This window comes from Watersipora subatra, chromosome 4 (genome assembly GCF_963576615.1).
Source record: "Watersipora subatra chromosome 4, tzWatSuba1.1, whole genome shotgun sequence".
Classification (NCBI taxonomy): Eukaryota; Metazoa; Bryozoa; class Gymnolaemata; order Cheilostomatida; family Watersiporidae; genus Watersipora; species Watersipora subatra.
In genome coordinates this window covers 49,149,416-49,293,594 of record NC_088711.1, presented here as the reverse complement: position 1 = coordinate 49,293,594, position 144,179 = coordinate 49,149,416, and the positions used below count along the sequence as shown (strand labels likewise).

The following is a 144,179-nucleotide window of genomic DNA, read 5'->3' as shown; positions in this document are numbered from 1 at the left end:
CCCGATGTGCTGACTGCATCAATCCTTGGTCAGCCGAAGGTTTATACCGTGACTTTAGAAAGTCGAACTCCAGCCATGGAGTGTCATTTTCATGATTAAGTTTGTAAGAGATGTTTCTGCTTCCTCTTACAAACTTTATCACGCGAACTTCACTGAGAATTGGACGGCCAGCTGCTTGCAGCTTAGGTTGCGATTGGTGGTTCCTGTAGTTAACAAACTGAGTAACCTCAGGCACTGTAACCTTAACTGAGGCTGCTGCCACACACTTTGTGAAGTCATCAAAGTCGTAAACATTTACACCCTTCTTCAATATTATGCTGCCTCTTTACCTCATCTGTCCTCCTACACTTTGGTGTGGTGCCAATATCATTTTTGTTTCCTAAAACATAAACCATAAATTAGTTATTGTCACTGGAATATACTAAAATATGACAAGATAAATATGCTATAATCATATTAATATAGGAACAAGTTTATCGCACAAAATTCACTCGTGGTGGATGGATCACAATGGTGAAATAGGCATACCTGTTGCTGCTGCTGGAGCTCTGATATCAAGTGGTCCGGCTTCTCCATCCATTTGGATATGAGGAAATATATATTAAAAGAAGTACTTAGTTGTAAAGTTGAATATATCTGTGAGTTGTAAAGTTGAATATATCTGTGAACTCTTGCTGTTGGTTGACTAGCACCCACTGGTGAAATTAGTCTGCCAGCAAAACTTATATCACACAACTTCAGACAGTGTGATAGGATTCCATGAACTCAGAATATATTACCATTCTGCAAATCCTATCCATGAAGCTTCACAGTCTAGTCATTAACAAGAAGGCAAACTTTTAGCGACAATAATTGCAAACAATTGATGGCATAATGTTGTTGATTGTCTTTGTCTGCAGGTTGGACATCAATTGAATAGCATATTATGCAGACAAAGCCCTGTATTAGCTGATATAGGGTTATGTCCGCAGTTTATATTTTATTAGTCGGAGATATAGGGTTTATGAAGTGTAAAAAATGGCTTTCATGTGGAAATTTTTGAGAAATTTTTTTTTCCAGATTACATTGAGCAAGGAAAATGAGTTTGAGACTAAAAAGTCAATTTTAAAAAATTGAAGAGATATAGGGTTATGTCAACATAGGGCAGTATAGTTTTAGCATTAAAAATCTTTGGGTAAGGGAGGCGAATATGTTTTTTTATTTTGTCATTACTTGGGTAATGGAGGCATGTGGATATTGTTTATTATATTTTGTTATGTTAAAATATATCTTTCAGGCTTGTGAAGTCAGTTTAAGTATTCCTTATATACTTTGGGCATACAATGTTTATGGTACACAATCTTGATTTTGGCCTGTTTGTCACAAATCTCCCTCAGTATAAAATGACGCAAAAAGTATGAAACAGCATAGAGTCAGTCTTATTAATATGTAAAACTTGCCCGTGATATATATTTTTTTAGGTTTGTGAAAGTTGACGGAAAAGAAATGGAAGAGAATCGTGACTATATCAAACAGGTGAGTATGTCTACAGATACACTGCTCATTGAGTGTGAACAAATACTTTCTTGGTTTAGGTTATAACGTCTCTACTGTTTAGTTGAGCTGTAATTAATGTTTTATATCTTCATCTATTTTTCAGATAAGAAGGCTGTGCAGGACACCTAGAAGTAATGTGTTACATCAACTAGTGCAGTGGGAGAAACAATATTCCATTTTGAGAAGAGACATTCCCCTTACAAATTCTCATGCGCTGGTATTTATTTTAGCCAGTAACTGCTGTTTGTGTGTGATTAATATTTAAGTATTTATGATGCCTAGTCAAAGGAAACCTTTATGTAATAAAACTAAGAATGTAAACTAAAGGCCTTAAAACTTGAATTTGTATGATTTTAAGCAATGAGAAACGAAATATTGGTAGGCCTACATCACAAGCAGTCGGTAGTCAAGAACCCAATGTGTAAGTTACTATTTTCATTGTGAATGTTTGTGCCTAGCTAATTGTCAATTTTCTCTGGCTTCAGAGCTGCATATATAGATGACTCCGATTATCTATATAGTTTGAGTAACCTTTAGCTTGTTTCAGTTGAGTATTATCCATGTAGTGTTGTACCATCCTGTAGCATATACTAAGCACACAGTTTGCTGTTTGAGCACTTTTGACAGAGTCCACGGATAAATACTGTGGAGCAAATTTATTTGACGCTCATGGATATAGTTTGTCCTAGTGCGGGGCAAGGTTTTCATGATCACAAGGATAACGGTTTGTCTTTTCAAGCTCGGGTTTGGGTTCTCCATGTACGGTAGTGAAAGTTACTATACCTGAGTAAGTTGGGTAGTCAGATTCTTGCCCAGCGCAGCACTGGTTTGTCGTTGTCCCCATGGTCTCTGAGCTGCGCTGATGAGAAGTCAAACTCCGAAACAGTACTGTCCGCAGATTAAGTATTACACTCCCTTTGATTGCGTTGGTTGAGCACTCTCCCATGTGATGGTGTACTATCTAAGGTATATACCATATTTGCTGTTTGAGCACTATGGGATGTAGTTTCTGAGCTGCGCTGATGAGGAGTCATACTCTGAAAAATTTACTGCCCACTAATTGAGTGATTGGGATCATTATATATATATATATATATATAGCTTTAGTAATACTTTCTATGAGGAATGCCCAATCTTTTTTCCTCCAACCTAGTTGCTATTACTCACGCAATGCACTGTAAAGAGTGTGGTGAAATGACCAGTAATATATAAACCACTTTTTGGTTTTAGCAGTCAAGTTGTGAGAAATGAGGTTGCACGTAATAGTGAATTGCTGAATAATGGGGATTATGTGAAACAAACAAGATGTATTGCAGCTAAGGATTCTATTGAAACCCATGTATGGTAGGTATTATGGCAGTTAATAACTGTTTTCAGAATTGTCCTACCTATAAACCTATTTTACATACTTTTAGTTTACAGTAGGAAACCGGGTTACCTGCATATGACAAAAAGTTGTATATAGTTAAATACTTCCCCATTCAAAGTACAATTTGTGTGGCATGTATGGAGTGTTCTTTCCATGATTTTTTTAAAATTAATACTCGAGAAAAATTAACTGCACAAAAGTGTGTTTCGGATTCACCCAAAGTTAGCCTGCATTTTAGTGTAAAACTATTAAACTACCCAAAAGTTGTACAGTGCACCCTCGACATACGATTACCCTAATATACGATTTTTTCACCTTACGAAGTCAAACATTGCGTTATCTTCACCTCGCTATACGAATTTTATTTCACCATACGAAGTTGAAAAAAGTTTCGCCCGAGTTAAAATTTGGCCGTCGGTGTGCTCATAACACACGTCGAAATAAAAAAGACACCGAAATATAGTTTGCCGAAAACATTCTTAGAACGTTTAGAAGAGACACGCTGATCGACTTCTCTCATATCCGCGTGGAAAATTTCGTGTAAAATGCACAAGCGAAAGCAAATATTTATTTGTAGCGTTATTATAGCTTTTGCTATAAACTTTTAAGTCAGCATACGTATATAAGTACAAGTATCTACATTTAATTCGTTATCTATGGAATCTGAGACCGATACAAACGTTACAAAACGAAGGAAAATTGATTTCTATGTCAACAAAGTTGGATGTCGTAAATAAGAAGAAGGGACCCGTATTATCAACATTGTCAAGGAATATGATCGCAACCAATCAGCATTTGCAATTATTATTAAAACAAGAACTCCATTAAAGCAAGCACAAGAAAGAGCTTTCGATTGAAGATTTGAATGAGCTAGGTCATGCACGCGATCAGCATACAAAAGGAGCAACCATTTAGTAAAGGCGAGGATGTTGAAGATACAGAAAACCCCACATGCGCAGAAATATTTTAAGTGTTTAATTTACCGATGTGGACTGGTACATTAAAACAATGCATGTATAATATATATTATTTATCTCTTGTGTGGCATGTTTTTCATATTTTATTCATTTTATTTGTTTCCTTTTGGTTTTATGTTTTATTCTCTTGTTTAACCATGTCTTTGCATATGGGCTTGTTATCTTCTACGTGAATACAATTCATCGTATGTATGTAACTCATACAACTAGCTACTCAGGATAGTTGAAGCATCCACATTACTTTCTGAAACTTGCTAAAGCCCTGTCCCCCCTAGGGTATAAATACGTACAAACTTTGTATGTATGGTTACATTGATTCTTGTGCACATTTCATACAAGATAAACTACTGTACCACATTCTCTGGATCCTTTTACAAGTGCTAGCTAGCAATTCTTTGCATTGCACCATCAATTTTTTTGTAAAAAAGGTAGAAGAATTGGACAGGAATGGACAACTTCTTTTAGCCTACTAAAAAATTCCAATTCATTACGTTTTAAATTTATTTTCAAGTGTACAGCACCATAATTAGCATTGATACGCTTTTGCTTCATCTCTGCTTTACTCGCTACATGTACCAGCTAAAGCCACGTTACTCCAAAGGTATGTACGTCCAGTATAGAAAATAAAATTTTATTTTTCTTTTCGGTAGCCATTAAATGGTCAAGTGTGCAAGGGGCCTTATTGATTTAGGTTGAAAAAGGTTTTAAACAGATAGGCTAAAGTTTATAGTGAAAGTGAAGATAGGAACTGCTGAAGGATAAAATTTCGTGATAAAAAGTTGATACATACTAAAACTTAGTTTTAAGTGTAGGTTTAGCGAGCTAAACTTACTTGAAGTGAATTCAAAGTTTATGTTATGCGTACCTTTTGAAGGCAAGAACTTACCGTACGATCTGCATTTGGTACACACATTATAATTTTGCGTTGTATTGCAGATCATAACCATTCAAATACACTAAATACAATACAGTTACTGTAGGTAACTATAATTACTAAAGTTAACATACTATTTTGTTGCTAATTGTCAATATGTACACATTTTTATAAAAAAATCGACGATTTTTACCAGGGAGTGTTTGCATTGTTTAATTACAATGGTCTCTATACCCCGATATACAAATTTTTCACCATACGATGCCAACCCTGGAACAAATTAACATCGTATCTCGGGGGTGCACTGTATTACATCTTTCTCCTTAATAGTATTGTTTGCATTTGATGTTACCAAAATGGTACCCTCCTTGCAACTTATCAAGACAAAACACGCAAGTTATATTTATGTATTGTATGCAATGTATATATAATAGTAGTGAAATATTTGTTTCATTATCTTTCAATTATGAAGCTTTTTATTAAAGTGGGACTGCAAGGTAGGCATATGGAATAGGTTGCGCGCCATCTATGGAGAAATAATAATATGTCCTTGTAAAACATTTGTTTGCAAAGTAGTTATTTTCTTCCGTCTCTTTGGCCTAACATTGTGAAGACAAGTAAAAGCATTTTTTTGTTTTATTTGATAATATAGTGAGACTAGTGAGATGGCTGATGAGACTATATCATATAGATCAGCCTTATCTGTGCATGACTGCATCACAGTTTTTGAGAGGATGCTAGTCTTACCCGAATTTGATGGTGAAAATTACAAATTAAAGGTATGTTTGCATGTAAACGCATGTAACTTTTTTGTTGGATTAGAGCTTTTACCTGTATGTTTACAGGGATTCGGTCATTTTCAGTTCATAAGAGGGTGTTAATACTAAATTTTTGGTATACTTTTCCAACACTACAACCCATAAAACAACCTGTATTAAGTTGTAATAAAAGCATTCAACCCTGTAGAAATGCATGTATTTCCTTTATTCTGTGTAATATAGGTGTAATGTGTTTAGGAACATGAGTTCAGAGTCATCATAAATATCCGTGGTTCATACTATTCCTCTTACAATGAACAAGTGCAGCAGTTGATGCTGTCCAGAGATGTTATCAGCACATGGAGCACTGTTTATGAGTATAAACAGATAGATGTGCTCAATACTAACTTATTAGAAGGATTAAGTAAGTATCTTTGTTATTTAACATAACATGTACTCAACTAACATATTCGACTAATTTAACATAACATGTACTCAACTAACATATTCAACTAATTTAACATAACGTGTACTCAACTAACATATTCGACTAATTTAACATAACATGTACTCAACTAACATATTCGACTAATATGGATTGCTTTATGGGAACCGTGATGCTGGCATTAATCTAAATGAGATATAATGATTATGCAAAATCAGGTTTTCAAAAAGTACTAATATTCCTTCTTATAAATTCCATGTGCGTAGAGAATTAGTTTAGCAGAAATTATAATGACTAGAGAGAATTTCCTATTATAAAATTCGCGAAAATCTTCTTTCACATTTCTCACCATTTGCATTCACTTGTGCTTATGTATTTGAGGCTATTGAGGTAGAATTCACATTCACATTTCATTCTGTATTCTATGATATTTGTATGCAATGTACTTGTAGATGATTGAAATGGAGAAATATATTCAGATGCTGCGGTGGATATAATATAAATGCATACGAACATCCAAAAACTATCAACACTCAAGTTGCAGAGCAGCAGAACGCAACGCTTGAAGCTAAAATCTTCTATAAGCTATCAGTATGAAGACAATTTCTTTCTTAGCTTACAAGCATTCTTATCCTTCCGTAACATAATCCATTCACTTCAACTACGAGAGGCACTTACTAACTCTGAGCTTATTATTAAGCAGCTGGTATCTTTCCTAAAATAAACTTTGAATAAGGTGATTACCAGTTGGAATGTATTAGTATTTTAAATGGAAATCTGAAAAGCTATTATTATACTAGATTTTATTTTTCATTTTGCACTTCATCGCGGGGCTTGGTGTTAACCAAATGTATGAACAATTTTACTTAAATCATTAGTTAATGTTTTTTATTTATATTTCTTGGTTTCGCTAGAACTACAAAGCTTAATTACTTTGTATCAGAATTGTCAGTGGCAAAAATTTATTTTTTCTGATTCTCCTTAGAATTTTTATATCGATTCTCAGTTATATACATGAACCAGTGTCTACATATATGCTTAACCAATTCTACTAACGAGTAAGTATAATATTGTTGTAATTTGTAAATAAATAATAATTCATGATATCGGCATGTGTGAAGCGTATAAATTATATATGTCTAAAAAGTATATATGTATAGTGGAAACAATTGTCTTGGAATTAGCTAGGGTACTGGTTTTTATGAGTTCATGCGCCCATCTGTGAAAGCTGTAGTAAGATTGATTTAGCACGGCCACTAGACTAGATGCGTTCGATAGATTTTCTTATTAAGTCATTAACAATCTCGTGTTGTTCTTCTCGGAAGCAAGAGAGAATGTTATATTTTTCCACATAACCTAATATACAATCCTATGGCAATAATGCGGATACAATACACGTGTATATGTGAATGAGGGAAGACAACTACTACAACAAAAGTCAGTACCCGCTTGGCATTTAATTCCCTGCTTAAATCTGTTTTTTATGGAGTTGTCCACATGCCACTATAGGACAACTCCATAAAACCGATTGGCAACCAAAGGTATAAGACATGTTAGACTAGTTCAAATTAGCCTGGGCATGGCTCTCGTCGGGGATTGGGAGAGAGAACCTGGGACACATAGCAACACGCGAGGAAGACAACTCTAAAAGTCGACTTCTGCAGTCGCTAATATCACAATCGTTATTTCCGAAGGAGTATCATGTGACGGTCTTTTTTACGATCTTCGCGAGTATTATGTATTATTTTTTATCTGAATTGACAGCAAACAAAAGCTGGTTGATAAGTTTGAAATGTTGGTTGCATAATAAATCAATCACGGAAGTTATATTATTTTATATGTTTAATTAATTAGGTTTTGATTTGATTATAATCAAAAATTAAATCAATTAAATAAAAGATTTTCACAATAACAATACAAATGAATAGCAATAGAACAACAAAAATAAATCACATGCTGCTAATGAAGAAAAGTTTATCTAGTAAAAAGTAATCTCAGTTTTATTTTACTCACGAGTATTGTGATTACTCGCGACAGTTAAAATGAACAACTCGGACCTAGCACTGCAAAACGGTGCCATCTGAAAGCAAATACTCTTTCCGGAGCCAGTAGGAAAAACTATAAATTAGTCAAAATGTGCGATAATATGTTGTAAAGCTTGAGCCTGTTTTGGTTTCAGCGTGACTATGCCTATCTTTGATAGATGAATTTTGAACCGCTCCATTTTTTATCAGTATATGAAATGAAACTGCAAACGTGAAAACGCAAGAGAATAGTAACCTATGGTTCTTATCGTTTTGTTATCAAACGGGGTATTACATACCTACCCAGCCTATCAAAAACATAGGGCTTTTCACTAGATCAAGTCACGTTACTGTGACGATAGGCTTTTAAACGCGCCACATCTAATACATCGTGAGATCTGAATCTATCAACATGCTTTCATTAGTATCAGTCTGAGCGTCATATGTAACGTATGTCGCTCGTTTTGCAGAAGTTATTTTATCTTTTTTTCGCTATGTGTCCCAGGCTCTCTCTCCCAATCCCCACGAGAGCCATGCCCAGGCTAAGTTCAAATCATGCAAGGAATCATGTAAACCTTGTTGTTAGAGTTGCTTGTCTGCGGGTAGGCAACTCCAACAACATGGGTGATTTGAACTAATGTTAGACATCCATGCAGTAATTCTCTAGTGTGGAAATAGCTTTCTGACCCATCAATTGATGATATATTGGCACATATGGAACAAGTTGTAGATGAGATGCCTGTGACAAGGCAGTGAATAATGACATACAAATGTCTGACTGCATGTTTGTATTTGGAGTTGTCTTTTCAAAAGAATTGTAATTTCTAATATTGCATAGATATATGCTAAACTAACCATTACAAAACTCAGCCAGATTATTAATAAGGTTTCAATATCAAAGTATTCTTATAAGGTTAAAGCAAAACACTGTATGTATAGGTTGTTGATTAAAATGAAGGGAGGACAACTTCTGAAAAGAAACTATCCAGTTGCTGAGACTTGGCCCAATTGCAAAGTTTGTCATCAATTTTTTTGTCTGACAATAGCAATACGGTTTGTTAATAAATAATATCACTTGCGTGATAGATTATTATAATATATTTTCTTAAAACATTGAATTTTGTGATAAAACAATGTAAAAGTAGCAAAATGTATGTATAATGCATATATGTTCGAAAGTTAGAATTGTCCTAGTTATGCAATTATTATAGCAGTGAAATGATATTGGTTAATTAACGATTAATTAAGATGCAGGACTAAAATCTATAAAAATATAGGACATTTACAGCTATAACAAGCTCTCAAGAGTTGTGTGCTCTCATGAGTTCAATTAAATAATGTGTTGAGGATATCAGCAGACAAAAATTGTACAGTGAGTATATCAAATATTAATGTACATAACAATTCTTTGATTTTCTGCAAAGTAAAATTTACATCTAGTTGTTAAGTAATCTTTATGCAATTAGACCAATAATGTATAAAAATACAAGCATACATTTACCTCCATTTGTTATGTAAAAAATTTTCAAATTCTCTTAGAGTATTTCATATATAGATATAGTGCTGCAAATAATCTACTGCTACAATGAACAAAGATTTTTGTAAGGTGGTGGCACAACTCCTTGGGTGGTGTGTGTAATTTATTCAGCTAGCTCATCACTCTAGGAGTGTGAAGACGAGAATTATTTCTGGCCTGTGGACTCCCGCTTTTATAGCTGTATAGCGTAAGTACAACAGTTGTTAAACAAAATGTCACAAAAGTATATGTCACTTTTAGTGCTAAAGAAATTTGGGAAAGATGGGTATATGTAGTATGAATATAGTAGTAAAATTATTTATAGCAACTATAATTTATAATCTGTTTTAGTGGTAGGTGTTTTAAATGATCTCTAATGACTACAGCACAAAAATTTTTGGCACAAGTCCATATAACAACATTTAAATAAATGTTTAGTTAGTACTCACGTTTCGAAAGACAAACACATAAGCAGATAAATCCAGGTGAAATTGCAGCCAAATAATAAGCATCTATTTAGTGAGCACAAAATATTTAATAAATACATTGTATTGTATAAATATTACTTTTCTTTCAGCATAATACAACACAAGTAATTAACACTTAATCTGCAAGTAAATTAGCTTTCCTGCAAAATAGCTACTCTTCCTTCATTAGCTTTGAAGAGAAGCAAGAAAGCAAGATACAAGGTTCCAGTGTAACTTATTACCACATATTTAATATCTCCTATGACTTTTCTTTTTATATGTAAGTATATAATTGTTTATTTAATTCATTGAACGTAATGTATTATTGTCTATTGTATAATTACACACACCTGATTGATATTATTGGTTGTTTGCTATAATTGTATGATTGTGTTCAATAACCATTGTTTCTTTTAGATGAGTAGTATATAGAGAGCAGATCTACACACAAAAGTGACGGATCCAGCGGGGGGATAGAAAAAGGGGGTTGTGAATTAAATTGGCTAGGGGTGTAGATTGAATCGTGTGGAGTTGAATGAGATGTTGGGGTTTGGGGGGAAATTGTGGTGTAGAGTAGGGGGTTGAATTCGAGGGGTTACGGATCCGCTCCTGGCGTAATCGGCGGATTATCTGTGGATGAGTCATCGGATTAGCGGGGGATGAGTCATCCGATTGAACGCGGATTATCGCGGGATTAGTCGGGGGAATCGTCGCGGATTAGTCGGGCGAATCGTCGCCGATTATCGGTGGAATAGTGGGGGTGAATATCTGGGACATCGAGGGCTGGATGGTTTTCCGGAGTGGATCTCGCGGATTATCGAGGAGAGCGAGAGATTACCTAGCGGATGAGTGAGGGGTTTAATATCTGGGACACCGAGGGGTTGATTTTCCGGAGATTGTTATATATTTGGTTGAATGAGAGATAAGTTTTTATTATAAAATATAAACTATAAATGTTACAAAAAATTCAAAATCATTCTGTCATTCGTTTTAAAAAGGAAAGTTTTGGAATACATCTTTCATCAATTTCTGTGTCACATCGAAGAACTAAAATAAGAGTTGATTTTCCCAAAGAATTGAGAAACTGAACAGGAAGTAACAAATCTAATCCTTCATTATTTCCAATATTATCATATATGAAGGTATCTTTAGGTGTAGTAGAATTTGAAATAGGTTGAAGATTACAGATAAAGTCAATATCTTGAAAATTCGATCCTGGAGGACATTGCAACATTGAAAGAGTAGAGTTATATCCACATAATTCTCCTCTGTAGAATAATCTGAAATCAATTAGAATATCGATTGTGGAATTTTGAACTGAATATTCACATTCAGAATATGTTAGAACTTGCTCCGATGAAGCTGACACTATAGGATTAAGGTATAGGTTTTTTCCATCTGCTTCATCTTCATTTAGTAGTTCTTTACACGCAAATCTGTGATTGCCTGGTAATGGATAACCACAATGAATGTAGTCCAATGGAAATATTCTTCCGCATGTTTCATTATTCTTGTGATATAAAGTAGTTTCTTCGAATGGAAGTAGTAATGAAACTTCAAATTCATTGAGTGTTCTGCTTAAGCAGTTATTCGCATCGGTAACATATTAAATTCTTTGATTTCCATTTATTATTCCCGTAAAGCGTAAAATGAGAAATATTATAATGTGCAAATTCATTATAGTCATAGTGTCTTTTTAAAATACTACTCTCTTGACTGAAGTAGGCAAAGAAAATGCATAAAAAAGTATGTCAATATAATATATATAGTTCATTCTTCAAAATTATCTTGAAATACTATACAAAAAAAAAGTTATTCAATTCTATTTGATGAGTCAATCCTTCTTGGATATAAAGTGATTAAATATAAAGAATTATGCAAAGTCTAACTGTGATGATTATCAATTCTTCCCATTGATATGTAGGAGTTCACTGAAGTAACGATTTGTAGCATGTTGATCATTGGCTTCTCCTCTCAAATATGGATAAAGTCTTGTTTCGGTTAATATTATGTTTGAAGGTGTGTTCCAATCAAGTGAGGATAATAATGATAGTTGGACTTTGTCACTCCTTGGTCCGATTTGAGCAGATTCCAAACACGTTCCAATATCGAGTTCGGCAAAAGTCTCATGAAGTTCTTGTCGAGTCAATCCTTCATTTCCATATCGTATTTGCATTATTCTAATACAATATTGACATCCTCGAGCTCCCTCGAAGCATCCACACCGACTTTCTAAATATGTTACGAAACGTTTATAGATATAGAATCCGATAACATAGTAAAAAGTTTCTTCAGTAACTCTTCTGATGAATTTTTTTGTGTTTTTCTTTACAACCACTCTTGATAATTGTCCATCCTTAAGATGAGCTGGAATAAACTCCTCCAGAAATATAACCGACATTGTTTCTGTTTTCTTCGTTTTTTTTTTTTTTGGTTCCTTCACCAACAGAGCTAAATTGAAGAATGGTGGAGAAATCTAGAGGAGTAGACTTAATATCATTCCGAATCTTTTTTTTTATTTTCATCCAACAGATTTTTCATCTATAATTACATCATCAATTTCATGCTCGATTTCCTCTTCCACGCTTTCTCCGATTAATGGAAATTGTGCTATATGAATGAGTCTTCTGAAGAGCAGTTGTTTCGTTTCATCACGTTGAGTAGGATGAGTCATGTAGTGCCGAATTCTATTCCAAAACACGGTTTCAAAAATCGTTTCTTCCATCGTTTTAAAATCGGTCGCGATAAATCTGTTAATCCATTCTAAATCAACCTCTTTTCCAATTTTACCTTCTCGAATGGTAGCTTCAAGATCAACCCATTCAAAGGTCATCTTCAAATCTGAGGGTGTTATCGATATTTCTTTTACACATAATGTTGATTCCAAACATTCCCTGCATTCCAACGCACTGCAGACACAGTTGGACTTTAATCTTTTCAATGACACAACTTTTCTAAAAGCAGCTGTTCCTAGAATGTAGTATAAACATTCCTCGGTAAGATGAGTACGAATTTGTTCATTTTTGTCAAGATGAACCAAGATGTGATCTGGGATTATTTCTGCAACCTCGAATGGAACAAAATCTTTAATCAGAATGTTTTGAGTCATGTTACTATGAGAAAGTCTACATTCGAAATGATTTTACATTGGATAGTATATTGAATTTATATGAGCTTAGTTATATATTATTGATATTGTATATACGAAAAGAAGAGCCAATGAAGAAAATAAAATTTTATAGTAATAATACATCGAGGAGCAAAACTCTACTATCATATATACTTAACAACAAATTCACTTCTAAAAATTATGCTAAAATATATTCTGTGCTCACTCCATCGTTACATACTCTTCTTTTTGAATAAAAATATGTTAATCCAGTTCTAAGTTGAGTGTATGAGAACACTCTATTGTCTTTTTTTACAAAACCTTTGTTTACCCCTTCCTTAGGAGATCTTGAATGTAATACTTTTAAAAAAGTGTCTTTTGTAAAACTATTCGTAGTTTTACTTAATCCTTTACTGCTATGCTTTGTAGAATGAGTTTCATCATTCCAGCAAAAGTAAGTCTTAGAATTTAAGGCTACTATTCCATGTCCTGAAAATTCTACTTTGAATAAACCAGGAGTCCTTATATCATATTGATATACTTCTTTGCAACAATTTTGTAATTCCCACAACTTTGTAGGAACAGATTTACAGAGTTGGAAATCATCCGCGTGTCGATCGCAATACATCCTAGGAAACCATTTTCCATATTCTTTGTAGTATATATCAGCGATCTCTTTTCTAACGATATTATCCATAGGTGCTGAAAGAGCCATGTAGGCACTATCTGTATCTATCGCCACATACTGGAAGTCCTTTCTGTCGAAGTATCTAAAATAAAAAATTTCAATCCTTAATTCTTGTTATCTTAGTATTATAATACTCCCATTTCAAAAATTATCATTCAAATGTTTACCATTATACATATTTTTTCTAAAAGATACAAATGAGATTACTTACCTATCCATGAAGTCATAGTAGAACTCCAACATCCGAAGTTTAGCCAGTTGTAATATGGAGAATCCGATATGTACAGGTATATCCATTTTCATCTGAATAAATATATACAGTCCTATTAGATTCCTTTACATATATTAGCTCAAGTAAATTTTTCATTATGATTCAATTATATCAATAAGATAATAAATATATACTACTAACCGAAGGCTTGTGTTGAGTCAACTCATAGAAGCTATCAACGATTTCCTCCAAAGATTCAAATCTGTGTGATCGTATTCTCAAGGATGCTTCATAATCTCCTTGAATATACTTGACATTTCGATGTTTTAATTTCTCAGTGATTGTTTTCCCGTACGATGAATTTCCAATGAGTTTATTGGTTGTGGCTATCAACTCTTGGTCAGGATCTTTGTCACCAGCTCTTCTAGCATTTGAGACAGATTCTCCAAATGACTGGAAAACTCTTCTAGGGGTGTATTCTATGACTTGATATATTTTGGTTATAATCAATCCATGATTAAGATACCATTTTGCTAAAGTGGTGAGTAGTAAAATTTTTTCTCCAAACATACTCCCCACCAAAGTTCGTTGTTCTTGAGGTAGCATTCCTTCCTTTTCAGCAAATTCTTTCATACTTTCACTAAGATGATTTCTATTCAAAGATGTATTCTTGAAAACGGGGCTCATTTCTGAAAACTTTTCGTATAAGTTTTCAGGAACAGATATATCGCATTCAATGAATCCATATATCTCCCCTTTTATAATCTGCTGAATAATCTCATCCTCGGTGGCAAAGGAATTGGAAGGATAAAACTCTTCGTTGAAGATACTAATAAAGTTCTTAATCTCGGTGTTATCCTCAATCATCTTGTTCCATTCACACTCCCAGATTCTTACTAAACGATATCCAAGTTCTTTAACATATTCTTCCTTCTTTATCGTTTCCTCCAGAACTTCACTCATGGGTCGATTCTTATATGGATGTATACTTATTCCTTTGGTCTTGTTACAGTTATGTCCATGCCAGAAACATCCATGAAATTGAAACACTGTATTCGATTCTTCACAATATCCATCAACAGGAAGATTATGTTGTCCAATTCTAAATTCTTTATCGTTGTTTTCATGTAAGATTTGAATATTGTCCTTCCAAGTCAAAAATTGTAACCATCCATGAGCAGCCATGCTATTTTTTCGAGAATGAGTGTATGCAAATCCATTTTCGAATCGTCTTATTCTAGGGTTTCCAGTAGGCATTTCTTGCATCATACTCCACAAATATAATGCATTTGCATCAACTCCTAGAATAAGTTCACAAAGTTTGGATTCCTTTCCAAATTTTCTTTCTCGAATCAGTGTTTTCTTCGACTCATGAAGTCTGTGAAAAACAATGCTAGGTCCACCTACGATATTGTCCTTGATAGTAAAGTAAATATCTTTATCACTTTCCTTGATCAGACAGACAGGTTGACAAGCTTTGAAATGATGTGATGAGATTGTCTGATGATGAGAACTCATAGGATGAGGAGGCGAATCTGAAAGTTTCAACATCCATTTTACTGCCAATCCAGGAAGTGAAATGGCATCTTTCAACATATCGATTCCCATGGTTCTGTAAACTTCTTTTTGTTTTTCTACAGCTTCAACAAATGGTACTACATCGAGATTGTTGTACCATACTAGAAAATCTTTTAACGTTTTCATCTTCTCTTGTTTCCAAATGTTTAAACAGATTTCATAATCAGCATCCGAAATATGTTCATCTCTCAAAGAACTGTAAAAGCATTCTTTAGCTGGTAGAAACGGTTGTTTCAACTTCTCAAGATCATCCATATATTCATAAGGATAGAATCCTTTTTGTTGAGAGCATTTGAAAGCTTTGAGATACTTTGCATAGGAAAATCCTGGAGCAATGAAGTTGGAAATATCCAAGAATTTGAATCTTCTTGATTGAATACAGCTCATCTTGTTTGTTCTTTTCACTACAAAATCAAAATCTTCGTCTTCTGTGTCTTGAAGACATCGAAGTAGAGGTCCTTTCATCACATTCAGGTCGTAGTTTTGTGAATTAAATCCTAGAATCGGAATACATGAGATGAATTTGTCGAAACGATTAAATAAATGACAAAATTCCTCTCTTGAATGGTATACTCGAGGATTGGAAAATTTGCAGGATTTAAATCTTTCTTCAACTTTTCCTTGCTTTTCAGCTTTTGCCTTCATCAACTGTCTAATGTAGTAAAGTTTTTTTTCAAGGATATCCCGGGCTTCATCAGCAATTTGGGAAATATACTGAACAAAAGAAGATATACAAGAATCAGTATCTCCCTCACTTACAAAACACTTTGGATCCTTAAATCCGGGTACATTTGAACAAACTGATATACTCATCAATTCGTGTCTCGATGTGAATGTAACCGAATTGGAATTTGGTGGAAGGTCGGATTTTGGAAGATAACACTCGATATCATAGGTGATTAAAAAGGGGTAATAAGTATCTTCCTCAGCCACGGATATTCCTATCTCTCGTTTCAGTTGTTCGAAAATTGTAGGTGTTGCCTTAAACTTTCCTCCTTCGAAGATGAAGTTTGTTACTACTTCTTGACTACATTTATGTCTATTGAAATTTCCTCTTTTTGTAAAGCTCACTTCACAGGAAGGACAACTAAACCCTTTAGTATAAGCATTAACATCCTTGATGAAACTGAAATGAGAGTTCTGCAAATCGAGGAAGAGTTCCTTTCCCTCTTTTTGGGACGATGTCCAGATGACTGTTGAGGTTTCATCAGCATTCAGAGAAAATACGGTTATACGGAGGTCAAAACATTTCTCAAGAGAAATTAAGTCTTCTAACTCAATTCCAGGAAAATTATTCATCAGAACTTTGTTGGATGAGGAAGAAGAAATGTGATTCGAGTACTTTTGAAATAGCACCTTCACAAGTTGCTGTTTTGGTCTTTGTCTGGTGCAACTACATCGGTTTGAACACTTACACATTACCTTCAATGCTAAACATCTGAAGAAACAGAGATTGTCTGTGTAAGGAGTGCAGCTACGAGGAATGTTATGCATAGTGATTACATGTCGATTGTTAAGAATGTGAGTCGGAAGATCTGAAGCCATTCCTATTTGCCCCATTCCAATCAATTTATAGAAATAGAATGAAATATTGGTAATTACATTCAATTTCCAAGCTGTATTCGGGCGTTCTTGAATCGCTATAGCAGCAAGATCTTGTCTTGTCAATTCTTCAAAGAAATTCTGTAGTTCCTGTCTTGTTGTAATCAGTTTTGCTTTTTTGAAAATTGTAGCATTATTCGATGAAGCATGAAAATATCTTAATTCTCCTGAAGTTTTATGTTCAAGAATGCATCCCACACTACAATTTAACTTAGCTCTTGTTTGTAACCCATTCCAAGTTGTCAACATCTCGTTCCATATTCTTTCCGAATGGTTTGGAGTTGGAAGTTCTGCTTGAGGAATATTTCCATTCCATAAATTTACGTTTAACGTTTCAACAACTCTTCCTCGTCGTCTTTTTGTTTTCATAGCATTCCAATATCTTCTTATTAACTCATCCCATTCCTCATCATCATTAACAGGAATGATATCCTGATTATCTTGTTCTCTTTCATTTTCGATAGGAACGATGGGCTCGACTCTATCATTAATACCAACTAAATTGTCATCATCAGCGTCCACTTCATTTTCGTTTCTTTCGATTTGATTTGTAGGTTGATCAGATAAATATCTATTTTCTTCGATTTCATTTGTATTTTCTTCTTCTGATACATCTGATTCATCGGATTCATCATCAGCAAGATTTCGAGTAATAGGAGTTACTGTTATCTTAGATCGACTAAGATCTCCTCTTCCAATTTGAGTTGAAGCAGAACGAAATGAAGAATGATGAGAAACAATCTTTACTTTTTCGAAAATGAAAGGGGGATTGGAAACTTGTATAATAATCGAGGCATCATCATCATCATCATATTCGTGATATTGTTCCGAAGAATCATTAGTTGATGTTGTAAACGATTCTGAACTTTCATTCGATTGGAGATGAATGTGTTTAACATGTCTTTTGAGGATTGATTTTTTGTTAAATGAAGTCGAACATTCTAAGCAGATATATTTATTAGCTGAAACGGATGATACACTTCTTTCCCTACTTCTGCTTCTTTCTCTATTATCAATTGAAGTGGAAGGAGCAGAATTTTCCGATGAAATTAAATTATGCTCTCGTGAAAGCTTGAACATCTTTGAGGAAGATTTCCAGCTGCCAAGAATTAAAAATCTCATTTTACTATTCTCTCTACATTTATTCATTCATTAAAAATTTTTTCCACCAATTATTGTAAATCAACTCACCTCATCAGATTTGCTCCAGTCTCCTTCTGAATGGGAAGATGCCGGATACATTTCCTTGATGTATTCAAATTTCGGAGATATATAATCCAGTGAAACAGAGATAATCCAAAGTTCTGAGAGAAGATTATACATAGATATCCAAATTGTAGAATTAATCCAAACTTTTGTGAGATATATAATCCAGTTAGTTCGGAGAAATATAATCCAGTGAAACAGAGATAATCCAAAATTCTGAGAGAAGATTATACATAGATATCCAAATTGTAGAATTAATCCAAACTTTTGTGCGATATATAATCCAGTTAGTTCGGAGAAATATAATCCAAAGTTCTGAGAGAAGATTATACGTAGATATCCAAATTGTAGAATTAATCCAAACTTTTGTGAGATATATAATCCAGTTAGTTCGGAGAAATATAATCCAAAGTTCTGAGAGAAAATTATACGTAGATATCCAAATTGTAGAATTAATCCAAACTTTTGTGAGATATATAATCCAGTTAGGTATAGAAATAGTTCGAAAAAAACTCTCGATAATGGTGAGTCCATCAAACTTGGCTGTATTTATACTAGTCAAGTTCAAGGAGGTGGAACCTGCACAAAAGCTATAAATCACTTCTAATCCAACTTGTCTCACTCAACTTTCGCGAAATTGGATTTCGCGAAAGTGAATTTCGCGAAATTGGATTTCGCGAAATTACACATTATATATTATATAGTCAACTTTCGCGAAATTGAATTCGCGATAATATCGCGATATATATCGCGATATATATCGCGATAATATATATCGCAATAATATCGCGATATATCGCGATAATTATTTCGCGAAATTGGATTTCGCGAAATAATTATCGCGATATATCGCGATATTATTGCGATATATATTATCGCGATATATATCGCGATATTATCGCAAAATTGAATTTCGCGAAATTACACATTATATATATTATATAGTCAACTTTCGCGAAATTGAATCTCGCGATTTTCAATTTCGCGAAAAGTCTTTTGATATTATGGATGATGCAACTAAATTTATCAAAACTCATTAATCATTTGATGAGGAGAATTGTATATAACCAGCAGAATTTTACTAAAACGATATCAGTTCTTCATTCAAACTCAGAGAATTAACACACTACACAACTATGGAGGATAATACTCAATCTGGAGTGATAAAACCTGGATCGAATAGTTCAGTGAAGATGACGAAAAAGAGAATTTCACCTATAAATCTTTCTAACACGACTCCTTCAACGAAGAAGAAGAAATCCAACCAAATCAAAACGAATTTGGAGCAAAGGGTAAAAGATGTGGCAGACAAGTTAAGAACATTAAGTAAGGCTACTTTAATGGAAGCAAAATCACTGCAGAGAATGTCAGATCTTTCAATAGGATTGATTATGGAGGTGACAAAAACGGAAGAAGCTCATTCGATCCATGGAGCGTGCTGTATCATTCACTTCAACTATGTGGAAAATGGGATTAGTAAATCTACTGCTGTATTTGCTCCAAAACGATTTCTGGATGGATCGCTGTCTTATCCAAGTATTATGGTATATCTTGGATTAAAACCTAAGGCTAATGGACAGGGAAGTTACCATGACTTAAGAAGAGTAACAGAAGGAACCTCAACTCCCTCAGACATGAAACGTACTCTAGCCAATCTGAGATCGAAGAAACTTGAAAAACTTATACAACATTTCGAGATTCGTCATCTCAAGGAGTTCAAAGCACCATCTATTTTCCACTATCACAATGTTGGAGCAAGTGAATACAAAGATGGTGAAGGCAATGTGGATGTGGTACCAACTGTAGCATTTTCAACCAAAGTTGATGGAGAGGAAGTTCAAGGAACTTTAACGATGCCTTCGAGATGTGCCCTTTCGTTGAAAGAAAATTGTCCGGGTATCATTATATACAAGGGGCTAGTAACATCTCACAATACTCGCGAATACTACGATGTAGTAGTCATGGGACATGAAGAAGCAAGCAGATTTTACGAGAGTTCGGTACAATGCAAAAAGGATCCTTCTATCTCACTTATTTCCGATGACGATGAGTGATTGATGAACAACTCGATACAAACTTCGTTTTAAAGAATGTACATGAACATTTTCTTATATATATTCAATGTTTCATTTATACTATATTATCTTTATTCTGACTTATCTACTTGTACACTTCGTTTTAAAGAATGTACATGAACATTTTCTTATATATATTCAATGTTTCATTTATACTATATTATCTTTATTGTGACTTATCTACTTGTACATTTCATATATTTCAAGTTAAACATAAACTATTTTATTTTTATTGAAACGAAATGATGATGGAAATAATGAATAATAGCCTACATATAAATATATCTTTTAAAGTGAATAATTTTGTAATAAAACTGATCTTTCATTCAACATATATAAAAAACCGAAAATAAAAATCCTTAAAATTCTTAACCATTCAAGAGCTTCAACATTACAAAAACATCAAATCTTCAAAAAAAAAAAAAACTTTGTACATAAACACTTTCTCATATATATTCAACGTTCTCAAATATATAACATTCTCCACTTTGCACATAAACACTTTCTCATATATATTCCATGTTTCAAATATATAACAATCTCCGGAAAATCAACCCCTCGGTGTCCCAGATATTAACCCCCTCACTCATCCGCTAGGTAATTTCTCGCTCTCCTCGATAATCCGCGAGATCCACTCCGGAAAACCATCCAGCCCTCGATGTCCCAGATATTCACCCCCACTATTCCACCGATAATCGGCGACGATTCGCCCGACTAATCCGCGACGATTCCCCCGACTAATCCCGCGATAATCCGCGTTCAATCGGATGACTCATCCCCCGCTAATCCGATGACTCATCCACAGATAATCCGCCGATTACGCCAGGAGCGGATCCGTAACCCCTCGAATTCAACCCCCTACTCTACACCACAATTTCCCCCCAAACCCCAACATCTCATTCAACTCCACACGATTCAATCTACACCCCTAGCCAATTTAATTCACAACCCCCTTTTTCTATCCCCCCGCTGGATCCGTCACTTTTGTGTGTAGATCTGCTCTCTATATACTACTTAGATGTTATAATTTACTCTTATTATTAACTTATTTAATTGGTCAAATAGCCTATTATGAAAATAATTGTAAGTTTTTTATTAACCGATATATATGAAGATGTAGTTTTAAACTTCGCAATGTGTTTACTTTTATGTATATCATTGTGAATGCTCAATGCTAATTTTATTGTATGCTTTCTAATGCTTTATTGTTAATATGTATGTCTTGTATATTTTTGTTTTGTTTTTACAGAGAACTTTATCTTAATACAATTTGGTCAGTACTAATATCAATATCAATAAGCCTGACCAATAAGATATGCAGGAAGCCTGACCAATACAAATATCCTCTGCTTTGCTGCTATTATATGCATGTAGTCGATCAAACATATGCATAAACAATGTTCAAAATCCAACAGTTTGGTACAATGTTTGTGATAGTATAGCACATAAACTTACTATATGTCTGTAATAGGCTTTTATCACTCTAGCCATAGTCCCACTGTTGTGGACCGCCACAGTCATCCCATTTACCACTGAAATGAATAAAGATCTCACAATTATAAGTAAGGCAAGTAAATAATAGAGTCTAGAAAAAACAATTCTGTCTGCAAAGGGAAATGTATATGATACAATTTTGGTGTACACTATGACATAACCTGTTGTTTTTACTCGCAATTTATAAACCCAAAACCAACAAAACAATTTATAAACTTAACACCAACAAATTTGTACTTACCGTGCCTCTTGTTGGGTGCAACAAAAGGTACTTCTTCAGGCCTCCATGGTAGCTGACTGTCTAAAAAGCCCCATGTTCTTCTTGAGCCTGTAGATCCTACAAACAATAGTAAGTGGCCGTAATATGCGAGCTCAAAATGAAATGCTAATTTTGGCGTATAGATTACACAGGACTTCTTTCCTGACCAGAAAGCAATGAGGTGAAATTTGTTCGAGATATAGACAGCCTTGAGCTGTCTCTGAAAGTGCATAATTTCCATAACCATAGTATCAGTTCTCACACTGGACCTGCAGAAATACTGTAGCTCAACCAAAACTCAGGAACCGATCTTCAGACAATATTACAAAAATCTTGAATGGTTATTCCATGATATACAAAAACGATTAGTAATTCCATGATAAGTAAGGATTAATTAATAAAACGCTTCATAGTTTATGTTGTTTATGTTATTTATTGTTGAAAATATAACTTAGCTGGAAATAAGAATGAATCAAAAAGTTTTGTTTGCTGCCTTATATGCAGACTCTAACGCTTCGCCTCCTATGGTTATGAACTTTACACAGAAAAATAGGAAGACAACATATAATACATAGGATAACTCTCTATAATAGAAGAGCTCAATAATATCCAATAAAATTTCACCCATTATAAAATGCTTTCCACCTAGCAATTTTCAAAATGAGTAATATATTATTCTTGAAATTTGTTTATTAAAAAACCTAGCAGTATTCTAAGAGGCAGACGTAACTCCATGACTTACTACTTTTATTGACAAACGAGCTCACGAGAGCTCGTTTATTGCCTAGTGTCATGACATCAATGTCACAGGTGCTCAACTTCTCAATATTTTGAGACTGAATGCTGCTCAGCTGGTCGCTGCCACTACTTTGGCACTTTGCCACAAGATATGGAGTACCTGTTAATAAAGATGATTGAAGGACATGACATCTAGTTTATCTTTTGTTATTGATTATAGGGCGCCTGCATTAACAACCAGCAAACGTGTTTTTTGGAGTTTACCAGAGAATGCATGCCCAAAAAGTGTTAACTAATATGCGCCATCTTATCAATAATATCAAACAGTGTAGAGTTTGACTAGTTTGTTGTTTTGTTTTCTAGAAATAAAAACGTGCTGATTATTTAAAAGTAAACATACCGACTTTCACCAACTTGTTTCTGAGATGGACCACCACAAGACACTCTAGTCCTTTTTCTGCCAGCTTCTCAGTGAGAAGTTCTCATCCTATATAAGAGAAAATCACGTAATCAATTGAAGGTAGAACATGCTATTAGATTAGTTATCTTAAATCTTGTTATTTATATGCAACCTATTATTTTTACAAACTCAAGTACACAAGCTCTTCTGTTCTCTTTTTTAGAATATTTGCTAACATAATCTTAGTGGCATATTGTGCATTGAGTTAGACCCTGTACCTAAGCAATGTCACTTATATGGCAAATTACCCAGCTAAGAAGTTGCTGCATGCTATTATGGTGAGACCGGTCGCCAGTTAAGAATGACAGCAGAAAATCATATACAATTAAATAGAAAATAAAACATTAGTAAATATTAAATTAAATAATTAAAAACCATCATACATACGCGCTTAAAAAGATTGTTCAAACTTCTTTTATGAGACCTTGTGATTGCTTTGGCCTTTCGTTGGAATTGTTTCTGTAACAAATATGAAGTACACATGTATATGGGCTATGATTTTGTGCAATAAACATAAATACATGTAAATAAAAATAAAGTGATTAACTCATGCACTTATGTACAGGTACATGAAGATTACACTATTAACCAAAACAAGTAAAGGGAAATTATATGCGTTAATTCGCGCTGTTACCTAACGAAAATGAAGTAGTGACCAATTTTACATAGACATTTTGTAATGCGCTCTTCATATTGAATACTTCAACTAAAACATACAGACATCGTATTATTAGGTTTAGAAGCCTGTACTGATACCCAAATCCTGCACAGTACAGGTAATAGATTTGACCCTAATCCTGCACAGTATAGCCATACCATATGCAAGGATTATAGGTTTGTACAGGCACCAGATATGAGCCTAAATATGCACAGTATAGCCATACCATATGCAAGGATTATAGGTTTGTACAGGTACCAGATATGACCATATTCTTGCACAGTATAGCCATACCTTAGGCAAGGATTAGAGGTTTGTCTAGGTAATACCTGACCCTAATCATGCACAGTATAGCCATACAATAAGCAAAGATTGGAGGTTTGTACAGGTACCAGACATGACCCTAATCTTGTACAGTATAGCCATACCTTATGCACGGATTAGATGTTTCTACAGGTACCAGATATGACCCCATTACTGCACAGTATAGCCATATGATAGGCAGGGATTAGAGGTTTTTACAGGTACCAGATATGACCCTAATCCTGCACATTATAGCCGTGCAGTATGCAAGGATCACAGGTTTATACAGGTACCATATAAAAAGCAATATAATTATCCTTTTTTTTAAAAACAACTAGTGCTACTAGTAGTAGACTACCACTCCTACTAGTTCTATTAATAGTAGTAGTAGAATCCATGGCAGGGTGAAAAAAGTACCCTGATCCTTAATGACGTTACAATCAGATAGGCACGAATAAGCATGCAAACTAGATTTAATTTCCTATTTTATCGTCTGTAAAAATGTGTAGAAATCATTTTAAAGTGACAGAAAACCAAAAACTTCATTCCAGCATAAATTACCGAAACTTGTTTGGAGACTGCTTTATAGAAAATTTGAGATTATGCATATATTCTTTTTTCTCCAATTACACTAAAGAACATTATGGATGGAGCTAATTTGAATGGGGCATTGCGCAAGAGCTCGTTGATAATAAACATGCAGTAGGATCTACGCAAGTATCTTAGCAAGGATTAGGGTTCTTTTCTGTTTACTTTTATAGCTTCGTATAGGGGCTACACGACACTGATTTGACTTGTTTTCTTATTTCAAACTGTCGATCTGCCGTTAGGGGAGTCGGTCTAATCGCCCTGTATTTTGTGAGATACTCAAGCTGAAGGATTTTTTATGAAGCTGTCATTATACCTACATGTATATACATACAGACACAGTTACAAGTGTTTAAGATAAACTTCAATGAAATTTTTTATACAAGGGAAACATTCTGTAGTAAAGTTACGTGATCAGACTATGCATTAGTGAGCCTTTAGTATAACACTGTTTGTCAAACGCAGGTTGTTTTCTTTCCTGAGGATTTAGCTTCTCAAGGAATCTTTCAAAGCTATTGATAGCCTGTGTTCCACGCACTTATTTGTCATCTATGAGCGATGAAGTGACCATTATTCCTTATTAATACCGACTTATAAAAAAAACTAAGGTTAGCATAATTAGAAAACTGCTTGCTTTGCTTTTTTTTGGAGGAAAAGCCGAGGCCTTACGGGAGAGTGAAATCATCCGAGACAAGTGACTCAACATTCGTTCGATATACAAAAATGCTGTAGCTGCAAGTTTGCCTAACTTTGTTATACGTAACTGCCATAACTGTAGTTTACTTAGTATCTGAGATTGTTATACAGCAAGGTCAGAGTACGTGCAAACTGTTACACTGATGTTCCTAATCTTGTCTGTCAATTTTCTGTCAATGTTCATTGTTTGTGGCCGTTGATGTGTCGGATCAATTTATTGGGCGAAAAATTATCTTTTTGTAACAAATATTAGTTTGTTAGAATATACCTTGTTGTAGTATTGATCTGCACATGGTTTCTTGTTTTTGCTCCGTTCGTTCTACTCTTGTACTTACAACAACTAATCACCAGTACTACTGAGTCATTGACTAAATACGTAGTACACGATTACAGCCATATTTATATAATCAAACTTGGTAAGATCAGCCAACTTGTAGTAGATCCCACATAGTAGTGTTTACAAGTGCAGTAATCCGCTATCCTAGTGAGAAGCACACCAAAAGCTCACTAGAATACATGCAGAAGACACAACCTACCAGTAGTCTTCTTTCACATTTAGAAAATAAGAACATTGAAGGGATTTTTGAGTTATCTCCCCATGTACACGCACTCTTACGCCTGGCACGGTACATGTATATATACTTGCTAGAGTGCATTTCACGGTGTTATACTGTGTTATTATTATGTATGGTGATTAAACTCTATTTTATTATAAATTCACTATCAGTCTATAGTACTTTATGGGTACATAGTTTGAACACTTTTGATAAGATCATTTCTGGGCACCTAGTCCAGACATTGATTTTAGTTGGTGTTGATTTGTCTTTTACCGATTGTGACTTGCAACTACTTCTTTCAACTTTTTAATATTATTTTTCTCTATGCCCTTCACTTCTATATCACACCTCACTCTAACAATTATCCACCCAAGTCGCATTGACATCGTCTCGCGAAGGCAGATTTGACCTATGCAACAGTGTATCCTTTCACAAAGTTATCATTAATTACGATTGACTTAATTTCACTTTTAAAATTATCTAGTCTATGTAAAAAAACTAATTTAATTGTTAGTTTCATTTGGTTGGTAGGAAGTCTTAAATTGCACATACTATACAAACCCTTTTATTCAAGGAACAAACAATTTGGGAGTTATACTATCGATACCAATAGTTAATTCATAAAGTACAAAAAATGATTGAATAATAAAAAGATGACTAGTGAAGGAGAAAGCCACTTCATAAAATAAGCAATGTTATCCATCCTAGTCAGCACTATCATCTTGGGGAGAAGGGAAGAGTTAGGGGTGGAAGAAGCGGCAGTAAGAGTGGGTGGGGGAGAGAAAAGTATGAACAGAAGAGAGAAAAGGAGAAGCACATAGTAGAACATACAAATCAGAAACGCAAGTACAAGTGGACCCCTGCCATATGACATCAATTATGGGGGTGCACTGTATAGGGTATTTTGTTCATCTCTGAATAGGTAATACTTTCAAGGTCTCATCAAGATACGCAAAGTCTAAAAGTGCTGCCTCAATATAATTTCCTTTATTCCTTCCACGCCTCCACAAAACTCGGGAATAACATCTGTACAAATTATAAATATGTATACACTACATGGCTGAAACCTTGAACAATTAAATTTTGGAGCTGTCATATATTACAGCGTAATAAATAGAAAAAAACAACTATGGACAGAAGCAAGAACAGATAAATAGCAAATAAAAACTACAAACAGTGTTTTTTGATTTTTTACAGTTGGCTGTGGAGATGAGGCTAAGGGTAGAGGGAGGTGAGAGCAGGTGGGTGTTTTATAGTTGCCTTGGTTTGCTGTACTGAGAATAAATGTTTTAGGAGTGTAATTAGAAAGATTTCTTTAAATACACATGAACTGAAAAGTTGTCTTCATACAGGAAACGTAGAACATAATTACCTAAAACTTGAAGTCTTCCTACTTTTTAAGTGATAAATGATAACTCCAACTTATACAACAATGGGAGAAGGTGGCTACAGTTTACAGATGAGAAAAGGAAATGTACTTCGCTAGATTCAAAACAATACCAATAGATTCATAAAAACACAAACAGTAAAATTAAAGTCTACTTTTCCGTCTTATATTTTTATTTTGCTTTTCAAACTAAATGGTCAAAATATGCAACTACTTTTAGTTTTTGGGTCTAGTTTCATCTTTATTTAGTCGAAGCAATTTTTTATGGAAAGATGATTTACAATATAAAAATTTGGTATGTAGACTTTTTTGTAAGTAGAGGTTTTTTAGCTTTTGAGAATGCGCAAGGTAAATAATGGTAATAAACCAAATCCTGAGGCGGAAGTAGAGTTTTGCTGGAAATTTTAGTACAATTAAAAACAAGGCAATTCCCATCATTACAAACCAATTGCTAAGTAAATTTGTGGTAAATTACAGAATGCCAAGTTTTGCATAATAAAAGTATAATACGTGAAGTATAATACATTTTTATAAAAACCACATATGGCAAAAAACTACGTTTTTAAAAAGTTTCAATCGTTTTTTCGCATTTACTTTGAAAAATGGGTGAACAATATCTGTTAGTTAAGTTAATGTCTTTAAGAAAGAAAATGTGGAGAATATATTATCATAGCTTGAATTAGCTCAAGTTTATACACCGATAGAGGTATTAATTTATACAAAATTATTTTCTCGTAAACCATATGTATCTTCCTGCTTTTGCTAGAGAACGAACAGAAAGTGACACTTTTCCACTTTTTATTATTTTACTTTGAGACTGAGGCTAGGTTTGCAGGCAGCTACAAGTATCACTGATGATGACATTAAATTTTTGACTGCGCTTATATGAGTCTTGAGGTTTTCTGCTAAAGATACACTTTGCAATGTTTATTAGTTCAGATGAAATTTACTATAGAGGAGATCGTAAAGGAATTGATGTAGAGGAAGGATGACTGTGCAATGACAACCAGGCTAGGAGTAAATAGTAAAGAGTTGATACAATGATAGCCAAAGTTTCTAAAAAGCATTTGTCTTAAACAAAACAGCTGAAGATACTCTTAAAGTCGGCATTATTTTAAGTTTTTCCTCTCATATTGCCAAGTGATTCCAGTTAATGATCAATTATTCATCATTAACTGATCATTAATTCAATATTGATTCATTATTGATCAATTTGTGAAAATTCAACTGCATTTAGCTGTTTGTACATATAATAATATACTGTCTAATCGATTTTATAGTAAACTTTTGTTTCCATGGCTGAACCAAATTATGAAAAAAGCTTTTGTTACAGAGGAGGTTTCTTGTAACTAAAACCTACACCTTGGAAGTTTTGGTTGTCCAGGAGCCATCATTTTACTTGGTAACAGGTTGATTACAAGCTAATCACAATCTTATTAAACATTTATGGGGTGAAGTTTTTAACGTCTCATGCCGTAGCGTGTTAAAAAACAACACTATGATGTCATTGATTATTCATCAATTGTAGTCTTGTTTAGGATACCAAGTAACTGCTGTATTGGTGTATTGATGGTCTTGTGGAGTTGGTTAAAGGTTGACTTGCAACAAAATTTATATTACAGTTATTTGGTATCAAAAGATTCACCATGTCTTACTCTGTTGTGTTGTAAGTGCCAAATATGTGGAAATGGGATTAAAGGCTTTTAAAATCTCAAAAACGAAAAACCGCCGTAGATTGGAATAACTTTATTTCGAGTACGTAGGCACGAAATTTGGTTATCGTCTTGTCGCATTTGTTCTCACGTGAATTGAAAGGCCAATACAAAGCTCAATATAAAACTTATTGTATTACTAGTTTATAACAAACACTTCGGGTTTTACCGAAGGCCCTGTATCAAATATAGATGCTCGCTACTTTACAGTTTTGTTTTGCCCTAGTCTAATCGGCAAGTCGTAATCTGATCATGTGACCCAATACTTTGCAAATAATTTCTGCGGCACTTTGTGATTATCACAAGTGACCAACAGACTAGACTCGTCATTATTATCAGACAATGATACGTGCTCCTTCAAGCTAAAGCTAAAAAATTAAACAAATTTTTACGGTAAGTTATAAGATATCAGTGCTAATAGTGGCAGCATTACAATGGCGATAAAACAGACGCGTAAGAAAAATAGACATAGTTTTATTGAATGCATGAAGTATATTTGTGAAAATATTTCGACGAATAAGGTTGCAAGAAAAAATGTAAACAGAAACCATCTCTCACAACTACATCACATTTGAGCCGTTTTGGAAAGGGAATCCAAACTACAGCGGTCTCGTGTGGCTGCGATTTTCATTCGTTTTTGAGCTTTTAAGAGCTTGTAATCACCTTTCCACATATTTTGCCCTACAACACAACAGAGTAAGACATGGTGAATCTTTTCATATAAAATAACGGTCATGTGAATTTTGTTCCAAGTCAACCTTGAAGAGACACAAGCTCAGCCAAGATTAGGCCTTTCACGGACCATGCTGCAAATGAATTAAGATAACTTGAAGTTGCTTACACTTGCATTTGCTAGGTAAGCTAACTCCTGTAAAAGCTATTACAACATAATCACTTCCCTTGCAGCAGGTTGATGACTGGTCTGTCATAATTTTATTAATTATTTGTAAAGGGAAATGTTCAGCTTTTTACCCTGTAGCATGGTAAAAACAACATTATCATATCATGGTTGCTCATCATTATAGCCTTGGTTTAGCGACAATGATGTAAAAGTTGTACAAGACCATAAGCTATGTAGATATTAAAACCTTTAGCAGCAGGTCAGACTAAAATGGCTTATGTTTCTTACCTTCACATCTGTTGGATCAGCAATGAGAAGGTAGTAATTCCCTTCACAGTTTGATGTCTGATTCCACTTAGATATAGTCATGAACTGCATGTTAGAGTTTCTAATTCATAGGACTAGATGCTGAGGTGCTGAGTTATAAGAGTTGATAGGAGCAGACAACTAGGAAAATGCTCCAGAATAGCAATTTTTTGAAAACAGGTCCATTGTATTGTACCAAATTATCAATGTTAAAATTAATGTGAAAGGCTAGGCATTTGACTGACGAGAGAAAGCAACTTCTGAAAACATTATGCCAAAAACATTTTTATGCGTTTTCATGCCTTATTGCTGTTAAAAGTTATTGTACAGTGGGATCACTACTCTTGTATTTAAGATGGAGTTTTATTGATAGTGAGAATACATGAGGAGGAAAAAGATATTGATAATGTAAGTTCGTTAGTTGAGATAATTGTAAAGTTTAGCGCTCAAAGCAAGAACGGTAAAAGAAAAATGCATCTCATGATATCGGCTATGGATTTGTGTCATGATGTGGCTTGGTTGCACTCAATGCCCTGCTGTTTTTACTTGCTGTTTGCTATTTTTGCGTCTTGCATCATACTAGTTGATCAGGCTTGCTGGATACATCAAGGGCAGTTTATCTTTAGTAATCATGGCGTTCAGTTGAATAAAGAAATTCAAAATCCCAAATACAATAACCTATGACTTTATAACAATTGGTTAGACATGATGCTTGATTCTAATCAAAGAAAAAAGGCTGATCCAACTGATTTAACTCATGTAGCCCCTGGTTTATATTAAATCTGCAAAAGCTCAAGCTTTATAATGATAAAAACTCGGTTATTATAGTGGAAGTTGGAGTTGCATCCCCATTCTGTAGTAATATTAAACCTGCTTACTAGTATAATCCTTTAGACCAGTTTTAGACTTCACCGTAATTAACAACTATGAACAATTAACATACCTCACCAAGAGCTGTCGATATTACTATATAGTACCATAAATATATAATATGTATAGTGTTAATATATATTATAATAAAAAAGGAATGCAAAAAATTTAAACAAAAGAAAACGCTCTAAAGACTTGTTCGAGTAAACATGGAATACGCATAGGAAACTACAGAGGATATAATAAAGCATGTTTCTGTCACAATTAATGCAGAAGGCTAAACTGAATGTTCAATGATAAACATTATACCCAAAAAATACAGTAGAATCAAAAAGGAAAGATGCAAGCACTGGTAGTGGTATTAAAGTTGCCAATTTTGACGCAAAGGATTACTCATAAAATAGCTACTAGGAAGAAACTTCATTTATGCATTTAAAGATTATAGTATGTAAAAGCTGTATGTCAGGGTGATTTGGTTTATCACAGTGTATTATGTGAAGTATATCCAATGATTTGGTGTAACAGTAAAGCACTTGCTCATGGTCACCTAGTGAGTGGTATACTGAACCAATGCTGATGTAGCCAGTAGCATTAGTAGTATGATTAGCCTCAGCACCATATATGGTTTACGCATATCCAATGACTTGGTGTGATATTCTAGTGCTTGCTCATGGTCATCTAGTGAGTCGTGTACCGAACCTATGTTGCTGTAGCTAGTAGCAATACTAGTATGGTTAGCCTCGGCACCATATATAGCTTTACACATATCCAATGACTTGGTGTGATATTCTAGTGCTTGTACATAGTCACCTAGTGAGTCGTATACTGAACCTATGTTGCCGTAGCTAGTAGCAATAGCAGTATGATTAGTCTCAGCACCATATATAGCTTTACGCATATCTAATGACTTGGTGTGATATTCTAGTGCTTGTACATAGTCACCTAGTGAGTCGTATACTGAACCTATGTTGCCGTAGCTAGTAGCAATATAAGTATGGTTAGTCTCAGCACCATATACAGCTTTACACATATCTAATGACTTGGTGTGATATTCTAGTGCTTGCTCATGGTCACCTAGTGAGTTGTATACTGAACCTATGTTGTTGTAGCAATTAGCAATATCAGTATGGTTAGTCTCAGCACCATATATAGCTTTACGCATATCCAATGTCTTGGTGTAATATTCTAGTGCTTGCTCATGGTCATCTAGTGAGTTGTATACTGAACCGATGTTGCCGTAGCTAGTAGCAATATCAGTATGATTAGTCTCAGCACCATATATAGCTTTACACATATCCAATGACTTGGTGTGATATTCTAGTGCTTGTCCATAGTCACCTTGTGAGTTGTATACTAAACCTATGTTGTTGTAGCTAGTAGCAATATCAGTATGATTAGCCTCAGCACCATATACAGCTTTACGCATATCAAATGACTTGGTGTAATATTCTAGTGCTTGCTCATGGTCACTTAGTGAGTGGTATGTTGAACCTATTTGGTTGTAGCTAGTAGCAATATCAGTATGGTTAGCCTCAGCACCATATACAGCTTTACGCATATCCAATGACTTGGTGTGATATTCTAGTGCTTGTCCATAGTCACCTAGTGAGCAGTATGTTGAACCTATTTTGTTGTAGCTAGAAGCAATATCAGTATGGTTAGCCTCAGCACCATATACAGCTTTACGCATATCCAATGACTTGGTGTGATATTCTAGTGCTTGTCCATAGTCACCTAGTGAGTTGTATACTAAACCTATGTTGCCGTAGCTAGTAGCAATAGCAGTATGATTAGTCTCAGCACCATATATAGCTTTACACATATCCAATGACTTGGTGTGATATTCTAGTGCTTGTCCATTGTCACCTAGTGAGTTGTATACTGAACCTATGTTGTTGTAGCTAGTAGCAATATCAGTATGATTAGCCTCAGCACCATATATAGCTTTAAACATATCCAATGACTTGGTGTGATATTCTAGTGTTTGTACATAGTCACCTAGTGAGTGGTGTACTAAACCTATGTTGTTGTAGCTAGTAGCAATATAAGTATGATTAGCCTCAGCACCATATATAGCTTTAAACATATCCAATGATTTGGTGTGATATTCTAGTGCTTGTCCATAGTCACCTATAGAGTCGTTTACTGAACCTATGCTGCTGTAGTCTACAGCAAGGTCATAATGAACAGTTTCACCGTACAGGGTTTCGTCCATCTTCAATGCTTTTGTATGGTATTCAAATGCCTTCTCATACTCACTCAGACCAAAGTACACTGATCCAATGTTGCTGTATGCCTCTGATGTATCTCTGTTGTCATCAGTCTCCTCGAACAAGTCTCTGCTATCTGATGACTCTATGTCTTTCTCAGCCTGAGACAGATATCAGATGTCTTTATAGGAAATTCATGACCAACCATTGTATACTTTAACGTGTTCTTAGTTTTAGGGACAAGCAGTATAACATAGCTTGTCACCAATATATAGATTTATAACTCCCATGATTGGAGTGCCAAGAACAATACCCACACTAAGTAACTCAACTTAGGCACTTTACCTATACTATATTATTATCTATATATTACGATGATAGCGAGAGAGCTCGCTGTGTGCCACACTCTTCAGCAATATTTATTTATAAAAAAGTCGTGATTTGGTGCTCCATTTGTCTGTCAAAGTAATGGTCACAGGTTGAGATAAAAAATTGCTATAAGCTAGTCTTGAACCCACATCATTCAGATTGTCAAACTGACATTCTAACACATGCGCTGATCAACCATTTTCTGGTGTTCAAGATTAACTGTGCAAATAGTTATTCCATGTGATTTATTGGCTCGCCTGCAGTTCATTGACTCACTCGCAGAAATACGTTTAGGGCACTATTTACAACAATTCTGTCATTTATCTTTAGCGGGAAATTATAAGATTTTTCCACGATTTTATGCTGTTTTGTGAGTGAAGGAAAGTATATGCAACTGGTTCATTTTTGGCACAATGATAACCTAATTTCCTAAATTTATTGCCACCAAGTTTTGGGCAGATCTGATAACACTACGATATGTGATCGCTGTTTTGTATAGGTACAAAGGCAAGTCGTCATGTTAGCCTTTTCATCGTACACATAGAATTAATGACACTTGCAAGCGGCTATAAAACATATTAATAAGCTTATTGTCAGCGCACAGACAAACCATAAAGTTAGTGTATAGTACATGTTATTGATCAATAAAACATACACAGCGATATAGAAGTCTTACAAAAGCGTGGGCAGGTGGCAGCATTTAGCTGCAATAATGTGTTCGCTTTGTCACACATCGAGTAACCATTTGTGTCACCTAAGACATCCTGTTGGTGATAGATTTTCATCAACTCAATAAATATAAAGAGGATTGTTTCATTTTCTTTTGAGTCATTTTGCTTATTGATAATTGAGTTTAAGTAAATTCCTCTATGGTGACAGTGAAGACTCGATTCAATTCAATTATTACTAGTAAGATGCTGCGAGTCATTAAAATTCTAAATTAAGTAAAAGATACTACATAATCGATTCTTTTCAATTCATTAGTGAAGGGAGACTTGCTCAAGCAAGCGTGTTAACTCGATTACCCAGCTCTGGTAGATGTGACAATAATATTTGCATAGTTTAAAAATTTGAATTTTTAAAAATCAACTTTTCCATGAAATATCACTCTTTGCTCAGCTTTCCATAGAGACATTAGCTACAACATCACAGTCGCTATCTGAATAATCAGATTAATGGCTACTTTTACTACTAAATGATTAATCAAGGGTCCATTGGGACAAGATATTTGCAACATCTTATGCACAAAGTCGACACTGGATTTCTTCGCAATGGACATCCATCTTAAAATTACAAGTAGAGGAGTCAACCAATTGGTACTTTTCATATTTCCAGTTTGGATTTGACTGTAATTTTTTTAATGACACATCGAGTGGTGTCCGACATTTCATTCTATACAAACTAAACAATGCTGCTTGTCACTAAAGTGTTGCGCTGAAGAGCTGAAATAAAGAAACACATAACTGCAACTACGTGTCTTTAATCGTTCACCCCAAACATGGACAAACAAAGAAGGCAGCAAGGAGAGTTAACCAGATCATGAAAAACTAATGAAAACTGCTCTGAGAGTATTTGATTTTTTCCACAGTGTTTATCACTCTTCAAGGGTACAAAAATTGGAGCAAAAGTCAACATAGGTTTCTCTCTGTGTTGTTTAAGGTCAACCAAAGACTAACATGAGTTGTCGATAGTCTGTGTTGAAGAGTGGTAGCTACACAACAGATACATAACCGTGAAATATTTAAAGGTCTGTACTATTACTTTATCTTTTTTATTTTACTCGACTCAGTTGCTCAGTAATTTATCATTTACTAATGGACACGTGTTGTTACACGTAAATAAATTTTTTAGCAGTTTTGACTGCTTTGTGCTATCACCACTACTTTTTAGCAATCTTTCAATCACTCAACCTTTCTGAGGCAAATATCTTTCATGAGAAATAGAACTAAAACAAAGTAAAACATTCTAGAAATTGAATTTTAAAAAAGAAATTTAAACCAAAAAAGAAACAACGCCTGAGTTGCCTAATGTTATAAATGAAAAATAATTTTATCAAGATGGAAAGCATTTCAAAAATTCATCTTGAAACTTTAAAATCTTCAAACACATTAGATGTTTAAAGCAGTGTGGAATTTATACCAACAAATAAACACTCACATCTCTAAGTAGTTCTCTAGCTCTTATGTAATCTCCTATTTCTTTACTGCAATGAGCGGCCAACAGCTTCCAAAGGGCATGCTGGCCTTCTTGTGTGAAGATGAAATAATTGAAGAAACGAAATGCTGATTTATACTTTTTTGTGTAGTATAGGAGGAAGGCACAAAGTTCAGCTCGTTTTTGTTGAACAAATTTGCAGTCAAGCAGGTCGCTTGTTTGTGGTGTGGTTTGACTGAGGATCTCCCACAACGCATCATCGCTGTCACTGTCGCTGTCACTGTCGCTGTCGCTGTCACTGTCGCTGTCACTGTCACTGTCTCTGTCACTGTCGCTGTCACTGTCGCTGTCGCTGTCGATGTCACTGTCGCTGTCGCTGTCACTGTCGCTGTCACTGTCGCTGTCACTGTCACTGTCACTGTCGAGCGGTTGGTCTATAGATTTACTGACCGCCTTTTTAGCCGATTCATACTCTCCAGTAAAGTAGAGTATTTCAGCTAGCAACCAATGATTTTCAAAAGAAACTGTTATTTTCTCTGGTAGCAAATATAGGCCAGCGAGTGTCGTTACTTGAAGCATTGTTGCGCTAACAAATTGTTTGATTTGTACAAGTAAGTAGCCCATAAGTACAAACAAGTGTGCGGGAACAGTGTAGTCTGTGTCTTGCCTTCCCTTATGGTACTTGTCAATTTGCACATCATTCCTCTGAGAGCTTGACTTGAGATAAGCAGAGGTTCGTAAGTAAATGGCAGTTGCTAGAAGAATATTTAGGTACTTTTGATTCTCTGTTGACAAGATGCCAAGCTTCTGCATTTCTCTCCATATCTCCCATGACTGTTTAGAGTGTAATTTTAGACACATCTTCATGTTATTTGCTAGTAGAGTCGGGTAACGGAAAATCTTCTCTTTTACTCTGACATTCAGATTATTTGGGGGCTGAAAATTGACGAAGTCTGGCACAAACGAAAACTTTTCAATATCCTTTCGAAAAAATTTAAGACGTTTTTGTTGGACAGCTTTCTTTCCATTCAACACAGACTTTTCATATTGTTCTCTTGCTGAAATAAACTGATTGAAGAGCTGGCTCCTATCGAGGGCTTCACCATTAGAGAGAATGACTACAGTAGAAGAGAGCATGTCTGATTTGTCTGCAAGTTCATCTAATTCTGCCTCGGCTTCTTTTTGGTAGAGATCCATCAAACTGTCAACTGTAAAGGTCAAAGTGCGACCTTTTTTCTTGCCATTACCCGTTGGAATATTTCCAGAATTTTCAGTTATTCCATCTATTCTGTAGCCGGTTGTGAATTGTTTCATCTGACTATCAAGATACTCACTACCTTTGACTTCCTCGATATCAAACCCTTTAAGCGGACTCTCTCCCAAATTCCCTATCCTAAAGTAGGTGTCAACCGCTAATTTTTCAAAGTAGTCTGATTTTTTCTCTACGATGAGGGCATACTCTAAATCAGAGTAAGGAGTTGCTTCTCCTTTGGCAATTGATCCAAGCCCTATCAGTGCAAATTGGCACGGCGGATATTTTCTTCCTTGTTTTAGCATAGCAACACTATCTTGGATAATTATTCTCGACACTTTGATAAGACCACTAGTACACGCCCTACTTGCTTGAAATAGTTTCTGACAGAATTCTTCTGCATCTCTTAAACTTCCTTCACTGAATAGCTCATCAGTGTCTAAAGCCTCGACTAAGCTGTCTAAACCAGCAAAGTTATCTCTAGTTTCTTCTCGGTAGTTTGTCAGAAGTAGTTTGTGTTCATTGATTAACTGTTGATGCTGATCATAGCTAAGAGGATGGTTTCCTTTGTACCAGCTTTTTTCTATTTCATATACAAGTCTACGTCTTGCTAGAGTTAAGTCTTGAGCGAGGCAGAAGTTAGCTAGCCCGTGAGCCTAAAGATTGTAAATAATTAATAGCAAAATAATAAGAATTCTGTGTTTCATAGCCTTAGGTACATCTTAATCATACTTTTGTTTTCAGATAAACTGTTTCAACCACTATCTACTCTGTGGCATCACCTTATAATAGTTGCTATGACATTTTACTGTTACGCGAGAAAACATAATAAAACGAAGTTAAGGTAATTTTCAGAACGGACCATTAAAGACTTCATAATATCACATGTCCTGGCAACCATCTATAAATTCAGTTGAAGAATTTAAAGAACTTCAAGGGTGTCTTAGAGAACGTCTATTTTTAGTAATGGTCAGTTATAACGAAGTGTTCATAATTTCCCTGTTTTAAACCACAGCTACAGCAATGAGAATCAATAAGCTTTCTACAATATTATAAGAATTTGACTCAGTAATGATATTTTCAAGTCTCTAATAAATAACGTTATTATCATTCAGCTAGTAAATTGTTAGTTGCTAGTAATCTGTAGAGTCAATGACACAATATACAATAACATTCAACACTAGCCATATTTATTTATTTATTTTTCCATACAATATGGCTACGTATTAAGATGTGATCTATACTAAATTTTATATTTTGTTATAACCTCTATTTAAAAAATAATGGTTTGATATTCCTCTAAAATAATATATTACATTCAGGAGTATATATATATATATTAAACAAATAGCCTTTACTCACGAATAACAATTAAACTATGTTACAGTCGCCAATTGTATGACTCACGATTTTAGTGTGCTCAGCCTCGTATACATTTTACATTCTACTCTAGTTGATCTGAAATATTGTAAACTTACCTGTAGATAGTGTCTCCAATTGCCAGACTGCTCTGCCTTCTCTTTGTAAAACCTAGCTAACCATTCTATGTAAAAGAACACATCCATTAGGTACTCAGTCTTTTCTTCCTTCTCTAAAATAGTCAGAGATCAAAGATGTAAAGAAAAACAGTTTTTGCTGTCTAGTAATGAAAACATAGATTTTTATTGTTATGGGTTCTGTCTGTGTAAGTACGCCCATTTAGTGTTGGAGCAGTTGACAGTAACAGCATGCAGTAGCGCGGTGTTTCAATATGGCAAGGTATATGATTGTGTTCCAATATAATACGGTAGAGGATTCTGTTCCATTACAACAATGTATATGGTTGTGTTTCAATATGAAAAGGTATATGATTGTGTTTCAATAAGACAAGGTATATAATTATATTCCAATATGACATGGTTATTTGATTATGTTCAAATATAACAAGGCATAGGATTATGTTTCAATATGACAGTGTATATGATTATGTTCAAATATAACAAGGCATATGATTGTGTTCCAATATGACAGTGTATATGATTATGTTCAAATATAACAAGGCATATGATTGTGTTCCAACATGGCAAAGTACAAATGTACACAATTGTGTGACAATATGACAAGGTATGCGATTATACTCCAATATGAAACTATCTGAACCTGTTCCAATATGATAACGTATATATGTATATGATTATTTTCCAATATAACGTGTAATACAAGGTGTAAAGAAAGTCTGGAAGACTCCTTCACTTGGCACTACACCAACCTTAAAGCAACTGCTCAGTGACAGTTAAAAATACATGTATATGTGAGTTTTTGTACATAAACATATACAGTAAATAATACACCATCAAACCTGTAATTGAACACCATGGTGCTCCATTTTTTAAAAGTAAACCTTTTGTGTCAATTAAAGAGAAAGACTTCCAGCAGCTTTTATAATGTTTACATTGAGAAGAAATCACGTCTATAGAATTTATGTTGTGACAAGCGATAGTAGTAACATAAGAGATGATTTTAAACCTCTGAAAAAGCTCTATGTTAATTGCTAATAAAAAATAAACACTTGGCTTTTACATCACTTCACAAAAGCAACATATGAAGCTGAGATAACACGAGGAGCTGAGAGAATGTCGAAATATAAGGGGCCTCGGAGGGATAATTCCTGAATATGTGTCAAAACTGAAAAGATGATTATGGGAAATTGGCACTGTGACAATTTTCCCAGCTTATCTGTAAGTCACTGTGACAATGACAATTTTCCTATAGTTTGCTATTAACCTGGTGTTATATTGTGGTTAGTAATAAACTTATAGTAGTTGTAAAAATGTTCCATAAGCATAAAAAAGTAAGCAAAATAGACTGCTGTGGTAAACTTCTGTAGCTTCTTTCTCAGCCCTTCCTTCCACCCTGCTCTAGTATAGCAGACCATATAAATTATTTTGTCACTCGGACAGGACATACGCTTACGCAGCTGAGCTGCTATTGGAAAGTTTTAGTCACTCTTGCCTAGATTAAATTGATGCCAGATGATATATATGACAGAATATTGTAATATGGAATTTATTCAAGTTAGGATAATTCAGGTGCAACAAGTTACTAGCTGGCTTCATGCTCAGTCAGCTTCCAGTTTCTGCCCCTCAGAGGCATAGCCTCACCTCACTAAAACCTAAATATGTTGTGTCTACATGTCATCCAGTGTCTGAAGTGGAGAGAGATTCTTGGGGGTACTCTCTGTCATGCCAGGAGGGTAGTGTCCAGGGCCAAAGGCCTTGCTCGCCGCCCACAGGGTGAGTCTGAGAAGGGCGCTGCACCCTCTCAGTAGAGGGGGGTCCGGGGGTACTCCCCCGAAGATTTTTTTAGCATGAATGCCCCTAAATTATGCTGTTGATATGTGCAAAATTAGTATACCTGATTAGCACATAGAAACAAAAGACTACAAATTATACATAGTAGGCTATAGCTAACGCAGTTGCCCTTCTGAAAACAAAAGCCACGATCCATGACTGGCATATCCTATGAACTAAGTATTACCATCTAATTATACATACTTCAACGGAACCAATGCTGATGTAAGAATGAATAATTTAACCTTGAAAGACACACAGCATTGGATCTCTTATGGCTCAAATAAGGGTAAAGACAGCCTACCAGTTTCTAGATACTGCCTCTGAGTGGTTGATTTTAGAATAAGAAATCTGCAGCTCCCAATCTCAGTGAGCTTCACAGACTTGAAGTTGGACAACACTCAGAAGTAGACGTACCGACGAGCCCTGCAACAAGTCGCAAGCTTAAGTACTTTGGTGAGTCAATGTGCTCTCTAGTTGTCTTTGATTTATAGCCTGTAAATACTTATCATAACTAATTAACGGGATAACTAGATAGAGCATTTTGGTGGAGGTGCCCGGTAACTTTCCTGTGCACCAGCAGCCAAGCTTGTGTAAAAACATTTTTGCACATACAATATATTTGAGATCTCTGGTGGAATAGCCCCCATCCAACCAAAAGATTAATTGCTCTTGTGGTCAGTTGCCTTGTTGCTGTTGTCGCGTGTAGTACCGCTCAAATAGGGCAGGGAGCACGCTTGATAACGCTTCTAGGCAAGCAGAAATCCTAGGCCTGGGAAATTTTTTTTTTAACAATTTAAAAGATTGTTGAATTAGACCGCAATTGAGTAATTCTGACAAGCTAATATACGCCTGACAGGGAACCGGCAACCTGACTGCGCTGTGTCATTAGCAAATATCTAATCAATAAATTTTTGATAGATAACTAAAGGGTAGATTAAAAATACATTTAATCCCCACACTAAGCTCTGAAAGGACTTGATAAATTGTCAAGAGAGCGAAGCGAATTTGTCTGTTTGAGCAATTACCATTGGCTTGAGTGCAGTTCATATTATTTAAACAATTTCCATTTATGTTAGTGAACCCGCATTCGCCAAGAGTGTATTTACATAGCAACTGGCAGTTAATATATTCAACTAAAAGTAAAATAATCAATTAATTCAATTTTCACAGCTGACTGTCTTGCAATTTGCTCACAGAATATAACCATCAAATGTTTTCATCTGACTGGTACAAAAACTTAGTAGGTGGTAGAACTCGTGGTGGAGCCACATATAAAGCTGTATCAACTGAATCAGTAACAGTGATGGCGTCAGAAGCCACTAGTACCAATTCAACCCCTCTCGTCACCACTGCCTCTACAGTCTCATACACTCCTAATCCTTTATCTACACCTCTTCATTCATCCACACCTTACCAAAGGCCAAGGGACTTGCTGGATGAAATACGTGAGAGCCAAGCCCAGCAAGCACCTTCAGCCACACCCCCTCTACCATCCAACATGTCTTTACATGACATGAAGCTTACCAATCTGACCACCTCTACTATCACTCAGCCACCATCACTGCAACCAAATCAGCAAATACAAATGGCAGCATCTTTTGGTACATCTCCCATACCAACGATAAATATGGCTTCTGGAGGCATGTGTAATGCTCGATTATCTAATCAAAATTTTCAGCAGTCAGTGGTAGATAGCCAACCAGTAAATGGAGCAATCCCACCAACTAGCTCAGCACAAGCTAACACAAACATTTCCAGAGAACATCAAGCATTAGCAGTATGGAACCCTATACCTAATGGCTTGAAAGCATATATATTAACAATGAATGGAGCTCCTGTGCATAGCACACCACTCGTCCCTCCAGCATCACCGCCTCGGCCGAACTTCACGGGTGCTTACCCTCGTCCGAACAACCCTAGGCATGGCTATGGCCACCCAGGCAAAACCTTTGGCGCACCAGGAATGCCTCCGCCACGCTTTTCTCGACCCCCATACGAGAATCAGCAAGAACGGATGGCTCAAAGACCAGGAGCTCAAAGCCAGCTTAAGGAAATAAACCGAGTGCCAAGCGACGAGTTGCCCCTAACCGCATCCGTCAATAATAAAGACCAAAAGGCAAGCGGTACCATCATTCTACCCAATTTTGATGTGAAGGAGACATTCGCCGATGAACCGACAGAGAGCTGGGAAGGATTCATCGAGCGTTGGGAGATAGGAATGATGACCTTTGGTCTGGATGAACTGCAGCTAGCCCAGTGCTTACCAAAGTCATTAAAAGGGTCAGCGTATCAAACTTACATAGGTTTGGTGAAGGCCGGAAGCCCCGCCATTCGTGACTATGCAAAGCTCAAAAGTGAACTGAGCAGCACCTTTTTGAGGCATAAGCCGATGAAAGGACGAAGTCTATTTACTTTATCACAAGGGAAAAAGAGCGTGGGCACATTCTATGATGAGGTGGTGATCGCAGGCAAATCAGCATATGCTGATATGCCAGCTGACTACAAAAATCGCATTATACGAGATGCATTCATCAATGGACTCAAAGACAAGTATCAGGACAAGATTTTGGCCAGTGGAGATGTGTCTCTTGAAAAGGCTTTGGACATAGCGAAAAGAGTGGAGTATACCGATACAATCGGTAAAGGTCAGAAGCTAGTGGCAGCATCCCAAGGACATGTAAATTGTGTTCAGGATAACCCTGACCAACTACAAGCCCTTACTCAGCAAATGAGTGCTTTAACTGAGTTGGTAAGAGCCCAAACTGCAAGGCCACCCAAAAGCCATGAATCTTCCAAGCATAGTTTTCCATCAAATGGTTCGGGGAAAGGCAGCAACTCGAAATGGGTTCCGAAAGCTCAGAATCAGCAAAAATTTCAGCATAAGAATACAACATCAGCGAATAACCCTCGTGAAACTCGAAACTTTGCTAATAGCCAACCGAAGTCTAGACTCTTTTGTACACATTGCCGTTTACCTGGTCATGATATCGCTAAATGCTACAAGGTCAAGCGAGGTGTGAACGCGGTGGACCTTGACACAAACCATGAAGTAACAGCTGAAATGAGTGATGATCAGTTTGCGGAGATGTTATGCCAACCGGCAGAAGAAAAGAAACACGTAAATGTGGTGATGGACGAAAAACCAAAACGACGCCGCAATCGGAAAGGGAAAGGTGGTGGCATAACTCCGACCACTTACGCGTCGTTAGCATTGATGACACTGCTCTGTCAGTTCGTAGGCGGAGAAGCTGTGCATCCTAGAGGCCCGTTGATATGTGGATCAAGGAAAGAGGACAGTCCTCACATTTTTCGAGTTAATACAAACTACCACTGTGATAGTAGGGTGCAGAATGCCACACTGAAACCTGCCCCCCTACGCATGATGGTCTACCAAAGAAATTTAGTCAAATGGAACAGCCTAGCCTATCAATGCAGCAAATTTCGACAAACTATTACCACAGAAGTTAGTTTCTTCACTGATATAAAAACCAAAACAACAAGCTCTGAACCACTCTCGATAACGAAAGAAGAATGTTTGACCATGGTCAGCAACCATGAATGCAAAGATGGAACTCTCTATGGAGGACAAGGTGTTTACCTAACCAAGAACCCTATTGATGCAGAATACAAATACTGTTGCAAGAAACACGACTTCAGTGCTGATCAATGCAGCACAATCGAAACAACTGTGTATAAAAGGCATGGCGCTCAGTACTTTGAGTCACCTGCAGGAGATGTATCTCACTGCAATTATGACCATGGTAGTTGCCTACTGGCTGATGGCACCATGCTCGTTTGAGAAAAGATCGAAAATGTCACCTGTGAGTTTGAGCCAGACTTTTCAGTCAATGGCACATACTTTGATGGACATTTTGTGAGTGATGATTTCGATCTCGCCTTTACTTTCACTAAACATGGACTGCATCATCACAAGGACTGTCAAGGAAGAGTCGCATCCATGACGGACCAAGGACTCCTTGTGCGGTTCTTGACACCTTTACCAAATATCACCCTAGATGATCATGTTGTAAATGAGTATACAGCATGGGGAGATGATACGGCGTTACTCAACGCAATGATACAGGACGTAGCAACTGATCTTGCAACATCAGAACGGAAACAATTTTGGGACAACTACGCATACACTTGCCAGAATATTGCAGCTCCTCTGAAAATAGTAAGTCTGCTGATGTCTCAACATCCCACAATTAGCGCTCGATACATGTTGAAAAATCCAAACATAACCGCCAAAGCCGGCCCAAGTTTTGTGCAAGTCTACCCTTGCACCCAACTGTCTGCAGGCATGTACAACTTTGTGGCAATGCCCAAGGATAACTGCACCGAGTACCTTCCAATGAATGTTACTATTGGTGGCAAGACACATACAGGATTCTTGGATCCAGTAATGAATGTCGTTCATTCCAAAAGCATGCAAGTAAAATGCGAGTTACAAGAAGAGGCATTAGTACAGCTAAATGACACAATATATAAGTACAAACTGGATGGAACCCTGGAAGTAGCAAAAGTAACTCACAACCTTACTCTGCCAAATATCCATTTAGGTGCCCATCCAGTAGAGATTCATGAAAGTATTTTCAGTCTCGCCCATCGTCTCAATTGGCAAGAATTCAGTGACCATAGCGCTCTGAATGATATGCTTGCCACATTCAGCCGACAGCATCAAGTTCTACACGCTATGGGAGTGGCCACCTCTCCCCATAAATCATTTGAGGAAAATGTAGTTGAGTCCAAGGAAGAGGTCCTAGGCAGGTCCTTCATGGCTTTCTTATTTGGAGGACATGTCGCCTCAGGCTTCGAACTCTGGACCTTAGCAGTCAACGTGATTGTTAGTGTTATTTCTATAGCACTCCTAGGATATGGCTGTCTCCTTAAATGTTGTATTCCACGGTTTGGACCCAGTAGAGAGTCAGTAAATGCTATTAGAGCGCAGAACAATGATGAGGAAGAACTAGAAGTAATTGTTGACCATACTCCAGCTTTCCAAGATGCAAACGATCTAGTTCTGGCCACAAATGAGCAGGAAACCATGTTACTCCCGTGTAGCGCCACGACCTCCTGGGAACTACCATCTGCTCCAACAGAATCAGAGGTGTATGCCCAGGAACCTTTGACCATGATACCGGAAGTAACATTTCCAACTTACTTCACAGAAGAATTTTGACTAGAGGCCGACCCATCCAACATCTCACAATTTTCGGAGTCAATAGCGGTAGACGATGCAAGAATGCATTGGTGAAAGTGAGCATAGCTAGTCGCAATTATATGGCTTTAGCAGATGCAGGAGCCACTATTACCCTAATGCGATTGAACATTGCTCAAGAACTAAATCTACCACTGCATAAACATAAACTTTGTGCAACTGGAGTAACCAATGACGCATTAGCTATTGTTGGTCGTACCGCAGCACTTGTGAAACTTGGAAGACATGAGTATCAGCAATGTTTCTATGTTGCTGATAAAATTTCTCACGAAATAATATTGGGTACCGATTTCTTGGCCAAGTTGGGTGAGGTCGCCTATAACTTTGACAAATGCACGATACGAGTCAATGGAGAGACGCTACCTATGGGCAACAAAGCTGTCAAGGCTTGCACAGTGTCGAGGACAGATCATATGGTCTGTGCAGTAAAAGTTGTACACAACACCGAACTGCCTCCATTTTCTGAGAAACTAGTAGAAGCCCAGGTTAAATCATCAAACATTGACGGACGTGACTGCATATTCGAAGGAGATTCAAAAGCTGGATCTCGACGTGTAATTATGGGAAAGTCAGTGTGTAAAGTTGATAGAGAAAAAATTCGCATTCCAGTGATGAATGCCGGACCATCATCCTATACACTGCAAGAAGGTACGTTTGTAGGCAATGTAGAAACTTTAGAGCAAGACTTGCCTATACTCAATCTGAAATCAGTTCCTGCGAGAACCAAGGAGTCTACTAATCCAGAAGACACCCTGAAGCAAGAGAACACAGATCTGACAGATAGTGAAATGGGTCGACTAAGAACACTGATAAACAATTTTAGTGACATAATTGGAGAAAATGTCTCAGAGCTCGGAAGAACTACCATTGTCGAGCATGTTATTGAAACTGTACCAGGAGCAACACCTGTACGGAGCAGACCCTACAACATACCGGTACATCTAGAAGCCGAAGTGAAATCTCAGATTGATAAAATGCTAGAACATGGCCTGATAAGGATGAGCACAGGTAATTGGAGCTCTCCAATAGTATTAGTTAAGAAAAAGGATGGTAGTTGGAGATTCTGTGTCGATTACCGCAAATTGAATGCTGTCACTGTCAAGCACTCTATGGCCTTATCTAACATAGAAAATGCCATGGAAGTGATGCATGGGAAGAAGTATTTCAGCAGCATCGACTTAAGCTCCGGATTCTATCAGGTAGCCCTCCACAAGGATTCTCAAGAGAAGAGTAGCTTTATAACACCATGGGGATCCTACGCATGGACAGTTATGCCTATGGGTGCATCCGGAAGCCCTAGCACATTCACACGGTTAGCGTAAGCCATAACTGCTGATCTGATTAGTGCTGGAAACTTGCATTTATATAGATGATTGGCTACTCACTTCCAAAGATTTTGATCACCACATCAAACTACTGACCACAGTATTCACACGTTTGCGATATGCAGGCATAAAATATCGCTTCAGCAAGAGTTACTTTTGCCAAAAGGAGATAACGTATCTCGGTCATGTGATTTCACAAAGTGGTATAACTGTGTCACCACATAACACTGTGAAAATACGGGAATTTCCCACGCCGAAAGATAAAACAGGAGTTCGGAGACTCTTAGGATTGTTCGGATTCTACCGGTCCTACATCCAGAACTTCAGTAAACTAGCGGCACCATTGATAGCCCTCACCAAGGAGTGCAGTCCCTTCATTTGGACAGAAGAATGTGAGAAAGCTGCCATTACGCTCAAGGACAGAATATGTTCAGCACCAGTTCTAGCATTCCCAAATTTTAAACAAGAATTTGTACTGACTACGGATGCATCAGCAACTGCAGTGGGAGCAGTGCTTTCACAGAAGGGAGAGGATGGGAAAATGCGCCCAATCTCCTTCTACTCGAAAGCCCTCTCAGCTGCAGAACAAAAATGGGATGCTTGTGAACAGGAGCTCTACGCCATTTTATGTGCAATAAAGCACTACAAGGCATTTCTCATGAACGCGCACTTCAAGGTGCTAACAGACAATATAGCCTGCACATTCATTGTAAAGAAAGGCGACTTATCACCAAGACTAGCTAGGTGGGCAGTGCAGCTAGCTGACTACTCATTTGACATCAGCCACAAACCTGGAAAAGATAATGTAGTAGCAGACGCTCTATCCAGAGCAGAAGTTGCTTTAGTCGAATCGGATGACGAGATTACTGAAAATGATAGGGCAACATCAGCTGCCCAAGCAAAAGATTACCATTTCTCACCAATCCTCTTGTATCTCCAGAAAAGAAAATTCCCAATAGATGCCGGAAAACGAGATTTTAACGTCATTAAAGAGAAAAGCAAGCATTTCAGAGTAGTGAAAACAGTGTTATACCGTGTTAAAGATGACAAGCTGTTACTGGCAATACCATCCTCTCAAAGGAAGGAGTTGCTACATGCGGCACACGAGTCCGTGATGTCCATGCATCCTGGCCTGACAAAAACAATGTTAACCTTGGCTGATCGTTATTGGTTTCCGAAAATGCGAAAAGAAGTTGGCCGTCACATTGCCCAATGTGGATCATGCCAACAGAAGAAAAACCCAAAAGTACCAATGAGAGTACCACTGAAAAATCAGATGGCACAACACCCTTTTCATGTACTTTCGGTTGATTTTCAAGGCCCATATGTTGAAAGCGAGTCAGGTAACAAACACATTCTGGTATGGGTAGACCATTTCACTAAATGGTGTGAAATGAAAGCCACCAAGGACCAATCCGCCGCAACGGTAGCTCGATCGTACATACACAGAATTTTCTGTCGATTTGGAGCTAGCAAGATTCTAATCAGCAATCGAGCAAAGAACTTTTTGAGTGATGTAATCTCAAATACCAACAAGTTGTTAAAAGTCGATCATCGATTGACCACCCCGTATCACCCACAAACAAACGGTCAGGTTGAAGTTTACAATCGGAGCATCGGAAACATGCTATCACATGTCGTAGCTGAGAATCACAAAAACTGGGATGAGTTCATTCCATTTTGCCAACTGGCTCACAATTCTTCCCGACATACAATAATAAACGCCTCTCCAAGCCTACTCCTGATGTGTCGAGAAATGCGATTACCTTACGACCTAACTAAACCTGAACTACCTGAGAGAATTGAACCAGGAACATTTGCTGCTCAACTACATGAGAAAATGTCCCAGGTTTGGCAACGAGCTAGGGAAGCTATAGAGAAAGGAAAGCTCATGCAGAAGCATCAGTATGATAAGAAGGCGAAGCCTTCAAGCTTGCAAGTGGGTGATGCAGTTCTATATTACACACCCAGAGGATACAAAAATCGTACCTCTAAGCTAATTAAGCGATGGACAGGAATATACATAATCAAGAGTATATCCGACACTAATGCCGACATCCAGCATTTTGATGACCCACCCTTCCGAGTACATTTAAACACGCTCAAGCTATATCTTGGACCACTAGTTTGAGGAAGTAGTCATGAGATGAGTCTAGATCTTGGTTACTCACCTGATAGTGACACCGATGGAGATTCGGAAAGAAACGTTAGAGGTGGTTCCGAGTCGGATGATGATACTAGCGCATCAACAATAGATATTAGCCGAAGTGATGAACTAAGCGATAGCTCTACGGCAAATAGCAAACCTACAATTAAAAAGAAAGAGTTAGTAGCTCAACAATCAAACAACAAACAACCTGCAAACACAAGAAGTCAGCTGCAACATTCGACAAAACTCGCAAACAAATTGGCGACAGATCAAAAGTCTGTAGCAAAGTCTGAAACAGGCAGCAACCCTACCACCACTAACGAGCAAAGAGCAAACAGATATGGTCTGCGGAGGAAGCCAAAGCAAAAACGAGAGAAAGGCTTTCTCTACTCCAGCCAATAGACTAACCTTGGCATCTGTCATTTTATAATCGCATATAACTGCATTATCTTTAACCAAAGACATTATTAAGAACCAAATAGACTGGATGTGTAAACACGATTACTTTTATTGAAATATTTATATATACAATTAGGCATCAACTTGTGCTAATTCAATTTGGATGGGTGGGTGCACGCTGGCATCTTCTATGTAAGTAGCAAATAAAAATTGTACCCACAGGTAGGACCATGGCACCGACTGCCACTATCGGTCCAACCACTGACCAATCTACAATGATAACAAATACAATAGAGAATACCATATATATATATATATATATATATATATATATATATATATATATATATATATATATATATATATATATATATATATATATATATATATATATATATATATATATATATCAAGCTACTCTTGCGTGTTGATGTAAATTGATCCGAAATTCTTTTACACATGACATGACTAGCAGAACTGAAAGAGGTAAATAAATAAATTTGTAAATCATAAATTGCTTAGCACAATTACCGATAGCTAGTAGCAATTCAGCAGTAGATGTAAACACAAACGGAGCTGTAGTAGGAGGCTTCAGTGTTGTAAGACGCTTCAGTGTTGTGGCACACTCCGTGACACCCCTCCATCCTTTACAAGTGTTTCTAATCTAATAATTAAGTAGGAAGGAAATAGTCACGCGCCACTCACTTCTAGGTATTGCAATGGATAGTATATCTGTACCCTGTTTTCTATGCATACAAACATACATTTTTATTTTGCTATTTTTATTTTAACTAGAAACATAGCCACGCTTACGCTGCTTATATTGATAACCAAATTTCTGGGAAAGTGGTGAGGCGTTGCTATTACCTTCCTGGTAGTTAGGGACCGTTTGTACACTCTTGCACTCATGGATAGCGAGTGCACTATTCATTCAGTTATATGTAATGTAAAAGGCATTTATGTGAGCACAGATATGCCTTGAGTAATCTAAAGCTAATATAATCTGGTAAATGTAATTTTTGAAGAAAATTCCGAGAAAAAAAAAACTTTCTCGGTCGCAAAGCCATATTTTTGGCCAAGCGCAAAAAAAGTACATAACGGCTTTGTGAAAAGATGCAATGACGGCCTGATCAAGAAATGTGATGTTTCTTCACAATTATGTTTTTATTTAAATACTTACAAAAGGTGTAGAAGTAGCAGTAGCATAATTGATTATGAATGTAACTAGAAGAAACTGTTTTTGTAGTGACATGGTAGTGTTATGGATAGCAGTGTGTAGTGTACTTGTAATGCTGAGTACGAACATGCGTATGTTGTTTACGCATGCGTAAATAGCCTAAGTGAACCATACGATTACTGTTTTTTTTTTAATCTCCGTAGTTTCGGTTTCCACCCTCTGATTTGGTGGGACATTATTTTATAATTATTACTTTATTATGATCATGTCATTTTTGTTTTTCTTATTAGGGATTAATATGTTTTAAACTGCGGGTGTATGATATGTGCAAAATTAGTATACCTGATTAGCACATAGAAACAAAGGACTACAAATTATACATAGTAGGCTATAGCTAACGCAGTTGCCCTTCCGAAACAAAAGCCACGATCCATGACTGGCATATCCTATGAACTAAGTATTACCATCTAATTATACATACTTCAACGGAACCAATGCTGATGTAAGAATGAATAATTTAACCTTGAAAGACACACAGCATTGGATCTCTTATGGCTCAAATAAGGGTAAAGACAACCTACCAGTTTCTAGATACTGCCTCTGAGTGGTTGATTTTAGAATAAGAAATCTGCAGCTCCCAATCTCAGTGAGCTTCACAGACTTGAAGTTGGACAACACTCAGAGGTAGACGTACCGACGAGCCCTGCAACAAGTCGCAAGCCTAAGTACTTTGGTGAGTCAATGTGCTCTCTAGTTGTCTTTGATTTATAGCCTGTAAATACTTATCATAACTAATTAAGGGGATAACTAGATAGAGCACTGTTTTCCATAACTTAAAACCATGTGTTGTGTTCATTAAGAAATTGAAAGTGGGCTTAGCTGCACAACCTGTGTGCTCGATGACTATGGAGACTCCAGGTTGTGATGTAAGTGAGTCAAAAAGCCCTATGGACAGTCCACACAGACCCCAGACACAAGACAGTCCCATCTCCAAGCCACCATGAATATTATTATATGATAAGCTCAGTCACTCACTATTTTTTAAAAGACAGACTCTGAATTTATGACAGTCACTAATTCTTACTCACCTTTAAAAAAGTTAACTATTGGCCCATGCTGTTTTATTATGAATTGAAAGAAACAAAGAAACTAGTATAATAAGCAAGAATTTATTCAAAACTACCATCCAAAACACGAGAAGAATCCAAGCAATGATTAATCTTAAGCTATTCGAGGGTTTCACAAGGCGGCCGACACAGGGTCCCGTCGATTGTGTCAGTTGATAGAAAACTGATCGGTTCTCAGGTTTTTAACAAAACAATCTAGTTGATCTGCTATAATAGCAGAAAACTGACTAAAGAAATTAAAGATCAGTAGCGTAATTTTTTCGTCCCATAAACGCGCACTGTTTTTGGTGTAATGAACTCGAGCTAATTAAGTTCAGAACGAAAAGAAAAAAACGTTGTGGGGAATATTTCACTTCATTCCGGTTTTACCGCATTTAATAAGATATGAGCAACCTTATATGAGGGGGTACGCGTCCTAGGGAATACCCCCACTAATTTTTTTAGAGGTACGCCGTACCCCTGCGTACCCCCTCATTTCGAACACTGATGGCATCGTCTCACAAGGATGTTAATTCTCAAATGAAGACTACTAATGAGCACGTGTTTCTCGTGTTTGCTCATAGCACTGTTTTCATTGCACACACTCATGAGGGTACGCAGTTATATTGTGCAGGAAATAGAAGATTTGCTAAGTCGGTTAGAGCCTTCGGACTTGAAATAAACATCACAAAAATGGAAATACTGCTCCAGCCTATCCCTGAAGTACATGACATATTGGTGAGCGTATTTACCTCAACAATGAGCAGCTAGCCAGTGTCAACAAGTTCAAATATCTTGGGTCAACAGTCATGAGTAGCAGCAAAATGGATGATGGGATAAACACCAGGATGTTTTTCGATCTCTTTTGGACGAACAAAGGCAAAGGTGTGATATGACAAGGATCTGATATTCAAAACTAAATGCTCTGTATATCGGGCCATCATTCTATCTTCTCTGTTATATTGAGGGGAGAACTGGTTATTATACAAGCTATCTGGTCACAAATTTAATATCTACAGTATATGATGAGACATCTGCATCTGATTCTAAGTGTGAAGTTTTGGGATTTCATCCCAAATGAGGATATTCTAGCTCATACCAACCTACCTAACATGTATAAAGTTCTCATCTAAAAGAATCTAAGATTGACTGGCCATGTTCACATAATGGAGGACGCCAGACTACCCTAATAGAGCCTTTATTCACAACTCAGAGAATGGCTTCATGGTATTGACAGGCAGCGATTGAAATTTAAAGGCATGATAAAACACAACCTAAATGACAAAAAGATACTCATTTAAAGTTGGCAATCTCTGAGCAGAAATCGAGGTTAATGAAGAAGTGTGGTTCATTAGAAGTTGTCTTTTAGTAATACAATAGGCATCTACAATGGACTGCTGCATAATTTATTTTCTTACTCTAAATTCCCATTCATTCTTAGCAGTAAGCATTCGTCCATGTTGCATACAATATTTATTTCAATCTAATTATTACACTAATAAACCAATAAATCATTTAACAGTAAAATAAGCACTGTTACCAACTCAATCAAATACCATCTGACTATAGAGCATAAGCACTATACAGATGAAGAAACAAATGAGGGTGCACAGGTGGTATTTGTTAGATAGTAGATGTTGTCTTAAAAGCAATCTAACCTACCTCTATGCACCTCTCTCTTAATTCATCCTACATACCAGTGGCCTTAAACACAATCATTATGCACTTACTGGTTTAGCATGAAGTCTCCGTCTCCCTGAATAATTTCTACTGTAATGTTAGCTACTTCATCTATTGACACTTTATATTACATTACAAACATAATGGAGGTGTCATCTATCCACAGGTGTCTAGTACTTACATCATTTAAGCAATAGCCTACTTCATAACATTCTCATCAGAGAGAAAGGTCTATCGGACCTGAAATTAGTCTGTGAGGCAGAAACCTTCACAGTATAGTCAGAGGTACTGTCTTGCGCTCCTTACATAGATAATATATAAATTATGTTACTGAAGCAATCATTTGTATAGAATTTAAGTTGGGGTCAAGTGTTAGTAGGAGACAACGGCTTTCAGACTTGTGAACCAGCAAATTAAACACCGGGCATTCAGATGAAAGCTCGGCGTTTATTTGAAAATTTGGTCCATAATTATATTTGGATTTCATCTTATGAAAGCCAAATAAATGAGTGAGAATGCTGAATCTGAGCCAAGGCATACCAATAAGAACAATAAGCTATACACAAGCACAATGCGAGATGTAGAGAATAGAAACTATGTTGATATTAATGAAGACTCAAGAGATCTATCATTTGTAAACAACTAATGGAATGGTTTATAAGGGAATGAAACTCACACACTACCTAAAGTGAAGCAAAAACATTAGTTTTATTTGAGCGCCCACACCTAAGTGGACTCTCACTTGAAATTCTTTCTGTCTCACTGACTCAACCAATGATAAGGCAGACTATACCCGTCATATATTATATTATTATATTTTCATTCAAAATTTGTTTGGATTTTTAACTGACACTTTTTTATTATCCGTATCAATTTAAAATTAATTATAATTAGTTGAATAGCCATATTATAGATAAAGATAATGTGAGGGGGTGCTGTCCTCACACTTATGGGTTCGGCGTGAAACAAGACGTTCACTCTAAGCATTAAGCGAGATATTATATTTGAGTCAGATACAGCGTGTACATAGCAATCACTTGTAAAATAACTGCTGATATAAAGCTAAAAACCGTTCTTATATACAAAAACTGTGACAGCATGATTGACATCAAAGTATAAACATTGCCAAACACAACTTGGTATATGTGGCGCACAACATTAAACAAAATATACATTGTATGTTTTAGACACCGATGGCACGACCAAAGTTCACAGGAGAATATTTCATTAAGTATGATGAAATGTATTAAGAATAAATCTTGAAGGCAGAGACAGGATGAGATTGTTGGCTTTAGACATTGTTCATAGTAATTAATGTCAGCAATGTCTGTCAATATAAATAAAACCGTAAGCATTGCATAGCTTGCGTAAATGAGTGTTATTCTTGGAATGTTACTGTGATGGTATTATAACGAGATAATGGTTGTCCTATACAGCTGACATATTTAGGTCAACTCCGGCAGTCTTCTTCTTTGAGATATTATATCTTACACCTTCCCTCTTTGAATAGGTCGTTTCATACGAGTCGCTGAAGAGTTGGCTGTACGGAAGTAGCGCTGTATTGAAGTGGGTGTTGGAAAGGAAGTATTGTAAGTTTTGGTACTGTCTCATATAATGTCCTTCTTGTTTATGTGATATTTTGGTGCCTGAGTGTCTAACGAATTTCACAAAATTTCGGTGCGTTCATATACCATGTTGTCGATGACACGTCACTTGTGGTGCTCTTACATGTATATGATGACTTTGAACTCTGGAAAAAGATATCACATAATGCGCAGTAATCTTAGTAAATATATAAATAAACAGACAAATATATAGCTACTAACTAGATGAAACCTTACTCTACTGTTCAGGTTTCCAATTCTTTCTAGCACAATAATAAAAAATGAGAAGTATTTCTGTTTAGATATAACAAACTCCTCTCTCTATAATTTTTGTTTTGTTCAATAAAGCAAAGAAAAATATTATATACAAATCAAAAGTATAAACTCAAATTACTGTTGTCGAAGTGCCAAAATGAAGTTAGACAATAGTTAGCTTGGCAAGGGGTACAACTATTGTCTGGTTTGTATGTATCCGTGAGTACGTTTGTCAGGGTCAAAGGCAGATGGAGTTAAGGTATCACCATCATTATGCTCAACTGAGTAGTAAGTCGGAGGTTGAAAGTATTCAGTTAGTAAGGGTTTGCTCTTCATGAGCTGCTGTAAGAGTGTCACAAACAAGTATGTTAGTCGGAACAGGTAGGACTTGTAGGAAGTCGGCTCTTCTTGAGCTTTTGTAGGTGTGTTTGCATTTATTTTTGACAATGGTAATAAATGCAATTTACCAGTTGAGTAGTCTAAGTGAAGCAGCGTGTCTATGTGTCTCAAATAGTCTTTCGCTAGTATCCAAGTGTAATGGCATTTGGTACAAATTAGTAGTAATTCAAAAATTCGAGGCTCAACAGTTTGCTTCTTTTCATGATTTTTTGAATATTTCTCAATCAGCGGTTCAAAGGCAGTTGTGTCACGTAGTACGCATGGCAACAATGACAGTAACAGAAACCTGGCTATTTTATGACCTGTTTTGCAGATCATTGCTGCTTGTGCTCTCACAAATGCTACGACACACAATATGCCAATTAAATGAATCAAGGGGAGCTTTCTAATGGGGACTTTTCGATTAGCTTGGTACGCATGAATGAATTCTGATGACTGTTTAATTGGGGAATTCCCTTGCTTAGAGCATAGGGGTAGCTCAGCGCACATTGGCATAGCAGCGCACTCTTCTGTTACAATATGCACATGTTTGTCAGCTTTTTCAAAGCATTGAAAAGCATTGAACGCTACTGTCTCTTCAAGCTCTATATTGCTCTCTAGAATTAAAGCTACAGGGAGTGGCTCGGCTGCCTCAAGCGAGTTGCTTATAGGGGCTTCAACAACAGTTTTTGCCGTAACCTCAATTTCAACCTCAACACTAAGCGCTTTGTTATGAGTCATTACAACCGCGGCTGTCTCATCAGTATTATTAGTGTTTTCAATTATGTCACCAAGATTATCAAACTCAGGTAAAAGTTTGTCTTCGGCATCCGCAAAACAAGTAATTTCAGATTGAGATTCTATCTCATTCACACTGTCTTCAATTAAAACATTTGCAGAAGATGCAAAGATGGTACAATTATCAATGAGTTCTGCTTCATTTTCAGCAAAAACATTTTGCTCGCTGGCAGCAACGGACGGTATTGGCTGGTTTTGTTGGCTATATGCAGGCATTTGACCGAACCACCATGGCGGTGGCATCCACGGATATCCAGGCATTTGTGGCTGTAGCCTCGGCGGCTCCCATGATTGAGGTGAGTAGCTATTGGATCGGAATGCACCTGTCTGTGGGTTTCTGCTCTGAAATTTTCTCTCATTTTGAAAGTTCCTATTTGCATTGAAATTCTGTTTTGTAACTAATTCTCAAATAGGGCATTGAAAAGACAAATGGTTTTCGTCCCCACATTCAAAACATTGTCTCTTTGTCTCCCTACGTTTCTCAAAGCGGTTGTTCTGAGGAGGGAATCTGTTTGACCTTCTATAGTTATCAGGAGTCGAATTGTAGTTGAGAGCGACATCAATTCCGTTATTCGTAAGTCCCGTTTCTACACTCATGGCAGCTTGTAAAAGCTCGGGCAAAGATTTTCCTGCCAAAGCTAACACACTCTCCCGAATTTTTGGCTTAAGGCCTTTTCTAAAATAAAGCAATATAAATGAACTTTCTTCAGATTCTTCACTCTGGCTCACAATTTTTCTAAATCTTTCGTAATACTGTTTTACAGTTTTGCTCTCACCCTGTTTAATTGCCGAAATTTCCATCGCCACCTGCTCGGCACCTCGGGAAGCGCTTAGCTTGTTTTTCAATAAACGTTTTAAAGTGCCATAACTAACACGTTCGCCTTTTTCTTTTACAATCTCTCTGCAGTATGTTGCGGCCAAATCTTTTAGATTAACTGGCAAAATAACGATGTATTCCGTTTCCGGGACATCATTTAGCACACAACACGTTTCAAATTTTTCGATAAACGTCTCAAAATCTTCGTCTATCGACTTGCCTGTGAAAGACAGGTCAAATTTTACCCAGTCTTTTCTATTACTGGCATGCATAGTATAATGGCTGTACTTACCCCGGTTTTCCTTGATCCTACGGAGGGGAGAGCTTGTGCTGGCTGGCTCCCTCCTGTCATCATTATTGTCCCGGAACCTACGGAGAGGAGAGTTTGTTAAGGCTGGCTCCCTCCTGTCCATATTGTCAATTTTTACCGCTAAGGATTCTAGCATATCTTCCAAGCGTCTGGTCCGCTCATCTAACTGGCATTCTACACGGTCTGTCAGCATTCTGTACGTCTCATCCGCATACAGGCGGGCATCTTCGTGTCTTTCTTCCATCCTCCTCTCTAGTGCCTCGATGGCATCTATCTCTTCATCTTCTACCTCACTCAGCGTGATCATGGTCTCCGTGTCATCCTCTCGCCTCTCCTCAGCTCTTTGCTGGTCACGATCCGCCATCTCTTTAATTATGTCTTTCTCGACAACTGGCGCTCTCTCTTCCAACTCTTTCCTCAACTTCTGACACCAGAATGTGAGGGGGTGCTGTCCTCACACTTATGGGTTCGGCGTGAAACAAGACGTTCACTCTAAGCATTAAGCGAGATATTATATTTGAGTCAGATACAGCGTGTACATAGCAATCACTTGTAAAATAACTGCTGATATAAAGCTAAAAACCGTTCTTATATACAAAAACTGTGACAGCATGATTGACATCAAAGTATAAACATTGCCAAACACAACTTGGTATATGTGGCGCACAACATTAGACAAAATATACATTGTATGTTTTAGACACCGATGGCACGACCAAAGTTCACAGGAGAATATTTCATTAAGTATGATGAAATGTATTAAGAATAAATCTTGAAGGCAGAGACAGGATGAGATTGTTGGCTTTAGACATTGTTCATAGTAATTAATGTCAGCAATGTCTGTCAATATAAATAAAACCGTAAGCATTGCATAGCTTGCGTAAATGAGTGGTATTCTTGGAATGTTACTGTGATGGTATTATAACGAGATAATGGTTGTCCTATACAGCTGACATATTTAGGTCAACTCCGGCAGTCTTCTTCTTTGAGATATTATGATATCTTACAATAAGCAGTCAATATTTCCCCTGCTATTGATATTATGTACATGTAAGTCTGAGCAGTAAAGTAAAAGTATTAGTTCCTGAATATAAGTCACTGCGACTATGACAACCTCTATAACAGAGTGCTGTAGATAACCATATGGTACTTTCAAACCAGATAAAATATGTTATAATATATGGTATTCCCAGTATTTCATGATTATTTTATGAAGGTCACCTCAAACTCATTTTAGAGACATTAATATATAAAGTATCAAAAAGAGCAAACAAGCTGGAAAGGATGGAAGTTAGGTTATTAGCAAAAAATCCAGATCAAATATATTAAATAGTGGTACACTGAATAGAACCAGAGAATAATCAACCAAAACATCCCACCTTTGTACCGAAGCAAACACTTGCGCATGATTAGAGCAGAAAGACCAGCTGTCTTTTTATCGACAAAAGAAAAACTGTCTTTTATGGAGTTCACCTTAACCTTCATAGAACAACGTGGTGCAGCAAAATTAGAAACCCTTAATACTTACCAGGCAGTCTTTAACCTTAGTTACTTGTATAGAAGGATGGTGGAACTTTGGGTGAGATCAGCAAATGGCATATCAACTTTAGTCAGGTTTGTAGATGAGAGCAAACGTCATTCATAAATGATCTTTTTAAGATATTATATACCGTATAACCTAACTTCTCATTCAGTATGGAAGTGCTAGAACTCCAAGCTGTAACACTCGTAGCTAATGTAATGGCTTCGCGGACACAATCTATCTCTAACACAAAAGTTTTTTGTTAATATCAATGAAGCCAGTCTCATCAACGCATGGCCTGTTGGCAACCAATCATTTAACAGATAATAATGTGAACCTGAGCGTAAAACATCAGTTTCATACTAAAATAATAGTTTAGTTCTATTCACTTCCTTGAGTGGTACATCTATGTTTAGCCTACAATCAGTTACTTTATTATCAACTAGATGAATGTCTGGCATTACACGAGTAATAAAAAGGTTTTTGTAAAGAAAATTAATTTTAATAAACATATACAACATTTACCATTTTAAATGAAGGAGTTTTTTTTTCTGTGTGCGATATAAGTTTAATTCGGTTATCCTACATATACATGTAAATATGTTCATAAACATATATATATATCTATATTCTATATATACATAAATATAAAGTTGTACATATATAATTTTAAATATGTATATATATAAATATATATATATAAATTTATATATATAAATATATATAAAAATATATATATTTCCATATAAATATTCTAATCAATATATCCCTATGTAGATATCCCAATACGTGTATATACCTATATAGATATCCCAATATATATCCCTATATAAGTAACCTTATATATATATATATATCTCTCTATATATAGCATTTTGGTGAAGTCTGGGCATATCTTTTTCTTCTATAAGTTCAAGTGCGCTCGCTGAGGTCTGCATATTTTAACCAATCGCCATTAAAGATTTGGCAGGTGTAATAAGTATGTCCAAATTCATTCCATATTTTGGGAAGGCAGCCATGTGACGAAGTGGTTAGCGTGGTGGCTTGTCTGCAAGACTGGTGTTTCCGTATAACTGGACATATACTATACATATACTCTCAGAGATACATCTCTGAGAGACATCTGTGTCACTGTACCTGAGCTATTGAGTAACAAACAAACACTTATATACGATATACTAGTATAATAATATATAACCAACACTTATATTCATATATTTTGATAGCGAGCCATTGCATGAGTCATAGGCCTTTAGAGGTACACTTGCTGGAATCTGTAGGCTGGCTGTAAGACAGAAAGCTAGAAATCAGTGACTTTGGTAAAACTACTTTCATCTTCTGAGTAGATAAATCAACAAGGTTTTGCTGTGAACTATGTACCAAGCTAACATTGGTGAATGAGCATTGTTGCATTTATACCGCAGTCGGTTCGATAATGATAAATTATGTAACACAAAAGTGAACTAAGCTAATATATATATACATTGAGACATACTATTGCTGAGGAACTGCCGCCAACCTTTTACTGCTCTCCAATAGACCAACCGCTTGATCGAGTAGAGAGGTATGGATATATATTTTAAATAAATAAATACAGTAGGCACTCCTACAGCATAAATAATTCATTCCGGAAACGTTAGGGATATCGTTACGCTATAGGGCTTTTACGTTATAAGAATAGTAAGATACATGGAATATACATAATCCGTTCCATGATCTTTCCAAACTCACGCCTTTGGCTAAACAAAAAGGAAAAACTTCACTTAACTCTTTCAATATGTGTACCGTAACTGCAGTATTATTGGTTTGCATCGACAGTTTTCTCCTATTTCTGATCAATCTCCCTGTTTTTATAGACCATGATTGCGGTAATTTTTACAATAAGTTGATTGGAACTGCATACTTTCGACGATCGTTTACAACGATTTGCTTATTTTTTGAGCAGCAAATTATATCTGCGAAGTGAAACTTATAACAAATATTTTATACATCTACAATAAAGCAAAACAAAAAATATGTTTAGGCCTACTATGAAGAGCGGTGCTAACTGTTTGTCTATCTGTACCCAAGGGTCAAGGTTAGGATAAAACAGAACTGTCGATGATACTCCAACTCATCACATCCCGATTGGTAGATCGACACTGTAACCCCTGCACCAATGTGTGGGGTTACAGTGTCGCCTTTGTGTTCATGAACAATTGCGCAGCTATCCTGTTCTCTTTTCTGCTGACACATCTGACGCTCTATAATGATGAACTAGAATGTTGCAAAAGTTGCATATATAATAAATGTAGTTATAACACTTTACGTGAGTCATTTTTTTGGAAAAGCCGTGGCGAGATTGAGTAACATTCGAATTGAATTTGAGAACTCACCAGACTATAGACACTACATTATATGGAACTTTTTACGTAGTACGAGGCAAAAACTTTACATAAATTCTATACGTTATCTAGAATTTACGTTATAGGAAGTATGTATATAAAGATACAGCCAATGTTTGTGCATACAGTGATCTGCCATCTTCCATGCTCTGCCCGCCTATCAATCGTCTTGCCTCTTTTATATCGCAGGAGGTTTAGGCTCCGCTTTCATCTCTAGGATGGCCTTCTTCTGGCGATCTTTTGATTGGTCTTCCAGGTGCCAGCTCAGTGGTCAGCCAGTCTGTTCTCCACTGTCTGGCATCAAGCCGGTCATACTTCCACCCGACCCAGTCTCTGCTAGTCTTGGTCTGGTCCAAGTCTCTTTGGCTGACCCTCTATCCGTCGGTTGGCCGGCTAGCTGTGTAGGACATACTCAGTTATAGACCCGGTCGTCCACAACCAAGTGAATGAGCATTACTACATTTATAGTGCAATTGGGTCTATAAGGATAATAATCACAAATTGATGTTTAATAGATACAATGCATGGAGTTTGAATCAGCTAGTAAACTATACATTTAGTATTTAATCTTAGTACAAGTATTAGAGTAGACAACAATTAGTCCTTACTCACAAGCTCAAAGCTCTGACATGTTGATGCTTTCATCCATTGTAGAACAGACTCTTTCTAAACTATTAGTAAATTATGTTGAATATTCACAACTCCACCATGTTTAGTTTATAATATGTGATGTAATACAAATGCGTGTTCTATAGAAATGGAAGCTTTTAGATGGCTCTTCTCTACTCAAATACTGCAAGGCTAACCGTAGAACAGTAAACCATAAGGAGCTACTGTGAATAGGGGTATGGAGCTCACCTGTTCTCAATAGTAACCTATTGCTTCTCAGTAGTAACCTATTGCCAGGTGGGATTTGTTGCCACATAAATAACCTGTGTAAATGTCTTTATGAACCTGGGTTAACCTAGACAACTAGTCCGTTATACAACCAAGTTATGATGAAGGTGGGAGGTCAGCCTATTTCGTGGTCAGAAGATATGAATTTGTATTCTATAGAGATGGATAGAGCTGTTTAGACATCATTAGTTTTGTCCGCCTTGTATTCAACTAGTACTGGCCTGCTAAATATCAATAGGTTCATTTACCTGGTGTTTGCTAGGAGATTACTCAAACAATATTCTCCTTTATTCAAACAAAAGACTCTTTTATGAACTGATATGTATCTACCCATCGTATCTAATACCCGAGCCCTGGTATCAGATACCTGAGCCCTGGTATCAGATACCTGATATTTGAACCATCCACTAGCTAGCCTCAGACAAAATTGATACAATGAAGGCCACCAAGGAATGCATAGGCTTTATTGAACTGTACAACTAAGTTTAAACAGCATTGTAAATCATTACTGATGCTACAAATCACACGTTGATCATGCATTCAGGAAAGTTACTAGCAGGCTATAAAGAGTTCTCCATGACATGAATCTAACCAGATACTATGCATCTCTGAGAGACATCTGTGTCACTGTAGCTGAGCCATTGCGTAAGCTAAAGAATGTACTAGCATGAGACTGAGAAACTATACAAAAGGTTTGATGGGTTCTCTATACGCCTCGGTTGACCAAGTCTTTCACTTTGTATATTCTAACTATCCAATGCTCTGTGGTGTATGCCTCCTCCAACACATCGAGTTCAAAGTCCTTATTACCAATCTCAGCGTTACGTACTCTATCGTATCCTGATGGCTTGGCTACAAATTTGCAAAAAAAGATGAAGCAGAGAATGTCATAACAAACTGCACAAAATTGTAAGCATCGCAAAGTTGCTGATTTTTGACCTACTCCGACAAAATAGTACCTTGTTCTGTAGGAGATATACCAACATTCTAATTGTCTATTGTAGTGCCGCCAGCCAGGCACCAACACCGAGCGGTCTGGCTGGAAGATCAAGAAGCAGTGGCATGTATTTTAAGCCAAAGCGATTGTCAGCTCGCAAACAGAATCAAGTTGTCACGGCAACAGGACCATCCCAGTTGTTATAAACAAACACTATGTTTCCATGGTGCTCAGTGCTTCGGAGTGGCGCCCTCTACGAATCATGGAAACAGCGGCTCGCACAGAAATCACTGAGCACTGATCAGTGCGAAGCCAATGCAAATTTGCAGCAAGGAAACAGCTGCTGCGCAGTGGCTGCGCATAGCTCTCATGCCGTGGAGACGGATTCTTCGAGGGCCGTGAACTAGTACAAATGTTATTCCGCTAATCTTGTTTTTTTCTATTCTTCCGATCTTCTTTCCCCTATATTTAATTATGGTCTGCACCCACGAGGATGATGAGGTGATTACTTTCCTAGACTTTGTTATCGATGCCAACACTTTTTGAAAAATAGGTGGCAAGTCCTAAATTAACGTTTAAATAATATATTACTTAAAAAATACTTATTAAAAATATATTACTTTATAAAAAATTGTGTTAAGGTTTGTAAAACCTTGTGAATGTGTATTGTAAATAAAAGTATAATGATGACAGAAGCATAAAAAGACCGTTTCTGACGTTCGGTATCCATAAACGATTCAATTTCTACATCAGGAGATTCGATTAATACAATTTCTCTTCTATGCTAATTTGCTGAAAACCACTGCACAGCATGGAAACGTACAATTCCCTTGACTTCGGAGGGGGCTGCTTCGCAGTACTGCGCACCATGGAAACATAGTGAAAGTGAGTCTGCTCAGCCACATTTTGCTTAGCTCAACTGACCCCATTATGAGTTAGATTCCAGAGCCGAGTCACATACTCGAGTTACATCACAAAGGAAGATGTCTAGAGGCGATAAGCAGGAGCCGGAACCTACCGTGAAAAAAAGCATATAAAAGCCTGCCTAGATCATTCCAGAAGAGCAGCGCAGGCTCTCTGCATGACTGACAATTGTTGCACACTCAGTTGCTTTCATGAATTTATATATATTTAGGCTGAAATATATATTATTTGATGACTAAAGACTCGGTGTGTTTATTTGCATCTATTGACTGTCTTGTGGAGAAGTAAAGAGAACCAGCAGTTTCCTTCACACCCTCACAAACTATCGATTTCTCAAACTGAGATATACAAATATCAGTATTGTAGAAACAAATATACACTCACTCTGCTCGGTGTAGACTGAACCAAATCTATAATAACAGAGCTTGTACATGAGGCAGTTGAGTAGGGTGGGAGAACCATCTTTGTCAATCCTAAACTCTCCTTGGGGAGTGTAGTAGTCTGCTTCCTTTATGTGAGCGCCCTCTGGTGTTGAGCCGCCAATACGTACCATCCACAAAAACTTGTTGATATCTGAAAAGAGCATTAGTATGATTAGTACAAGACATCGGCGTACCACTGTCATGTTCTAGGGAGGGAGAATGAGGGAGCAGGATAAGAGGGAGGGAACAACAAGGAACCCGAAAGGGAAAAAGCGGAGCGGGGGAGAGAGCAGGCAGGGGAAAGAGCGGAAGAGGGAGACGAGGAGAAGAAGACGAGGGGAGACGAGTGAGCGAAAGAAGTATGAGTGAAAGAAGTGTGAGTGAGAAAAGCGTGAGTGAGAAAAGCGTGAGTGAGAGAAGCGTGAGTGAGAAAAGCGTGAGTTAGAAAAGCGTGAGTGAGAAAAGCGTGAGTGAGAAAAGCGTGAGTGAGAAAAGCGTGAGTGAGAAAAGCGTGAGTTAGAAAAGCGTGAGTGAGAAAAGCGTGAGTGAGAAAAGCGTGAGTGAGAAAAGCGTGAGTGAGAAAAGCGTGAGTGAGAAAAGCGTGAATGTGAAAAGCGTGAGTGAGAAAAGCGTGAGTGAGAAAAGCGTGAGTGAGAAAAGCGTGAGTGAGAGAAGCGCGAGTGAGAAAAGCCTGAGTGAGAAAAGCCTGAGTGAGAAAAGCGTGAGTGAGAAAAGCGTGAGTGAGAAAAGCGTGAGTGAGAAAAGCGTGAATGTGAAAAGCGTGAGTGAGAAAAGCGTGAGTGAGAAAAGCGTGAATGTGAAAAGCGTGAGTGAGAAAAGCGTGAGTGAGAAAAGCGTGAGTGAGAAAAGCGTGAGTGAGAAAAGCGTGAGTGAGAAAAGCGTGAATGTGAAAAGCGTGAGTGAGAAAAGCGTGAGTGAGAAAAGCGTGAGTGAGAAAAGCGTGAGTGAGAAAAGCGTGAGTGAGAAAAGCGTGAGTGAGAAAAGCGTGAATGTGAAAAGCGTGAGTGAGAAAAGCGTGAGTGAGAAAAGCGTGAGTGAGAAAAGCGTGAGTGAGAAAAGCGTGAGTGAGAAAAGCGTGAGTGAGAAAAGCGTGAATGTGAAAAGCGTGAGTGAGAAAAGCGTGAGTGAGAAAAGCGTGAGTGAGAAAAGCGTGAGTGAGAAAAGCGTGAGTGAGAAAAGCGTGAATGTGAAAAGCGTGAGTGAGAAAAGCGTGAGTGAGAAAAGCGTGAGTGAGAAAAGCGTGAGTGAGAAAAGCGTGAGTGAGAAAAGCATGAGTGAGAGAAGCGCGAGTGAGAAAAGCGTGAGTGAGAAAAGCCTGAGTGAGAAAAGCGTGAGTGAGAAAAGCGTGAGAAAAGCGCGAGTGAGAAAAGCATGAGTGAGAAAAGCGTGAGTGTGAGAAGCATGAGTGAGAAAAGAGTGAGCGTGAAAAGCGTGAGTGAGAAAAGTGTGAGTGAGAAAAGCGTGAGTGAGAGAAGCGGGAGTGAGAAAAGCGTGAGTGAGAAAAGCGTGAGTGAGAAAAGCGTTAGTGAGAAAAGCGTTAGTGAGAAAAGCGCGAGTGAGAAAAGCGTGAGTGAGAGAAGCGCGAGTGAGAAAAGTGTGAGTGAGAAAGGAGTGAATGAAAAAAGTGCGAGTGTGAAAAGCGTGAGTGTGAAAAGCGTGAGTGAGAAAAGCGCAAGCGTGAAAAGCGCAAGTGAAAGAAGCGTGAGTGAGAGAAGCGGGAGTGAGAAAAGCGTGAGTGAGAAAAGCGTGAGTGAGAAAAGCGTGAGCGTGAAAAGCGTGAGTGAGAAAAGAGCGAGTGAGATAAGCGTGAGTGAGAAAAGCGTGAGTGAGAGAAGCGTGAGTGAGAGAAGCGTGAGTGAGAAAAGCGTGAGTGAGAAAGGAGTGAGTGAGAAAAGTGTGAGAGAGGGAGGAGTGAGGAGAGAGACGAGTGAGGAGAGAGACGAGTGGGAGAGAGATGATATGAGAGAGATGAGTGAGAGAGATGAGGGAGAGAGAAATATGAGCAAGAGATCGAGAGAGAGAGGTGTTTGAATGAAAGCCCATTTCAAGAAAGAGCACTTACCATCTGAGGAATATCCAGTGAGACCACCAAATATAACAAGCACATATCCCACATCCAACTCTCTCATGATTTCATAGGCTTTATCTTCAGGCGATGACATTGCCTGCGATGACAAAAAAATGGACGCAACATAGTAAATGGGATAATACTGTGTGGTCAAGTAATAGATTTCTTGACTATCTCAGAATGAAGCAATAAGCAAAGCCAATGCTAAGATGCCCACCTGCCCAACTCTGGATATGTGAGTGTTGTTCCAAGTATTGTTGTCTACCAAAATTGTTCGATTAGCCATAGCTGTTATCTGATATCCGTAATCCCACCAAGACATAATCTTTGCATCCTAGACAGAAAAGCAAGTGCGTATATAAACTTAGCGAGAGAGAATCTAATGACTAGCCAATGAACAACTAGCACACATTGCAAAGGAAGGAGGCAAGTTCTATAAGACTAAACTAACAAAAAAGTGAATGAAAAATTATTAACCAGCGTAAGTGTTCAAATGAACAACAACAGGCGTTGTTAACGGGTTCATAGTTGGTATTGGAATAAAAAAAGTAAATATCACTTTAGCTACAATGTTATTTAACAAGAGTTAGCAGGACACGATTGAACATTTGCTTGCTATAGAATCACTAACTATTACAGTGAAGAGCATCCTTGTTACCTCTGGAGTGTTTTGCCTCAGCCAGTAGTAAGCTTCCCTGAAGTCATCAAATATAACACGGCCACCATCGCCTGATTTGGCTGAGAGAACGATGGAAGGACTGGAGTAGGCCTCTGAAGTGACCCAGGTGCAGTGAAAAACGTAGGTGATGAGGAAAAGGGTCATGGTGAAAACTACAGCAGTGGCCACCTTGAAAAGGAAACAACTCCTCAATAGGTACAAGCCATTGAAACAATGCTCATAGAAAACTGATGTGAAACTGATCATGCTGTTGAACTGATCAGTTTAACCAAGCGCTAATTTCTAAGTAGTTTTCTTCTCGCTAACAATGGTGATGGTTTCAAAAAGTACCACTTTTTGAAGTCACATCTAGTTCCGTCGGTAATTAAAGCATGTAGATCTGTAGGCATGATATAGTCATACATCAACATTTTAAAAGTATTACATACAAGCTACTGAGAGCCCTCCGTTAACCCACCTCATTTTTAAATGGGTAGTTGAGTTCTCCAACCGTCTTTTTAGACGTCTTTTTACTGGATGGTTCAGATTTCTTTGACCCAAAGATCGGATCCATATTTTTCATGTACAATGAAAGGGTGGTGGAGACCCCGATGCCAGCGAGGATGCACATAACAGGAGCCAAGACCAACATAAGACGCACCATTACTCCCTACAGTGGCAAATACAAACAGCATTGTTAGTTCTGTTAAAAATATTATTGGTAAAATAAATGAATCACTTGAAATCATAGAGCAAACAGAATATCAAGCAAAACAGTAAGAAACAAAGTCATAACGACAGCTAAGAATCTCACCGCAAAATAAATACTTGTAAGGCCGTACATAATAATAAAAATGTTGGCATCCGTGAGCCTACTGAAGCAGAAGTACATTCCGGCTACAAAAGAAATAACTTTATAAAGTCAGGCACCAACTACAAAAACAGGTGGTCCAAAGTTATGGAAAGTATTTTACTACTCATTAACATTTTCAATTCATGGTCAGGTTAAATATAAAACTCAATTTGAAAGGCGTGATCTCCCCTTAAGCTACCTTGACCTTATCTGTACCCGACAACCATAAGGTGGTCCTTACATTATAGTTTTTGGTTTGTATGCTCGGATCACCAATATAACATAACAGCTATAAAACATCCAAACTCCATAGATGCAAAAATGTTCTAGGATAACATTTTCTTACCTGGAAACATAAAAACGAGCATTTGTAAGTCAAAATAGAATGAGCTCCACGCTGTAGGCTGATGCTCAGAAACTGAAGCTATGATGGGAATGTTGTTCTTAGCGTAAGACGGGTCAAGCAGTGAGTAGAACCTGCCGGTCCAAGGAGAGATTTTACCTAAACAATTATCAGATGTCTGTGTGAGCAATACTAAAAAAATTAAGCACAGCATATTCTTAAATTACTGCTAGCAGAAGCTGTGTATGTTTTTTAGAACATTTTTGTGCAAACAATGTCTCTGTGATCGTTGCTGAACATGTCTGAGGCCAATGGAATGTTAACTTTGATGACTGGACATGCTCAGTTATGGAGAGCAGTTTTAGACTTGATACTATTCCTGTCAACACCAGTTGCCTTTTTTGTTTATGGAACTATAACCTCCTGCTCACAGGTCAGACTCTCCAGTGTGAATACAGACATGAGTGTTTACTTTTACTTTTTACTTAAACCAACTATGAAAGAACAACTGAATAAAAATGTATGTCACAACTAAATTTTAATATCATGTATATATAACAATATCATATGTTTGCTATGTATCTAATGTGAAGACCACATTTAACCTTCATTTCGCTCTAAGTTTACATTAGCTCTTCAAGTTGATTTATTTTCAAGCAGTAAAAATATTTTTACATAAGACATGTGAAAGACAACTTTTATATAATAAGACATTAACTTCATTAAACTAATGTCTGTTTGTAGAGAGAAATAAAAGCTTACGGATGTACATGAGCTACTGTAGTCAATATTGAAGCCTGCATAAGAAGTATCTGAGACGATTCATAAACAGAGATATAAAAACAAACAAACTAGTGAGAGACGGTGTGAGAGATTTAAACTTACACAGCTATATGTCATCACAAACAATATACCTGTAGCTGTGAGCAGTCCACCCACAACCAACGCTGTTCCTCCAACAACAGTCACTATGGTCCTGAGCAGAAGGGTGAACTGATCATATGTCATACGAGATCGGACATAGTCGACAAACGCGTGTATCTGACAGAGTCCAAACACGCCGAATGCCTATTAAGAAAGTGAGAAAAACGTGATCTGTTAACATGGAGATGATTGTCTGTGCTAATGTGTTACTGTGCATATAATGTGACCATAGAAATGTTCAATCTCAATATAGTTTGTAAACAGTACTAGAATAACAAGGTATAGTACAACTGCAGTGTTTTAAAAAGAGGACAACTCCAACATTACAGTCATATTTCGACATACGAGCTTAATGCGTTCTGGGACTGAGCTTGTATGTCGAATTACTCGCATGTCGGTACAATTTATTTATAAATAGAACAATCAAATATAAACATTGATTGATTTTCATACTCTAAAAACCAACAAAAACACTTAAAACAAGATATTGTAGCAGAAAAAACATATTGGTGATTGTTTTAACTTACCACATGCTTTCAAAAAGCAACAAATAAAAAATAATGCAAGGTAATATGATTAATTGAAATGTATATCTTAAACCATACAATAGCAGCTAATGCTAGCATTAGCTGCTATTGTATGGTTGCTAATGCTAGCATTAGCTAATGCTAATGCTAGCAAAGCTAATGCTAGCATTAGCCAAAAGGGAGAGAAAAGTTATCCTTTATTACAACATTTGACTTTGATAAATTTGGGTTCTGATGCGCAGACATAAAAGCAAACTTTTATTTTAAACTTAACATAATCAAAATTTCTTTGGCATTCAGTTTGAAATTTCTTCTCGCGGCTCAGTTGATGTTTCCTTTGTTTAGCTCTCACAATCAGCCAGTCGTTTTAAGAGAAACCTATCTAAGGACGTTTGCCTTTGTCACCCTTTCAACATGTTGCGTAAAGGACGAACACAGGTGTAGTAACAAAGGGCTAATGCATGACCACTAGTCAACTTGTCCGAATGCCTATTTTTTTTTTATAAATTCTGAAACCTCTTGCCAGTTTTTCCCAGTGCATTTTCAAAGTTGCCGATCCAGCCACAGCTCGCTTTGAATGTTTCCTCTGACGTCAAAGTCTCACCTTTCTTATTCACTTTTAAGTCTTGATAGATAGCACTGGCCTTTTCACATTGTATCGTTTCGGTTACGCTGTCGCCAGCCAATTGTTTGTCTGTTATTCAAAGCATGAGCAGTCTCTCATCTGGCCGTGAAGATCGCTATGCTGTTTGGAAAATACGGTTAGTCCTTTAGCGGACTTAATGCCCTTAAAATTATCCTTCTGTTTGATAATTGGACATATTGTGAATGTATTTCTGCCATATTAATGAACCAGCTCAATCACCCTTATACCTTTTTCATATTTATTAATAATTTCACGTTTAATATTAAATGTTACCATTCGCTTTTTCTTTGTATTATCCTTCATTGTACCAGTTGGCTTTCGGTCTAAACACAGTACTTTTAATTCACTTAATTCTGCAATGATAAATGCTTACAAAAAACACACTGGAAATGTATAATCTGAGCAGCTCAAAAATACAGAGTGATGTTGCTCTCATAAAACACCTTTGACATACTTGGTCACTGACTAGCGTGTCGAAGTATGAGTGTACCAAAATTCATGAAAGCTTGATATTGTCTAATCCTCAATGAGGCTTGCAGATGGTAATAAATGAGATTGTAGAGTAACAGGGAGAGTCTTAGGAAACAAATTCAAACGTTCCCCAACCTACGAACGAGTTACGTTTCGAATGATTGTTCGTAAGGTAAATCTGTTCGTAAGTTGCTTCAGTGCTATATTTTTGTAATATAATTTATGTTTAAGGCCTATATAAGTATATTGAAGGTTTATATAAGTATGTTTAAGGCTTGTATAAGTAACCTGTATTGGTTTGTACTGAAAAAAATATTTAATACTGCAAATTCAACTGTCATACAGCCCATGACAAAAGTGATTTTGGAAAAAAGAAAGGGTTATGATGGTTGAGAAATGCAATATTAGCAGTCAAATAGGATAACTGCAATGGTAGCTGTAATGTACTGGGTGTTATTATATACAACAAATAGCAATAATGAAAGGTAAAGATTATATGTTTATATCTCTCCTCCTGCAAAAAGAGAAATGCAATATTGGCCAATATTAGAAGTAAATGCACTGATATTATTAAAATAACCAATACTAGTTATATAGTAATAATATAAAACCAATGTACAATTTTGTTTACATTTCAAAACGTCATAGCTAACAATATCACGAAGTTGTGATACTTATATAGATTTTTAGAAAATCTGTACTACGTAGTCATTGTTCTGTAGTCATCCAAACTTATAATTAATTATTGTAATAATCTCATAAGAAACGTTAAAAAAATATCATCGTCATTTGTTTTACTTACACTGCGTTGGACATCAGTTAGAATGCGAAAGTATTCAAATGTGTCGGCAAATGAAAATGAAAAAAATTGAAATCGGCAAAAATGAAACGATATCTGTACTCCTATGTTAATTGCTGAAACCTTCGGCAATTCGACAATGCTACAGACTGGTGAAAAGTGCACGTTATTTTTTCGTGAAATGCGCAAGACTTTATCGTTCTATTATCTGTCGCTCGGTGTTTCAATTTCTGGTCTCAACTTTTATTACACCAAGCTTTTCAAGCGTTTTGTGGCGACTTTCGTCCAAATTAATCTGTCTATTTGTGTATAATCCGGTCAGATGAGTTAGTTTTAGGAATTTGTGGTAACCCTTCAAAGGCTTGGTAACATATTTAAATAGGTTTAAATGTGTTTTGTATCGTTTTTATACTTTAACGACTTTACAAAACGATGGTTAAATTTGTTGATGAAATTTCTTGACGGGGTTCGTCTCAATGTTGATGAATAATTTTCGTAAGTTGTGTGCACATGCAATTATCATAAAAACTCCCACACTTCGCTCCGCTCGTTTGGCCGTGGGAAAATGCAGATAATACTTTGGTGGACGCCGGGCCATGACACTGCATTTCTTATTTATTGTATGTCTTGTCCTTTTTATTATATTGTTGTTTTAATCGTTATGCTATCACTTATCGTTGTTGTTTTATTTTTTGTATGTGTTGTCCTTTTATTATATCGTTGTTTCACTTGTTATGCTATTGTTATATCTGACTTCCCATCATAACACTATCGCTTATCGTCACTTATATTGATGTCATACCAACGCGCTAGCGGTCCCATTTATTCACCTTTTTAGCCGGTGTTCTTACCGTTTGCCGTTAGCCAGAACGGTTGATATTATTGTATATAAAGAGCGCGCTCACTTAGTTGAGCAGAGCAGATAGCCGTATGCTCATCGGTTAGTGAAATTTCCTTCGCTAATAAAAAGCTGAATGAAACGAAACGCACTCTCTTCTCTTTATTCATTAGTCTAGATCGTGCCAAGTAAAGGTTGGCAAATTCCTTTACAATACGTACAGTAAAAATAAAAAAAGTTCTTTGCGCAATGGAGATACGTTCACCCACTTATGTACTGCAACGAACTGGGCAGAGAGAGGTGGATGCTGGGTGGAGCTTCTGAAGAGTGCCTATTTCCGCCGCTAATACCGTCGGACATACGCGCAGACCTGTTTGTATTTCGCCCATTCTTGAATTCATCAACCCACCAATAGCAGCTTGTTTGTGACATACAGCTTTCCCCATATTGTTGTTTCATTAAGTGATGAGAACTCCCATCTATAAAAGTCTAGAAAATATTAAATTGCTAAATAAAATAGAAAAGTTATGACAAAATTCCCACAACTTATTGACTGACCCTCGTATGATATTCAGCCCACAAAGAACTGCGCTACACAAGTGATTGCACAGGCAAGTGGAGTTTGGTAATACGGTCTAGGATCAAGGAGCTTGCTCGTGTGTACAAGGCTGGGTTTCAAAGGGTCAACCTTTGTTTACAGCCTTAAATCTCATCCTTTACAACAACTACGAGTAGGTACTTACAGCCATGTGCTCACTCGACTGTACCGGTTGGAATCCAACAAATGAGATTTGCATAGACAAGAGGGTGCCAAGGCAATAAACCTGTAACAAAAATACCAACAACTCTAGGATGACAATCAACGACATAACATACAACTACCACACAGGCATTACCCTTGTAGACAGATCTGAGAAGCTTGATTTATATATAAATAAAATGATGCCTCAGAAATTTTGTTAATACAAATTGATGCCATTGCATTGGCTTTCTTTGGCCCAAAACAAATTCAATGGGAGATTATTCTCTGGGCCAAACAAGCATACAGTGTCATTAACCAATCAGAGTAAAAAATAACGATAAACTACTTGATTCATTGTTTACTTTGATGTACACTTTGGTAAATAATGATATATATGCAACATTAAGGAACATAAAATTTTAATGTTGACTAAACAATTGAATAAAAGGTGCAGACCCCTTGACAAATTGATATTCTATGGATTGTGAATCAATATAATCGATTGTGATTGAGTCTGAACACAGGCCACCAAGTCGTAAGGATGTACTACAACCAGATAATGAATCACCGTGCTAATTTATGGGAACTCGCATAATGCTTATTCATTTGGTGACCTAGCCTTGGTCTCTCACATTTTACGATCTCCATTAAAGGTTGACTTGCAAAAAAATTCACATTACAGTTATTTGGTATCATAAGATTCACCATGTCTTACTCTGTTGTGTTGTAAGTGCAAAATATGTGGAAATGTGATTACAAGCTCTTAAAAGCTCAAAAACGAACAGTTAATCGCAGCCATCAAAAAACTGCCGTAGACTAGAATCTCTTTCCAAAACAGCTCAAATGGGACATAGTTGTACAATATGGCTTCTGTTTACACTTTCACGCAACCTCAACCATCGAAATATTTTCACAAATATACTTCACGCATTCAATAAAATCATGTCTGTTGTTCTTACACGTCTATTTTATCGTCATTGTAATGCTGTCACTTTCAGCACTGATATATTATAACCTACCGTGAAAATTCAGTTATAATTTTAACCTTAGCTTGAAGGAAAACATATCATTGTCTGATAAGCATGACGAGCCTGTTGGTCACCTGTTATAATCGAAAAATGCTGCAAAAATTATTCGCGAAATATGGGTCACATGATCAGATTACGGCTAGACGATTAGACCAAGCCAAAAAAAACTGTAAAGTAGCGAGCATCTATATTTGATACGGGATCTTTGGTAAAACCCGAAGTGTTTGTCATAAACTACTGCTACGAGAAGGTTTATATTGAGCCTTTTATTGGTCTTTCAATTTACTTGAGAACATCACGTGACAAAACCATAACCAAATGTAATGACTACGTCAGAGAAAAAAACTGATTCCTATCTACAGCGTTTTCGTGATGGCTGCGATCAACTGTTCGTTTTTGAGTTTTTAAAAGTTTGTAATCACATTTCCACATATTTTGCACCTACAACACAGCAGAATAAGACATGGTGAATCTTTTGATACCAAATAACTGTAAGGTGAATTCTGTTGCAAGTCAACCTTTAACAGAAGAAAATAAGCACCTCTTTTTGGATAAATTTTTAACTAAAATTTGGTTAAAATCATGATGGTATAAAAGACATCATGAAGAAGAGCGTATCCCATAGAGACGAGTGTAACCCATAGACGCAGGTATATCTCATAGACATGAGTGCATTTCCTAGAGAAGATTGTATCTCATAAACGCGAGTGTATCTCATCGTACTTACTGTGCTGTAGGCTACATATATCCTGTGGGAGAACCTTCCGGTAACCATGAGTGCCAACACGTGAAGAGGGATGAGGTTGATGAGGAATACGTAGCCTCCCCAAGATGACACCTGACAACCAAGAACTGACATGCATCATATACAAGGCAAGAAGTCCAAAACTTGGACATACCAAGTGTTATAATTTATCAGAGACAACCAATGCAGAACTTGGATTCAAAAAGAAAAATGTGAGACTCTGCCATTCACACTATGACATGAACAATCCTATTGATCTCAATCAATTTACCAATACACGTAGCAGCAGTCACTGCAAAACCTATAAACAATGTTAACACTGTCGTCTCAAACTAACAGTGTTTTTGACCTTCATAAAAAACTTGTAGGAGATAAGATGAGATGGCTAACTTAATATCTAACAACAGGAGCATGACAGGAAGGATACTAGAAATAAAGTAATATAAAAGCATAAATAATTAAAGTAGTAATAATTAATAAAGTTAACTAATAATTAATGTTAAGGATGATGAAGTAAAACAAAAAATATATTTACTATACATAATAATAGCAGTTTCTGTTTGACCGTCCGTCTATCGTCTCCAAAGTTTGATGTTAGGATAAGATACCCTAGGACACTTATGTATTCGCCTCATCTAACTTCCGCGTTTTCGCGGAGTCATCCTCTTGCAAAAATTTCATGAGCGAAACTAAACTATCATAACGAACGAGCGAAAACGCGGAATTAAATAGCTTTGTTCATTGATACTGTAGAATGGAATTTTATAACGTCATTTATTTTAACGGTTTTAACGACCACTATAGCATCGTTGAATTATAAACCAACAAAATAATTTGACTGTCAAAATTTATTACATTATTATTTTGCGATTAATTATGATTATTTTCCCATTAATAATGATTTATAATGATAGGAATTTGATGTCAACGCACACGCATTAGTAGCGTTATTGTTTGTTGGGACATCAATCAATGGTGTAAGCACCGTGTGTTGAAAGAAAATAAAACACACAGACTCTCACAGTACTACACAAGCAGCATGGCTCTGGAAAGGTTTGGAATCACCACTGACACCTCTTCAATAACTTGTAATGATTCAGAAGATGAGGCAATAGAGAAAGAGTTAGCTCTGATAAATAACACTAATAAAAAAGGAAGAGAAGAAGTTATAATAACTACACACTGCTAGTATCTGTAGTTGTAGTATTACTAGCAGTTGTATCATGTATGTATTTTTATACAACTTGTAATTACTGTGTCCGTTTGACCACCGGGCTATTGTCTCCAAAGTTTGATGTTTGGATAAGATAGAGCATTCGCCGAGACTACAACCCATGACATCCAGCACCAATCTATTGCCTTTAAGTTTTTCTGAACAACTTCACAACTACTTAATATCTGTGCTTTATCAACACACCTGATGTTTTCTTAGGCGAAGTAGACTGCCAGGGTACGGTCTATATATATATATAAATATATTTGAAAAATTATTGCGAAAAAAGTAAACTTTTAGTATTTGTGTTACAAATTTGTTTCGTGCGAAGCACTCCTCAGACGCAATTGTACTAAAATCAAGTTTTTATATATTTATATATATATATATAAATCTCAGAGTTTGTCTGTATGTGTGTAGTTCGGTTTGTCCAACTTATAGCTATTAAAATTTAGGAATGAAATATCTGTTTTATGCTGGATTTGATTTCGGAACCTCTTGTTCACATGGCAAATATCTAACACAATTAAGCTACGTAAGATTGATAGATTCATTGGTTGATGTATGTTGCTATTTGGGTGAAAACACACATAGCATTACATTACGGCACAACAGCACTAAAGCTTGCTTTCACAGCTCTTATTAATAAGTTTAGCAATACTAGCTTACTCAAATTAGCCATTGGCAATGTACCAGGCTGACGACAAGCAACTACAGTACCTGTCACTGTTTATAAACTGATTTTTAATACTCGTGCAATGCCGGGCATTCCGCTAGTATATCTAATAATAGAGTTACCCTACAGGATGAATTTATTCGCGGGGTTAAGTTTCGCGCAAATTGCCTTTTTCATGCATATCCGTAGACTAATTTATTCGCAGGTGAACGCAATCACTCTCAATTAAGAGTTAATTCTATTGCGGCTAGCAATAGAGTTAACCCTTCGCATGCGCACACCACGTGTTTCGGTTTTTATCTAGCTTACAACTATGAGTCAATTATGCTAAGCTATAAATTTCTTGCTGCGTTCAGAGGATTTCACGAATATTCATCGATTTGGAAGCCTTTGATGAACCAGCAACTTATGGTAAGTAATGAGTTTTTTTCAAAATCATTTACTAAATTAATAATTGAATTTTACTTTGGTTCTTCGGTAAAACACAATATTTATTTTGCCCAACCCTACCGCTTCGTTATTTGTCTTAGTGTAAGAGAAAGATTTTTCATCATACACGGAGGCACTGCAAAGGTGGTAGATGACTGCAAGGGTGGTAGATGTCATTCCTAGAAGATCACCAATCATTCAAGGAAGTCTCGAAATTGAAGTAGAAGTGACCGCAGCTGCTAACGATGAGAATATATCTGTTTTAAAAAAGGAACAAAAACACCTTTACGAGCACAGATTTTTGGCCAACTGGCAGAACTTTGCAATAGTAAGCCACGAGGAGAGTTCTGATGATAACTCCCTTACCAGCCATGTAGTAGCGAGAGAATCGCCTTTAACATATACCCAAGACAGTGACAGCGATATAGAGCTGCTATTACCAAAATAACTAGTCAGAGAGCACCATTACACGCTAGTATTTACTTATCAAGATTATCAGTTTAATTTTATTGCCAGACAACCGCCATACGGGCTAAACTGTTTTTTACTCCATTCATCGTTTGTAAAATTTTATTTGTATTTGAAATATTTTATTTGTACACTCAAGTTTGAAATAAATTATAATATATCAATACATGAAATAGAATATATAATATAATCATGTTTGCTGCAGCGATATTAAGGAGTTGTTGTTGATGAAGGGGGTCTACATTGACTGGTTGTTTCTCTGCCAATATTCCTGCCTTGGTGGATATTCCTACTTGTCTCTAGTTCTCGTAATCGGAATAGGTTCTGTTTCATTTTCAATCTGCAGTAAACACAAAAAAGAGAAAATATTAATAGGTGTAATGCAAGTACAAAAACAATACCTGAAGTGTTTAATGAAAGCGATCAGTTTTTAAACAGAAGAATTGACTAACGCAGTTAATTATGGAACAACGTATCTGCACTGCCAACCAAATACATACCATAATGTCCAGATCAGAATCATTATCGTCCTCAACTTCGGTATTAGAGGTTGATGGAATTGATTTCAACGTAAAAAGACTGTAGGACAGGTTTTTGCGATGACAACGCCATGCCGAATAACTTGTGAAAACTTTGAGTAATTTTGTAAAAAAGTTTGATGCATTGACAACGGGATTAACTTGAAGGCCCGGCAATGATTTTAAAAAAAGTTTCGGAACTCGGCTACCTATAGTACTTCTGCCTAGCGGCTAATTTTGCGATGACGCCATTCTGCATATCTTGTGACAACCTTGAATAATTTTGTAAAGAAATCTGATGCATTAACAATAGGGTTAACTCGAAGCCCTGGCAATGATTTCAAAAAGGTTTTGGAACTCAGCTGCGTTTAGTATTTATGCCTAGCGGCTAGTTTTTAATTTGAGGCAGTAGTTATTCTCTCTTGTGATTAAAAATAGAACTAATTATTTTCAGAATTTAATAATTCGCGGAATAAACTGTTCGCGAAATCGCGAATTTTTACATCTATCGAATATTTTCATCCTGTAGAGTACATCAGATAATCGTATACACAATTTTCTCTCATAATTGCGGCAACATACCTAACTACATAACTATACATACTTTTGAGCGAGAACATAATGTCTTACGTGGAACCTAGCTGAGTGATAAATGTAAAAAGGAAACTACTAACCATGTAAAAGTAGGCGATAGAGCAAATAGCAGCCCAAAAGATCGAACCAGTTTTGACAGCTTTAATCCAGAGGTAGTAGGTTAGGAGCATGCAGAATATGGCGATTCCTTCGTTGTCATAGGAACCAGCGACTGACCTGCTGATATAGCCCGGTACTATGGAGATGAAGGCAGCAGCCACCAACCCGGCTGATTGATCCTGCATGAAGTCAACAATTCATTTCCGATTTGCTCCTTATACTAAACTCTACTTATGATTTTTACATCATGCCAAGCTATGAAGATGCCTCATTCTGAACTTTGACCTCTCCCATATACTTGCGCTATCACTCTGTAGTCACTAAGTAGATAATATGCTGTAGTTAGAAAGTTCCATAGAGTTCATGTAACACATAAGGTTGAGGTATATAAGATTATGTGACGTATACAGTAACTGTATAATTATTGTAAAAGAACTACATAGTTAGTGACTTGTAGTTAGAGACTTCCATAGAGTTCATGTAACACGTAAAACCCTTCACCAGTGGAGGTATATAAGATAACGTCATGCATACTCTATATTGTAAAATAACTACATATAAATTATAATTGCCATGTGAAATTAGCGCTAACTCATACCAGCCATAACTGTCATATACAAAATTAATACTAAAACTAGATTCAGAGACCAACTCCAATCTTGAGGATTGGAAATATATAGGAAATATTGACCGGCAGTGCGGGTAGGTTGAGATGTAACACAAATGGGATATAAACTAAGACATGCTAAGTGAACAATATATAAAAGTTAAATGATTATTTCCTTTGCCATTTCAAGTCAGCTGAGAAATGTACAACCCTTATCTACGTATTTGTGGTTTAGTAACTCAAATGTAACCTTCCGTCTCAGCAAACCAGTCAAATAATATTACCCAAACTATGCAATGAGCAGAAGAAATGCAACATACCTTGAGCTCCTTGGTAAGAAGGTATGTAACAAGGGTGGTGAGGCTCGAGAAGAATGGAGCCAGGAAAACGCAGATGTTTCTGATGTCAATTGTCACATTAAACCAGTGCAACACCTTAAACAAGGCAGCTGATGTGACCATCAAACCTGGAGATCAATAGAAACAGCAGACTTTACCCCAAGAGCCTACAGAAATACTTTTGTCTATAACAATAACACATATAGTGCCAGTTTTCGAGACTTTCTCTGCCACTCGCTACAAACATTGAGCTGAAAGTCTGCCACAACACTAAATCGATGTTTGCAGGCCTAGATAAAAGCAAAGTGCCATATTAAAGAGTCCTTCTACGATGGTGCAATTTTTAACTCAGATTACTTAATCCAATCTAAGACCTAAAATCCCCCTTTGGCCCTTTGAAAAGGAAAAAACTAGACTTGACTTTTATTGATTTAATGGCTGTACAATAACTAGTATTATTGGTTTGTATCGACTCCTTTTCTCTTTCTTTATCACTTCTACTTGGTTAATGGTTCACAATTATGGTAATTTTGCGATAAGTTAAGGAGAGCACACCTTCAATGTCAACTTACATCAAAGCTTTTTCATTTTTCTCTAAACAAGGTCTATTATGCAAAGAAAAAATAATACAAAACATATTTTATGTCTAAAATAAACTAAAAAAACACATTGTTACTATAAAAACGGTGTCTGTCCATCTGTCTATCCCTCGTCAGGGTTAGAGGCAAGGATAAATAATAACTTTTGACACGACTTCAATTCATGACATGCAGCTTGCAATACTGACACTTTAACACCTGCACCAATCGATGTAATTCTGAATAATTGTGCACCTACTTATTCCCTGTGCTTTATCAGCACACCTTACAATCTCAGTGTCAATGACGGCGAACGAGACTGCCAGGGTGCTAGTGTGTATGATAGAGATAAATCCAAGGAAATTTTTAAGGCTCAACAACAATTTCTGAACAACTACTTAATCTCTGTGCCTTATCAACGCACCTTATGATTTCTTAGATGAAGTAGACTCCCAGGGTACTAGTATATATATATAATAGTAGAGTTAACTAGAAATCGTATAGAAAACCTACGTCATTTTCTCTCATAAGCGCGGCAAGAGAGAAAACGATATCTTTAAGGTTAACTACGAGATACTCATTATTCAAATCGAATTTAAGAACTTCAATGTAGATCGGCTTGGCACTTAGTGTTATATGGAATTTTTTATGTAGTACGAAGCAAAAACTTGACATACCTTCTTAACATTATGTGGAGCTCACATTATATGAGGTATATGTTATAGTATTGTCTACTCTAACTTGCATTGCAAAATACAAAAGTTGTCCTACTTTGTATATGATAACTCTAAATAATACAAACGAAAAAAAGTACTTGTAGAGTACTAAATTTAGCTAGCAAAACTGAAAGTGATGCATTGTACATCATACTCGCATGAAGCAAACAGGACAAAAATACAAAGAAATGAATGAACGGAAGTATGGCAGCCTTTCGTATCTTGAAACATGTTTCCTAAGTCGAAGCAAAATTTTTACCAAAAGGCATCTCATAACTTGAAATTATGTCAAGTTGAAAAACATCTCATATGTCGAGTCTTTCATAAGTAGAGGTAACACTATCGAGATGCTAATCGACAGAATTGATACCACACACAAACAAATTTCATATTATTCAATGTAGGATCAAAAATTATCATGAAAAGAATTGATACATATAGTTGTCTGCGAAAACTTCAATTAGCTTAGGTTATGAATAATACTCCAGCTTACCACCTAAAACATTGGCTTCTATCACTATGTTTCCATGATGCGCAGTGCTTTGGAGTTGCGCTATCTCCGAATCATGGAAATGGCATCTTCGCACTGAAATCACTGCGCACTGATCAGTGCGAAGCCAGTGCAAATTCGCAGCAAGGAAACAGCGACTGCGCAGTGGCTGCGCATAGCTCTCATGCCGTGGAGACGGATTCTTCGAGGGCCGTAAACTAGTACAAAGGTTGTCCTGCTAATCTTGTTTTTTTTTACTATTCTTTCGATCTTCTTTTACCTAAATTTAATTATGGTTCACCTAATCACCCACGAGGATGATTAGGTGATTACTTTCCTAGACTTTGTTATTGATGCCAACACTTTTTGAAAAATAGGTGGCAAGTCCTAAATTAACGCTTAAATAATATAGTACTTAAAAATACTTATTAAAAATATATTACTTTATAAAAAATTGTGTTAAGGTTTGTAAAACCTTGTGAATGTGTATTGTAAATAAAAGTATAATGATGACAGAAGCATAAAAAGACCGTTTCTGACGTTCGGTATCCATAAACGATTCAATTTCTCCTTCAGGCGATTCGATTTATACAATTTCTCTTCTCTGGCTAATTTGAGGTATTTGCTGAAAACCACTGCGCAACATGGAAACGTACAATCCCCTCGACTTCGGAGGGGACTGCTTCGCAGTACTGCGCACCATGGAAACATAGTGTATGTATACAGTTGACAAAATTGCAGAAATTTAAAAAACAATAAAAACTAAAAAGTGTCTTTCATATTGTAGAAGACTAAAATGAACTACCATCAACTACATATATTAATCTCAGTTTGTCTGTCTGTTGACCATGTGTCCAGTTAAAGCAATAAAGTTTTACACATGAAAAATCCTTCGTGAATGATTTGAATTGCCGGGTCTGCAGATAGGCGAGTCAACCTATTAAAGCCCGTTCACACTATCGCTCAAATCGACGTTCAGCGATGGGCTGTGGGATGCGATGACGTCATTTTGCGATGAGCGGTCAACGCAATCGCTGCTAGCGACGATGCGATGGACTTTCAACACGTTGAACTTTGACACCGATGATCGCAACTATCTGCATATTGATTGGCTGTTTGCGGACGACATCGAATACAATTTCAACAATTGTCATGGTCAAGGTCATTTAGCAAGCATGGCGAACAAGTATGCCCGCGACGAATTAATAATCAGCTATGTTAAAGATTATCCATGTTTGTACGACTTCACATCACCTTCTTATAAAAAATCCAAAAGCATTAAAACCAATGCGTTTAATCAGATAGCTGCACAGATGAGCCAGCAGCTCGGCAAAACTGAAGATGGTTAGTATACAAGTATTGTCTGCGAATATTGCTTTCACCAGATAATATATAAAATCATTAAATATTTTATTTTGAGTTTGGGCTGTTGCACAAAGGATATAAAACAGTTGTGTATGATACCCCGATACTTACTATTATTCATGCTGTTAATATTTTGCAGGTATCAGTATCCAAAAGCGTTGGAAAGACATAAGGGATACGTTTTCCTTGTACGTGCGGAAAGAAGTAAACGCCAAAAAGAGTGGCAGCGGGCGAGGACCAAATGTAACATGGCCACTATGGGAGCACCTTCAATGGTTACGAGATTACAACAAAAAAAGATTGTAAGTTAATATATATCGTTTATTTTTTATAAGTTTCGGTTTAAAAAATTGTGGCCATTGTTTGTAGTTCAATTGTTTTTCAACTTGATTATAGGACACAGAGTAACTACCAAACAATGTCACAAGCAATAGATGCCCCTTGCTCTGAATCAGCTCCAATAGAGAGCATTGAGTGCTGTTCCACCTCAGCCTCCTTAAACAGCCCTCCTGCTGCCTCACCTTCAACTTCACAAACTATGCGAGATATGCCACCTACTAAAAGAAGGAGGCCTGCAGAAACGGCCGAAGATCCATTTCAGTAAGCATACGTAAAATACTAAAAGTTGGCAAGTATGCGTAATTTATGGGATCCTTGTAATCGAACTCACATGCACAACACTGTCCGATTTTACAGATTGCAACTCCAAGCAATTTCTACGAGAGTACAAGAAAGAATTGCGCGAGAAGAGCAAGAAAAAGATATAAGTTATCACTTTGGAATGGAGGTTGCGGGATACATAATAAAAATGACACCATCAAAGGCACTCCGAACAAAAATAAAAATCATGCAAGTAATCGCTAATGAAGGAGTTGATGGAGTTGACGAAACTGATGATGAAGCAGATCCAGCGTCATATTTAAATATGCTCAACTCTAACTAGAATATTTTATATACATTTATATTTAGGCAATAATGATGGGACAATTAGATTTATTTGATGCCAACTACACATGCACATTTGCTCTTATTAAAAAATTCTTTGAATTAATCGATGCAGTATTTTCTTGGCTTTCAGGTAATATAAAATTTACTGCTTTCAAAATAGTAGTTCAGGAGCTATGATAGGCAACATGCATAAATGATGGGACACCACAAATGTCCCATCATTTACACATGTTGCACTTCATAGTTCCGGAACTATTATTTTGAAAGCAGTAAATTTTATATGATTTGAAAGCCAAGAAAATACTGCATCGATTAATTAAAATGATTTTTAATAAGAGCAAATGTGCATGTGTAGTTGGCATCAAATAACTCTGAATGTACCATCAGTATTTATGAACACGCTTATTTATTCAAGGAGTCAACTATATAATAATATATATAACGATATAAAATATTAACTGTCTAATTTGTACGGCGTAAAACATGATGCTCTTGATAATCAAGCCTGCCGCTGTTGCAGTTAAAGTACTGCATAAAAGAGTTCCTCATATCGATTGCATAAGTTGCTGAATTCCTATGTGCAGGTTGTCTAACTTCATCTAAGGCCGTTCCTGAATTTCTCCATAGGCCTAGCTCATCATCTGTGTCGGTGTATCCTGTTGGCATATAATGCGCTGGTTCACGACTCTGCAGCAGATTGTGCAGCACACACAGAGCACGCACGATGGTAGATACTCTCTCTGGCTGTCCTATCATTGTTCGCTGAAGAACACGCCATCTAGAACTTAGTACACCTGAAACATTACAGCATACCTTGTGAAATCATGTTATTTCAAGTTAATAACTTATTTTTTCCAAAAACCAAACAAAAACTTTAGGTGATAAAAACTAGCTTACCGAAAGCATTTTCAATTGTTCGCCGAGCTCGAGAAAGCCTGTAATTGTAAACCCGTTGTTGATTAGTAATTGCACGTCCAGGGAATGGTCTCATAAGCCATGTTTTTAATGGAAAGGCTTCGTCACCAACAAAGCAATATGACAGTGCATTTGAGTATCCTTGGATGTGTTCGTCTCCAGGTATTGCCATGGTACCTGCGCATTGACACAAATATTGAACAATTACGTTACATTAATTATATTAGCAAACATGTATTCGAGGTTGCCAATTGAACATTACTGCACATCACCATCTATGTAGCATAATACAGCATCTTCACATTTTCTTTCATACCGTGTTTTATATACTTGCCATTCATAAGAGCAGTCCCAAAGGAACACGTTTCGAACACACCAGCATCGCTCCACCGTCCAGCCTGTCCTACATCAATGAGTGTAAATTTTAAATTAGCGTCACATGCTGCCATTAAATTGAGAGAGTGAAACCCTTTATAATTGTAGTATTCTGAGCCAGCTGCTGGTGGACATTGCATTCTGATGTGTTTGCCATCAATGGCTCCCAGGCAGTGGGGAAAGTTCCAATGTTCTTCAAACCTGAAATAAAAACAAATCAACCCTCTCAGTTATACTTTTTTAATATAACTTTAGCTATACTTTTTTAATAATTTTAAGTTGAACATTCATTCTTGTCGCCTACCCACCCTTTGGCTATTCCTTTCCGATCATCAAGTGTTTGAGGTTTCAAGTATAGTGGCATTAGGACATCCCACAGGGCATTGCAGGTTTCATGGATGATCATGCTTACAGTGGATTTGCCGATTCTCCAATGATATTTAATAGAGTTAAATGAGCAGCCTTCTGCCAAGTAGTGCAATGTCACTGCCAGTCTCATATCAGCGGGAATAGATTCTCGCAGATGAGTATCCTGCTTTTCTATTCTATAACAAAATTGTAAACATAAATTCTACGTAATACTCATTTCTATAAACAATATTGCGTACTTAGGCGATTCGTAGCCAATAACGTTATAAACTCACCTATGCTTGATCTTGCTAAGAATATAATCAAATGTGTTCCTTGTCATACGAAAATATTGAAGATGGCAGTATGCTGGATTGGTACCTCCTCTCAACTCTGGCAATAAATTGTAGTACAATCCTTTTTTTTTCGTTTTCCTACGATTTATTAACGGAATTTCCCAATACATCCTTTTGCTAGCTCGTTTATTAAGCTGATGCTGATCATAGCACAACATCAATGCTGTGAGCTCAAGTTGAACTAGTTCCCAAAACATGCTGCTTTCGTGATTCCGTGAAGATCTGCGTAATAATAAACAGCAAAAATAACAAAATCTGCAAAAATAACAAACGGACTCGCGATATCAGGAATGCTCGTTCGTAATTTCTATTGGTTGTTGGTAGCGATCAGCCACAGTTGATCGCTCGCAGTGTGAACACCTAATCGTTGATGATGACGTATTCACAGGCCATCGCTAATCGCTAAGCGTCGATTTGAGCGATAGTGTGAACGGGCCTTTATACTAGGTGTACAATTGGCCATAGTGCTTATGAGAGTGGAGATATTCTTTAGTAAAAATACGCATAATGACGTTGCATCACACGTATCAATTACCAGCTGGCCTCATGGCTCTTATTACAGTAAAACTAGCTGAATACCTGATGTTGCACAGGTAACGAAACAGCTTATAAACAGTTACAGGTAATGTAGTGTAAAAATAATGTAGTAGGCGAGGTAATGTATGGTTTAGAAGCTGTTTTTATTACCCAAGCAACGCTCAGGTATTTCACCTTGTTGAACAATAAAAACAACTGCAGTAAGGCCACATTTAAAGCATGAATGTAACACCAAATGAGAATTCAAAGTCTACATGTATTCTTTGTCAATGAATGATTTGAAACCACAATGATTTGTTTCAAAAGAACAAAAATGAAAATATGAACAATCGTGAGTAGCTAAGGCAATGCCCAAAAAACTGCTTCGACAATTTTTATTATTGTGTAAAGACTGAGTTATTTAAAAATATTAGTTTGTTCCTATTAAAACTAATATCACATAACAAACATTAACTAAACCCTTTCTAGTTACTATCACTATTATGAGCAAAAAAAAAGTAAGCCTGTCAAAAGGCAGGATATGGCCAAGACAGCAGTCATGGAACAAAAGTGTTTCGTAAAAAAATTTGTTGAAGTTAGATAGTTCAGCATAATGCGATAAAAAAGATTGCCATAACTGTAGGGCTATATTTTTTTCAACTGCAGCGAGACATGTGCCTGTCACTTACCTGGATAAATGGTTCCCCCAATGATCCTACCAAGTGGATACCAGGCCATGTCATCAAACCAGTTGTGAAATGCATAGAAACCCTCTTCAACCAGATACTTGGTTGTTCTGTAGTTGAAATATGGGTCAAATTCATGGATCACACTCTCATATCTGAGCACGGAGAAGAGCCGCGTAGAAAAAGCTGTAAAAATATTTGAATAAATGCTTATTTCATTTTTTTATGATATAAAAACTATTAGTATACATGAAAATTATTAGTAACACATGAAAATAATAATATATTATAAGAGAGTAATGAAAAGAACCATAAAGCTTTGATGCATGCAACAGAAACTGAAGAATTACAATGTTCATCCCTAACCCGCCAACATTTCTAGAATTAGGGAAAGGCAACCACAAACATACATGTTCCATGTGTGAAAATTTTTCAGTAGACTAAACGTCTCTACAACAGCCTTGAAAGAGCACCAGAAGGCGTTGACAAAAATGAAACAAAACCAACGTTTGATAAGTTTTTACGATGTGATAGCACAATAACATCAACAGTATAAAAGGATTATGCAGTGAAAACTCACAAAATGATTATTACTTATTCAAATAAACAGAAAAAGGAATCTTTGTATTTATCACTTTAATGATTATACCCTATACATATAATATGAAGGGTTACAATTAATAAACATTTGTTCTGAATATTACAAAAATCATGCATATTGTTCAATGAATATAAGTTTACGTTTACTGATAGTAGCTGTTTCATGTAGGGCAGGATTTTTGACGATTGGATACAAGTAGTACCTGGTCAAACTGCACCCATATCAAGGTCAAACTGCACCCGTATCAAGGTGAATACTATACTAAGTATTCACCTTGATATGGGTGCAGTTTACAAGTTTACAAAATAATTAGCTATATGAGCACAATGGGTGATTGAGTGGTTTATATGGGAATTGACTGCAAAATAGGTTTGATAAAGACAAACAACTTTAATTTGATGCAATTATATCGTGCTTTAAATAATTATTCAAACCAAACAATCGCTTTTGAATAAACACAATACTAAAATGCAATACTTTAGGTGGAGATTACATTTGAACATACACAGTATCATAGCCATGGTTAGTATCATCATCTTTAGCAGAGTATCTTGCTTGTCTGGCGACATCTTCATGAAGAAAAACGACTTCATCCTGTTATGCGTAATATCTCTAGGCAGCACTCTGCTATACCAATTGCCTTTATCTCTCAACCTGATGTAAAGTAATGGATATACTTCATTGAAGTCGCCGCTTGCGGCAAATATGGTTTTATGGAATAAAATTATTTATTTAAGAGTGTGCAACATTATAAAAACGTAAAAATCGTGCAGAAAACCCCTTTAATGTACGGTCGTTAAACTTTTAGTCTAACTAGTTTCTAACTCCCAAAACCTTGAAATGATGCGTGCCACGTCGTCGGTGAAGTCTGCATGTCCATATTTTTTTAAAGCAGAGTACGTTACTTCGTAAAGTTCACTCTTGATATTAGCTTACTAGCTGAAATAATTTATTAGACAATTGTCATCATCGTATATGCCAAATAAATTCACAATGTCTTCGAGAGATAATGGTAAGTTGCTCATATACTAACCTTGTTTGTCGGCTTTTCTATAATGGCCGCCCCCTGATAATAAGTTTACGCAGCACACCATTCATTGGTCGAATTCTATAAAGCCTAAGAACCTACGACAGAACATGACTAGTTTTAACGGCGCAAACAAAATGGCTTTTATAGTTTAGAAAAATCGACTGTGATTGGCCAAAACTATCTGGATGCATTTCCACCATGGACCGCTGAACCTAAAGTTATTTTTTTTACATTAATGTCCACTAGGCAAAGATGATCGTTTGCCAAACTTGCTAATAGTTTTAATATACACGTATGATACTATAATTTGCTGAAGTCACTGACATAATGTGGCTGAAGTGTGAGGAAATTTTACTTGCCAATGCTTTATGGTATGATCGCAAAAATAATTTTTCTTGACCTCTGCATTACTTTCACACCACAATACTGTGTTTCAATTGTTATCCAACCGTTTTTAAACCTAACTAATATATATTCTAAAGTTAAATCATTAATAATTTTCAGTTTGTTGATCATCTACATTGCTAGACAGTCATTTCAACAGCTTCTTATTTACCATCCAAGATCTTGTTGTTGTAGGACTACCGAACGGGCAAATATGTTTTTCATCCTTCAACATCGAAAAGGCCGTGGTAAAGGGAGAGGACTAACCGGGCTTTTAGTCGGTACTATGGATGCCGTCTTAGATAGTCGGGTGAGCCTAAATAGATTGATGTTTTGAACGTCAGATCTATAGCTTTGGCAGTCTGGTTTGAATAAAAGTTGTACGTAGATTGAGGTATCTTTAATTGTCGTTGAAAATAACAAAATCCGTCTTTTTGTTTTATTCATTTAAATGAGCATTTTTGTCGAACACTCGGTTTACATTCATCTAATTGAATGATGAACTCCTCGGCAAATCTAAATGTTAAAATTTTGGGAAAACAGTCCCAACATCGACAAGTCCGAACCTAGACAAGTCCCAATCTCGACAGAGGTTGGTCCGAATCTAGACAAAGGTTGGTCTGAATATCGAAAATTTATGCTGTATTGTACACCATCAATATCACAGTGATAGAAGAAATTCTGCACTCACAAACTAGAAATAGCCTTCAGTGGTTATCTGATGAAGCATATAGTCCTAAGCTTAACGAGTTTTAAATTGATAGCATGCCTTTGCATAATCATTATCACATTGGTGATACCAAAATTGTAAATGAACTGCTCAAGAAAGGAAATTGAGAAAATCAATGAACACAAGAAAATAATAAGACTATAAACTGTAAATTTCCATAAATAAAATAATAATGTAAAAATACAATAATTATATTAATAAATTTACTTATTATTCTAATAAAATTGGGACCAATTGCTGTCGAGATTGGACTAACCGTTGTCGATATACAAACTCGTCGAGCTTCAGACCCGTCGAGGTTCGGACTATAATCCAAATTTTGTTATTTGCTCTATCAAACTGGGGTGCAATAAAATGTTGGCTACTGCTTTGTTAATTATAAAATTAATTAGTGCGTTATTTGAGAGACCTTGAAATGAATGTATACTGTGATGAATGCTGACAACAGGGAGATTAGTAGGGATACTGTGGCAGGGGTGACAAAGAGTGTGATGGCTTGGAAAATAGGTGCGAATAAAGGAGGTGCTTGGCCCAGATTTTTCATGACATACTAATTGGATTAAGTATTTTAGAAGCAATGTGCGACCATAACAAAGAGCACCCATTATTATAATTCTGTGTTCTATGTAAAATAATACGTCTCAATAGTCTTGCCACTCCATGGCCAAAAACAACTTTCTAAATTAACTTTTCAAAGTTTAATTGGGAGCCTTTCGAGGTTGGAACGAAAATTAAAATGATTTAAATTCTGAATTAAAATTAAAATAATTGTGAATTAAAGCGATAATTTTTTCGCAAAAAAAATTGTAATTTGTTCATAATTTTACAAAAATCAGTGTTTTTGATAAACATTCATTGTTTGATAGGTATATAGCAAATTTGTTAACGCTCTCCTCTGTCATGAATTAACAAGTGTAATGGCGATAATTGGCTGCATTGATAAAAAGAATGCTTCATTCGGACCTTCGACGTTAAGGCCTATGAGTTTATGTAGTAAACCTCTAACAGGATAAATTGTAAAGTACCAACTGTAGCAGGTAGTTTTCCTACCTTTGTTTAATAAATGAGATTATGATATCAAACTCTTTGCTACAATCAGCTCAACTGCAAGCTTTCAATGAGTATTCCCCACCTTTGGTTCCATTCCTAGTGTTTAAATATTTCATAGTGTCCTCTTATCTCTTTGACTTTTATTCATGAACCTGCTAGTAGCCCGACTCCGCTAACTCACATTATACTTTCATATGGCTGTTGAATGCAGTGAATATAAGAATTTGTCATATGAAAGCATGTAAGTCGCTATTACTGAAAAGTGGGTTTATCAGCATTCTTATGTGTGATGTAATACACTACAAATTTGCATCAGTGAAAAAATCAAAGTTATCATAAACGTCAAAAACATCAATTAAAAGCAAGTAAATCCGATGTTTAAAAAACATCACAATTTTTTCAACCCTTGAACTTATGCCCTTTTACAATGATAAATTATTTGATTTTCATTCCTAGGTTAAATCTTACAAGCTGTGCAGGCCCTTAATCAAGGATTTGTTTCAGCGCTAGTTATAAGCTAGTCTATACTAACAAAAGATGTGTTCAGTTATCTTGCAGCCTTGAATATGCTGTGTAGGTCTACATTAGTTTTTAATAAACGAATCTTTAATCAAATGTGTCCTTGATACAATCCCATTGTCAAACTATTTATCCCCCAAATATAATTTGTGTTCATGAATCAATATAACACCTATATTGACTAATATTTCTCAGTTAAGCACACACGGTACTGGGTGTTAGGCTAATATCTATTGTAGTTAAAGCATTATGAAAAATGACCTATCGTGCATACAAATGCCAAATGAAAAGAGAAATGCTCAGAAAGTAAACATAAAGAATATGTAAAAATTTGGTAACATTCACCACAAAATGTTCTACGTTATCCTAACATTTATTTACATGTTCCTGAGCTCGCAAAAGCTAAATGAACAAAACTTAAAATTTGATGCATTCGTTAAAAGTTAACACTTTTTCAAAGTAGCAATAGTGAGAAGAGAAAAGGTGGAAAAGTACAGTAGAGTGTAAATAGCCTATATGTAGGCAATACAGTAGGCTACTTACAACCAGGCAAAATGTTTATAAATGTAGACTCAAGGAGGGGTTTATTTTATGCTGGAATTACTTAATGACAGGGTCTTTGGAACGTAACCCCCGTCGTAAGAGAGCACAACTTCTACTGATATATCTAATTTCTTCAGGAACAATTGCTCTTCCCAAAAAACAGACGGCCACTTGAAGATATTTAGGATGATTTTTTACAAGTGTAAAAATCTCATTGGGAGTCGGATAGCCATTATGCTATAGTCTTTCTAAGAGGAGAATAAGGAAGTTAAATATAAATCAGATGATCGTTAGAATTGTGAAGAAATTAGACATGTCAGTACAATTTGTACTGATAGTTGTATTCTCTTAACGACGGGTTACATTCCACAGACCACATCATTAAGTGATTCCATAATTAAATGAACCCCTCCTCCGGCCTACGTTGATAAACATTTTGCTTGGTAGCAGCCTACTACATTGCCTACATAATTATAGGCTACTTACACTCTACTTCTTCACCTTTTCTCTTACTATTACTATTTTAATTAAGGGTACACTTTTAACAAATGCATCAAATTTGATCTTTCTTTTTCATGTAGTTTTTGCGAGCGCACGAGCATGTAAACAAATGTTAGGCTAACATAGACCACATTGAGGTAGACGCTACATATTTTTACCTATTCTTTATGCCTACTTCTTGCCATTTCTTTCTTCATTTAGCGTTTGTATGAACCATAGGCAAATTTTTTATAATGCTTGAACTATGACAGATGTTATCCTAAAACCCAGTAGGGTTACCGTGTGTGACTAACTTGCAGAAATTAGCCTAACACCTGTTACCACATGGGCCTAGCTGACAAATGTTAGAAGCTTAGAGTAGGTGAAAATGTAAGAATTCATAACAAATTTTTATTGAAATGCTATAGTTTTGACTCAACAAAGCAGCGTATGGTTGCATTATAACAGAACTTGTCTTTGGCTTATCGTAATTGTTTACCCAGCTTGTTTTGTTCTACAACAGATTTTGGGGATCCAAATATTTCAGATATCAGTGAAGCACGTTGCATAGTACATAACTCTGTTTCAGAGCTGCCGCTATCGAATAATTCATACTACAGAAAGTGCTGAGCTCAGCTGGGGTGAGTTATCCTCATTTTAATATGTCAGAAGTAATTAGTCTGTTCTGTTATAACATACTATTGTTATATGTAGAGTGTTTCAAGTGCTCAGTTAATGTAGAGATGGCTAATGTTCGTGGTTAGGATTGTCTTTAAATAGAATTCGTTTTTCCAAGATATTCCTTTCAATTTCTTAGAAAAACAGTTTTAATGACTAGCTTAGCCAAGAACATTGCGGCCTTCCTTACTACAACTAAGCGCTTAAAAAATTCTGCAAGCTTACTACATGTAACTATCAGCTCTCTATATGTTACTTTCATCTCCGTATATGTAACTATCAGCTCTCTATATGTAACTATCAGCTCTCTCTATGTTACTATCAGCTCTATATATGTTACTTTCATCTCTGTATATGTAACTATATCAGCTCTCTATATGCAACTATCAGCTCTGTGTATGTAACTATCAGGTCTCTCTCTATATGTTACTATCAGCTCTCTATATGTTACTATCAGCTCTCTGTATGTAACTATCAGCTCTCTATATGTTACCATCAGCTCTCTATATGTTACTATCAGCTCTCTATATGTTACTATCGGCTCTCTATATGTTACTATCGGCTCTCTATATGTTACTATCAGCTCTCTACATGTTACTTTCAGCTCTGTATATGTAACTATCAGCTCTCTATATGTTACTATCAGCTCTCTATATGTAACTATCAGCTCTCTATATGTTACTATCGGCTCTGTATATGTAACTATCAGCTCTCTATATGTTACTATCAGCTCTGTATATGTAACTATCAGCTTTTTATATGTTACTATCGGCTCTCTATATGTTACTATCAGCTCTCTATATGTAACCATCAAGTCTGTATATGTTACATTCAGCTCTCTATATGTAACTATCAGCTCTCTATATTAATTGTAATGCTCCACAGTTTCTAGGGATGGAAGTTTCTAGGGACGTTTCAACCAATGGATCAGTAGCTGCAAGGTTTGTTTATGTGATCCATCTTAGTTGTTAGGTGGGGCTAGATTTGGGTAGGAAACTTCTGTCACATGGATCTACATTTACTCTGATATTCAAACAGAATTCTATTCTCTGATTAAGTATGCATGTTCTATATGTACGTGCTGCTATGGGAAACCACTTCCTCTTATAGCAATTGCTGAGTCAGACTCTAAGAGTGAAATAGAGGATCACTGGACATGGTTAGAGAACAACCTCGTTAGTGTACTGGGTAAGTAGTGGATGACATCTAGCTGCCCTTGACTTCTCACTTCATTTCACTGCTGTTGTTGTGAGACATTTTATGTTCATGGGGCGTGAAGGGGCAATCTTTCAAGTAGATTACATCTACCATAAAACCTCTATTTGAGCACCACCTTTCTTTGAATACCACTTCTAATAGAAGGCCACTATTGGGAAAGGCTTAAAAAATACAGCGCCACCCTTTCATTGACCGCCAATATGACAATCTTTGATCGTTACGAACACATAATAAAAAGCGATCAGTAGAAAATTATCCGCAAGATTTTACTAATAATGACTCGGCTGCATCAATAACAATAAACTATTTTGTCGTTGCTGGAGTGGTTACGATGGTTTTAGTGACAGTGTACCTGAGAAGATCGATCATCAGAATCATCATAGCTATACTCTGATTTGAAGTTGTTAAGGTATAAATCCAACCCATCGTCTTCTGATTGGTTCATTAGATGGTTTACAACCTGATCCGAACACCTTAGGACATTTATATAAATGATGAGATTACTTGTCAGCAACACTGTACAATGTAATAATCTGTTTTCTAGCTCCAATGTTTTTCGGATTTTTCTTTAAAACTTTGAAAGCAACACCATTGAAATAGTTAATAACTGTATTTGGCTAATATGGTTTGTTTAACTTGGTACGTCGAGGTGTGACTGGACATATGTGTTTACTTACAAAACATTGGATCAAAACATTATTATTATTACTACTATGAACTTGCTGAAACCTTTTAAAGTTTGATATTTTAATAATATCAAATGTTATAATATGTTGTTTGTTGATTAGCTAACTACTCAAACCGTCAAATTACCGAGTCTCCCTTAGCCAATCAAATCATGTTTCAACACGTTTTATGATAATAGAATAAACATACTGTAGTTGATTTTTAATGCATCTCTTATTTAAGCTTTGCTAACTTACCATTTTTTAACATGAAATTGTACACCTGGTTGAAGTATTCTCAACATTGAAAAGCAAATTTCAGCGGTTTGTTAATTTTCTAGCCGTGAGATTTCTTTCATATTTTATCAGATATCCGACATCGCATGTAGATTTTTAATGCAAATTGCTACACTGCTTTTACTACAACATTTTCTGAAGAAGTTCATAGAGGACAATGAACATGTCCTCAATGAACATGAAGGCACATTCTTGAGTTTTTAATCAGATGCGTATGTAAAAGAAGTTTCTCAGGAACTAGACAGAAGTTTGAATGCAATTATTATTGGCGTCTTTGCAGAAGGCACAGAGCATATGTGTATGAAGTTTGAACAAAGTCAGTTAAAAGTCTGGAAACACATCGTGTTCACGCAGACGAACACATGAACACACAAACACACACTATGACTAAGGGAGATTTATTAATATAGATGGTACTATGTACTCAGAAAGTAACTCATGTTTGAATGTAAAGCTCATGCTTTGTATGAAATAATTTCATCATGTGGCTATGCCCGCTTGGAGAAATTTTACAACTGTATGTCATATCATGACCTGATTGTTGTAAGGTCTCTCTTCTTCGTGCTCTGACAAAATCTCTTATCTTTTGTTTAGCTAGTGCAGCCATTGAAATAATTACACCTTGACATGTCCATTGATTATCTTTTGTAATTGAAAAGAGTCCCAAGTTTTGTTATCAGCTGCTTGTTTTGCTCCGTTGGCCTTATCAGAGCACTGAGCTAGTAGTATGTTAGTAGCACTAAGTGACTAACATACATACCAATGACGTTAAAGATAACTTGCCCAAAATTTTAGGATATTTTATCAGCAAGTATCAGTGTTTTCCTGTCATTTGTGATTTTTTTATGTTTGAGGTGATCTGACTGCCAGGATGTTTCAAGATTAAAATTTACAAAACTTGATCGCAGTTGAAGCGCTTAGTTTGAAGTAAAGGTGCGATTATGACGTCTATAGTTGCTCTTTGGCAAGGAGACCAATAGAATGAAAATGCGTAACGATGCCACTTGAACGCAGCAGCCCCGATGCCAATTACTTTAGTGGCAGGCAGTCTCTCAACTAGTGTTATATGTGTCACATCATTTTGGCACATTTTTCTTCTTAGCATTTTAGTCACGATCAAGTTTTGTTAATTTTACCCATGAAACATCCTGGTTGTCTAACATTTCAAACCTCAAAAGCAATCACAAATGATAGAAAAATATGTTAATTTCTGTTTGGAAAATTGTGTTACTTCAGCTTTAAGAAATCAGGTGGCGTGGCATGATCTGGTTCAATTTCTTCAATAAAGCATCGTTTCCAGGTTGCCCTTGCTTATCAGGCAAATATGAACTGTTCAATTTTGTATGTAACATTGAAGAATCCATGAAAAGAATTCCTGAGGCATTTTTAATTACATATACTGTGTGATATTTTTTTCCAAGTTATAACCATAATGGAATGATTAGGTACTTTAACTTGATCTACACTGTTTGGCTGCTGAACATGTTAAGTGATTGGATTGCTTGCCATGAGATGTATGGGGTACATGTCTGGTGTTTGAAGGCCTTTCTCATTTGTGGAAGATTTAAATGAATTTTGCATTGAATTCGCAGCATTATGTGTGATAACCAAGTTTGGTGGGTTTCATGGACATTGGCTAAGCGTATGCCTCTCACTGCTGCAAGGTCAACAGTAATTTCTCAAGCACCATTTATTGTACAAGGTTTAACCTGAGGAATAAGGTTAGGTCACATGATTGACTTCTGGGGTTTCAAATTTCAATTAGTCAAAACAAATACATTTTAGTTTTAAATTTTACTTTGTTCTGGCATTTGATTCTACAGTTTCTAGATGATTTTAATATGTAAAGTATAGTTGGTAGGTTCTCATGAAAGTCGTGTCGCTAGATGCCAGCAGTTTACGATCCATGCTTTTTCGCTTACAGGGGATTTTGAGAGTGAGGACGAAGTAACAGATTACGTCAAATGCAAAATAGAGAGTCTCAGGGCTGAATCCATACATGCAGACGGTTTGTTGTTTTTATATAACACTTAATTTAAATGTAGTTCAACAAAAAGAGTTGTGAAGATTGGTGAGAGTTCGGGTGATGCGATAGATATTAACTTAATCTGCACTGGTCAATGTCCTTTAAAGGTAATTAGATCATGATGTAAAAAATAAAAAGTAGTAATGTAAATAATGTGTATTGAAAGAATGAGGTCTTTTCGCATAACGCTGGTCTATAACATAAATTGGCAAGGTGTTGGTGTCTGGTATAGGTGTAGTAGTTTCTTTGGGAAAGTAGGAATGTGAAGGATGTTCAGGCAGATTAGAGATACGATTTGAGTATATTAAGCGGCAAATATCTAAATATACATTTAGCTCTTCAGCATTGAGAGTATTTAAACGCTGGTCATAACTGTTCATATTAAGTAGAATAATCCTAAAGCATAATTTTTAAAGCATTCATATTTTCCATATCAGTTTTTGATACAAAGGGATGTCAGCATGGAGCAGCATAAAACAAAAAAGGACAATATACAATTCTGGTAAAAGAGTTGTAGACCTTTTTGTTTTAGCCACAGCGGTGGATAATGAACATTAATCTGGTAGTTGTACTAGAATCCCTTCTCAAGTTGTTTAAAGGTACTTGTATACAGGTTCGCTAAGTCCACCGAACATTTTTAAACATTGTTATTGTCCTCCCTCTCTCAACAAGCTAGGCCATGTTTAAGAAAAAATGGATTAGCTCTTTGTGGAAGAAATGCAATTTATGTATAGACTATTGAATGCCTGGCGTTGCACAGGTAATAAAAAACAGCTTATAAACAGCGGTAGGTAATGTAGTTCCATTAGCTAAGTTTTTTTACCCAATGAATGTGAGTAACTTGAGCTTGTGACAGAAGCTAGGCTAAATTTTTACTATAATAAGAGCCGTGTTTGAAGCCAGCTTAATAATCGTTATGTTAGGCGTAATGATTTCTCACGCAATCATGATCTTCAAGCGTACTAGTGGGAAATTTTCACAAGTTCTTTCGCAAACATGCATATTATATCTGGGGTAATAGGTATCTGCACAATTATTCTATATTATAGCAAGGACAGCGTAGTGTAGTGGTCAGCTCGTCTCGCTGCAGAACTGACGGCTTCGAATTCAATTCCATTGTGAAGTGGATATTCCATTCCTAGTTTTTATTGCTATAATTGGACATTCACACTGGTGATTACCTGGTGTGAATTGACATCATAACGAATGGCACTTTTCTCTCTCCGAACTATGGAGCTTCACCATCAGAGATAGGTTGACTTGGTATAACATTAGTGTTTATGTGGAAGTTATTGTTCAATGGTTAATGGGCCTTGTGGCAACGTAAAGCACTTTTCGCTGGCTGCCGAGTTCTATTAACCTAGCTGAACTATCAAAGAATGAGGTACAGTATTCATATCATCATTATCGGAATACGTATGCCGCTCTGCCTTGCCTATTTTGTTCTGTGGTAATCGATGTGATACCTTAATTTTGAAACAGTTGGGGAGATTGGCACAGCTCATCATTTCACTTATCATTCTCGGCATTTCTGTGTATAGTCCGTTGACAAAGATATGATATTAACATGTTTATTCACAAATTAAAGCTTGAGTCAGCTAGTCATCATGCCAATTGTTACCTGATACACTTATCCGTTAATTTATTCTAAGGTTTTCAAATTTCCTACAATAATCGCTCGCTACTGCGCGGTTAAGATTTCACGGATTCAGTACTTTGTGGGATAAAAACATCTATTAAAAAATGAAAAACAAATAAAAAATATATAAAATATATTAATTTCTGTCATACTCTGGCCCAATGAGATCATTCTCTGAGCATCATTGCGATAGTAGTAACTGCAGCTCGCTGTTTTTCTTGTTAGGTTTTGTAAAGTTTAAAGGCGCAAAGTGGTTGTAACACCCTTCATCATACCATTTAAATGTCCTTGACCCTCAAAATTGTCTAGCGAACCTTTAAAAAAAGAAAATGCCTATTAATAAAAGAGTAGTTTCATTGGATACGAGTTCATTAGTTACTACTTCATGGATTTCACTTATCACCAGGGCAGCGATCATCGGCAGCGATCTCAATGAACCCCAAACAGGGAGAGATTACTGTATTTTATTTGATAGTCTGCAAAACCTACAATTAGTTGATTTGAAAAAGATGGGAGATGGAAGTTACCCAAAAGGCCTGCTGACAAGCTCCACCTGCAATAGCTATTAACACATCATAACAATTAAATCCTCACCCACCTATCAGATTAGGTGACTTTACTGTTTTCATCAGCTTTAAAAAGAATTTACTGCTATTAAAATTTCTAGATGTAACATTATTTACAAATAGTTGACATTAGTGAATAAATAGTGAAAGTCTATGTATGTCATGAAATCCATTTAAATGGACAGCTTCATCAGATAGTCCTGGTTGGTCTTTAGGTAAACATCTTCCGCGAACAATATTTGTCTACTGGAAAGTATCATTGATACATTGGTCTAAGTATTAGAGAAAGTTAGTTATGTTTTCATTTGGCGTAACTCAAAGTTGGTTTGCAGGTTTAATAATAGTCTATAGGTCATTTATTGACAATGTAATTGGTAAGGACTGCATTTGGGGTTGTCTCCCTTGTGTTATGTTAAGGCTCTCACTGTTGCTCTTCGTTTTTTTTTTAAAGATGTTGAGGTGGATGAAGAGGAGACAAAGAATTTTAAAGGTGCTGTTGCTAAGTTCCACAGACTCTTCAAACTTCCTCTTGAGGAGAAACTAGTCAATTGTGAGTTATAACGTGTCTATGATACCTGTGTCTGTGGTATGTTACATCTATGATGTCTGTGTCCGTGGTATATTATATCTATGATGTCCTTGTCTGTGGTATGTTACATCTATGATACCTGTGTCCGTGATATGTTACATCTATGATGTCTTGGTCGGTTACATGTGTAGCATCTTCTGTCAAAGAGCTGTTGTTCCTACTTCTTCACAAGGGTAGTATTATCATATGGTCAGCTTAGAACTCTACTGTGTAAATGTTGAAGCATATGGCAAACATATAGCAATCTTCAAGCATATGCCTTGAAGACCATGATAACCTGCATTTATGTTAGGGCTATGCTACACACATCGACAAAACGCGTCTTCTGCATCGCCAACACATTGATCACGTCTCATGTCAGAGCGAACGTATTGATCTGATATTAGCCGAAATAGTTCAATCTTACAATCATTATATATTGGGATGAAAATAAACTATTTCACTTTTTTATCACAACTTGTTTCATGCAAGATTCACTTTAAAATATTGATGACAACAGTGCTTCACGTAACCACTATTTATATATGAACCAAGTTATTCTCCCTCATAACAGATACCACTATTTAAGTCAACCACTATTTATATGTGAACCATAGATATTCTCACTCATAACAGATACATAGGAGGTACTCATACAAATGGAATTTGTCCATAAAACGTTGCAGAGAATTTTTGAGCCGATAAAATATGTTGAAACCCAGTCTCTTTCAATAGTGTATTTATGGCTTGTACTTCAAGTATCTTATATTTGCTGTTTTCACTGTTAACTTATAATATATTTCCTTGAACAGAAGCATGGCTATGCAAATAGTTGTGAAAATGCTATTGTTATCTCAAACTGTTTATTCTCTTCATCATAAACAAATATACTAACAGTACATGAACAACCGTTTAAGGAGATTGCAGCACGAGCATACTTGCCAAGTCTCCCGATTTGGCCGGGACTCTCCAGTTTTTTAAGTCAGTCTCCCTTTTGCACAAAATCTCCCGTTTTCCTCCAGCTTTTTCAATAAAAGTAGTGGTTTAATTTTTTTACTTGTCGTTTTCCCTTTTGTTTACTGGTTGCGAGCCCTCATTATCATACAAAGTTAGCAACAATGAAGCAGATCGCTATTAAACCGTATGTTTGCCATAAAACCTGGGTTATTTAGATTCAGCAACATTGATGTCTAACGATTTGCTCTACAGTTTTTCATCAATAAACAAAGACTATACACGGAGCTGTGACATATCGTTGGCAAACGACCATGACCTCACATTGATAGTAGAGTACCTGAACATTGAATAAAATCGTCGAAGGGCCTCCTATGTAGGTACCGATGAAGAAAAAAAACTTCACAAAGAATCTAGGCTTCGGATTCAACTACTACATTTACCGTCAATCTCACGCTTTTTTTTCTCAACTTCTTGGCAAGTATGAGCACGAGTGTCATGGTTGTCACATGACTGACATCAACTCTCCTTGGTCAATCTTTTTTACCACACATGTTATTGATCATGTAGTAGTCAGAGCGCGTGTAGTCATAGTAAACATTTACGCTAGATATCGGCTATGTATCTTGTCTGCTGCCACCTGTTTATCTCCTTTATCTCAACTAGTGATGAAGCAATACTCTATCCTTTTTAAATAGATTGAGTTTAAAGATATTTGTTTATGCTTTGGTCATCTAATTCTCATCAAGTTACTATTATCATCATCCTTGAAGTTGTGAAAATTACTAAAATTATTGTGGGTGGCTGTTGAATCGATAGTCTATACTAGCGTGTGAGTCAAGCTATGTATTACTATGTCCATCTTTTTAAAGACATTACGTAGCGTATTGTTTACCTGTGAAATGCTTGTGCGTCGTATCTATAAATGAAACCAATTAATTAGATTGTTAAGTTTATATTTATGTCGTTATCATCCAAGGTCTATCTTGGACATAATTAAATTACAATGTTTGTATGTTAATATTAATAATGAAACTCATCAAGCTGGTTTCTGTAGTACCATGTTCAGTGTATCTATCAGAATGAGGTCATATATTTGTTCTGTAATAACCACTGGTTGTTTGTAGATTATTCATGCAGTTATATAAAGCACAAGGTGCCACGTCAGGGCTGGCTCTATCTCTCCATCAACCATATGTGCTTCTATTCCTTTCTTCTTGGCAAGGAGTCTAAGATCATCACCAGATGGGTTGATGTCAAGGTCATTATTATTTTCTGGCTTTTAATAGTGCTTACCAGCTTGACCTCTGTTTACTTATTTACTGCTCTGGTGGGTTTTACATTTCGTATGGTTTCTACCGTGAGAAGTAGAGGATGTCGGTTTTTGTAAACAGATGTTTGTTTTGAATATTTGATTTTGAGTCAAGCAATCGATAAACTCTGCCCTTCTACCTTATAGCAACTCAACATTATAAACTCTGCCCTTCTACCTTATAGCAACTCAACATTATAAACTCTGCCCTTCTACCTTATAGCAACTCAACATTATAAACTCTGCCCTTCTACCTTATAGCAACTCAACATTATAAACTCTGCCCTTCTACCTTATAGCAACTCAACATTATAAACTCTGCCCTTCTACCTTATAGCAACTCAACTCTCATACCTTATAGCAACTCGACATTATAAACTCTGCCCTTCTACCTTATAGCAACTCAACATTATAAACTCTGCCCTTCTACCTTATAGCAACTCAACTCTCATACCTTATAGCAACTCAACATTATAAACTCTGCCCTTCTACCTTATAGCAACTCAACATTATAAACTCTGCCCTTCTACCTTATAGCAACTCAACTCTCATACCTTATAGCAACTCAACATTATAAACTCTGTACTCTCATACCTTATAGCAACTCAACATTATAAACTCTGTACTCTCATACCTTATAGCAACTCAACATTATAAACTCTGTACTCTCATACCTTATAGCAACTCAACATTATAAACTCTGTACTCTCATACCTTATAGCAACTCAACAAGGATGAAAACATTCTGTTTCCTAATGGAATCCATGTTGGCACTCGGGAAGCTGATGTAAGTTTCCTCTCTTTTTAAATTTTGAAGCATTTTTGTTGTTTTAGTTTCTAATGCTTGGCAATTTATTAGTTTGTGAGCTTGTTATGATTTCGATGCACACATTGATTTGAAGTTGATTATTAGTGCAAGTACTACTTGTATTTTATGGCATTTGTAATCAAATATGGTTGGAGTGTTGAACCAGCTCATCGTATAAGTGCTGTGAGTTCAGCTGCTGTGCCGGTCCAAACTTGCCTTGTCAAGTATCCTTCATAGAGTCATTATTCTATTCATCATATAGTCAGAGACGATTGCATTCAAACTCCATCTATTCTGTTTGCATTGAAATTAGGTCCCAAACTAATAAATTGCCGAGTACATTTTATATCTCTCCGGTTGTCTTCCCTTAGCGATTTATATTGGCTAAGATTCTTCTTTCAGGTCTACATGATTAGTCTTGCGTTTTAACTTTTGAATTGATATTCAATAAGATGTTATCATGTCCAATTACTATGAGCAGCCGTGCTACCCATTACATCACATGGTCCTGTTGACCTTCTAGGTATCGTCGTTGATACTAAAACCATTAAAGGTTAACTTTGTAGAATTCAACTAAAAGTATTGTTATTTTGTATCATTTGTTATTATCATTATTATTTGTTTCTATCATTTTTTATTATTAAAGTTTCTATCATTTGCGATTGTTTTTGATGCTTGAGATGATCTGATCGCCAGAATGTTTCAAGATTAAAATTCATAAAACTTGATTGGTTGCGATTAAAACGCTTAGAAGGAAAATACATGCAAAATGATTTTACTAGTTGCTATCGTTGCTATTGTTGATATCGGCTATTGTGTTCAAGTTGATACATTATGCGTCTCTATTCTATCAGTCTCTTTGCAACTGTAGACATCATAATCACACTTTCACTTGATTTGAGCTTTCAACTATGATCAAGTTTTGTCAACTTGAATTTTGAAGCATTTTGACAATCCCAAACATCAAAAACAATTGCAAATCATAGTAAAATACTGATATCTCCTGATAAAATTTACTAAAAATTGTGTGAAAGTTCATTTTAAAGGATTAATATTTTCATACTCATTGGCATGAAAGATACTGTAAAACCCTCATTTGAATGCCAAGGCGCTATATTTTTAACCCTTTATCTATAGTGGTGTTCTATTAGAGGGGCTGTTCAAATAAAAGCAGGGGACAAATAGAAGTTTTACTGTATAGAACTTCTAGAAAGACACAATGCGGGAACAATAGGTGAAGCTAGAATAAAAGGTGTACAATTTAGACTGTGCCAAGTCGGGAGCTCTGGCCAATTTAGACTGTACCAAGCCTGGAGCTCTGGCCAATGTATAAGACTCGATGATGGATATTGTTTGTTTCAGCATTACTTCACGATGTTTGTGAGCAGAGAAGATGCGTATAAACTCATGCAGCAACTAACTGATATGGCTATGCACCAGTGAGTTATCTAAGGCTATTTTCTGTGTTTTCTATGAATCACCGAGTTATCTATGTCTATATTATGCATTTGCTCTATGATTCAGTGAATTATCTATGTCTATATTATGTGTTTGCTCTATGAATCAGTGAGTTAATATATGTCTATATTGTGCGCGTGTGTTCTATGCATCAATGAGTCAACATATGTTTATTTTCTGTGTTTGCTCTATGGTTCAGCAAGTCATGCATCTTTAGATTCAACCATAATCTGTAAAAGACTATCTCAGTTATAAGCAAGCAGTCAGCCCATCTTCAGTTTACATATAACTAGCTGTGCTACCCGGCGTTGCCCGGGTAATAAAAAAGTCTGGACAGAAAATTGATTTGTATTTAGCGTATAACAACATTTACCATTCTAACTTTCAAAGTACATATCATGAGAGAAGTGTTTCGTGTAGTTGAAATAAATTAAGAGAAAAATTAAATCAACTGTAAATGTTTTAAAACTTTGTCAAACAACTGTAACTTTCAAGCTAGTAGCCTGGCATATTGCCAATGGAAAATTGCAGTAAGCTGCTAGGCTTCCAATGACGCTACTCCAAGACATTGCGTCAGCATTGTTGTCCAGCTGCAGTCATTCTAATAATAGCGATAGGCGGAATGCAGACGGACATACAACATACGGACATACTTTGAGAACTATATATATAGATGGTGTTTATTATATATACATGTAGTTATTGTAGTTCTAATGAACCACCAATCTGTATGTCATCAGCCCTTCTTGTTATCATAAGTTTTGTCTTGTATATCAATATAACAAATAGCTCTCTACATTAGGATTGGATGTTACAAGCGAACAATCGGCTGAACCATATCACCCACCGGCTCTAATGGTCCGTTTAGCGAGGGTCGACTGTACTGATAAAACTCTTGTATATTTATCCACCATGACAGAAGTGTGCTACATTTAGTAATACCTATTGATGTGATTATAAATAATGTACACTAAGAAATGAGATAATAGATTATTTAAAACATTTCATTAAACAATAATTTCTTTTAATGAAATAAATAATAAACACTAAAAAATTATTACTCAGAGTTTACCTATCGTTCACAGATGTTTTTTGGTGTCGCTGTTAACTTACTCGCAATAATCTTTTGTCTGATATTATAAGCTTTTAAACAGCGGTTTTTCCTCCGTTTGTTTGCTATGAGAGTTGTTCTGTTTAGGTTGATTGTGGAGGAGGGGTTCATGGAGGACAAGTCTCTTCCTAGCACTCAGAACAGGTGACTACTGAATTTAGATGATGTTGTCACATCTTGATTCTCCTTAACATCCGTTCTATTGTGATATCTAAATAGGTAAAATAGTGCGCGGTAAATAGTTTGCGCACTTGGAGCTAAGAATAAATGCTAAGTGCGTATCGTAGGGTTTATAATTATTACTAGCATTCTGGCACTTGAGTGAGCTGTGAGAGATTGTCATGTGTGCTGGTAAAACACAGAATAATTATCTGTACAATTATTCTGAAATGTTGGAAGGTGAACAATTGGTGCAGGTCGTAGCATGCATGGCAGTGAACCCAAACGTAGTGGGTTTGAATCCTGTCTCAAGCAATTTTTTTCCTAACCTCTAACCCTGGTTTCAGACGGACAAACACGTCTCTTATTATCGTGAAGATTATTTATTATGGCGTGTTGTTATTATTATTATTATTATGTATCACAATGTTTTATATGTTTTATCCCAGGTCTAAAGAGTCGCTTAACTCAATTGTGGATGACTACCCTACAGGATGAAATTATTTGCAGAGTTAAATTTCGCGAAAATTGTCTCTTCATGCATATTTGCGGATGAACACATTCACGAATAAATAAGTTCGTGAAAGTAGCTAGCAATAAAGTTAAACCTTCACATGCAAATACCACGTGTTTAGGTTTCTATTTAGCTGGGAAAATTATGTCGATCATGCTAAGCTATAAATTTTTGGCTGCATCCAGAGGTTTTCATAAATATTAATCAATTTGGAGGCTTTTGGTTAACCAACAATTTGTGGTAAGTTATGAGTGTTTTCATCGTAAAGAAATGCAGGAGAGATTTTTGTAATGACAACGCCTTGCTGAATTCCGAATAAATTGTGACAACCTTGAATAATTTTGTAAAGTAGTGTGATGCATTGGTAATGGGGTTAACTCAAAACCCCAGCGATGTTTTAAAAGAGATTGGAACTCAGCTACGTTTACTAACTCCATCTAGCGGATAGTTTTTAATGTGAGATGGTAGTAGTTATTCTCCCTTGTGTTAAAAATAAAACAAATTATTTGCGAATTTTAATAAGTCGTGGAATTGACTGTTTGCGAATTATTAAATCTGTCGAGTAATTTCATCCTGTTGGGTATATTTCTTGTTACAGCCTGTTCCTTTATTGATGCAGTCAACTCCTTTTGTACTAGTGTTAGGGCCTTTTTGCCACAGTTGAGGTTTTAAAACTACCGGTATATGCAATACATGGGTTGCTACAGTCGACACCTTTTGTTTTACATCAATATATTTTATGCTATGATTACTCAATACTTCTGTTGCTACCTTTTGCTCCGCTAAAGTTGGTGACTGTACTGCTGCCTTATTTTCGTTATCTGTCTCCGTTATCTGTCTCTGTTACCTGTCTCTGTTATCTATCTTACTCATTCGTTTGATTAAATGCACCTTTTTATCTGCAATAGCAAGGTGCCTAGTTTAAAAAGGGACCTGGATGCAAGAGCTCGGAGTGAAGCTTACCAAAATCTGTTTCGTCTGCCTGATCGAGAGAGACTGGATGGAGACACGAGGTGTTGCCTCTGGCTGCCCTATAAGAAGGCACACACCAATGGCCTCCTCTATGTCTCAAAGAATTACGTGTGCTTTGACAGCAAGGTTAGCCATTGATTGGTTGAATAAGCTCTGGTAGCCAATCAGCTGGTGCGAAGGGCTCTACTAGCCAATCAGCTTGTGCGAAGGGCTTTAGTAGCCTATTACTGTAAAATGAATCCTGGAAGTCAATGAACCCATTCACTTTGATCTGGTAATCAATAAGCTCATTCAGTAGAATCTGGCCAGACAAGCTGGCTCTCTGCGATTTCATGCTTAAGGTGAAGGTGCACCATTGAAATGATGCGAAAAATAGTCATTGCAAAGCTGACATCAAGCTTCAATTTGATGTAATATTTGTCTCTGCGCACCCAGTCCAGAGATACAATAGCTTGAATGACATTCTTTCTTGACATGCTCAGATTCAAGCGCACAATTATGATGTCTAAAGTTGCAAAGAGACCAACAGAATAGAGACGCGTAATGCTGCCAGTTGAACGCAATAGCCGATATCAACTATTACAACAATAACAACTAGTGATGTCATTCGGCATGGATTTTTCTTTTGAGCGTGTTAATCGCAATCAAGTTTTGTCAATTTCAATCGTAAAACGCCTTGGCAGTTCAATTACCTCGATCGTCAAAAGCAAAATGATAGAGAATTACGGAGTTTCTGGTAAAATCCACTGAAACATTGTGCAAGTCCATCTTGAAGTCACTGACTATTTTTTAGAGTTCTTAGATGACCTTGTCTCGTTCTTAGATGGCCTTGTCTCGTTTTTGAACTTTTAAGAGCTTGTAATCACATTTCCACATATTTGGCACCTACAACACAACAGAGTAAGACATGGGGAATCTTCTGATACCAAATAACTGTAACTGTAACGTGAATTTTGTTGCAAGTCAACCTTTAAGTTACGTTAAGTTACTCAAATTCATTGGTCACTTATTTTATTATCAGTGCAATGCCAGGCATTCAGCCTAGTTGTTGTCTATAGTATAGGATTAGACAAAGAACATGAGGTTGTACAAGCATTGCATTTTGCAAATAACAAAGGTTGAATTTCAACTAGTATAACAGCTAGTACCAGTAGTTTTTGCCGTTAAATCGTCAAGTCTGAACCAATGAGTTTTATTGACCAACCCAAACCATTCGACATTCTGTTCAGTTGCCACTTCATCGTGATATTTTCATAAAATGGAAAATTTGAACCGTACCTTCAGGGTCAGGTTTGAAGAAGACCGCTGCTTCAATGGTGTCACTGTTTCTAACTGTAGAATACTGATTTATTGACTCACCAATGATATGTAAGTTGCGCAGGAAGTAGACGGCTACTTCACTAATCGTTTTGCATTGACCCAAATCCTGATTGAGCCAGCACTTGCTTGTAGTAGCATCGACCTTTGGTCTAACGTAGCGGTTTGTTTGGAAAGCTCTTGCATCGCTTGAGTCACAATTCACGCAAGGCACACTTTCACGGCTTTAAAATTATTCAGAATGGATAAGCTTGCACTGATCTTCGCATAGAATATGCAATAGAGAGTCCTCTTAGCAATGGCTTTAGATGAGTAACTTTATTGACCGCTATACAGTTGGTGCATGTATTTGATGTGCTGACATTGTGATTTCTCACACATGTTCAGCATGGTTGATCGTTTAGCAGATCAACTCATGGTTGTGGTACACAATAACAGCCTGTTTCAATTCTGTAACTGCGGCATCAAACAATCAATATTTTTATTATTTACACAGAAAAAGCAGCTTGCACCACTTTTTTACATGAATCAGACCACCAGCGATGCTTCTGTTGGAGTGTTTCCAGAAAATCGCTCTTTTCTCATCCTACACTCACTGGTGCACATCAAAATGGCGTGTCTCCTAGTAGTTGATGTGATGATGGTAAGGGGTAAAAATTTTCATTCCATTCTCGAATTCTCTAGGATCAAGATGATGTCCAGGTCGTCATACCTCTACGGATGGTCGACTGCGTGGAGAAAACGGGTAACAAACAAAATGAGATTAACAACGCCCTTCTCATCTCAACCAGTAACAAGTCTAACTTCCTGTTCACCGATCTCTTCGATCAAGACACGATGCTAGTCAAGCTCGCTGACATGCTTGGTCAGCAGACCGAGCATAGGTCGTAAGTAAACCATATCGTAACTTTCGCTTTTCTGAATATCAGTTGTCCATTTCTGGGAAGTTTTGGGAAGTTGGATGACTTTATTTAAATATTGTCTGGTATTTTCGTCGTAAATATTTCAAACTTTTTTTTGAAATACTAATTTTAACAGCTAGGGTGAAGAAAAAAGTAAGGCATCGTTTGGATGATCTGGTCTTTCAGTTGTCACTAAGGTTTATCTCTATGAAGGCTTCAGTTTTATTGCTCCCTACTGATTGATTGTGGGTTTTATTCCTTTGCCGTAAAGTTTCTTTCTTTCTGGGAGTTTGACTTGTTTACAGATTTCCTCTCTTTACTTGTAGGTTTCTATTTTATCAGTCGGTGTCCTTTTTTCCCAGCGGGTGTCCTCTTTTTATTAGTGGGTGTCCTCTTTTTACTAGTGGGTGTCCTCTTTTTACTAGTGGGTGTCCTCTTTTTACCAGTATGTGTCCTCTTTTTCCCAGTATGTGTCCTCTTTTTACTAGTGGGTGTCCTCTTTTTACCAGTATGTGTCCTCATTTCACTAGTGGGTGTCCTCTTTTTACCAGTAGGCCTATGTGTCCTCTTTTTATCAGTGAGTGTCCTCTTTTTACCAGTATGTGTCCTCTTTTTACTAGTATGTGTCCTCTTTTTACTAGTGGGTGTCCTTTTTTTACCAGTATGTGTCCTCTTTTTACCAGTATGTGTCCTCTTTTTCCCAGTATGTGTCCTCTTATTACTAGTGGGTGTCCTCTTTTTACCAGTATGTGTCCTCATTTCACTAGTGGGTGTCCTCTTTTTACCAGTAGGCCTATGTGTCCTCTTTTTATCAGTGGGTGTCCTCTTTTTACCAGTATGTGTCCTCTTTTTACTAGTATGTGTCCTCTTTTTACTAGTGGGTGTCCTCTTTTTACCAGTATGTGTCCTCTTTTTACTAGTATGTGTCCTCTTTTTACTAGTGGGTGTCCTCTTTTTAAGTAGGTTTTTTTGGCTCATGTTGGTTGCCAACTGAATTTGTATTTATTCCTGATATCTGTGGTTTATGAAACATTAACCATATTTTGTGTTTTATTTTATATATCAGTGTATTATGCTATGTTTATCATTTATCAGAGTAAACACATTAGCTATTTCTACACATTTTTATTTTACACAAGAATCTGAGGAGCCGAAGCCAGGGCATGAGGTCCTATAGAAATGATAATAGATTTCACAGGCTATCTAAGTCTATTAATAGAGTATTTATGGGGAATTCACTAGATTTCATACAATACCTGCTCTCTTAGTATACAGTATATGATTTACAATTATCTGGAAATGCTTAACAAACCAATTTTAGTTTTGGAATGGATTAGAATCATTTAGACTATCTCATGTGAAAAATTGTTTTGGAATTCAGAATGTCCTATTAGGTCGACTGTTTGCTGTTCTTTTTGTGTGTACGGCTCTATGTTGAGACACATTCATGGCTTATCAACAAGTACTATCCATGTATGTTGTCTGATGTTTATCGACTTGTGGTTGGCAACATCTCACAGTGGCATGAGTGCATAGGTGCTTGACTAGTACTTCAAACTCCAAGTATGGATCCTGTTATCTGTATTAGATTTCACTCCTGCTAGACAAACATGCTGCGAGAGATGAAAGTAGGCAATTAGCATTTCCTGTTGTTCCTTTAATATGATTTTATTGTTCATTCATTCTGTCAGCTTCTTAGAGGATCATATCAAATTTCAAAAGATTTCATCAGAAAGTGCAGATATTTTTTATCATTTGATACTTTGTTTGTTGTTTGAGGTGAGCCTGCCTGCCAGAATATTTCAAGATTAAAATTTGGCAAAACTTAATTGCGGTTAAAACGCTCAGAAAAAGTTTTCTTTTATCTGAGCGTTTTAAATGTGATCGTATTTGGTTGATTATAATCTTTAAGCATCCAGGCAGGCAGCTAACCTAAAACAACAAAATATTAATTGATAAAAAGTATCTGCACTTTCTGATAAAATTTGATCCCTTAAAACCCTTTGATGAAAGTTGAATCCTTTAATGCATCAGTCAGTATCACTGCATTCTCTGGTGAAAACTGCAAGAAAATTGTGACCTGTTTGTTTGATTGGAACATTTGATTGAAATAACTTTCAAACTACTTCATTTGAAGTAGCTAACATTCAAATACAGCCGACCATGTCATGCCACATAGATTCGTTCCGGCGTTGGCATCATAAGGCGAAACTGTCATATGGAGCGGTATAAAAGCCCATAGTAATTATTTAATGCAAACACCCCCTGGTAAAAACACGAAAAATTTATATACACACTAATATGTGCAATCATTAATTTTTGCACTTAATAAAAATTAGTGACAAAATATTATATTAACCTTAGTAACAACAGTTAACTAATAGTTAACCTGGTAACTCTAGCTTCATTGCCATGGCAATCATTTTCTTACTTTTTCCAAGGCTAACGAATTAAAGTTATACATATAGCTATGTATGTATAATGAATTAAAGTTAATAGTAAGTACTATATCCAGCGCTAAAATGCACAATAACTTTTCACATTCGCTTACTTTCACGAATTTCTGTTTCACTCATGCAATAATATCAAGCATTTACGAAACTTGAAGAATGCTAACTGAGATAGAGGGAGCATCGCATCTCATTTAGGCGTTGTGGCAGAGAATTTTCAAATAAGGATATCAGGATTCAGGATATATAAGGATATATAAGGATTCAGTACACCGACCCGCCAAATTTGAATTTCGACATATTTTTGTTCATGTAGTATGGCAAAAAATGCTGTAACGTGAGGATGAAGAAATAATGGTCTTCCACATCGTAAGACTGGGAAAAACCGTAAAACAGAGACACCATAACCCTTGGGCGCACTGTAACATTACTTTTCCATGCTGTATGAAGCCTGGTGTATGCTTATGGTTGGGCATGTCTATAGACTATAGCGTGCATGTCGAACTGCATTGGAATTTTGACAAATGATCATAAGTTCAGGCGTTTTTTATGACAACATTCTATGGCAGCAATGGTAATAAAATACATTGTAGATGCAGCATCGTGAATAGTACTGGCATATTTTAATTAGCTAAGGTGTTGACCTTTAGCGTTCTTCTATTTCCTCACAGAGCTCGTAAAATACTATGATGTTTGAATGCAGCAATGGCTTGGGGCTTGCTGCATCGTATCAACCTCGTACAACTAGAGAGGGTGCAGCAGCTGTTGTCATCTGCATGGGTGAACTCTGTGGTTGAGCAAGCATGTGTTTATTTATGGTGATGCAAGGTCTCTGCTGACACTTCCCTACCCAAACAGTCTTGGATAAATATAGTCTTGACAGTTTCAATCGTCTGATGGATAATAATTTTGTTTACACGGGTCAAGGTCGTTTAAAGCAAATAGGACCATGAGACAAAACCAAGAAATAGTAAAGTAAATAATATATATTGAAAGAAACGCTCTTTTTGCATAACACTGTTCTATAATGTAAACTGGTAAGGTGTTAGGTGTAAGGTAGTGTCTGGCCTGAGGTGTAGTAGTGTTTTTTGGGAAAGTAGAAGAATGTAATGGATGGTCAGGCAGATTAGATGTACAATTTGAGTATTTTAAACAATAAATATCTAAAAACACATTTGGCTCCTCAGCATTAAGACTGAATTAGGGCTAAATATATATAATACAGTATATTGGTCTATGTTATTAGGTAATACAAATATTGAAAACTATTGTTTACTGCATACATAAACAATCATTGAATTCTCATTTTATGTTACACCAATGATAAGCCAGTTTAGATAGGAAGCTGACTGGATACATAGACATGCTATAGTTACTTTCGCCTGGGGATGTCCCTGATTTGGTGTTGATATCAGTATTGGCACTGATAAGCAGGTCAAGTTACTGGCTTAGCCAATCGTTGTGTAACTAAATCTGGAGCTTCAGATACTGTTTTATAAGTCAGCTATTAATCAAGGTCATTCGTAGAATCTTAGGCTAGCAAACTAACAAAAATAATAAATTCAGTTTCTATCCCTGGCTATCTAATGATTTCTGTCAAAGTATTACTTTATGCATACCCGAGCAATATGGCTGATAAATTCAGTGAGTATCATATTTTAGTGAAGATGTAAATAGTATATGATAATGTTTCCCATTTACATAAATGAAAATGGTTATATTAAATCACAGGCTAGGAATAGAGTATAATTTTTTTAGTTACTAGTATTATGAAATCGAGTTACGTGGATGATACTTGTCTAGTTTCTTATCTTCATAAGTATAAACAAATGAATAATTTTGTGTTTTGTTTGCTAATGTAATAAAATGTACATTCAGCTGTTAACCACAAAATTACATTGGTATCTGCTTCAGGTTAGTGTTTGTTGAGAATAGATCAATCAGATTCATTGCGTATCTGAGAATCTAGATAGGTTGGAATATTCTAAATAGATTCATTCTCACATTAAGTTATATTAACCCAATTTTAACATAAATTTGATGGCTTTCAAAAAACTAAAATTTCTCGCCAATTTCTCGTTAATCCAAGCAGTGTGGTAATGTGTATCCCAGTTAGGGCCACCTAGCAGAGACCTGAGAGTTGGGCCAGTTTGACCTCACCGTACTGAAAAGGGCCCTTGTCTGCAATTCACTTGTGTTGATTGTTGCCAGCATTTGGGCCACATTTAATGTGCAGGTGCTATTGTACCCAACGTTCTAATGACTACCAGAATTACAGCTGTTTTAAGATGCTAGCATTCTTCGACTTCTATGAGTGAGAGATAGTTTTACACTTTCTCTTTTTGTTTGCTGACTATGTTGTAGTCATTGGGTACCGCTATAGGCTATCTATTATAGTAGCCCTCTTGCTCTCCTTGTCCACCACTACATCTGGCTGGTTCGTGAAAATGTGGTTGTCTGTCCGGATATTGGATTCCCAGAAGAGCTTCGCACAATCGGTTTCATTGACTTTATACACGCTTCCCACCTGTGTTGTGGCATATTGAGGCCATGATCATTGCATAAATTTCTATGCACTACACCTGCAACATGATTATGCTGCTCAGTATATGCCTTTTCTGTTGGCTGCTTGCATCCATTGATGATGTGTTAGGTGGTCTCAGGTGCATCCTTGCACAATCTATATCTAGGGTCATTTCTAGTGTGATAGCTCTGTGTTTGGATTTGCCTTGTTTGGAGCACTTGCTTCCGCACTGCTATAATTAGTGACTCTGTATTGGCTGGTCAACCGTGTTCAGCCACATGTATGTTTAGAGGAGGTTACCAACCTCAGAACCTGCAGGTGGTATCTACCATGCAGAGGTTCGGTATCCACATGCCACTAAGACTCTCTAGCTAAGTGCATATACATACAGCATCTGGCTATTATGTTGAGACTCTCAGTTCTGTGATTGGATTCTAAAGCAGTTTTAGTTGTAAAACTTAATAATAACTATAGTGGTTCATTACTCTCCCTTAACTCTTTGCGTACAACGAGCTGGCCAAGAGCAGGCTTCAAACAAACAGCTTCTTAGTGGTGAATAGCCAATTAATTAAGTTACCCAATCGTATCTGTCCTTAAACGACAGAAAACAATTACCTGCTTGCTTTTAGCCAATAGAAAACATGTTTACAGCTGATGCTAAGCTTTGTTTAATTTTGCAAAAAAACTATTTTTATCACAATTTTTTCTTCACAACCAGCTTTGTTGGACGCATTACAGCTGGAGATGATTCACCAATTGTAGATCGATGGACTTCTCATAATCATCTATTGAGCAATAGTAGTAGTGACAGAGATTATTTAGTTATTATCAGTAAAATAATAATAACGCTGTAAGCTATAGTAATATTGAAAACACGTCTGACTCAGAACTTGCTCAACTTGTGACTCAGTAGTTACGGAAGGAGTCGATAAAGTGTTCAAACTCATTCTGCAACGCATGTGTAGCCTTGGCATTAGCTGATGTAAAATTTTATGCTGATAAATCTGGTATCAGAATTGTTTTCATAAGCTTTGCGCCATTTATTATAAATATTATATATTAGTATATTAATATATATTATATTATTATTATATTTATTATATATATTGTCAAATATTAGGTTTTGCAGAATATTTAAATGTGTTCCAGTAAAAGAATTACTTTGTTAGCGAAAGACGTGTCATCATTTATCTTCCGTGTATCTTTGTCTTTCTAATACAACCACTTGTTTACTTTTAGAAAAGTAGTAATCAAGTCATTGACAGAGGATGCAACAGAAGGAGATGGCAACTCCAATACAGATTCTGACAACACTCTCACTAGGCAAAGTGTATGGCCAAGTATCGATTTTATTAATTTCAACTCTCAGATTATGAGGAAGATAAACAAGATCGTCTTTACACAGGCTCATGCTGTTGTAGCAATTGAAAAACTTTTATTGATGTACTGACGGTATTAAGTTGCTAGCGATATGACAAATCCTTCCTTTTAGAATTTTGGAATTAAAGATGTGGTTGCGTCAAATTTGAGTTGATCTTAAAAGAAAGCATTTTTTTTCTATCAGTTGATATGTTGTGTGAGGCGATCTCATTGCCAAGATATTTGAAGATTAAAATCGAAAAGATCTGATCGCGGTAAAAACGCTCAGGCCACAAAAACGTGCCCAGACTTGCCCAAAATGATGTCACGCGCTATACAACCTGTCTCTATCTCTCGTATTCACATCGACTATTTGCGATAAAAGTCTAGTCCTACGCGGCTCTATTGGCATATATCTTATTTTGTATTTGCTCATGTTGGCTAGAATAAAATTTTAAATTCAGCTGCAGATGCATTATTATGAATGTTTCAAATAACGAGAATGGAAAATTTGTTCTACTCACTTTCTCCAAATGTTGTGTAAACATTTGGGTACCGACTACCAATTCTACCGGTCTACGGTAATTCTGTCAAGCTAACTATGTCGAATAAGGTCTTTGTATCAGCACAGTTTCGCCGCTACCCATACTAACGATATACAGCCTCCCATAAATCCCGCCCACATTATGTCCGTCCCCTATCCTTGGGGCGGGGCTGTATATCATTGCCTACACCGACTACTAGTTTCTTACTACTGAAGTAAAATAAGCAAGCCGCGTCTTTGAAAAGAATATACATAGGGATAGAGTTTTAAGGATGAGAAGTCTGCTGCAAACTGGATTTGAACTCACATTCTCCAGTTCTGCGGACATCCATATACCATATCCAATTCACTGCAATATTCTGCAAATCATGTTTTGCATTATCTTCAACAATATTATTTTATTATATAATTTTTACAAGCAAAAATACTTTCATCTCGGCATAAAGCTTTTATTAAAAATATTCATCAAGTCGTGGCCGCTCACATAGTTTTAGCTGATACAATAAGACAAATTCATCTACTGCAACAAACTCAAACAAAACATCATGGTTTATGCAGCACACATTCAAGTCTCTCTTTCCCCTTTATGGCAGTTTCCACACTGACAAAGCTGCTTCGGCTGGTGGGACGATATAAACATTCTGTAATCAGTAAAACAAATGCAATAAATATATGTCATTCATAGATATGTCATTCTAAAGCGTATCTATTGAAAGCTTCCAAATTGGGAGTTAAATAGATTGCGAGTGTAATTTTAAAAACGAATAAACGTTTAACAAAGGCCCAAGTACGCCAAGCCAACGATTCAAAGCTTTGGTTCTGGAAATTAAAGATTTGCATTGATCAATCGATTTTCTTCACTTTCTACAAGTGAAAAGTGAACATCTAATTTCAAATCATAAATCTAATTTACTAGATAAAACTGCCACAGAAAATTTGAAGCAAATGTAGCTAGGTGAACCGATAAAAGAATATAAAACGATGATTAGTGATAGCAAAAAAATATAATTTTATTAATTAGTACATGTATTAATGAGTACTAAAATATTACCTGTAGTATACTCATCAATCTAAGCCATTGTATAGCTAGATGCTAAAGATTAAAAAGAAGCCGTCAAGAACTCACTGTACATACGTATCTCGCACGCGCAGGAAATTAAATTTTAGCCTCAAACAGGGAAATATAATCTGAATGTAAATTCAACAGGAAACTCTATAGGAGACTCAAAGTAAAAGATAAATTTACCTCCATTCTCCGAGCTTCCTCCGTGGAACTTTAACTACCTGATGCCAAGAAAACTCGGAGTCACCTTCGCAGTAACTTTACAGCAATTTTACAATTACATGTATGTTGTTCGCCAATAAAACTTGTCGATCGAGTAATTCATTAAAGTAACGATGTTAATTAATTTAGTAAATATCGAAGTCCATGCGACTTGATAATAGAGTAAAATCCCTAAATTTGAGATCACAGACAACGCGTTTTACGAGTGATAACATTTATTACGGCCTATATCAAAATTTCGCGCTGATGATTGGCTAAGGAAGCGACCTCATATTTATCGCTCGTGGTTTCTTTTCAGATATATTGCTTGTGACGTCACGAAAGAAGCACCCGCTGGAACGTGAGCTTTTTAAAAGAGGGCCTCATTCAAACGCATATATCTCTGGACAGGGTTGGTCTACAAAGACAAAAATGGCATCAAATTGTAGCTGATGTTTTAGCCTTTTATTGGTCTTAATTTCATTTAATCGAATTTTTTGACGCAGCCACATCTTTAACTCTTTCAATCTAATGCAATTTCTGGCTTCTGCTCTTTGTCTGTCAGTGTGCACACAGGATGTGTTCTCTCGACTCAACATTAGTCATGTCTAAAATAATATTGGAAATTGGAAAGGTTGGAGGAGGGTGTTTATATGAACAGACTGTTGAATATCTGAGATATAAAACTTACTTCTGCCTTCAATGACTTTCCTCAAGTCTGAAAGAACTTCTCTGTGCCAGATCATTCACTCCTTCACTGTGAACAAACCTTGCTAGCTTACTGCTGAAATGTATTCTAAAACTTGTGGTTTGGTGTTCTTGTCACATAGACATGGGTTATACATGTGTAGAGAGACCTAAGTCACGTAGACATGGGTTATAGCTGTATAGAGATCTGTCCACTACTGGCATGCTTGATTCTTGGTTCTTAACGTCTTTTCTTGCTGCATACTTCAAAACATGTTTTATTGTGACGATTATTGTCTGCAAATCACCTATTAACATGCTTCATTACTTGCATTTCACGCATGTGTGGACCTGTTGCTTACAAGGCCTGAACAAGATGCTCATAGGATGTCCGTGAAAGCTTTATTATGCTGTTTATTTTACCGTTTAGCCATGTTGAATAAATAAATATGCGTAATTAAAAATGTCTAATATTATATAAATTGAAAAGCGTTATGATTACAATAGGTTTGCTTTGACGTATCACTATTACCAAGAACCAAATCTGAGAAAATGCTAGAAAAATCGGTTTTAAACAGATTTCAAGTTGATGCCTATCAATGTGAAAATACACTGTAGTACAAAGTAACACGATACTTATATCGTTTTTAAAAATTGGATTGGTTTCTTTTTCAAATTTCTCAAATGTTACTAGGAATGAAATGCCGTTATTTACGTAGGCTTTTGAGGTGGTAAGTCTACGGGTGTAGGTTATGACTAAACCTCTGTAAAGCATAATTAGGGCAGGTCAACTTATGGAGTGACTCTTTATTTCAGGGGATCCAGAAACATTAAAATATATCTTGTTTGTCATTTTCAATTAATCTAAAATTGAGAGGCTTCCTGCGCATCAAAATTCTATGTAATGCATTAAGGACAAACTTACAGGTCAACTTAAGGTCAAATTTGGTTCACAATGAAAATCAAGCAATCTTTTCCATTTCAGAGTATAGACCAAGCGGATGTATCATCACCTACTAGTACCACCCCACAGTTTGAGCTAGCTCCCGCCTTACACGAGCATTTCTGCCCTAAGTCTATAGATGACATGTCACCGAAGGATGCTGCAAGGGCGAGCCTGTGGTCTATGACGTTTGCGGAGTACGGGCGGGGTGTATGCATGTACCGCACCAAGAAGATACACGATGAGATAATGAGAGGCTTACCAGATGATTTGAGAGGGGAGATGTGGATGATCTATTCAGGCGCAGTCAATGAGGTCTTTTGATTTTTATCAGTTAGCTTGAGTATTTCAACGGGCATGTTCCAAAAACTTTTTGATTTGCTATTAACTCGACTAACTTGTTCTATTTTTGTTGGTACTGTAAAATTTAAGTGACTTCGTTTTAGTTGAAGCCCCATATCATCCTTTGCTATTGACATTTCCTTTTTGGCTTTGCGTACACTAAAAAAATTCAGGCGCACATTGTGCTAACCCTACCTTTTTCCTAGTATTGAACCTGAATTTACCAACAGTTTGAAGTTACATTTTCATTAAATTTAAGCTTTCTTACTTTATTCCTCTTTTTGTAAAGTTTCTTCTTCACAACCCAAGCACACTAAGTTAACAATGAGCAAGTTTGCAGACGTTGATGTTGCGGAAGCTGACTTATTTGTGTATATAAAGGTTGCATGATATTTTCACTTGTTGTTTTATCACTGGTCATCTGATCGTAGCATTTAGAACGAACGAACTCAAATCGCACCGAAGGAACGTAGTTTGATTTATAATGAAAGTTTTGTTGTTCCAAAATAACAATACCCTTCTCTATAAAACATTGTTTTATAAATACAATTTATTATTTATTTTGGTAATCCTTAATTTCAATAAAATAAATATAAAATTAAACAATTTTGCGTTATAAGCGTTCTACAGATTTATTTTAGCAAACGTCAATGACCAAAAATTACACTAGTGTTTGACAATCGTGGTGTGCTTCGCAGAGCGCGTGTTGAAAAAATAGGGTGCTAATGGCATTTTGCAATACCTTTTATTTTCAAGTGCTGTGTGTACACTATGGTACAATTAGAGTACTCTAGCTCCAGAGCAGCTACATTTCTATATTCATATAGTAAATATTTCTTCCGCTGCCATGTCAGTCATGACAGCATACCCTAGGACACTTATGTATTCGCGGCATCTAACTTTCGCGTTTTCGCGGTGTCATCCTCTCGCGAAAGTTTCATGTGCGAAACTAAACTATCATAACAAACGAGCGAAAAAGCGAAACTAAATAGCTTTGTTCATTGATACTGTATAATTGAATTTTATAACGACATTTATTTTAACGACCACTATAGCATCGTTAAAATATAAACCGACAAAATAATTTGACTGTCAAAATTTATTACGTTATTATTTTGCAATTATTTAGGATTATTTCCCCATTAGGAATGATTTATAATGATAGGAATTTGATGTCAATGCACATGCATTAGTTAGCGTTATCGTTTACTGGGGACATCAATCAATGCAGTGAGCACCGTGTGTTGAAAGAAAATAAGACACGTGCACTGACACTCGCAGTACTACACAAGCAGCATGGCTCTGGAAAGGTTTGGATTCACCACTGACACCTCTTCAATAACTTGTAATTATTTTAGATTTGTTTTGTTTTAAGTGATGTGACTGATGAGACGTTTTTAAATTAAAATAGGCATAACATGACCGCAGTTAATACGCTCAGAAAAAAAAAAATCTTTTCCTTTTGAGCGTTTTAACAAAGATCAATTTTGCGGATTTTATTTTAAGTTCATTCGGAGGCTTTTACGCTTTCGATGGGACACGGCCAAGCGGGTGATTGATAAAACTGAATCTTTTGCAGACCTTTATAAAAGTCGTTAACAAAAATATTTTGCCTCTGATGATGATAATAATGATGCCTAAGAACTACTAGAAGTTGATGTTTGTCTCTATGGCTTGGAATGAAGTGACATTCTACAGCGATAAAAACAGCGTCCATGGCCGTTGGGCAAATAACTTTTCGAATAAAGGATGTTGAGGTCGAGTTATCTGAAGGAATTTATCATTTCGTTGGAACTGATCAAACAAATCCGTTTGAGTTGACCTTGTGTTTGAGATGAAATGTTACATTTTATCTGAGGGCGAGTTTTTCGAGTTGGACTGTACTTACCGTAAAAAATTCCCAAAAAGTTGGGGCGGCTCAGCCGGCCAGCTGCCCCAGTGAAAACTGGCCTGTTGATAGTCCAAGAAACAAATGGCAGCAAGCGATCAAATTGCATTATCGACCTTGCCCACACCATTCTACCTGCGGTTCACAATTACAAACTAGTCGCAAATTGAATTTTTTTATCAGTGAACCGAACCTGAGGAATATAATTATGTTTGTTCCACTGCATTTATTTTCACATCACTATATTTTCGCACTCATCAGAGCTGCGAAATTAAGTTGCTTCGAAATTTTACTCTGTGAGCTACTCACGAAACTAAATACTAGCGAAATATAAGTGTCCTAGGGTATGAAAGTCTACAAACAGTTATTTCTAGTGTCATCTGCTCTGGTCACAAATGATAGTGCTTGGAACAGGGGGAAGTTGCATTGATTTTTGATAAAACCAAAGCACTGCATATGCAAAACCTGTATGTTAAAATAACTACTATTATTATAACTACTCATTATTGTCATTGTCGATTCTCCACACTCGAGTTATCATATTAGTCGCTCTATTTCTTTATATCTCTAGTCTTTTCACTTGTATCAGTCTTCAGAAAATATAAAAAAAATCAGTTTTGTTAATATTTTGTTGGATCAACTCTTTTTCAGGAAGAACATAAGAGTTACAGTGAATCAGTGATCTGGCGTTATTATTTATGATGGTGTGATTTTTAACAGTACATGTATTGTCATATTCACTTTTCTGTATGATCACATTTGCTTGTATAGCTCAAGCTCTGACTGCTAGCATGCGCCCAGCCAGCAGTGTTTTTAGCTCATTTTTCTAATGACATCATCACTAGCCCTAGTATCATATGGTGGTGTTTATCTTTTTACATTGCTCGTTTCTCCTTGGCCAATTCTGTTGGTGTTTTAAAGAGTTACTGGAAGCGGTAGAGCCCCCATTTTGTTAATTTGTTTTACACCTAGAAAAAAGAGTGAGGGATCATTGGCGTTGAAGTCATTACTTTACTGCCAACCAAGTCATTGCTGAAATATAATTACGTTATGAGGACAGCATGCATATCCTGTTTGGATCTCTAGATGCTCTCAGTCAAAGATTGCTGCCTTTGAACATCATCCTTCATGGCATATATTTTATTGTTCTGCCCATGGAGCGAGTGATGAAGTATTTTACTTTTTCATGTGGCTAAAGTCTGGTCATTGTATGACTATAAGTATTTTTCCATTGTTGCAGATGGCGACTAACCCTGGCTACTACGCCTCCTTAGTCGAGCAGACACGAGGCAGGACGACTATCGCCACCGATGAAATAGAAAGAGACCTGCATAGGTATGTCTATCTTCTCAAGTTCATTCCGTAGTTAGTCTATCTCTATCTTTTCCAGCTCACTCTGAACAATATCATACTTATATTATTAGATCACCACCTCTCAAAGCACGTTTGTTCAACTCAGTAGTTGCTGATTTCTATCTTTATTTTCTCTTTTCGACATGCAATGAAAAACATTATTTTGTTGATGATTACAAAGGCCAATAAAAGGTTATACATACATTGTACATCATCTAATATGGCTGTTCCATAGCATGGTTATCCAATGGCATGTTTAATACAAGAGCCTTGGTTACATGAAAAGCAAAAAAATCTAAAGAGTTTGGGGAAACACTATTCTAGAGGCTGTCATCTGTTAGATTATGTTCCTAATGAGTTTGCGCTAGTAGTTTGGTTTTCTTCTTTGAATGATAATTAATTGATTAATATTATTAGATAGAGAATGAGCAAAGCTGCACCTGTTAGCTTTTCATTCCCCGGCTTTAGATGAATATAAGCTACATGTTGATGGTTTAACACAAGCGAATCAATGTATCAACAGCATGAATATAACTGGATAGAATGTTCAGTGCGAATGGAAAACATTCTTGTCTCAGTTTTGACTTCTGCATCAAGGACTTGTTGCTATCATATGTTGAACGCAGGGTATGCCTGCTTATTACAGTCTCAATTTTTCATTTGATTGAATTCAGAAGTTATTTGAAAACTACAAACGGCATGCCTCGATGTACCAATGTTTTTTTATTTCAGGTCACTCCCAGAACACAAGGCCTTCCAATCAAGCGTCGGTATTGATGCCTTGAGGCGGGTCCTTACAGCTTACGCCTTTAGAAACCCTCATATAGGCTACTGTCAGGTCAGCATAACCTCTGACCACCACACAACTGCCAAGTGTACTGCTTTAATGAATGTAAAGCTTGTTCATTCTTACCCTTTTTATGCTGACTCTGTTGGGTAACTAGGCAGTCAATCTCTGTTATTTCAATATATGCTGGCAGCAGTCACCAATATTTCATTATTAATCTCTATTATTATTATCTTTATTATTAGTTCATTGATCTACTTTTTCTATATATATATATCTCTCTCAAATTCTGTTGTTCAGTCTTTTCAGCTATAGTTTATTAGCATCTAGCTATGAAGAATCCGTATCACAGAAGATTTGATCTCAGAACCTCCCATTCATAAGGCGATAAACTAACCCATTGATGTAGTGAATTCATTGGGGGATAGGAGTCGTTATCTAGATTAAAATATGCATAGCACTCTGTGTTACAGTCAATGCCACTAAATTTTGATCTCACGGCTCTTATTACTAAGCACTAGGGATACTAGCTTACTCAAATTAGACATTGGCAATGTGCTAGGCTAATGGCAAGTGCAGGCAACTATATTACCTGCCACTGTTTATAAGCTATTTTTAATACCCGTGCAACACCGGACATTCAGCTAGTCTTTCATACGTACAGGTTAGATTACTACATTCAAATAGCAGTATAGGAATAATTGTTTGCTGCTATGTTGTTGCTATGTAATCTGTGCTTTGATGAGATTTGAAATATTTCTAGGCAATGAATATAGTGACCAGTGTACTCTTGCTGTTTGCCAATGAGGAGGAGGCTTTCTGGTTGTTAGTGGCTCTCTGTGAGCGAATGCTGCCTGACTATTATAACACTAAAGTGGTCGGTGCCCTCGTTGACCAGGGTAAGGTACTTTTAGGTCATGATGGATGTCATAAATTGCTGTTAGCGGCGGAGAGCCAGAGTTCAATCCTATCGCTATGTTATCTCGCATATCCTTTTTCTCGTAAATTCTGCTCCAGTGCTTGTTTACCATCAATTGTAATACCCCTCTTATTTGCTGACTTTTGGATACCTACTGATCATTTTGGGTGCTGTTTTACAGTTAGGCTCTTTTGAATTTTTGGCGGGCTTGCTATCTCACTACCAGCATTTTACTACACAAGCTATTTACTTGGTTGAGTGGGTTTTTTCTCATTTGACCCATTTGGCCATTCCCATGGCATTATGTTCCACATTCGAACAAAAAAATCAGTTGTCTTCTTTATGATGATAAGTGGAAACAACTCTAACTATTCAGTTAGCACTGACTATACAACCCCTGGTAAAGAGTAGTTACGGTGAAGAAAGAAAATATTATCATTTGTCGGTACTCAGATTTTTGTGTTTTTCTACTCATGCTTTTGATCAACCACATCTCCGGAACTTTCTAAAGCTTTAGTAGGATTTGTAACATAAGCAGAACCAACTACTCATTTATAATTGTACCCGTGCCATAATAGTAGTAGTACCAGTAGTGTCAGTAGTAGTCAGTGTAATGGGTAGTACTATTAATAGTAGTACTAGCAGTGTCAGTAGTAGTCAGTGTAATGGGTAGTACTATTAATAGTAGTACTAGCAGTGTCAGTAGTAGTCGGTGTAATGGGTAGTATTATTAATAGTAGTACTAGCAGTGTCAGTAGTAGTCAGTGTAATGGGTAGTACTATTAATAGTAGTACCAGCAGTGTCAGTAGTAGTCAGTGTAATGGGTAGTACTATTAATAGTAGTACCAGCAGTGTCAGTAGTAGTCAGTGTAATGGGTAGTACTATTAATAGTAGTACCAGCAGTGTCAGTAGTAGTCGGTGTAATGGGTAGTACTATTAATAGTAGTACCAGCAGTGTCAGTAGTAGTCGGTGTAATGGGTAGTACTATTAATAGTAACAACAAAAGTGATTACATGAATGGTATTATTCAAAGTAGTCGTGGCTACTTTGAATAGAGATAGATGGAGATAGCCCTAGTAGTCATGTTCGTCGCCTATATGACTACACAGACTATTAAGTTAGTGTATAAAAGATCTGGCTACACCCTTTTGCTGCCTACCAGGTGTTCTGGAGGAGCTGATAGCCGATCACTTGCCTCATCTCCTTGGTAACCACAACACGACTAACCTCTTGTCTATGATAGCCCTCTCCTGGTTTCTCACGATATTTCTCAGGTAATGAGACCAGACGCTTTATCGATCGCAGAATTTCTGATATGAGTTTTTTTCAGGCAGTTTAAACACATATTAAGTAGCAGGCCAGCTCAACAGAGTTGACAATATGATCATTTGTTATTGTTGGAGGTTAAACAAGTTTGTTATAAAAAGACTAGAAGGAAAGTGGGCTTTTGGCACAAAAATACTGGTCAGTTCAAACTGGCCATTGTGTCTTTTTGGTGTTGCCTTCTCTTGACTAAATATTGAACAATGCTTTATTAATTAACATTTTTTCCTATCAATGTAAAACATCATGAATTGTGGTGTTAATGAAGTAAAGTGCAGTCAACTTTTGACATGAGATTTTGCGGGTAATTTAATCAAGCTTATCAAGAGATTTCCAACCTATGGCATAGGAAGTTTATTAAAACATGGCTATTTGTTAATGAACACATATTTATAGAGTTCTCTTTCACATAATTTGGTTTTATAGTGTTGGAATTAAACACTATAAAACCATTAAACACTAAAAACATTAAACACTGTAGAAACAGAAATATGTTTTTCTTTTCGCCTAAAATTGAAGCAAAAATTTATAGAAAAACATGAGCAAACATTGTTGGATCCTTTAAAAGGTTTGTGAAACCATCCAGTAGTTATCGTAGTGATATGAAGGAAAAAAACTCTGTACTGAGTAAACATGGAGAAAATGGTCATGACAACTAGAAAACATTAAAAAAGTATCTTGTAAATTTTTTCATATAACTCATTTTTGTAATGTTATCACCAGTACGAGAGATCCATAGTTTTGTTTATCTAAGTGTTGAGCCTAACCAGATCTATGCAAGCAGCATATCAAAGAAAGGCAGGTGGTTAGGCTGCTTTTAAAAGAAAAGTTTTCAATTCCAACTGGAGGACTTCTGATAAGTTAGTCTCACAAAGTCAATATTAATGTTTTTTCTAAGACTCTTAAGACGAATGTTTATGGTTGATTTTTGATAGGAAATGGCTGTCATTTATATGGCTGTCCTACAAATGGTTCTCCCCTAAATGGCTGTCTCCTGAATGGCTGTCCCCTAAATGGCTGTCCCCTAACTGGCTTTATCCTGAATGGCTGTCTCCTAAATGGCTGTCCCCTAAATGGCTGTCTCCTAAATGGCTGTCTCCTGAATGGCTGTCTCCAAAATGGCTCTCCCTTAAATGGCTCTTCCCTAAATGGCTGTCCCCTAAATGGCTCTTCCCTAAATGGCTGTCCCCTAAATGGCTCTCCCCTAAATGGCTCTCCTTTAAATGGCTCTCCCCTAAATGGCTCTCCCTTAAATGGCTCTCCCCTAAATGGCTCTCCCCTAAATGGCTCTCCCCTAAATGGCTCTCTCCTAAATGGCTCTCCCCTAAATGGCTCTCCCCTAAATGGCTCTCCCCTAAATGGCTCTCCCCTAAATGGCTCTCCCCTAAATGGCTCTCCCCTAAATGGCTCTCCCCTAAATGGCTCTCCCCTAAATGGCTCTCCCCTAAATGGCTCTCCCCTAAATGGCTCTCCCCTAAATGGCTCTCCCCTAAATGGCTTTCCCCTAAATGGCTCTCCCCTAAATGGCTCTCCCCTAAATGGCTCTCCCCTAAATGGCTCTCCCCTAAATGGCTCTCCCCTAAATGGCTATCTCTTAAATGGCTCTCTCCTAAATGACTCTCCCCTAAATGGCTCTCCCCTAAATGGCTTTCCCCCTAAATGGCTCTCTCCTAAATGGCTGTCTCCTAAATGGCTGTCTCCTAAAACACTAGATCGAATCAGTGATAAAATAACTGACTTTCTCAATACAAGCAGCTAAACAGTGCGCAAGTAATAGCGAGTATATTTACTTCCCTTATATAGTCTCAAATCCTGTAGCTTGTGTAAATTTTTTATCGTAAAGTGTTGTTATTGCAACAGCTTCACAATCAGAAAGACCCCTGTACCCCCTTCCCCCAATAGCTGTCTGTGATTGTACAGTCTTTAATCACGATCCGTCCCAGACAGCTGTTTAAAAAGCGATTTGGTTGGTTAGGCCTCGGCTCTTTTTAGACTTTTAGACTGCATGAAGTGCTTATTATCATTTTTCGCGTCTCCGTTGCTTATTAGCCAGTGTCAAGCGTTTAATTTATGTAAGAAAATTGCTGGAAATGCGAATCCTATTTTGAGAATGGTTTTTGCGTATTTAATAGAACATTAAATCATATGACCTTAGCTGCATGACTCTATTGGTTATTATAAAACACGAACATATGCTATTGATAAATGTACAAAGCATCATAAAACAACATTGGCACACCTACTCGCCCTGTGTAGCTAGCAATGGCATGATGCCCTTTTGTTAAGCAATTTTACCATCAGCCCGTCTTGTCACTTTCAAAACCTGCAAAGGTATTGCAAGTAGCAGAATATTTCCCAACTCTGCATGTCAGGTGACAGCTATATCATTACGCTGTGATTTTATCTTTACAGTGTGATGCCGTTTGAGAGTGCTGTCAACATCCTCGACTGTTTCTTCTGTGACGGAGCGAAAGTAATCTTCCAGATTACCCTTGCCATCCTCGATGGCTGCACAGAAAAGCTCGCTAACTGCAAAGATGACGGCGAGGCCATCTCAGTGCTGACACAGTATGTTGACGGAGTGACCAACGCTGACATCGTTGACCCCATACTGAAGTCTACCAAGCCTGGGGTGAGTTCTCACACGCTTCTTTGGTTCACAGCTTGAATTGTTTTAGATTGGAAGTTAGTGTCAATAACCAAGGTTTTACAAAATATTAGATTAATGAAGGGTGTGGAGAAGAGTGACTGTAACAATTTGAAAAATAAGCAGGTTTTACCAAAGAATCGCGCGCATCTTCGTCGACTTACAATCTATGCGACCTGTCTGGCCGACGTTTAATTGCTTTAAGGTCAATTTTTTGTTGTTTTATATTTGTTGATATTCATAATTTGCTCACAAATCAAATGCAGTAAATCTACAATTATTTTATGTAGTCTGAATCCAAAGTATGTACTGTAATAATAAACTTTTTTATCCTACAGTCTATTGTTGATAAGAATGTTCACTGCAATAAACAAAAAGAAGACTGCTTTGAAAATAAATTGTGTTTTCATTTTGTGATGCATTTTTTACGATTTGATATTTATGGTTTATATTTAAATAGAAACAATATTATATTTAATGGTTCAACTTAATCCAGTTTGGCTCCTGACTTGCCGGTCGAAACGTAATGCTGTCGCAAGTCAACAGTAACATACTCTATATATTTTTGTACGATGGTAATGTATCTTCTCCCTTGTGAAGCAACTCTCGCTTTGCTATTAGATATTCACCCTTTGATGAGTACATAACTTGAGAATACAGTAATTTCGTACCTGCAAGGTGTTGACAACTTTGGTCAATTTTATCTACATCCTTCCGACTGCAGACCTTCCGATGCGACGATAGGAGTTGTCCACACTCAGCATCGCTGAGCTGCATATTGACACTCTGTAGGATAGCTGTTATTTTAATGTTATGTTACTTGAGGTATAGAGCATTATTATCATCAAGCTGTTATAGGTAATCTCAGAGTTATCCGCTATCTTTAAGTTGTCAATGGCTTCATTAATAAATACATTTGAGTCATAGCTTTAGAGAATACACTCTCAAAGTCTGTTGACCGACTTATTGCACTTGATTTTTAACAACACGTTGTCTAACTTAGCTTATTTGCTGGAAAAAAATTATATTGAAAATACAAGTGTATTCAATATTTTTCATGTGATACCATTGTGTGTCAGGTCGATGAGCTTTGATCAACATAAAAGGGCAATGAATTTATGTTATTGGTTATGGTTGGGCTGTATGCCAATTATAATCAAGCCTGAGGCTTGTTACATAGCTCAGCCCATGTTTGCATTGCTGACTGAAAACACAGTTGTTACAACATGATATGAAATATTAAAGTGGCTTTAGATCTCAATTTACCAATTTAAGGGTAAACTTCAATTGGAATGATTTTCCTGATCCTTCATTGACTTTTACACCTGTCAGCTTTTCACTTGCTCACTGACTTCCTTATTGCAGTTATGTCAGGAGTTGTCATCTCTTGTAGAATACATCTATAGATGTCTCGCTATTGATCAATGATGCGTATGTCAAATTTGGTGATGTCATTACCAACGAAATGATTAATAAACTTCGATTGAAACAAAAACTCAAAGTGGTGAGTCATATTAACACATTTTGAAGATTTTACTTAGCAGTTTTCTGTTGTAGGTTTTCATTACTAACTCTGTAACAGGTAACATCTTTTGTACAGTATTTATAATGGCACAACAACTGACTCATTTACAATTTTTTCAATAATACTTGCATGTACATGCATCTTTATTTCGTGAGATTTTGAGTTGATCAGCTGTGGAATTAGTTGTAACTTTTATGTATAATAATAATAAAGGCTTTAGGGATTAATGAAATGGCTCCAGCAGCAGATAATATCCTATCATGCCACAGAATAACGGATTGTTGATTCTTGCATAGGAGAATGACGCTGATGCTAATTTATGTGGCTGTATTGGATAGCTTCATAAAACAACTCAATGATGGAGTTTTATAAACTTGCTTGGGTGTTTGTGCATATTTGTGTACATATACACAGTGTATTTCTGTTTACAGGTACAGGGTATCGAAGACACGACTTCTAAAAATGTTGTGAGAAGTTTGGATGGCGAGACGTGTTTTGACTTTGCAGAGTTGTCTGCCCTATTCACATTGTACAAAGTAAGCATTTCCATAATATTTTGTGAACTTTGATTGGTAACAATCACAGTTGATTTAACAAAAAAGTTTCAGGTTTAGATTTTTTGTTGTTTGAAGAAAAACTCAAGAAATTTAAAAAAAAAATAATAAAAATTTAAGAAAAGACGTTGCTGTGGAGCCTTGCAATATTTTGGGAACAACTAATTTCTCGTCATTTGAAATTGAAGCCATGTTTAAGCATTTTTATTTAAAATAATAGTACTCTGCAAGTCTCAAGTGTCACGAGAGACCGTCAGGAGTGCTGATAAACATAGAGAATAAATATGTGCATAATAATTCAGAAACCTTGTTGTAAGGCGAATAATTGACGTAGGTGGTTGCCTGCCGGGCAGTCAGGCTGGATGTTGCAGGTTCAAATCTCATACATTGCAATATTTTTTCCATCCTCCAACTTTGGCTTTGAATATACAGATGGACACAGCTCTTATTATAGTAAAATTATTATTGGATCGTTACAAGGATGCTTCTGTAAATTTTTAAACGATGCATTTTACGCTGACCTTGTGAGCAATTTGACGATCTGTAGTCGTCTTCTATTCAATCTCATTCGTAAACACCGTCTTACAATTCTCGGCTACTGCACTTGTGATTATCGCTTGAACTGCGTGAATAATCTTGACAGTTTTGGCACTGTTCATCGTTGGTTTGTGTATCTACACAACATACATTGTATATGTGATGGACATGGATGGTACTCACCATCTCAATCATCACATTGTTGAAAGAATAACCTAATGACTGAATGCTCTCAGAATGTTTATCTACTTACATGACACAAAGAACTAACTAGGAGTTGCTTACTCATCATATTGTTTTGTCAAATATCTTCTTCTTGCTACGTATTTGTTAACCTCTCTGTTAGGGTATGACAGCCATTACAGGTGTCTCTTGTTGTATTTGCTGGCCTTTCAACTTGCTTTTTTGTGTGTCTACAGCTCGAATCATGCTTGGCTTTATTGAATTCACACAAATAATCAGCTACAAACTCAGTGGTTTTTTATCTATAGCCAATTTTCTATAGCCAATTCTCCTTATCCTTCGTTTTTTTGTGACGTCATTTTATCGTATTCGGCCATCTTTATAGACAATTTTATCGTTAATAACACGAAGCTTTTGCGATGAACTTTTGAAAACGATGCTTTTGTTTACAATTTTTTCATTATAGTATCAAAACAACACCAAAAAGTAGTATTAAATAAAAGAAAAACGATTATTTTCTACAAACATGGCGGCTTTTTCGTGAACGAGCGCATGTGCAAACGGCTTGATGACGTCAAAAAAAATGATGGATAGCCAATTTTCTATTGACAGGTGTAAGCTTTTAAACAGGAACTCCTGTTTGACCAATAAAAATACTGAGTTTATTGCTTATAGTTTCTGTTTGTTAAATTATTTTGTTCACACTGTTAGATGCTTCTATACTTTTTAGCCAATGTTTAGTTAATTTTTTCTCAAAACCTGGTTTATCTTTGTCTCACAATGATGATTCTCATTGTTGGGTTGTTTGCTTTCAACTAGGAAGAGTATCAAGCATCCATCTATTGGAGGACGGGAGAGAAACCTGCCGAGATCTGTCAGGAATACAACCCCAACCGACCTTATTATGACCTTTACAGACTTGATTATACACAGTTTAAGAATATATTTGTTGCCATCTGCCCTTGGGCACAAGGTGTAGCCCCAGAACCTATATGTGTTAAGGTCTTCAGGGTAAGTATTTAACTATGCTGTTTTTTGTTATAAATGCTGTTGTAAAATGTGTTTTTGTTGTGCTTTATAGAGGTTTCTGCGCATGTTCAATTGCTCTTTAGTTGAATGAGCTAATAAGCATTAGATGTAGTTTGAAAGATTATAAAAGCTTATCTATCAAATCAAAATTTACATATTTGCGCGAGTGCTCCGACACTGGCTGCATGTGTCATTCGCCTTAGTAGCTTGGGTTGCGGGCAAGGCTTGACACCTGCGGTGCGTGTCTAGTACGGTACATTGTTCTACGTGTAGCTACATACATACAACACGGTTATTTTTGTTTGAAGTTTCTTGTAATTAAACTTGGTTTTGTATATCTGGTAGGTTGTTATAAGGATTGATGTGCAAATGTAATACCATTCTGTAAGTCTTTGGACTTATGACAAACACAAATGTGCTATTGGCCTATCAAGATCTTAAATGAATTAAAAAAAGTTTACTTAAAGAGGCATGTATATACATCAGCTCTATCGCACGTGTCAATGAGGGCCTTAGCTTACTCAGTAACGGACTTTTGACAGCAATATCTTGTATGGCTGGCTTATGTTGTATATTCCTATCATTTTGGTGCTCTGTTATCACAAATGACGGGTTAAATAACAACACTACATTATAGTATGTAATTAATATTTCATAGTAAATGATATTTCTATTTTTATTATTATTGTCACTAGAAGGTGAGGAATGCTCTATAATGTAGATGGATCAAAACTTAATATGTCGTGTCTGTAAGGTTAGGATCAAAACTTAATATGTCGTGTCTGTAAGGTTAGGAACAAAACTTAATATGTCGTGTCTGTAAGGTTAGGATCAAAACTTAATATGTCGTGTCTGTAAGGTTAGGAACAAAACTTAATATGTCGTGTCTGTAAGGTTAGGATCAAAACTTAATACGTCGTGTCTGTAAGGTTAAGATCAAAACTTAATACGTCGTGTCTGTAAGGTTAGGATCAAAACTTAATACGTCGTGTCTGTAAGGTTAGGATCAAAACTTAATATGTCGTGTCTGTAAGGTTAGGAACAAAACTTAATATGTCGTGTCTGTAAGGTTAGGAACAAAACTTAATATGTCGTGTCTGTAAGGTTAGGATCAAAACTTAATACGTCGTGTCTGTAAGGTTAGGATCAAAACTTAATATGTCGTGTCTGTAAGGTTAGGATCAAAACTTAATATGTCGTGTCTGTAAGGTTAGAATCAAAACTTAATATGTCGTGTCTGTAAGGTTAGGATCAAAACTTAATATGTCGTGTCTGTAAGGTTAGGATCAAAACTTAATATGTCGTGTCTGTAAGGTTAGGATCAAAACTTAATATGTCGTGTCTGTAAGGTTAGGATCAAAACTTAATATGTCGTGTCTGTAAGGTTAGGATCAAAACTTAATATGTCGTGTCTGTAAGGTTAGGATCAAAACTTAATATGTCGTGTCTGTAAGGTTAGGATCAAAACTTAATACGTCGTGTCTGTAAGGTTAGGATCAAAACTTAATACGTCGTGTCTGTAAGGTTAGGATCAAAACTTAATATGTCGTGTCTGTAAGGTTAGGATCAAAACTTAATATGTCGTGTCTGTAAGGTTAGGATCAAAACTTAATATGTCGTGTCTGTAAGGTTAGGAACAAAACTTAATATGTCGTGTCTGTAAGGTTAGGATCAAAACTTAATATGTCGTGTCTGTAAGGTTAGGATCAAAACTTAATACGTCGTGTCTGTAAGGTTAGGATCAAAACTTAATATGTCGTGTCTGTAAGGTTAGGAACAAAACTTTATATGTCGTGTCTGTAAGGTTAGGATCAAAACTTAATATGTCGTGTCTGTAAGGTTAGGATCAAAACTTAATATGTCGTGTCTGTAAGGTTAGGATCAAAACTTAATATGTCGTGTCTGTAAGGTTAGGATCAAAACTTAATATGTCGTGTCTGTAAGGGTAGGATCAAAACTTAATATGTCGTGTCTGTAAGGTTAGGATCAAAACTTAATATGTCGTGTCTGTAAGGTTAGGAACAAAACTTAATATGTCGTGTCTGTAAGGTTAGGATCAAAACTTAATATGTCGTGTCTGTAAGGTTAGGATCAAAACTTAATATGTCGTGTCTGTAAGGTTAGGATCAAAACTTAATACGTCGTGTCTGTAAGGTTAGGATCAAAACTTAATATGTCGTGTCTGTAAGGTTAGGATCAAAACTTAATATGTCGTGTCTGTAAGGTTAGGATCAAAACTTAATATGTCGTGTCTGTAAGGTTAGGATCAAAACTTAATACGTCGTGTCTGTAAGGTTAGGAACAAAACTTAATATGTCGTGTCTGTAAGGTTAGGATCAAAACTTAATATGTCGTGTCTGTAAGGTTAGGATCAAAACTTAATACGTCGTGTCTGTAAGGTTAGGAACAAAGCTTAATATGTCGTGTCTGTAAGGTTAGGATCAAAACTTAATATGTCGTGTCTGTAAGGTTAGGATCAAAACTTAATATGTCGTGTCTGTAAGGTTAGGATCAAAACTTAATACGTCGTGTCTGTAAGGTTAGGATCAAAACTTAATATGTCGTGTCTGTAAGGTTAGGAACAAAACTTAATATGTCGTGTCTGTAAGGTTAGGATCAAAACTTAATATGTCGTGTCTGTAAGGTTAGGATCAAAACTTAATATGTCGTTTCTGTAAGGTTAGGATCAAAACTTAATATGTCGTGTCTGTAAGGTTAGGAACAAAACTTAATATGTCGTGTCTGTAAGGTTAGGAACAAAACTTAATATGTCGTGTCTGTAAGGTTAGGAACAAAACTTAATATGTCGTGTCTGTAAGGTTAGGATCAAAACTTAATACGTCGTGTCTGTAAGGTTAGGATCAAAACTTAATACGTCGTGTCTGTAAGGTTAGGATCAAAACTTAATATGTCGTGTCTGTAAGGTTAGGAACAAAACTTAATATGTCGTGTCTGTAAGGTTAGGATCAAAACTTAATATGTCGTGTCTGTAAGGTTAGGATCAAAACTTAATACGTCGTGTCTGTAAGGTTAGGATCAAAACTTAATATGTCGTGTCTGTAAGGTTAGGATCAAAACTTAATATGTCGTGTCTGTAAGGTTAGGATCAAAACTTAACATGTCGTGTCTGTAAGGTTAGGATCAAAACTTAATACGTCGTGTCTGTAAGGTTAGGATCAAAACTTAACATGTCGTGTCTGTAAGGTTAGGATCAAAACTTAATATGTCGTGTCTGTAAGGTTAGGATCAAAACTTAATATGTCGTGTCTGTAAGGTTAGGAACAAAACTTAATATGTCGTGTCTGTAAGGTTAGGATCAAAACTTAATATGTCGTGTCTGTAAGGTTAGGATCAAAACTTAATATGTCGTGTCTGTAAGGTTAGGAACAAAACTTAATATGTCGTGTCTGTAAGGTTAGGAACAAAACTTAATATGTCGTGTCTGTAAGGTTAGGATCAAAACTTAATACGTCGTGTCTGTAAGGTTAGGAACAAAACTTAACATGTCGTGTCTGTAAGGTTAGGAACAAAACTTAATACGTCGTGTCTGTAAGGTTAGGATCAAAACTTAATATGTCGTGTCTGTAAGGTTAGGATCAAAACTTAATATGTCGTGTCTGTAAGGTTAGGATCAAAACTTAATACGTCGTGTCTGTAAGGTTAGGATCAAAACTTAATACGTCGTGTCTGTAAGGTTAGGATCAAAACTTAATATGTCGTGTCTGTAAGGTTAGGATCAAAACTTAATACGTCGTGTCTGTAAGGTTAGGATCAAAACTTAATATGTCGTGTCTGTAAGGTTAGGATCAAAACTTAATATGTCGTCTCTGTAAGGTTAGGAACAAAACTTAATATGTCGTGTCTGTAAGGTTAGGAACAAAACTTAATATGTCGTGTCTGTAAGGTTAGGATCAAAACTTAATATGTCGTGTCTGTAAGGTTAGGAACAAAACTTAATATGTCGTGTCTGTAAGGTTAGGATCAAAACTTAATATGTCGTGTCTGTAAGGTTAGGATCAAAACTTAATATGTCGTGTCTGTAAGGTTAGGAACAAAACTTAATATGTCGTGTCTGTAAGGTTAGGAACAAAACTTAATATGTCGTGTCTGTAAGGTTAGGATCAAAACTTAATATGTCGTGTCTGTAAGGTTAGGAACATTCTCTCTTGTAAATGCACTAGTTTGTCCACCATTTTACCAGGAGAATAAAGAAGGCTCGTCTCTTGAGGCAAAGATGTTCAGGGTAAACCACTAGTTAGAGTTTTCTGTCACACGTTAAATGTTTGTCATGCTCCTCTGCGTTGCTGCACATACTCCGCTCTGCTTTATCGCATGGCTCATGACCTTGACCTGCAGTATCTTAGAGTAGTTTGTACTCGTTTGGTATACAGTGACTAGCTAGCAGTCTAATCAAACAGTCCGTGAGTCTCATGATAGCTATATGGATTTGTGTAACTCTATAGATTAATGAAACGGTCTGGTTAACTCTATAGAGAGTTTGTTACGGGGTCCTGTCCTACTTGTAATAAACTTTTTGTCAACTCATTCAGCCTACCGATTTTATGTGCAAGGAGTTATCCTACCCTACAGATGGTCTTTAATAATCCACTATCGCTTTAAACTACATGCATATGCGTGGCCATTATATTAATAATGCATTTACCACTCGGTGTGTTGGTGTTGACCATACCTAAACCCTCACTTTTTGCGGTTTTAAACTCTGTTATGAGGAATGAACAACTCTTTGAAGTTTTGTCTTACACCTATGCTATGATAGTAGTGCATTCAGTTTAGTGTTTCGTTAGCTGTATAAACTGCCTTGAAGGAGCAGGCAAGTTTTTAAAATGCAAAGCATTTTGTTCATTTTCATCAAATGTTTACAAACAAACTTACAACAAACAAACTTTACAAACAAACCGTTGCTTAGTTTTTATAAGATGATACCGAGGTGACGATTCAGTCGTCAACATGTGGGCGTGAGGCGACGAACCAGTCGATATCCACTAGGTTCCTCAACATACTGTCCTAGGACTTCCATAATTTCTTTATTAAATGGCACTCACGACATCTTTGAACTCTTAAAGATGAACTTGGACAAAATGTTAGTATATTTTATCAGAAAGTATCGGTATTTCTTATCATTTACTATCATTTTTGATATTAAATGTGATTTGATGGCCAAGATGCTTAGGATTAAAGATTAAAATCAACAAAGTTTGATCGCGATTAAAATGCTCAGATGTAGCGAAAGTGTGACTGTGCACTTTCACTTTTTGCTTTACAGTTGCGAAGAGACTGACAGTGTTGAGACGTGTAGCGCTGCACCTTGAACACAATAACCGATATCAACTATAGCAACTAGTGACCCATTCAATGTCGATTTTAATCTTGAAACATCCTGACAGTCAGATCACCTCAAACACCAAAAACAATCACAAGTTGTAAAAAATACCGATACTTTCTGATAAAATCAGAAACTAAAATTTACTTTAAGTTTAATCTTTAAAACCATTAACATCAGCCTTCCCTTACGGAATAGATCAAACAGTTGGACTGATGGCTATTGTTTGTGCTTCGACCTTGGGTCAGCCAACGTTTGAGCATCGAAATCTTTTCCCTGATCTACTCCACATCTCACAGCTGCTTTATCAGCATGGCATCACTTCATGGAAAACTAGTGAATGTGTAAAGTTGAGATGGGGCAATAGCTGGTCATCTTGACACACGACACTCTGTAGCAGTACCATTTACATAAATGGCCCTTTGTTAATAATGGTTACAGTGAGTGACATTTACCTGATAAACAGTTTTTGCATGTCCTGACGCGCGGTGACAAGTGATACAAGGGTTTGCCACTCAATTTCATGTAATGAAAGTTAGGGTTTTTTGTAGCTGCTGGATGAGGTAGGTCTGCAGACGATCAACTTCAAGCAGTTTGCGTGGTGTATGAGCGTCACTTGTAAGTCCGACCTCGCCGATCGTTTGCTGCTCTTCTACAAGCTGCACCTGCCTCCTGCGCTTCCCGACAGCGAGCTTGAACTTGCTGATGAAATAACCAATCACAGCCCAGGTAGGAACTGCTCGAAGAATGAAGAGAATTTTTTCAAGGTTATGTAATTTTCATGATGGACTCGATGAGTTCAGCATGTTTTGGACTGTCCGCTACCAATTGGTTAAGAAATTTGACCTTGACCAATGCTAACTTGCATGTGCCCAGTTTATTTTTTTCAGTTTTTGCACTACTGTACTCTAAACAATATAACAGCTGTCCATATAACAGCTGCCAGCGGTTGAGCAGAACAGGAAAATAATATAATAAACAATAACATTATAAATATAATGTAATATGGTTCTGTTAGGTAAAGTTTGGTCAAATGCGGTCATAGGAAGTTGGTTTTCTTGCTGATGGCAGATGCGACATTTCGCAAACCATTTTTATTGTGTTTGAACTTAGCATTTATTTTCACTCACTTCTTCAGTTTTACTTCAATGATTTACCACAAGAGTTTACTCTTGTAAGCATAAGTTAGAAGACTGCTGAAAGTAGAAATCCATCATCTCTGTGTTGCAGGCAATGTAGAGCCCGCTACAGATGCTGTCGAATATTTTGCAACCTCTTCAACACCCGCCCCACAGTCCACACCCATATCAGTAACTCAGTCTCAGTCATTCCCTACAAGCATATCACAGGCTAGATCAAAACATAATTCACCTGCTAGTACCGGTTTTCGAGCTAACAGTATTGGTAAGTTGAGATTTTTCAGGGTACATTCAAAATCGTTACTCATTTATGATATGCGCAGTATTTTGTGTAACTTTCTGCTATTGGAGTTGTCCAAACTTGGCATTGATGTGTCATACATAAGCACTTTGTAGGATAGCTGTTTTACTTCATGGTTATGTTATTTACTGTTAAGTCACCGAGCAATATTGCCATCAAATGATTTCAAGTCATCAAGCTATTTCAAGTATAACGTTTTCACCATCATAAAAAGATCGGTGTCAGCCTTGAGGATCAACTTTGTTAATAGTGCATTTGAGTCACTGCATCAGAAAATTCATTTGAGTCACTGCATCAGAGAATGTGCCAAAGTAACGTATTGATCGACCGATGATGTAATTACGATGCTTTTGTATGTCGATGAAGCCTTTTTGAACTGACACATGAAATTGCCAGTAGAATCGGTGGTTAAATGTCGTCAATTGATCTGCGCGTTCACATCTATGTAACGATTTCTGGCTTTTCATACTTAGTCATATTATTTGGTATTTTATGTCCAGTTATGTTTGTAAAAGGCTTGCTTATTTGTAACATTGCGTATATTTACCACAAACACATTTTGTTCCTTTTGGCTGTACGAAAGCCAAGAATATTAGAAAGAATTTGTCATTTCTCTAATTTAGAGCCTGTTGTGTATGATATCGTTTCGTAATGAAAGAAGACATCCATAATGCCAAGTAGACATTTATTTGCCAACAGAAAGATAGTCTCACAGTGACTATTATTAATACTGTATGCTGGCAGCTCCGTGTGCCGTGAGAGACCATCATGTGTAATGAGCGTCGACACAGTTATTGTTAGATATGGAAAGGTAATTGAGGGGTCCATATGGAAGAGCGCTAAGCTTAAAATCTGAATACCTGGGTTTGATTTCTCTGTGACGCAATATTTTTTTCCATCTCTCTCAGCTTGACTTTGGACGGATGGACACGATTCTTATTACAGTAAAGACTAGCGAACTGCTCGGCGTTGCTCGGTTGTTAAAAACAGTATATAAACAGCGGCAGGTAATGTAGCTGCCCGCTACTTGCCATTAGCCTGGCATATTGCCAATGTCTAATGTGAGTAAGCTACTATCCGTATTGCTAGACTTACTAATAAGAGCGATGATAGCAAGCTTTATTGACGATGATAGCAAGCTTTATTGACGATGATAGCAAGCTTTAGTGACGCTGTGTAATGCAGATTACGTTTTTAATTTAATCGATATAACGACTCATATCGTCTAATGAATTCATTGCATCTAGCGTAGCTTAATTGGTTAAATTATCGCCTGGTAAATGGAGGTGCCGAGATCAAATCCAGTTTGAGGCGAAGCTTTATTTCTTAGATTTTAATAACTATAGCCGGACACACCAGACAATGGTGTTTGAGATTTGTATATATAGATTATCTATCTTTAGCTGCTCTGGACATCATGATGAGTAAGTAGTAGAGGGAGCCAGCTTTGAGGCAGTCAGCGCAGTTGTAAATTGATAATGCATTTGATCATTTTCAACATATCTGGTGGATTCAGTTCACCCTAATTGTTATTTTAGCTTTTATCTGTGACATAGACACATGTATTCGAAGGTTTGATAAGGCGCACGGTTTTATATACTATGTTATGTAAGGATTTCCATTTAATCTGGTTAAGTGCACTTCTGTATAAATATTTGGTTATGAGATGGTTTTAGAATACTTTAAGGTTGTTGGTCATTGTATTTGCGCTCTTCTGTACACCTCTTCTGGTGCCTTTCATTTTTAATGTATGTGAGCAGCATTTATGGTACGCGTAACTCTGGCAGTGGGCAAGGTCTTAGAGTTATCTTCCTTTAGTTTTTGCTTGCGCCTTTTCAGAAAAGTACAAGCAGAGAAGTCTGGACAGCGCTGACCTTTGCAAGGCTGACACAGAAAATGTAGCTTCTATGAACCAGGTGAGACTCCAGCAAGTTTTTTATTGTTCAATAATATTGAATGACATGACTCAGTTTAATAACAGACATGAAACAGATAGGTCATAGTAAAAATAGTAGCTCGTATTTATATTAAAATTATCACAGATAATTTTAATATAAGTACTTTTTGTATATAGTAATAATACGTCATTACCACAAAGACTGCGTTGAAAAATACAGATTGCCTGTGGGAGAAAAAAATTAGTTCTTTGCAATGTTCTAGTAGGCGCCAGAGCAAGTGTGACACTAGTGGAGCATTCTATATGAGAGGAGAAAAGTGGTTTGTATGCCTTTATCTCCTGTATCATGTGCTCTTTGCTCTTTAGTTTACAAGAAAATTTTGTAGATGATCACAAGCAATTTTATTTTGTAATTAAGTTTGAAAGAAGAAATTTTTGGTAGCTGAAAGAAATTGTAAAATTACTGACGCTTATGATAAAAAACAAGGTAGGCGTATCATAACAGTTGCAATAAGAATAGTTTTGTCATTCATATGGCTTGCTCGAAATTTAATAGTGGCTCATGTCATATAGGATTGTATCAACTAGTGTTACAATCAAAGATCTGCCAGTTGGCACGCCTTGTTTCTGCTAATATTGGCACCTTTGTCTTCTAGGCGCAGTTTATACAGATGTGGAAGACTCTCTATGACATGTGCACAGGTTCTCCTTCAGAACAGCAGCTCTACCATTCCATCTCGACTGTCGCCACTTTGCTCCTTCAGATCGGGGAGGTTGGCAAGCAATACCGCACTAGGTCAGGCAGTGACAGCAAGTCAAGAGAAGACAATGCCGCTCTGACAAATCCTGACCAGGAATTGCTGAAAACGATTGACAAAATTGGAAAAGACCCAATGAATGTTGGCGATGTCAGGACTTCCCAAGAAAACATATCCAGCAACAGCGTGAAAGGAGGTGACGGGATTAACACTGCGTCTGCTGGCGATATGCCAAAACGAACGCTGAGTGTCACTGACCAGGATCCTCTCTCAATGTCCTTATTGGATGATGAAACAGATTCAGTGTGCGAAGAAATAATAAAAGAATTGGAAGCAACTCATCAGGCTGTTACTTCCGATAGAATTATGCCGCAGAAAATGGACTCACCAAATAAATCTTTAAAAGAAAGTAAGCCCGACCCTGATTGGTCAATCAAGTTTGAGCAGTTTTTAGCGTCTATGCTGACTGAACCTAGTCTAGTAGCCGTTTTTGAGCAGGATACTGATATCATCAGCACGGTAGAGAAATATCGTCAGCGACGATTACGTCCTTCCTTAGACGATGACTATGCCACCCTTGTTGCCGGCACAAATAAAAGGCTCCAGTAAAGTTAACCAAAATGTTTACTATTGTGCCACTCTGTCCTCCTCTGCAATATGAATGTTTTATATCAGTCTGTGATTAGCAGTGAAAATGTGCAACTCTGCATTCCTACTCAAGTTCAGCCTCAATTGGGCAGAGCGAACAGTAAATGGGTGCTTTTATAGTCTATAAATTATTTCATGCAATGTTTTATATCAGATTCTGATATTACACTATTTTATTTCCAGTCAAGTGACATTAAAAGAATATTCGATTTGCCTATGGTCAAGGTTTATACAATGCAATAAATGGTAGCTAAACTTGTCTACATGTACTTACCTATGAGATTTTATAAGAGGTTGCATTATTCATGTGTAGCCTGGGCATGGCTCTCGTGGGGGATTGGGAGAGAGATCTCTCTCCCAATCCCCCACGAGAGCCATGCCCAGGCTAATTCATGTGCTAATGCGGCTGGAGTTGTTCCTCTTGTCTGCAATGACGCCTCATTGAAATCACCGCTGGCTGAGATGTTACTTGAATGTTGCTTATATGCATTCATAACTTTTGGCTAAATGCCTTCTCAGTTTGTTGTATTTGTGACTTAATGCCAAAAGTATTTGCAACTTCAAGTTAAACAAGTTTGTTACTTGATGTTAAGTTCATTTATAACTTGATGTTAAGTACATTTGTAACTTGATATTGAATACAAATTGTAACCTGATGTTAAGTAAATTTTTAACAGGATTTTAAGTGCATTTGTTGCTTATGTCAAATGCATTTGTTACTTGATTTTGATTAAGAACTTTTTCCACTTGAAGTTAAGTTGTTTGAAAATTAAAGCCAACTATATTTGTAACTTCGTGTAATATACATTTGTAATTTGTTGTTAAGTACATTTGTAACTTGACGTTAAGTACATTTGTAACTTGACGTTAAGTACAATTTTAGCTTGATTTCAAGTGAATTTGTGGCTT

At 36.5% G+C, this 144,179-nt stretch overlaps 3 protein-coding genes across 3 annotated transcripts; 2 read left to right on the top strand and 1 right to left on the bottom strand.

Moving 5' to 3' along the window:
• The first annotated feature begins 1,845 nt into the window (after positions 1 to 1,845).
• Positions 1,846 to 6,492, top strand: LOC137395182 (uncharacterized). Its single transcript, XM_068082011.1, has 4 exons — positions 1,846 to 1,957; positions 5,409 to 5,535; positions 5,773 to 5,938; positions 6,412 to 6,492. Exons 1-4 carry the CDS (start codon positions 1,884 to 1,886, stop codon positions 6,417 to 6,419), a joined length of 375 nt encoding a protein of 124 aa, XP_067938112.1. The 5' UTR covers positions 1,846 to 1,883; the 3' UTR covers positions 6,420 to 6,492.
• Positions 6,493 to 63,093: 56,601 nt separating this feature from the next.
• On the bottom strand, positions 63,094 to 89,535 carry LOC137393612 (dolichyl-diphosphooligosaccharide--protein glycosyltransferase subunit STT3A-like). Its single transcript, XM_068080241.1, has 16 exons — positions 89,459 to 89,535; positions 88,931 to 89,079; positions 87,828 to 88,010; positions 80,514 to 80,659; positions 79,568 to 79,765; positions 75,572 to 75,682; positions 73,818 to 73,898; positions 69,784 to 69,937; positions 68,873 to 69,028; positions 68,488 to 68,570; positions 68,152 to 68,343; positions 67,674 to 67,862; positions 67,233 to 67,349; positions 67,010 to 67,112; positions 64,889 to 65,077; positions 63,094 to 63,495 (listed from the first exon to the last, which is right to left on the bottom strand). Exons 2-16 carry the CDS (start codon positions 89,016 to 89,018, stop codon positions 63,350 to 63,352), a joined length of 2,136 nt encoding a protein of 711 aa, XP_067936342.1. The 5' UTR covers positions 89,019 to 89,079; positions 89,459 to 89,535; the 3' UTR covers positions 63,094 to 63,349.
• Positions 89,536 to 89,644: 109 nt separating this feature from the next.
• LOC137395079 (TBC1 domain family member 9-like) lies at positions 89,645 to 143,527 on the top strand. The gene is made up of 27 exons (XM_068081867.1): positions 89,645 to 89,826; positions 90,035 to 90,149; positions 93,751 to 93,802; positions 94,950 to 95,027; positions 97,944 to 98,027; positions 100,702 to 100,800; positions 102,900 to 103,033; positions 103,806 to 103,871; positions 105,255 to 105,331; positions 106,549 to 106,605; positions 108,043 to 108,232; positions 110,108 to 110,310; positions 116,539 to 116,629; positions 120,139 to 120,411; positions 123,567 to 123,661; positions 124,412 to 124,517; positions 125,230 to 125,365; positions 126,551 to 126,662; positions 129,124 to 129,343; positions 130,752 to 130,862; positions 131,315 to 131,419; positions 132,977 to 133,168; positions 137,388 to 137,429; positions 139,079 to 139,256; positions 139,758 to 139,931; positions 141,807 to 141,883; positions 142,521 to 143,527. Exons 1-27 carry the CDS (start codon positions 89,783 to 89,785, stop codon positions 143,229 to 143,231), a joined length of 3,822 nt encoding a protein of 1,273 aa, XP_067937968.1. The 5' UTR covers positions 89,645 to 89,782; the 3' UTR covers positions 143,232 to 143,527.
• Positions 143,528 to 144,179: the final 652 nt, after the last annotated feature.

Bases quoted from the DNA above. Each gene is read 5' to 3' on its own strand.
- LOC137395079 (XM_068081867.1), top strand. From the start codon at position 89,783: ATGTGGCTGAAGTGTGAGGAAATTTTACTTGCCAATGCTTTATG. The intron at 108,233-110,107 runs GTTAGCCATTGA...CGAATTCTCTAG, and splicing joins ACGTGTGCTTTGACAGCAAG to GATCAAGATGATGTCCAGGT. The intron at 120,412-123,566 runs GTCTTTTGATTT...CCATTGTTGCAG, and splicing joins ATTCAGGCGCAGTCAATGAG to ATGGCGACTAACCCTGGCTA.
- LOC137395182 (XM_068082011.1), top strand. From the start codon at position 1,884: ATGATTTTAAGCAATGAGAAACGAAATATTGGTAGGCCTACATCACAA. The intron at 1,958-5,408 runs GTAAGTTACTAT...TTGATAATATAG, and splicing joins GGTAGTCAAGAACCCAATGT to TGAGACTAGTGAGATGGCTG. The intron at 5,536-5,772 runs GTATGTTTGCAT...TAATGTGTTTAG, and splicing joins GTGAAAATTACAAATTAAAG to GAACATGAGTTCAGAGTCAT.
- LOC137393612 (XM_068080241.1), bottom strand. From the start codon at position 89,018: ATGAAGTCGTTTTTCTTCATGAAGATGTCGCCAGACAAGCAAGATACT. The intron at 79,766-80,513 runs GTATGTTGCATT...GACTTCATGCAG, and splicing joins TTCTTACCAAGGAGCTCAAG to GATCAATCAGCCGGGTTGGT. The intron at 75,683-79,567 runs GTTAGTAGTTTC...CTTGGTTGTCAG, and splicing joins CTATCGCCTACTTTTACATG to GTGTCATCTTGGGGAGGCTA.